Source organism: Panthera pardus, unplaced genomic scaffold, assembly GCF_024362965.1.
Source record: "Panthera pardus isolate Hobbes unplaced genomic scaffold, ASM2436296v1 HiC_scaffold_26, whole genome shotgun sequence".
Taxonomy (NCBI): Eukaryota; Metazoa; Chordata; class Mammalia; order Carnivora; family Felidae; genus Panthera; species Panthera pardus.
Window position 1 is genome coordinate 3,077,239 of NW_026526832.1, and position 141,114 is coordinate 3,218,352.

Sequence of the window (141,114 nt, forward strand, 5' to 3'; positions counted from 1 at the left end):
GGGGAAGGGAGGTCTTCAGAATCAATCTGGGAAAAGGAGTAAAAAGCAAATAAGCAAAGATAAAGCAACCCTCACTGTATCTCCTCTTCCTTATCTCTAAGAATTTGGGCCTGCCACATAAAAAAAAAAAAGGTTGACCACTCTTGTCTCCCTGGCCTTGAGACATTGGGGCTGCTGGTGATGGAGGGACTGACTCCAGTAACACTGAACAGATTGGGGGAGGTTACACAGAAAACTTTAGGTCTGCTAAGGAAACTAAAACCATGAGGTTAGAGCCCAATGTGGCGTCAGAAGCAAAGACCTTGACCTAGAGTCTCCCAGGTCTGTGTCTATCTTCTCCACTACAGCATGAGCATCTGGGAAAGAAGGAGTCTGGTCACTCCAGGGTAGATGCTTCCTTTTCTTCTGAGTGGGAAAAGACCGGTCTAGGAGGCCAGCTGAACTGGGCATCTATATGACCCTGGTGAATGTGCCTGATTTTTCTAAGCATCAGAATCTCCTCTTATCTCTCCTTCCTCCTCCTCCTCCTCCTCCTCCTCCTCCTCCTCCTCCTCCTCCAAGAGGCGCTGGCCTTGACTGGCAGTTCACTTCCTGCTTTCCTCTGAACTCCAGTGCCCCTTGAGGTGAAACCCTCCTGCAGTTTTTAACCACTTCCTACCTTGATAGCACAGTGCTTTGCGTAATCTCCAATACCAATTTCTCCTGATCAGCTCTTGGTTCGTTGGGGAGGGAGTCATGACTTGCCCTGTAATACCCCTGGAACTCAGTCCAAGGACCGGCAAACACAGATGATTGGAAAACACCCGCCTTCCTCCTGGATTCCCATGCGTCCAGATCAGCTCCGAAGGCTGCAGAGACGCAGAGGACCTCGCCCAGGCTTCAAGGACCGCGGGCCACTCGGGCTGCAAACGCGGGGAGGCGGGAGGCTAGGGCACGCCGGCGCTGGAGCGGAGCCGGGACGCCTCTGCTCCGGCCAGGTTCGAGCCAGGCCAGCCAGGCGGGCCGGCAGAGCGGCTGCAAACCTGGCAGGTCCCCGCCCCGCGGCATGCGGAGTCCCCGGGGGCCCTGGCGGGGACTAGGCGCTGGGCTCAGCCGGCTGTCCCGGGACAAGGCGCGACGACGCTCCGTTAACCTCCTGGCTCGCTCTGATATCGAGGCTGCATAAAGGGAGGGATCCCATGCAAATGAAGGCCCGTGTCGCGGAAGGCTAAAGACTTTTAATTAAAGGAAGGCACCTGGAGACCCAGCCGGTGGGAGGAGGTAACTAGAGCAAGTCGGCCACCGCTGGGTGGGTTGGGAGAGAGCCAGCCCGGCCCACGCGGGGCTCATCCTCATCGCGCCCCCCCCCCCCCCCCCCCGCTTCTCCCCATGCAGAGGAGGGCACCTGGAGGAGGCAAGGGGCCTTTCTGTCCTTTGGAACAGCTCTGACATTGCACCGCTGGCCCAGCGCCCTGGGACCCAACTCTCAGACCCCAGAATGGAAATATTCTGGAGGAAATAAATGACACCGAGTGACCAGGCAAGTGAGAAATAGAGTTGTACTCCCAGAACTGCCAGAGTCAAGACCTCTCTGCTGCGCAGCTGGAAATTCCAGGTAACACTAAGACCAAGGATCACATCTGGGGAAGGTTTTCGGATCCAGCTCTATTTTATCATCATCATCATCCCTAAAAACTTCAGAGCATTTAGCAAGCCCTGTGCCATGTGCTTTGCGTATCTCATCTCATTTAATCATCAACAACACTCAAAATGTGGGCGTTCTAATTATCCCCATCTCACAGGGGAGGCAACTGAGGTCTAAAGAGGCTAAGTCACATCTTAAGGTCCTCCAGTAAGTGGCAGACCAAAGCCTCCAAGACTATCCAGCTCCAAAATTCAAGGTCTCAGGGCCCTTTTCTTTAGGAGTAAGAGCACCCAGAATGGTGGGAATGGCAGCAGACAGCACCTTGGACAGCATCCCCCACGTAGTTGATGCTTACCAAGTAGGTGCTCAATAATTGTAATGCTCCTCCCAGGCTAATCATTCACTATATTAAGACCAGGGACATGTCCCCAGACCTAGTCCTTTGTCTAGGTCTGGTTTGATAAGTGCTGGTGATCAACCAACTCTGACTCATCTTATGAGGGGGCATGTCTGATCCTAGGTTATCTGATCAAGCCTAAGAAATAACAACACAGCTAGTGTAGTAACTTCAGGATAACCGTTGCCAATTTGCTAATTACCACTTGCCATTAAATGAATTTGAAAACTAAAAGTAAAAGAATTTATATGGAAAGGCAAGGAAAAGAAAACTTGAATAGTCAAAATAAATTGTGGATAAAGAAAAAAGTTGTAGGATTCACAGCACTCAATTTTAAGAATTACTGTAAAGCTACTGTAATGAAGATAATCTATAGTATTGGCAGATGGACAGACACATAGATTAATGGGTCATAGGAGTCCAGAAATGCAGTCATACAAATATGTCCAGTGGATTTTTGACAAAAGTGCAAAAGCAGTTCAATGGGGGAATAAAGTCTATTCAACAAATGATGTGGGAGAATGGACACACATATGCCAAAAAAAAATAACCTCTAATAATTGTAATGCTCCTCTTCCCTTGCCCAGACCTTCCTTCATATGTCGGGGGGTGGGGGGACAGGGAGGGTGGATGTTGCCCTGGAGGATGACTATGGAGAGATAAAATATAGAACACAAAAATCATCTACTAGCCCCCAAGAGCCAGGTTTATGGACAAGGGCATCTCAGGTACCTAGATCCCAGCCTCTAGACCAATCTCTTTCCTGCACGGTAACATGGAGAAGGGCGAGTGCTGTTTACTGCCTCTCCCTCTCTCTTGTGGAAAGGTGTGCTGAGAACTGGGATCTCTGAACCCATGAGTAACTAGGACCCAAGGTGGTCCTGGTTGACCGCAAGCTCCCTGACTCAGATTCACCTCTTATAACTTCTCAGTCTTCTGGCTCAGATCAAGTGCAGATTCACTTCTGTTTTACTCACTACACACCAGGTGCTCAAGAATCTTGCAGTGTAAGAAGCAAATTCCTTATTCTCCTGTCTGTGGTTGCTGCTGTCAAGGTTGCTGTGTCCACCCAGCTGAAGGCTACCGCATCATGCCAGCTTCCTTAGGGTCACCTATGATGAAAAAAGTAAATAACCCACGCAGGGTGGGACTCTCTTAAAGTCACTGAATGGTCTGTGGAGTGAAACCTACCAGTAAGCTTTGCCTGAGCGTCTACAGGGTGCAAAGCCTCCTCTGACCCCTCACTCCTCCAGGGACAGTAACAAATGCATTCTTGTTGTGCAGGTCAATATTTTACAGACCTCATTTCATTTAAGATCATCTACAATCATATATGACAAGCATCATTATCCCCCATTTTATAAATGAGGAAACTAAGTCTCAGAGAGGTTAGGTAGTTTGCCCAAGGCCATTCAGCTTAAAAGTGGAAAAGGGGGGATGTACTCTCTGACAGCTTGATCTGGTTCTCCAGAGGCCCACCCCACAATGCTCTTAGTCTGGCAGATTCACCCAGAGTTCAGTAGCCCCAAATCCTTGCCTAGTGGCCTGCCGGTTCTGTGAAGGAAGATCTCCTTTCAAGAGTGGACTTCCTGTGAATCCTTGGACCCAGTCATAACAGAAGGAAAATCTTCGGATTTCTAAAATATCAAAGTTAGTGATCAGCAGTCTTCACCACCCAAAGCAAATTTGGAAGACAATGGTTAAAGCCAAAGTGCACCGAGAGTCAAAGAGTAACGATCTTGCCAGTGTCTGCCACTCCTTGCGAGGCACAGAGCCAGGCTGGGCTTAATGCTTCTTTCTCCCTTACCCACTTGTTCCTGGCTCTCAGAACAGACCAGGGACAATGGGTCTCCCAAAGAGATCCCTCCTTTCCTTAAGACCTTTGAGACAACACCCTCCCCAGTTTAGGGTCCCTGTAGATCAGGGCCCCAGAAAATCCTGGCATTGATGGAATGGGGTGCGTCTTGGCAAGGGGACCTGCGCGTTTAACACAATGACCTGATTGTGTGGCTTGTTCCGACTCAGCAGCACTCTGGTCACATGTCCTCTGGGCATCAGGTGCTGTGACCTTTGCCCAGAGATTTGGAGCCCTTGGTGGCAGGGCTGAGTGCCAGAGAGGAAGAGGCTGATCTAGCTGTCTCCCACTGCCCTTGGGGTCTGGGGGAGGCTGCTCCCTGTACACCTCTCATTGACCCTGGCCAGGGCCTTAGCCCGACTTCCACCCGGATTGTACTCAGAGCATCCTCAGCTGCCTGTAACAAAAAAGCAGCAGGCAGGCGGCATTCCCAGGTAAAAAGTTAAGGGCTACTGAGTTTCTGCTTCTACCGCCAGCTGCCAAGAACCAATGGGGGGCACACACGGCTGAGACTTTGGCCCAGTGTTTGTCTTGTTAACTGCTGTGTGTCCAGTGCCCAGCACCACTTGGTCACAATAAAGTCATTGTGTTATCCTTGCTGCTACCATTCATTCCAGCGAACACGCACGCAAGCACCAATGTTTACTGAGCCCCTCCTATGTACCAGGCACTATAACAGGCATGGGGAACAAAAGTGATGAGCACTCCTTGCCCTCATGCCACTTATCTGTTACAGGGGGCGGGGGAGGGAGAGAACAGGTGACAAACAAATAAATAAGTGATAAATATAATATGTCAGTGGTGGAGAGAAATAAAGCAGAGGAACAGGGATAAAGAGTCAGGGAGAGGGTTGCAATAAGGGGGACTGGAGAGGGATTCACTGAGAAGGTGATTTGGGCCAAGACTTGGAGGTGAGGGACAAGCATCAGGCTAATGGGATGAGAGCAAGCCTGGCATATTTGAGGAAGGCCAAGAGGCCATTGTGGCTGGAACAGAATAAAAGAGGGAGCGAGGAGAGGAGATGTATGAGGGAAGTGACAGGTGACATGCCCTGATGGAGGAGGACTTGGGAGGCCACTGTCAGAGCTTTGTCATTTTCTCTGAGTGAGAGTCCAACTGAATATGCATTGGAACATATTAGAAATCATGCCAGCATAGATAGAGATAGGAATAGAGATAGAGATAGAGATAGAGATAGAGATAGAGATAGAGATAGAGATACATAGTATTATTATATATAGTGATATATTATAAATATATTTGATGTATATTATATGTAGCATTACATGTTATTATATAGTAGATACACATAGTAATAGTAATACACGTATGTACTGACAAATGTATTAAACGAAATCATGGGTATGACAGCATTTGTTCACCATAAAGAGTGATATCAGGCTATAGTATTATTACAGCTTAAGAGTTTTCAAAGTGCTTTCGCACGCAGTGGCTCCCAAGAACCAACCCAATGAGATTAAACAAGAAGCTATCCTTAAGCACTTTGTATTGAAAACGAGAAAACTTGGGTTTAGAGATAGTGTGTAGAGTGTTTTTTGCTCGAGGAATCACTCTAGGAAATACTCCTCTATGTTATTACTTGGGAGCCAGTACACGTGCCAGCTCCCACACTCTCCTTCTTTATGAAGATGGGGACACCAAGGTCCGAGAAGCTGAGTGACGTCCCCAAGGTCTGTAACTCAGTCCCAAGCCTGGGACCCTAACTTCCTGTCAGCCAATTCTCTTTTTTCACTGCCCTGTGTAGAAGCAAACACCCTTTGCATACCTTTTCACCCCCTCCATCCCATTCAGCATTTGTCTGTTGTTCAGCCCCAAGGGTGTTATTGGTGTCAAGGTTGGGGTAGGGTTTGAAATCCATAAACCTTGGGCAACTTGAGGCACATGCCTCCTCCCTATCCCATCAGCTGGTCTATGACAATCTGGGTCCTGGACCAAGATCTCTATCCTCTCTTGTCGGATCTGTCATCGGACAGAAACTTCCCCTTGACCATTGAGGTTTTGAGGTGAGAAGAACCAGACTGACCTGCAGTGGCTACAATCTGGGGGAGACCCAAGGTCTGAGCCCTCCGGGGGATATAGGAAGATAGGACAGGACTATCACTTACATTCAATCTGGTCTTCACGGGGCTGCAGCCTGTCACCACCAGAACAAGGATGAAATCAAGAGTCAACAGCTAAGTAGGGCAATATTTCCACTACCCCATCCCCAACATTGCTTCTCTCCAGCCCCACTGCTTCTGTCACCACTCAGAGAACCATGGTCACACAGCCTCTTCCAGCCTGTCATGTGGCTTCCTCCAACCCATTGTCCACATTGCGGCAAGGAAGAACTTTCTAAAACATAAGTCTAGGGGCACCTGGGTGGCTCAGTCAGTTAAGCATCTGACTTCTGTCCAGGTCATGATCTCACGGTTCGGGAGTTTGAGCCCCACATCGGGCTCTGTGCTGACAGTGCAGACACTGCTTAGGATTCCGTCTCTCCCTCTCTTTCTGCCCCTCTCCTGCTCTCTCTCTCAGAATAAATAAACTTTAAACTTTAAATATAATAATAATAATAATAATAATAATAATAAAACATAAGTCTGGCCGTTCCTTTTCCCCTGCTAAAATCCTTTCAGACATTCGCCTTGCATTTAGAATAAAGTCTAATTCCATTAACAAGTCTATAAGGACATTAGTGATCTGACCCTGTACACTGTCCCAGTCCCATCTCTCAGCCCCTACCATACCTGCACACACACACACACACACACACACACACACACACACACACACACTATAATTGTACTTGATTTCTCACTACAGTGAGAAATGTCCCTAAATGTGCCTGGTGCCTCCTGGACCTTCTTCACATTGTGAACTATTTTTTGGCCCATACCAGAATATTTGATCTTCACTTTCTCCCATTCCTCTGTTTGCCTGGCTGGTTGCATTTCTTTCTTCCAATATCTGCTGAGAGGTCCCTTCTGAACAGCTAAGACTCTGCGAGGTGCCCTGCTCTATGCTCCTCACACCTCCCCTCTCCACTCCTGCTCTGTCATGGCACGTAGCACACCTCCCTGCAAGAACCTGCCTATTTATTCCACGAGGATGTGATTCTTGTTTTGCACAGTTTCCACTGTGTTCCCAGGTCCTAGCAGGGTGCCCAGGACTTGGTAGGTGCTCAGTAAATATCTGTGCAACTGAATTCATGGAAAGAGAGGGAAGGAGAGAGAGAGGGAAGGAAGGAGAAAGGCTCTCCTGGTGAGGTCACCCTGGTGTTATATTCATCACCATAACTGCTTCAAGTTCATTATCCTCCACATTTCTCCATTTCTTAACAGTTTACAAACCACTTTCACAGCACCCTATTGATAGGACGTGAATATATATGTTTTTTTTTTATACTAAGCATGACAGACCTGAGAATCAGAGTGAGTGAGTGGCTTTTCCAAGTTCACATAGCTCAGAGTAGGGCTGTGTCACAGACCCAGGGCTCTCTGATTCTGAGCTCACAACTCCTGAGGCTCTGGAATGGAGACACTGGGTCTCAAGCATGAGGGGCCAGCTGTCTCTTGAATTCTGAAGGAGGGAACGTAACACAGCCACCCAGTTTGATTTATGGAAGTGGCCTTGGGATCCCAGGGGGCTGGGGTACACCCTCTTTCCATTCCCCGATTAGTTGTGAGCAGTCAGGAATGTTCTCAGGATGAAGAGCATCCCCCAGTCACGACACCCACCCTGACTTCTGTACATCTTGGTCATTGTCTAGAGGATGACCATGACCTTGGATAAGGAAACCTTACAGGTACCTCACTTCTTCCTCTGCCCAACCTGCTTACCTTCAATCTTTAAAGGCATATTCAAGAGTAATGAAAAAAGAAGCCAGACTAGACTACTGGACAGCCAATGAATCCCGCCTATTTTAAAGGAGCCCCACAATTCCGTTTCTCATTTTCCGTCTCACCAGGAAAATATTCACACATGTGCACAAAGAGTTCATTGCAGAACATTTTAATGAGAAAAAAAGTGAGAGAGAAAAATACATGGAAAAGGGGAGACTTATATGCAATATATATGCATATATTATATATGCATTATATCCATATTTTGGACTGTGATTGAGAAGTTCAAAAGAACAAGGTAGAGCTATGTCCTAAGATGCAAAGATGTTCAAGACATTGCTAAGCAAAAAAAAAAAAAAAAAAAAAAAGCAACTTGCAGAGTGAGATTTACATCCAGTATGCTACTATGGATGCTGAAACACACACTCCTAAAACAAAGGTCAGACTTTCTACGGGCCACAAACATAGGTATGAATAGCAAAGTTCTGGAAGGACAAACATCAAATAGATAATGCGGTTACCTCAGGCTAAAGGCTGGAGGAAGGGAGACATTTATCATGACTGTTTGAATTATTTATGATATGTTATGTGTATAATCTATAAATAAACAAACCAACAAACAAACAAAACATCCATGTTCCATCCTCTTTCTCCCCAGCCCCCTCACTCCATTACCACCTTTAGAACCTCCAGAGTCTGCCGGTGTTGAGTATGGAGACAGTGACATTCCCCAAGGTCTACGAATCGTGGTCTCTACAAGCTTTACCATGGCTAGTTTTACTGTCAGTCACTAATACTTACTGAGCACCCGTTGCGTTCCAAGCACTTTGTCTGACTTAATCACCACAATATAATAAAAGAGAAGTACCCTTAGTCGTCTCACTTCTCAGACTCAGAAACTGCGGCTCAGAGAAATGTGATCGGGCAATTGGGAGAAAGTCACACAGCCAGTGCAGGAATGTGCCAGGATCCCAGCTTTGGCTGCCGGACCGCCAGCTCTGTGGTCCTGACTCTTACCTACACTGTCCCTGCATCGTGGAGGGCAGTGTCATGGTGCAAGCGGGAAAAAGATCCCTCCTCAGGGCTCCGGGCTCTCTCTACTCTGCGGTGAGCCTGAGGGAAGTGATTCCACTTGGAAAAATGAAGTCTCTTGAGCAGACATGCTCAAAGCCTGTAACACGACAGGGAAAGCAGCAAGACCACAGCATACTCTATGAGGTTCAGAGGAGAAGAGCTTAGGACGAGCAAAAGGAAAATGCTACCTTAGATGACATGCCTAAAAATGAGGGGAAAAAATTTAAACAAAGCTTACCAAAGTGTATAGGTTTAAGGTCTGAGGATCTAACGTAAAACACTGTGACTGTCATGATTAACACTTGCTGAGAGAACACATTGTTAACATTTGCTAGGAAAACGTTCTCACCAAAGAAAGAGAGAGAGAGAGAGATCTGTGAGGTGATGGATGTGTTCATTAACTAGATAGTGGGGATCCTTTCACGATGTATACAGATATTCACCATGATGTACACCTGAAATATCTTACAATTTAATTTGTGAGTTATATCTCAATAAAGCTGAAGACAAAAGAAAAAGAAAAATGTATCCGACTCACTCATTCTTGCCACAAATGAGTTCTGTGCCTGCGCTTTGCCAAGTGCATGGGAATTTCGCGAGGGCGAGGTGGAATGCACGGTGACCCCAACCTTTGCCTTGTTTTTTATTCTTTCCTTTACCTGGCCTCTCGGAGGGCCGAGGAAGCCTCGGTCTCATTACTAAGGGTCAAGCTTCTTCCCAGTCGGCCACGGGTGGCCCCTGAAACTGACAAACGAGACTCATTTTCTAGTTTGTCTTCTAATTTGTTCCCCTGGGGCTCCCTGGCCCTCCGTGCCCTGGAAACACCTCGTGGGGCAGTGGAGAGAATGCGGGCTCGGGTCTTAGATGAGCCTCGGTTCGGATCCTGGCTCTACTGCTCGGCAATGAGGTGACCCAGAGCAACCTCTATGTCCCAGTTGCCTCAAAACTTGGCTTCACTGGGTGTCTATAAGGTACTCAACAGTCCCTAGTATTTAATAATACATAGTAAATAATAGTTGTTATCGGAAAGAAATGCCATGCTTAGCATTCCCTCAAGGTGATGCTGTGTCCACCCTCACGTGGGGGACGTAGAACAGCCAGGATGGACATATTGCTGGGGCACTGAGTCACAGATACAAAATTCGGGCTCCAAAGTGGTAAACCCTCAAGGCTGCTCCTCCAAATGCAGGGAAGGCAGGGGCTCTCCAGAAGAATGCAAGAGGTCCTGAGTTCGGAGGAGGCCCAAAGTCTGGCAAAGTGTCCAGGATCACTCTGCTCAGCATGCGGGAAGCCTTCCGGGAGCGAGGCAGTAGTGAAGGGTAGAGACAAAGGACAGATTAGATCTCCTGAATCCTCTCTATCCGTCAACCTCTCCCCCAACCCTGCTCCCCAACCACCAGGGTCTCCTGGTCCTTTCATCAGGGCTCCGGGCACTGCTGAGGGGTAGGGGAGGCCATGCTCTGTTCTGTGGTTTGTGTGAACCACAGGAACCTCTGGCATTCCAAGGCCACAGAGAACAAAGCCAGCCTGGAGTCTGATGAAGAGCCCTGAGTCTGGGTTTTTTCCTTGGTGCCTCCCCAAAAACAGCTGTCAGGAAGACAGACCACTCCAGGGCCCTGGCATAGGCCTGAGAAGATTCTTGTGCCCTGACTCTTGCTGTTCTGGGCTGGACCAGGGGCCTAGCCAAGAGGAGGGCATTCCTGCTGAGTGAGCAGCTCTCCTCTCCTGGGACAGGAAAGTTTTCTGGCCATGAGGGTCTGACCTCACTCTGGCCACTCCTTGGGTTCCAGAACCTTCCTTCCTGACTGGTGGGTGAATAGGCACTCGGGAGAGGGAGCAACTAGGATGGGGTAAGCAGAATTTCCAACACTGAAGGCAGGGCCTGGATCACGAGTGCTTATTCGGTCATCGAGTCAGCCACCTACCAGCCGGGTAAACTTGGACATGCTACCTACCTTCTCGGGGGCTCAGTTTTCTCATCTGCAAAATGGGTTGCCAAAAAGGCCTGGTTTATTATTTGTAACTTTTAAAAAGCTCTTAAAACTAGAAAAAAGTTGACAGCTGGTATCCCCTCCATCTATTGTTCCCGTCTTCTCCTGTCACCCTCCTCTCTGCTTCCCCAAGGAGGCTCTTTCCTACTCAGGTGGCCTACAGACCCCCCAGACACAGCCACCGAAGGCTGCGGGGTAGGCAAAGAGCTTGAGAGATGCGTGCCCAGGATGCATCTCCAGCCCAAAACAAACTGGACAAATGCCACTGGTGGCTTTTTCCAAACTGCCTTCCACAAGCGGGGCCTTTCCTTTCACCTGCCAGGACCTGTATTTCTATTTCTGTGTTTGGAAAGCCTGAGGGGGAGGGGTGGCACACGGGCTAATTAATGATTGATTCTCTGGCTGGGCAACGAGGAGGCCTCCGGGCAGGCTGTCAGCCATTTCCTGAGGTGGGGACGGGGTAGAAATCCCAGGTGGCTGCGGCTCCACTGGGCAAGTCTGTGAGGGGAGAGGGTGGGGCAAAGGTGGCAGGTGCCCTTAACACTTCTGCCCTCTGTGAAATGGTGAAGTTAGCAAGGCTGGGAGCTCTGCTCTGACACCCTTATGCCCAGCTCCCCTCAGAGACACCCTCCCTCGCCCCCTCTTCCCCCTTCTCCCCTTCTTCCTTCCCCCTCCCCCCTTCCACAGCCCACCCTGCACCCCCAGTGCAGGCTCACTGGCCCTTTCCTCCCCCTCTCACCTGCCCATCACCCAGTGGTTCACATGGCTGCTTGATAAACTCCCCAGTACTTTGGGGAGGGGATTAAAGGGACTGACTTCTACAGCAATGTTTTAGAGAAGTTTTCTTTCTACCCTTGGAAGTATTGCCCAGCCTTTGTGGCCGAATAATAATTAACTTTTGTACAGAGCTGTAACTTTCAAAGGGTTTCCACATTCATAATTCTGTTTATCCTCGCAACAAATCTGGGAGGCGGGTCTTAACCTCCTCACTCCCCACCTGCACCCACATCCTATGGAAGGAGCAAGTGAGGCTCAGAGAAAAGAAATGGTCCTATTTCACACAGCCAGGGCTAAACTGCTTACCTTCTAACTCTTAGCACAGAGCTGCTGTTTTCTTCCCTAAGAACGAACTTTCATCCCCAGGATTGTTTCCCTTGTAGGGAAAGGGGGTATGACAGGTAAGCACTCAGGGTTTGGGGGGACGAGGGTTTCCTTCAAGGCTGGCTTCTGGGTGGTCTGCACAGAGAAACTTCTGAGATTGCATGTCAAAGTGGGACAGGGGGAGGAGAGAGGGAGGTTCTCTCCCTCTCCTAGGATTAAGAGGTAAGGCCCATGGTCCATGCTGGAGTTCAAGGGGCCAAGAAGGTGATAGGATGCCACGTGTGCGATTACACAGCCACACCAGTAGTCAGTGCAAACTGTGAGCTGCTTATGAAAACCCTAAACCACCCTTCTTCCCAATTCTGTCAGCTATGATGGCCAACTCATCCTGGTTTGCTTAGGGCAGTTTGGTTTTAGTACCAGAAATCCCACATCTAGGGAATATCCTCAGTTTCATCCCTGGCAAACCCTACCACCAGCTCTGCCAATGTCAGCTGAATCCTGGAAAGAAAGACCATCTTTGGAAGGCTCCGCAGATCAACTTAGAATATTTAAAAAATCACAGAATACTCCTTGGAGTTAGGCAGCTATACCTGGTATGGATATTAAACTCTTTGAACGTTAAACCTGAAAGAACATTCATTCCCACAAAGAAACACTCAGATCTATGGCCAGATCTGTCCAATTTTTAAAGGCAAGCCAGAGCTATTCTTTCGATCTTCATGTTGGTAATTAATTACATTTTCTTGGAAAAACACTGAGTTAAAAAAAATTGTAACTGGGTTTGAATCACAGGTTGCCAGTTGATAATCTCAGCATGAAAACCTAATGGGTGTCAAATCTAAGAGAAGCTGGAGAAGAAAGTGTTGGTTTTAAAAAGTGTGGGCTAGTGTTTGACTCTTGATTTCAGCTCAGGTCATGATCACATGGTTCGTTAGTTCGTGCCCCACATCAGGCTCCATACTGACAGTGCGGAGCCTGCTTGGGGTTCTCTCTCTTCCACTCTCTCTGCCCTTCTCCCGTGCATGCACTCTTTCTCTCTTTCAAAATAAACAAATAAACAAACAAACAAACTCGAGGCAGATATACTTTTAAAAAAATTACAAGTGGGGGGCACCTGGGTGGCTCAGTCAGTTAAGCATCCAACTTTGGCTCGGAACATGATCTCACGGCTCATGCGTTTGAGCCCCTCATTGGGCTCTGTGCTGACAGCACGGAGCCTGGAGCCTGCTTCAGATTCTGTGTCTTCCTCTCTGCCTGCCCTTCCCCTGCTCTGTCTCACTCTCTCTCAAAAACAAACAAACATTGGAAAAAAAATGTTTTTAATAAAAAGTGTGTTCTAGGGATACCTGGTGGCTCAGACTCTTGATTTCAGTTCAGGTCACGATCTCATGGTTTGTGGGGTCGAGCCCTGCTTCAGGCTCTGCACGGACATCAGGGAGCCTTGGGAATCTCTCTCTCTCCCTCTCTCTCTGCCCCTCCCCTGCTCATGCTCTCTCTCTCTCTCTCTCTCTCAAGATAAATAAATAAACTTAAAAAATAATAAAAAGTGTGTTCTAAATGTACCATTGATCTGAGTCTCTCGGTCATGATGCTAAATTTTTTTTTGAAATGTCAAGTAACATCAGAGGAAGGCTTAAGTTTTTATGCATAACTAAAATGATCATAGATATGGATTTTAAAAATACATATTTTAATTTAAATAGACATAATATATTTAATATATCTTAATCTATCCAACTTAAATATTGAAATATATACCTATTTCAACCTCTTCATTTTGCAGAGAAGGAGACTGCCGTCAAAGAGATTGAATAAAGAGATTGAATTGCGGTGCTGATTAATAACCATTTTCTTGACCTCGGTGGTAGGGAAATTCAAAAGTAGTAAGGAACCCGGAACTGATTTCTGGCTAATTAGATAGCACCATGACACCTGTGTTTGTCTCTTCAGCAGGGCTCACTGCATTCTTATAGCTTGCTGGATCTAGAACTTCTCTGCTGAGTCTCCTCCTGGCCATCTGGTCACCTACAGTCTGGGGAAGCACGCTCTCCAGGCATGTGAATGGCTTTTTTGCACCTTTAGTTGTCATATTTAAATGAATTTTTTAAATGAGCTCACAAAGGAGACAGGAATGTTTTGATAAGTTGCTGTTTTTGTCCTTTGAGAGCCTCTGCCAAAAAAAGTGGGCGGCAGGGGGGAGGGAGGATTTGTTTTGCCCACCAGGAGCAAAGCACTGGCAAGAATGGATGAAGGAGTTTCCCTGATTAGTACCTATCAGCCCCTTGGCTTGGGAAGACCTTCTGAGGTCTGTGGAACTTTTTTAGGTAAGAACTTTTTTAGGTTCACCCGGAGCACTGCCTCCTTGGTGGGAAGAAGCTTGAGCAGACAGTCTCTGCCTTTGCCTCTACTGCCCTGCCCCACAGCTCCCTACAGAAGCAGGGCGGGCACTAGAATAGCCCACTGGCCCACAGTGTCATCAGTGGGACCCGTGCTGAGTTCCACGTCCATCCCAACACCCTTCCTTGGTCTTCTCTCTCCAGGGGATCTGACCAGAGAAGTGCTGCATCTGGACATTTGGAAACCACGGAGCAATTTTAAATAACAATTTTGGAGAAAGCTTTAAGACAATAAAGCACCTGTTGTTTTTGTTTACAGCTTGACTTACAGATGTGGAGGATTCATTTAGGGACATGCGTGTTCTTCGTCTTTTCACAAAATGATTAAATTCTACTAAATCGAGCAAGTCTGGGTGGGAGGAGGAAGCAGATTAACATGAAAGATTTTTTTTTTTCATTAACAAAAATCATGTGGTTTTTTACACACAGGCACACATACACTTGTGCATGCACACACACACACGTCCCCGTGAATAACTCCCTTCCTCTGCCCCTTCCTTCCTCTCTCACTCTGGCATCTCTGGCCTCTGTGTCCCAGAGCAGTCCCTCCAGGCCAGGGAGTTGTGCTCCTGAGTCTGGCCATCTGGTCTGAAACTGGGGAGCATCCAGGCCCTGCCCTCCCAGCCTACAGATGTGCCAAGACATTTGTCTGCCCACACAATCTTCCCTGGGCCCAGCCTCTTGGACAGAAAAGAAAACCTGTGAAGAAAGAGAGGGCTGCTCATTCCCCACCAAAACACCCCTTCCTATCTACACCCAGGCCCCCAACTCCCAAGGCCGCTGATCCCCACAGACAAGGCCAGAGGTCAGCTCAGTCCTGTCCCTTTCTGACACCCATGTTGAAGTGAGACCTAGACCCTCACTGCCCGCCCTCTGAACTCTTCTACCAAGTTCAAACTCCTTAAGGAGCAAGAAGGAAGCCTGGCTGGTGGCCATGTGTGTTTGGCAGGAGGGGAATCCCTGTTGAATAGGCTATGGGACCATTTTCATTAGCCTCATAATGTGAGGGTGTGGTTCCCGGCTGCGTGATATGGAGGGAATGGGTTCAGGGGCTGTTCAGGGAAGGAGTCCACACCAGTGGTGACAAGGTGGGACCCTCATATCTCCAGCCCTATTTGCAGGCTTCTACCTTAAGAAACAGGCTTAAAAACAACAGTTCCCCATCTATGAAAGAAAAGGCTGCTTCCCTACAGCGGAGCAGGGGTGAGAGGAAGGTTGCAGGGGATCACAGAGAAACTGTTTCTCCCACTCTGACGGTCAGTGACCCCAGGAGGACCCAGAGCTCCTCATCGTCAGGCTCTGAGGCCTCCATGTCCCCACTCCTCTAATATTTCCAGGCCCGCTGAGTTCGGGCTCAGCTGCCTCCCTCTCCCCTCTCCGCTGGAAACAGAAGCTCCGGCGAATGTTTCTAACTCCTGAGTCCACTCAGCCATGTCCCCCTTGCAAAATCCTCCCCTTCCCGCACCCCCCTGCACCCAGCCAGCCAATCCGAGGCCTGCGAGCCTCTCCAGACCCATCTCTCAGGGCCCTGGCGGGATAAAACCGGGCGGCGATGCCGGGTGGATGGGAACAAACTTCAGAAGGAGGAGAGACGCAGGGCCCAGGGCACCCTCGCGAGCGGACCCAGGCGTTGAGGGCCTGCGGCCGGCTGGCCAGGTATGCTGTCCAGGGGTTGGCTGAAAGCTGACGGGGAGAGCGGTGATTCGAGAAGGGAGAGGGTCCCAGGAAGGCTGGCAGCCTTTCCTCTCCTAAGTTAAACTGGATAAGGCCGAGGCCACAGAGGAGGAGAGCACCCAGGCTGGAGTTTGGGGCTTCCCCGGCGAACACCCAATCCCTGATCCTCCGGGCAAACGTGTGTTAGGTAGCCGGGCTGAGGTGGGCCACCCTTCGCCTAAAAATCCTCCGACTCCTGCCACATGATGAGAGCCTAAGGGACAGGGCCTGGGGAGGAGGCATAAGCAGGGGACAGCGAATCTTACGCCCCTTCCCCTGGGTCTGTACAGGGCAGCTGCGTGGCGGCGGGCGCGGCGGGGACCGGCGTGAGGAAGCCCTGAGCCCTCGGCGGGCTGCGAGCGACTCCCCGGCGATGCCTCACAACTCCATCAGATCCGGTAAGGACGCGGCGTTGCCGGGACCCCGGAGCCCCCGCGTCGCCGTGCGTCCGTGCGTGCGCTCGGGTCGGTGGGGCTGGAGAGCTTACGCTCCGGGCTCGTGGGACCCACCTGCGTGGGGACGCAGCTGGGGGCGCCGCCGGCCTAGCTCTCCGCTGCGGCCATCGCGCCGTTCTCAGGCCCCGAGGTCCCCCTCGGCCCGGCGAGCCGCCCTCCCCAGGCCTTGGTTTCTGCGGACCACACGGAGCGGTGAGGAGCTCTCCGTGCGGGTCAGAGGGGTGTCTGTCCCTCGCGCCCCACCCCCGTCTTGCACGGCCCATTAGAATGGACACCCTGTGCGCTCTCAGGCCCCGCGCCGCCCCCGACCTCTAAGCCCTTGTTCCGGGTGTGCGCTGCTCTTGCCGGTGGCTGCCCCGGCGGGACCGTGAGCCCCGCGCACCCCTCAAGCCAGCGGGAAAGGAGCCCGCGGTCAGGGGCCTGGGGGCCTCTGAGTGCCCTCGGCTGCTCTCGGACTCCTCCTGGCCGACCCTGGGGCAGGCGGGGAGCCGCGCGCGGGGCGTCCGGCCTGCGAGCACTGGGCTGCCCGCGGGGCCGAACCCCCTCTCCGGCGGCGTCCCGGCCCAGGGCCTTCCAAAGCGCTCGGGGTCCTCGGCCGCGGCGCCTGCTCTCCCCTGCCTCCTGACCCAGGCCCCGGGTTGGAGGGTGCGGGGGAGGGGGGGAGGTGTGTACGGAGACGGAGGCCCGGGATCGGGGCGGGCGGGCGGGCGCGGTGGGCACCGCCGCCCCGGCGCGCAGCAAGTGTGGACGGCGGGCAGAGGCGCGGCCCGGCCCGCGGTGATGGATGGAGCCGGGCCGGCCGCGGGGAAGGCGATTTATGGGGCCAGGGCGCAGCGCTATCGATTTGGGCCGGCGAAGTGAGAGGAAATCAATATTTCAGATGAATTCTCGGCGAATATGAAGTCCCGCTCGGCAAACGGGACATTTGTTATAATAAGCAGGGTCGGATCGGGCGCGGCGCGCGGCTGAGATCTCTATTTAGCCGAGAGCGCGAGCTTCGCCGCGCAGCCTCGGGTCCCGGGGCCGAGGCTGCACGACACGGGGTGCGGGGAACCCCGCAGGGCGCCGGAAGGTTGCTCGTCCTGGTTTGCCCCGGGTTGGGAGACGGAGTCGGCGGTACCCTGCCTCCCCACCCTGGTCCCCCTGGGAGAGCGGGGCCACAGCCATCCCGGCCGCCCTCTGCGAGCGCAGGGCCGCTTTCGGGGCACCGAGCCGAGACCTCGCGGCCCTTTCCGGGAGCGGCGGGGTCAGCAAGCCAGGGAACCGAGCGGAGCTGCCTGGCACCCCTTGCCCAGCCGCGCCCGGGCGCCGCGCGCTTCTTGACCACTTTCTGAGGCTGGAACCAGGCTTTAGCCCCTCAGTCATTAGCCAAACCGGGGTACAATACCGGACATCGCCCCTGCCTCGGGATCAAGACAGTCTCCGAGGCCGAGCGCTCAGCGCCTAGTGCCCCAACCGGTACCAGCCTGGTCCCGGCCCCTTCCGCTCGGTTCCCGATTCCATCTCCCCCGCCCGCAGCCCGACCTTCCCCTGACCTTTCAGGCTCCGGTAGGAGTGGGTGCTCTTGGACCTCGAATTTACCTTGCTGCGCCAGACCCCTGTCCTTCTGTCGCTGCTAGAAATAAGACGATGTCACCGTCCCTTATGTTGGCTTGATTTTGTTCTCGCTACTTATTTTAATTCTAGAAGCACTCATTAGAATAAATGGGACTAAAAGAAGGAAAGAAATAAAAGGACACCATTTATTTTTACTTTGTTTTTAATCAGCAACAGGCCCAGAAGATGAGAGAGGCCCCTTCTCCACTAGCTCAGATGCAAATTGTCCTTGGGTTTGGTGAGAGAGCCATCCACTCCCTGGCAGGGCCAGGGCAGAGGTATTTTTCCGTTTAAGGAAGGCAGAGGGACTTCTTCTAAACCTTCCCCCAAACAAATAAAGAGATAAAGCTGCAAGGAAGGATAATGAGCCTTTCTCCTTTAGTTTAATTTAATGCTAATTGAACAGAAGAAAACTGCCTAAAACATAGCTCAAACATTTCGAGGCTATCCCGTTTCTTTTCTAAATCCTCTCTGGAAAACCTGAGCCAGAGACCTGCGTCTCTCTAATCAGTTCACTTAACACTGTTGCTTATATTAAAAGATAAATTCATAAGCTGACGCCTCCTGTTTTCATAAGCCCATTTCCCTCAGGCTTTAGCAGCTTCCCTCTTTGCCCGGGACACTTCCTTTCTGATTTCGGCTTTGCCTGGAAAGCTTCCATTTAAGTTTTCCGTAGAACAGAATCCCGAGGTGCAGGCGGCCACGGGGCTTTTCGCGGGAGCGAGGCCCAGCGCACCGTTTCCAAAAACCGGAGACGCCCCAGGAAAGTTTTCTGCGCGGCCTCTGCCCACCTGGCCGCTGCAGCTCACCCTCGGCTCGCTCTCCTCACTCTTGGCTGATCTTGCTGTGGAGAGAGGTCTTAATTTTTTTTCTACAGCTTTATTCTGAAAGGATGTGGAGAGCGCATAGGGAGTTATTCTGATGCGCGCTGGACAGCAATGGGCTGAACGTTTTGTAAAATCTACTGGGAATTTTGTAGCATCAGGGAACAAAGATCCTGTAAAGCAAAACCGTTTTTTAAAACTGTTTTAAGATAAGTGCCACATAAATATTAAAATGAAAATAATACTATATCGGCGAGGAAAAGAGTTCAGTAAAAGCAAGCAAGTTTGATTAAAAGTTATGTGCAATTAATTTGCAGCAACCCTCTACCCCAGCTGCTGAAAATAGGTTATTCAAGTGGTAAAATGAGACTTAAGATCCAGGAGGAACGTGCCTCTGACTTCCTAGATCTGAGATGCAAAGCCCTATTCCTCTAGGTTTTCGAAAGGAGGAAAGGGGACCAAATGCATTTGGGAAGGATCTATTTTCTTCCCAGGTTTCTTGCCTGGGTTGAAAACAAGGTCTCCGGATGGAAAACAGTCTCTAGGAACATAAAGAGGTATTGGGGTTCCTCAATTCATCTTTGTTTCAAGATGTTCCATCCTCCCGCCCTCCTCAATGCAAGTTAATTAGGAGATAATTTAGCTACCTTGTGAATTAGTTTTAAGATAAGTATCTTTTCAAGCTTTTGTCACTTTAATTGCTCCGCTGATTGATAAGAAGTAATTATTTCTAATTGACATTTTTTTGATGTCTATTGGAAGCATTTATTTGGGACCTTTTTGGGGTGGAAGAAAAGTTAATTAATTTTATCAGTCGATACCCAAAAGACTGTGCCTAATTTTGCTGAAGAGGACAAAGGAAGTGAAAGAAACCACAACAAAAAAGTCAGTCTCACGAAATATTAATGATTGCACAATTTTTATTCCAAGGAGAGCATCTACCAATATAATAATATGTCAAAACTTTCTATTTATGGCTTCAAGCCTTGGATTTTAACAGGGCACATGTTTAATGGGTATATATTTTCCCATGGGTATCTTCACAATCCTTGTATATGCTGACTTCATTTTGGAGGTTACTGTGCTTTGTAATTAATTTTTGTGAACGGTAAAATCAGTAGAACTCAGTATGCTCAGATTACATGGCATCATTTTCGTAAGAGATAATTGTAAGAAAGATTTACTAATCGTCATCCCTGTTTTGTAATTATTGATAGAGTTGGGTATGAAGGTGAAACTTTGCTTCGGTGACATGCCTTTTCATACTTGAACCTCGGAGTAAACAGTTTAATCATTCACATCATCCAGAATACTTACTCTGAAAGAGAAAGAAGGGAAAGAAAGGAAAGAATCAAGAGAAAAAGGCACTGAAAGGAGGCAAGGGGGGAGGGGGAGGAGAGAGAGAGGGAGAAGGTGGCTGGGGAGAATAAAAATGAAAGAAGTTATTTCAGGAGTGAAGATAGCCAGGTGCACAGGACCTTGGTCATTCAATATAAGAAAATGGAAATTCTACTTCAAAACACATCCTTTTGAACAGGGATCTCTACCATATTCCCTAAGTTACCCCAAAACACCACTGGAAACTCCCCACTTTTCTATGCATAAAACGAAGCAGGGTTTTCAGGAGCCAGCTGGTCTGGCTCTTGGGTGTCTAGATGCAAAAGTCTTGATGTGATGTCCATAAAAAGGAAGCCAGAAAATACGCACTGTGCTAGGGCACGGTGGCGGGGGGGCGGGGGGGGCTTATAAAGAGATTTGAGTGTTGTTTATTTTTATTATTAAAGCCCCTGTGATCTTCACTCCTAGCTGTATACCCATAAGCTCTCCATAGATAGACTTGTGACTCACTGACATAGGAAAACGTTTTCACACAAACCCAAAGTGGAGACACACTCTTGCCCACACTCACGCACAGCTGAAATGAAAGAAACTCAATCAGACAAGATGCGCTCCTGTCAGGTTAATTTCAGCCAGTGCCTTTTTCAACCATTTATGTATAAAATCTTGTCTGCTTTTAACGATGTTTCTCCCAGATTACGTGGAGCTGCAAGAATGAGGAAACATTTTAAATGAAAAAAGAAATTTAAGACGTACAAACATTAGATAATATCACATACCAATCTCACTATTAGTGAAACTGAAAAAATATATAAATAATGCAAAAAAAAATCAGCAAGGGAGAGTTTAGTAATGGAAAATTCCCCTGCAATTAAATGAAACAGTAATTTAGTAGAGATATGCCTGAATGAATTAGCATTTATTAATTGGTTCTCATAAAAACAATTTGTGTGCGTGTTTCGGGGGGGGGTAGATATTTAAAGTATTTCTTTTTCATAGGAAAAGTTCCTCAACTATTCCTATCAAATTATGTAGTGATCACATTCTCTTTTGTGAAAAATCCCAATTCTATCACTGGTGAATTTCACCTGCACACAAAGAGTCTGGGATGAGGGAGATGAGCCCCTTTAAATCAGAAGAATGAAGCTGGTCCCCTCTTCTCTTGGGACATTTCCAAGTGTGAAACCAATGGGAAAACACATTGGCAGGGGCTGTTATGCTTAGACACATCCAAACCTGGTCCTGAGCAGACTCCCAGGTGACCCATCTCCCCTGGGGCAGGACTAACCCAGGCAGGCAGAGGAGGCTGCTTTGTGGCTGTGCCCCCCACCCTCCCCAGCCTGCTCCAGCATCCTTGCCAGCTCAGGCAGGAACTGCAGTTTGTAATCTCAGCGAGGAGCTTGCTAGGGTTGACTGGTGCACGGATGTGTTTACTTTCTCTCGCCACAGTTGGTCTGTCTTCAGTTCTAAGCATTTTAAAGCTGCTCTATTTATCAGTCCAAGAGGTGCCGAGTTCTCAGTTGCGCTGAGAAAGCTTTGAGCTCTGTGGTTCTGAGTACACAAGGAGCCAAAAGATAAAAGAAACGATTTCATTTAAGAAAAAAAAAGATGATTGTAAAAGGAGAGGACAAGAGAATGCACCCCTATTCAAGACTGCAGTTTGCTTTTGTTTTAGTTGAAACTCGGGGAACAGCTGAGTCACTGGCCCCCACCAGCCCCCACTCCCTTCAGAGATAGAACCTGGGGATGTAAAACACCCTGTAAAAGCGGGGAGAATGCACCCACATACTCAGAGTTCTTTGGGGGAGTGATTCTTTCTGGGTTCAGATGAGAATACTTCAGCCTGGGGTTCTTTTGAGAAGGGGCTACAAGATATTCTGCCTAGGAAATCTGTGTGGTGACTGCTTTCTGCAGGGGTGCTAGATATTTCTCTTTGGGGGAAGAAATAGAGAACAACAATCCAGGGGTCTCCTGGTTCCCAGAAGCTCCACTATCCCAGGCCAATCCCAGTTCTTTCAGTCCATCTCGGTGATTCGGATGGAATCTCTGGGTCAGGGTTGGGTAGGCAGAGGCATCCACTCTTCCTTATTTATCTGTGGTCATGGCACTCTCTTAAGTGGATCTTTGAGGGTCTTAACTATTTCCTCAAGTCCAGAGTTAGGGCTGACAAGCCTCTTTCGGTTTTTTGAAAGCCCCTCTCGATCTCACCCTTGGCCAGGTGGGGACACGATGAGCAAATGTCTCTTACACGGGCGATGGGCCAGAAAAATCTTCACAGGAATCTTTCTATTAAACCCACAATTCATGTCACTGAGTCTGGGCTTTACCTTGACCGGGGCTCCTTCCCCAGGAATGGGCCTGGGCAGAAATCAGCATCTCCTTACTAAGGCATATCCAAGATCAAGGGGCCAGAAGCTCAGCAGAGTTGCCCCCAGTTGCATGTGGGTCCTGTTTCTGTGTTCATTCCCAGGATCCACCCCTAGTCCTGAATGCCGCAGAAGATGCCCTGTCTTGCTAAGCCTCAGCACAGCCAGCCAGCCCGTAGCTGCTTCAGCTCTGCAAGTGCCACTCTCATATTCAAAGAAAGAGAAGTAATACGCAAAGAGCTCAGCACACCCTGGCACTTAGTGAGCCCTCAGTAAATGAGAGCTGTGTTAGTATCTTCGAGGGCTGTCATTGGTATGGTGTTCCACTGGAGAGGGCACATCATCCTCCAGTTTAATTCCCAGGACTCTGCCAGGTACTTATTGTTATTGACATTTTTCAGAAGAGAAGGGACCTGAGAGAGGCTGATCTGACTCCATGCCCCCCTTTTCCCCCGCACCCCTTTCCCAAAGTCCAGCTCATCCAAACTCCCTGTGGCATTGGATGGTTCGTGCCCGCAGCTCTGCCTGGATCTTCGGCCAGGTCCCCTGGTGAGAAAATACAGGGCCTGTACGATAGCAACAGTGATGGTGACAGGCAGGGCCTTCAGTCTACCAGCTTGTTCTCCTCATCAGAGTCCCTAATTCTCCAGCTCAGTTAGGATAGATCCTTTTTCAGTGCAGTCCTCAATCTTCCCATCTGCACAATGGGAGAAGTGGCGTCGAACTGGATGTCCCTCCTGGAGGTCGCTGTGAGGAGGAAGGAAATGATCGTCCACTAGGAAAGGCAGAAAGAGGGGGCATTCTTTTAACGCATGCCCCCAAGGCTCCCACATTTCCACCTGCACCAAAAAAGGGGACAGCTATACTCTGGCATCTCAATAAATCATAGGCCAACAAGGAACTTAGTCCCTTGGCATCCCAAACCACACTTGGCCTCCCGATGTGGGTCCACTGTAGAGACTAATGAGTTAGCGGGTGTGATGGGAGTTTTAGAGTCAGGGGACACCGCTGGTGCCCCATCCACAGGCAGCCAGTGCTGAGCACTTGAGGTGCCCCGTCTCATTTTCCCAAGTTTAGGTTCATTCCCTCTGCTGGGTCCCTCTCACTCAGGGGTTCAAAACCATATCGTCTGCTCCTTCAGAGCCACCTCCGTGGTTCAACTTGTAACATTAGCCAGTACCTGGTTTAATTTTAACGTTTTCACTCTTCGCTGTGAGAACAGCTGCCCAGCTCCTGAGCTGGTTGCCTTTCTTGGATAAAAACCCATCTGTAGTTTAAGCAGAGAGATTGAGAAAGAAAAAAAGCATTGTTTTCTCTCCCTTCTTTTAACTCTTTTCTTTCTCCTCCCGTCTTCAGCCACGATGCCCATCAGTTTTTCTCCTGCACTTGTTCTCCTAAGTGGCCTTGGAGTGACCTGAGTAGTTAGTGCTAATTAGTCCACTGGGACATATTGTCGCTGTCAGACCAGCACAGCGGAGAGGTCGGGAGCTGGTTGGGTGACACATCTAAGAAATAGCTTAATCTGCTGTCATCATGTGAACTGCATGTTTGCACACCCAGGGCCCTCTGTGTGTGTTGCTTTTTTGATCCCTCAGCTGCCCCAGGAGGACAGCAGAACTATTATTCTTAGAATAAACTCCAGGGCCAGGAGGTGTCAAGAGGGCGAGGGAGTTTGAAATCACTGTGAGGCTAGGGCCCTGTGGCAGCCTCCCCGTCTCTACAGGCAGCAGAAGGGGCTATGCCTTGGAGGCTTTGCCTGTCCTCACCTTGCTGTTTTCTTCCTGTGTGATCTTAGGCAAGTCAGTTGTCTCTCTGGGCTTGAGTTTCCTCATGTGTATAAAATAAAAAGATGTTGTGGGGCTTCTAGAAAGTTCTGAAAGTAAAACCAGTATCCCCACCTGGCACATAGCAACTACTGAAGAATTTTTTTTTAATTTTTTTTTAACGTTTATTTATTTTTGAGACAGAGCATGAACGGGGGAGGGTCAGAGAAAGAGGGAGACACAGAATCTGAAACAGGCTCCAGGTTCTGAACTGTCAGCACAGAGCCCGACGTGGGGCTCGAACTCACGGACCGCAAGATGATGACCTGAGCTGAAGTCGGACGCTTAACCGACTGAGCCACCCAGGCGCCCCTTTTTTTAATTAAAAAAATTTTTTTTAATGTTTATTTATTTTTGACAGAGAGAGAGACAGAGCATGAGCGGGGGAGGGGCAGAGAGAGAGAGGGAAACACAGAATCCGAAGCAGGCTCCAGGCTCTGAGCTGTCAGCACAGAGCCCGATGCAGGGCTCGAACTCACAGATCGCGAGATCATGACCTGAGTTGAAGTCAGACGCTCAACCCACTGAGCCACCCAGACACCCCGAATTTTTTTTTTTCCTGCTTCATACAGTGGTCACCAGGGAAGAGAGTCTCCAAAAATTCTCCAGGGCAGATGCCCAAACATGACATTGTTTTAGTATTTCCTGTGAAACTCTCCGTGAGTAACTTGATACCCAGCCTTTAAACTTTGTTCCTGTTAAAATTTAGGACAGATCTTTCACGAATTCCAGGTGGACAAAATAAGAGGCCTACGACCCAGGGGTGTTGGATTAAATGAAAAGACACATGGGAAGCACTGACTCAGACCCCCGTGGCCATTATCAACGGTGACCGCCACTCACTCTGGAAAACGATTCTTTAATTCATTTTACCAGAAAACCCAGTCATGGCGGAAACGCTAGAATGGGCTATCCGTGGACTTCATGTCCGAATCCAGAACGTTCTAGAGTTTTCATAGAATTTAGAGTCTTAGAGGGAAGATGAGCCGAAGTGGTGTCCAGCTATCCTGTGTGTGTAGTAAGAGAGGACCACGGGAGGACATGTCTTGGTACTTGTTCTTGACGGACACAAAGCCATACATTTATCTTCAAAAAGTTAAAATTCACTAATCTCTCTTTCTCTCTCCCTCCCTCCACCCCACCCCCATCTTATATTTTCCTGCTTTGTATAATAATCATCCAGCTTTGTCACAAAAGCAAACCCTGGTTGACATTGATTGATTGATTGATTTTTAATTTTAGTATGATGAGACAAGCATGTTTGTAAGCAAGGAACTTAGAAACAGCTTTTTTTAAAAAAAGATTTTTTAATGTTTATGTATTTTTGACAGACACACAGAGAGAGACAGAGCACAAGTGGGGGAGGGGCAGAGAGAGAAGGAGAGACAGAATCTGAAGCAGGCTCCAGGCTCTCAGCTGTCAGCACAGAGTCCCACCCGGGGCTCGAACTGAGGTGGGGCTCGAACTCGTGGACTGTGAGATCATGACCTGAGCCGAAGTCGGATGAATAACCTACTGAGCCACCCAGGCGCCCGACCCTGGTTGACATTTGAAATTAGCTGAGCACCAAAATCACTGATGCCAGCTCTGGTTGGTCGTCTCCTCTGACACTGAGATCATGTCAGAGCGCTGTCGAAATGGAGGTGGCAAGAATGGGGCAACCTCTTGACAGGTCCTTGGGCATCTGGCTGTGACTTTGAGGTGGAAACAAGGCGGGGTGGGGGGGTGGAGATGAGGATGGGAGGGAGAATGTCAGGGCAGGAAAGGTGCTAGAGTCAAGCTAGGAGCCAACGGGAACCCAAGGGTCAGCCTTTTAATTCAATTTAACAAGCCCTGGTAGAGGGCCCCCTGACACGTGCAGGGCACCAGGCCAGCAATGGTGGCATTCACTGCCTCAGTAGTGACGGTAAATACAGGGGTGATCCTCACTCCAGTGGGCAGCTGGAGTCTTGTGATTCCCTGTCCACGTCACTGCCGACAACAGATAAACCTCATCTGGCCTTCTTGAGTCTAGTTGGTCCCCGGAGCACATGTTCCAGAGAGGCAGCACGTGAGCCTGTGGCGGCTCAACCAGCTCCATGGGGGTCTGCCCTAGGACTCTGGAGTGGGGTGACTGGCTGGCTCATGGCAAAACGTCGCCCTTCTGCAGGTGCAAATGCCATGGAGATGTGCCCACTTCTGCTAAATCAAAATGCTTGCCAGACACTTCTGACGCGTATCCCCCACACCTTCAGAGATGTGCAGACTTCAAAGGATTTCCCTTCTAGGCCTCCCATCTCGTTGACAGTGTGACAAGGTGTGACAGTGTGACAGGACAAGTAGGGACAGTGTCCCTGTATTCTGTGACCTTATGACAGTGCCCCACACCAGGGAGATCCCTGTGCCCCCCAAGCGTCCCCTCTCCTGCTGGCCACAGAGCTGTCTGGACAGGTGTCCCTAACTGTGACAAGCCCGCCCGGACCTCAGGGCTCACCCTCTGGCAGGTGAGACCTGCTCTCGAGAGTCCTGATGGTAGTGACACGGGTGCTGTCCTGATTGCTTTCTCACAGTTGCATTCCTGGCTGGCTGGATCCTGTTGGTTGGAAGGTCTCCATCTCCCTGAGAGGTCTGAGGCCAGGAGCGCTTCGTGCCCCTGCCCACTCTGCTCTCTGTCCCCACCTCCCTGGAAGTCACTGTCTGTACCGCAGCACGCACACAATTGCGCACAGCCTTCTATTGTTTGCAGACAGTTTTGTGTGAGTTCGCCAATCTGCCCCACGACGGCGCCCATCTTGAGGCCAGGGAGCCCATGTCTCTCCTTGCTGGAAGGCAGAAGGGAGCCCCAAAGGAACTGGCCTTGGGGATTTTGAGTCCCCCTTTCAACCTCTTACACCTGCAGAAAGGTAGACTCAAGGTTCCTGTCTCGGCAGGCTGCTGTGGGGACTGGCTGACCTCGGGCTGGCGAAGCACTTAGTCGGGGGTTCCCCACATCCCAGCCATCCTCCACCAGCCCAGCTCCAACGCCACCCGCCCCTAAAGCCTTCCCTCTTCTCCACCCCTTTCCCAGGGCCCCCTAGACCTTTACTTTTATGGTATGTTTTACAGTCTGCTTTGTAAAGAAATATTTCTCTCTGTGACTCATGCCTTCTAGATTTGACCTACCTGAACACCTGTGAGTGGGTAGGCCTCTCATATCACAGGAACGTCATAGGATTTTGTTACATCAAATAATCTACCTAGACCCCAGAGAAGGGGTTCTCAGGCGGGGCCCTGTGGCCACATTTTATGGACGAGGAAATGGAGACTCATAGGGCCGTGCCTTGCCCCAGACCCCAGTTGCTTAGTGACACAGCAGAGGCTCCAGCGCTCTCTCTGTGACACCCGGCTGCCTTCAGAGTGTGCTGCGGAGGAGTGAGGGCTGACTCAGGTCCAGGGAGTACTGGCTATGGCCTGTTCTAAGTGAGCACTGACCCAGGGGACTGGGAAGAGGGGCTCCCACGCCTGCTGGCAGGGACCGCTGAAGCCAGAGACACTAACACACACAGACACGCAAATGCACACACATACACCCCACCAGGGTGGCCACTAGGGGTGAGGCACAAAAGCATCCAGAGGGCAAAATTTAAGGAAGCGCTCACTCTCAGGTGCACGAAAGGGCAAGGCTGGCCCTGAGAGTGAATGCCTCCTTAAATTTTATCTCCTGGTTGAGCGTCCCCCTTAGGCTCAGGTCATCATCTTGGTTTGTGGGTTTGTTGAGTTTGAGCCCCGAGTCGGGCTCTGTGCTGACAGCTTGGAGCCTGGAGCCTGCTTCGGATTCTGTGTCTCCCCTCTCTCTGCCTCTCCAGTGCTCATGCTGTGTCTCTCTCTGTCTCTCAATAATAAATAAAAAGTTGAAAAAAATTAAAAAAAATTTTTTATCCCCTGGGTGCCTGGCCATCCTGCCCTAGTCCCCTATATATGATTCACACACCCACATACACCCGTACACATGTGGGCGACATATGCTCCCACACATACACATAGGAAGCCCTTGCTCTCAGACACCCCAAGGAAATACAGGCACCATTGCTGAGTCCCGACTGAGTCCACAATTGCTGAGAAGCACCGATAATAGACGTGGTAGGGAAAGTGAGGTCCAAGATATCCAGAGAATCTGCTCTGTGTGGTGGGTCAGCTCTGGACAATTTAGACATGAGGTCATGGACCTGTGACCTCCCCGTTCTTGTAACCTATGGTTTGAGATCTGAGCAGAGGAACTCCACTGTCCAGCCACGCCCTCCTGCCTGGGCCCCCACTTAAGTGACGGGACATAGGTGGTCATGGGGACCCCGCAGAGACCTTATTTTCAAATGAGACCAAAAGACAGTCATTCGCATGGGCCACTCGTTGGGCCAATGTCAGAGCCACTAGCAGTGCTCTGTCCCTGGGATTCATGGTGGCTCTTCCCAGATGAGGACAGAGTTACTGAGCAGGTGGGCAACAGCAGCAGGACTTGCTTATTCTAGAGATCTGGGCTCTTGGTCCCCTGGTGGCTGAGCACTGTCACTGGAGGGCTCCGACCTCTGCTCAGACCATGAGGAATATCCTGTCGAATCTTCTGCCCCGATCAGAACTCCCTGGCAGCTCGGTGCCCTGAGCCGCTCGGTCCTCTGAGCCGCTCAGTCCTGGCCCTGCAACCCTATGAACACACATGCCCCTGTTCACTAAAATGTGCAGGGGCCACGTGAGTGTGCACCTCAATCTCACGGATGCACAACGCCTACTGCAGCACCTGCATGAACTGATTATCACAAACAATATGGCGTCATCATGAATGCTTTGTACATTTGATCCACAAATATTTGTATAACCTTCATAAATCAGTGATTCTCAAACAATGTTTCCCTGCAGAGCAGGCAGACGCGCTCACTGATATAATGCAACTGAGCAAGGGTGGCAGGAGAAAGTGCATTGGTGGACAAACCACCTTCGAGTTCAAGGTGTAATTTTTTTTCCGTTTAGTGGCACAACGTCGTACGTTCCTTAGGATCTGGGATTGAGTTCGCAGCACACTATACTTTTTGCTACGTGGAGCTTGCCGTGTGGTCACGCTCTCGGTGGACGTGTGCGTGACCTTCCAGGTGCCCTGTCTCCTGACAAGTATCAGAACAGCTAGTGTTGATGTGAGGCTGGAGTTGCCTGATGTCCGCGTGGTGGGTGCAGCACCCCAATTCCGTGAAATCGAAAGATGCACATTCCTGTGTGGGAAGGCATTTCCATCACAGAGGATTTGCACCGCCACCATCAAGGAAGGAGCCCTGTGGGAGCACCTGGGTGGTTCAGTCGGTTGAGTGTCTGCCTTTGGCTCGGGTCATGATCTCGTGGTTCATGAGTTCAAGCCCTGCATCCTTCTCACTGTCAGTGCATCCTCTGTCCCCCTGTCTGCCCCTCCCCCCCACACTGTCTCAAAAAAAAAAAAACAACATCAAAAGGAAGGAAGGGAGGAAGGAAGGAAGGAAGGAAGGAAGGAAGGAAGGAAGGAAGAAGCCATGTCCCTGGGCCCCCACCTCTCCCTTTTACTTTCTCAACAAGCCCCCTGCTCTCCAGGAATATGATATTTGGCACACATGTGCCGGTCATTTAAGGGACCCAGTGGCTTTGCGCCAGAGTAAGGACACTTGCCCACACAGCTTTTTCGAGTTGCCCCTCTGTCTCGCTCTCTGCTGCCCTGGAGCATCCCTAGGGCTGTGACACCTCTCCTTGAGATTTCTTCAGAAGCTCCCATCACCCCTACACCTTCCATCCCAGCCGCTTGTCTTCGTCAGCTCAGGCTGTTACAATACAGTGCCATGCACTGGGTGCCGAAACAACAGATATTTATTTCTCACAGTTCTGGAGGCTGAGAGTATGAGATCAGAATACCAACATGGTGGAGTCTGGTGAGGATGCTCTTTCTGGCTTGTAGACTGGGACGTCACACTGTATCCTCACATGGCCTTTACTTGGTTCCTGTGCTTGGAGAGAGAAGGATCTGGTGTCTTTTCTTGTAAGAATAAGCGTTATTATAAGCTCGAATTATAAGCACAGATCCCATCTTAAGGGTCCACCCGTGGGATGCCTGGGTGGCTCCGTTGGTTGGGCGACTGAGGTCATGATCTCGCCATTCAGAGCTTGAGTCCCACGTCAGGCTCCATGCTGACAGCTCAGGGCCTGGAGCCTGCTTCAGATTCTGTGTCTCCCTCTCTCTCTGTCCCTCCCTCACTCATGCTCTGTCTCTCTCTATCAAAAATAAACATTGAAAAATTAAAAAAAAAAATAAGGGTCCACCCACATGACCTCATCTAACCCTAATTACCTCCCGAAGGCCCCACCTCAAAATACCATCACACTGGGGATTAAGGCTTCAACGTATGAATTTGAGCAGGGGGGAGGGACACAACATTTAACCCATGACACCAGCCATAGAAATCATCATCTACTTTTTCCTCTTTCTCAGGTTCACAAACCACATGGCCCACCACTCTCTAGAGATGCTTCTCTTCCCAACCTCTAATGCCCTGAGACTGTCCCCTCTCCTTCTGGCCTATTTCTCTCCTAAGTGGGTGCTCAGTCTGGCCCCTGGGCCTGGATCACCTGAGGGTATACTCTAGCTCCTAAAGAAGGATCCAGGGTCCCTCTACTCTCTGCCTCTGACTCCCCGCATGCCTGCACTTGCCTGGCAGTGCCCTGCACAGGTCTCTGACCACACACCCTCCCCCCTCCCCCCCGTAGCCCACGCTTAGCTACTCCGGGGTCCTGTGACACACCCTCGCCCTCTCACCCAATCATTCATCCCCTGGCCACATAAGCCTTGAGCTCTAACTCCAAATTGTCTCAAAGGACATTTGTACTCTATCTTTAAAGTTTAATGAGTGAACATGCATGGAACCCTTCAGTAGGTTCTGGGCTTTGGGGTTGCAGAACTCAAGACACCCGGCCTCCGCCTTCTTGCTGACATTCTAGAGAGAATGGAAACAAATTGGACTTTCAGCCACAAGCCAGGAGAGAAAGGAAAAACCTCAGTCAGTCCAGATAGACACAAAATGCTGAGCCCGTGGGAGAGGAGGATATACGGGGCAATGATCGGGGCAGGGGTGGGAGCCTGTGCCGAGGCAGGGGCAGGATTCCATCAGAGGACTCTGGGAGGGACCAGCAGGAGCAGAGATGTGGAGTCTTAGGTGTGTGTGCAGCCGGCAGGGACCAGAGTCAGCTCTGGGCAAAGGATACAGCAACAGAACGTCAGCTGGGATTTATAGGGGGCTTTGACCAGAGAGACCAGGCTAACGTGTTGTTGATACAACCCTGCTGTCAGGGTCAGGAAGCCTGGGCCAAGTGCACTCCATGTACATGTTTGGGAGTGTTTTACTCACCGTGCATGAAAACTTGCATCCTCTCCTGGCTTGACTTCACACTTCCCTTGTTGATTTTCATAGTCCCTTTAGCTCTCTTGCTGGAGCCGCGTACCTATTTTATCCTCTTTGGGCTTTGTGGTATTTTTATTAAGGGGAACAGCTTGGCAATAATCTGTGATAGCTAGATGATTCGCATTATCAAAATGTTCTGATTTCTCTCCTCTCCCATCCCTGTTCTAGAGTATCTTAGCCTGGTGATTTTCCAAAATAATCTTAGAGTCCTGTTGGCACTTCCTTTTCATCCAATCATTAACAGGCATTTGTGGGCAAACCGCTGGTATACAGTTTGAGAACATTCTATCCCACTTCCCTGACACTGTTTCCCACAACTTCCATATGCAAACCCATGTTCCAGCCAACTAGTCTTTGTTTCCAAAACACATCGTGTGCAGTCCCACCTCTGCGCATTTGCCCATGCGATGGCAGCTGCCTGGAACATCATCCCTACTCCTACCCTTTAGACAAGGTCCCGCCCACATTCTACTTCCCTAACCCGACCCTTTCTGCTCCCCTCAGCTTTAGTGACCCTCTGGTCTGTCTCCCCACTGCACTCGCCTCCGAGCTAGGCAAGAGCGAGAACTCTTTGTTCTCTCTACATCCCTAGCACTTGGACATAAAATCCTGTATCAAACGAGGGCTCTGAAAATGCCTATGATGGTAGTTTTTTTTTTTAAGCTTATTTATGTATTTTGAGAGAGAGAGAGAGAGAGAGAGAACGAGTGGGGGAGGGACAGAGACAGAGGGAGAGAGAGAATCCCAAGCAGGCTCCAAGAAGTCATCACAGAGCCTGACATGACTCTATCTCACAAACCATGAGATCATGACCTGAGCTGAAATCAAGAGTCAGATGCTTAGCCAGCTGAGCCACCCAGGCACCCCGATGATGGTAATTTTGACATAATCCTCCAACAGCATGTTTTTGTTTTGGAGTTGACCTACCTCGTACATTTGAACTTAGCGAATAAAGCTTTCCCAACATGAAGCGCACTTGGCCCTTTCCCACGATATTGCCGCAGGCCCCCGATGGGGGCTGTTGAGGTTGGGCCGCAGTGACCCCTGGAAATAGCAAGTATTGGCAGGCCTGGGCAAGACTGGCCCAACAGGGGTCCTTCCTCGTGGATGTCGGGCACCCGCTTGGCAGGGCGGATGGCCAGATTTAGGGCCATCTGTAAGGACCAAAGCTTACAAGATTCTCTAGGCTATGAATTAAGTGCCCCAAACCCCTCTGGCACATAGGAGATATATGCTAGATGCTTAGTAAATATTCACTAAATGAAATGACCATTTTAAAAATCTGCTTTATACAAGTGTTTCTCAAGTGTGGTCTTCACTCCAGCATCAGAAGCTCCCGGGGCTCTACTAACAGATGTAGGGCCCTGGAGTCTGCACCCATCACAGGTGCCCAGTGATTCTGCTGTGGATCAGCTTTTGAGAACCACAGATCCATAGTCAGCCCATCAAGGCCCAGCCAGAGGTCTTTCACAGGTAGAGATTGTCAAGCCAGCCTGCTGGGGAGACAGCCCTTCTTCCTGCACAGCAGCCCTGCCTCACTGAGATTTCCCATCTGGCTGTGGGCAAGAGTGGATCAGACTGACATACGGTCTCAAGTCTGCTCTTAGCTGGCTGTGCACAAGCCAGTGCACACGCTAGCCCCACCTCTCTCACAGAGTTATGAAAACCCATCTCCGATAAAAACCAAGGCCCGATTGATATTTATTAAATTTAATTAAATTTAAGAATCACTTATTTGCCAACACTTTGAAAGGGTGCTGCAAATGTTAGGTGAGTCCATAACCAACCCTTAAAGTCAATCTGGAAAGTTCTTGAAAGCAGGAGAAGCCTGGAGGTCCTGATTGACTGGGGGTTGGGGGGGGGGGTACCCAGCCTGGCTGGGTAAGAGTGATTGACACCTACATGGAGGCTTTGTTATGCTGATGTTGACATTAAAGAAGAATTTGCCACATGATAGAAGGATCAGGAATGGAGACCACAATGGTGGCTCTGTAGGAACCATAGCGAAGGCAAGAGGAGAGGGGCACATAGAGAGGATCAGATGTTAGAAAGTGCTCTCTGCCTGACTGAGCCTGCCTTATACTGTGAAGTCACTTGGAGAGGCAGCCAAATATCCCAGGAGAGTAGCCCAAGGACGCCTCCCTAAACCTGCTGGATCCAGTTCAGAGCTAGAACCCTGTTGATCTGTGCATTCGTTTGCTGGGGCTGCCATAACAAAGTACCACAAACTGGGGGGCTGAAATAACAGAAAGTTGTTGTCTCACGGCTCTGGAGGTTGGAAGTCTGAGGTCAAGATGCTGGCAGGATTGGTTCCTTCTGAGGGCTGTGAGGGGGAGTCTGTTTTTCATGCCCCTCCCCCAGCTTCCCGTGGCTTGCTGGCCATCTTTGGTGTTCTTTGGCTTGTGGCAACATAACTTCAGTCTTCGCATGGCATTCTCCCTGCGCCATCACTGTGTGTCCAAATTTCCCTTTTCTTAAGGACGCAGTCGTGTTGGATTAGGACCCACCCTAATGACCTCATGCTGATCATTTGCAAAGACCTTATTTCCAAATAAGGTCACATTCTGAGGTACTGGGGGTTAGGACTTCAACATATGAGTTTTGAGGGGACACAGTTCAACACATAACAATCTGAGTGTTGCAGGTTGGTGATCTGGGTCAGCCCTCCACCCAGCCCTGAATGGACCCTTGGCTGCTTTAGGTCCAAATGACACCAGCTGTAGAAGCATCTGTTGGGACTGACAGAAGAGGAGGAAAAACCAATATGGGTTCTCTAGAACTTTTCTTGTGGTGTCCACCCCAGTGCTCCCACAGAGGAGAGGACTCTGCTTCATAAACCCGGAACCTGCAGACAAGACCCTTGAGTCTGGGTTCACCACATAAGCAAATAAAAATGACAAATGAATAAGCTGGTAAGAGGAGCAGAAATGTTTTTCAGGGTATGCTGAGATTCAGAACACATTCTGCCCAATCCCCACACTTTTCTTTCTCCTCTGTCTGCCAAGTTGGCCCCAGCCAAGGTGGTGCCCAGGTCCAAAAGGGCCTCCTGGAGGGTGGAACCAACAGGGATTTGGGTCAGAAAACCTGAGTCTTGACTGTGCCATGAAGTGAGTCTATGACATTAGATGGGTCACCTCCCCTTCCTGGCCAAGAACGCTCTAGAAGGGCCCACAACTCTGGCACTAAGATACTGCCCATGGCCACCTCCATAGTCAGTCAGCCAGAGCGTTTCTCTCTGTCATCATGCAGGTCACGTGGCAGCCCAGGGGGCCCACTGTGTGCCACTTTCCCTCATCTTCCTACAGGTGGCCTCAGGGCCACCCACTGGTAGCTTCCTGTGTGGAAAAGTTGCCCAACGTCCCGCCACAGAGCTCTCTGTGCACACCCTCCTGGGGGTGACTGACCTCTACTCCCAGGCCTGAGGGCATTACTGGAGTGGCAGCTGTTGGATCAGGAGGACAATAAAGATCATTTGCTGCCTTCAGACCAGATGAGGAAACTGAGGCACAGCCAGGTAGGGTCACAGAGTGGGTGGAACCCAGGTCTCAGCACCCCTGTTCCCTCCCCTGAAACCATAACCTGCAGGCTGAGTCTACCTCTGCCTGTCCCCTCCTGGTTCCTTATGCAGCCGTGAGTGTGGCTTCTAGAGTGTGTAATCCACTTCGCTATGGTGCCAGGGGGGCCAGGTTCTGGGGGCCCAGCTGCCGTCAGGTGTGGAAAACACAGATACGCGGTTTTGTCACACATTTTGCTCGGTGTGTCGGGCTCAAAAACACGGTTCCTCTTCATTTGTTCCTACCTGTTTTGCTCCACAGGACGGCCAGGCTCCCCTTCTTCCCCCTCCCACCCCAGCCCTGAGGGCTCTGCACCTGCATGCGCGCGGGCACACACACACACACACACACACACACACACACACAACCCTTCCAACTGCCTCAAGTTCAGACCAAAGCTCACCCTTTCCAGCCACCTCCTTGCTGAGCTTGTCAGCCACCTCTTATCTTAATTAAGACCTCAGAAGCATAGAATCCCCGTTAGAGAGAATCTCCAAGGTCATTTAGTTCAACCCTCTAGGTGAGGCAAAATTTCCCGCTTCTCCTCTTCACGTGATTTCACTTCTATTCAAGATGTCCTTCGAACCTCTGGCCTCTCAGTCACTGCAGCTACCCCACCTGCCGGCTGCTGCTTCCTTCCCCCCTCCTTCTGCCTCTCCCTCTCCCTCTTCCACCAAGGCCTCCCTTGTTCACCAGGGGTCCTTCAAGCTACCTGGCCTCTTCCTCCCCTCCCCACCTCTGGGTGATTTTTAAGTCAATGTCTACAACACCCACATTTATAACATTATAACTTTGAGCTATAGAACCTGGCCGAACGTTACATAACATATGTCCTCAGGATGTGAATTATTGATGATTCATCCTCATACACACACACACACACACACACACGTGCACACCCCCCACCATAGATATTCCACAGGCTTGTCGAAAGAATTGAAGGAGATGTGCATGTGAACGGATTTTAAAATTTTAAGGTTCTATAACGTGTCAGGGATTATTAACTTGTAAGTTTCTCAAGGGCAAGAACTGTGTCTTCTATGCAGAAACCATCTCCCCACACACATCCAGCCTGGAATATTATTAGACTTAGAGGGGGTACTCATTGAATTGAAATATAACGAACTGAAAATTGCTTTAACATAGACCCATATTTTAAAAAACAACATTAATATCCCCAGGACTCTGACCCCAGGGAGGGTGATAGAAAGGTGGGGCACAGTGATTTGTGTGGCTGCTGGGCTTCTAAGTACGTGTCCAGGGCGTGCTGGCATTGTCACCTCTCAGGTCTCCCTCCCCCCCCCCCCCCCTCCCCGCCGAGATGCAGAGGCCCGAGCCCTTTCTCCTATAGCCCCTGGTGTGTCACTTCCGGAGAGTCTGGAGACATCTAAACTCAGTGAGAAGGGGCCGAGAAGAATGACCTCTAATCAACCTCCAGCCAGCACTGGAGGTCCACTGAAGCCTCTGACCAGAACTTTATGTTCAATCAATTAATTAATGCTTTCAATAAACATGTATTGAGCATCTAATGAGTGGATATAAACTCTGGGCAATCACCAGAGGAACTTTTTAAAATACAGATTTAAGGACACCATGGCAAGAGAGTCTGGTTGAACTGACCAGAAGTAGAAAGTTTGCAAATGCCCTAGGTGATTCCAACATGCAAACAGGTGGGAGCATGGCTGTCCCCCTACAAGGCAAGCTTATATGGCCAGATAGGACACTGCACCTGCCTTCAAGGAGCTAGGCATCTAGCTATGCAGACAAAGCATTGACCCCGAGAGAGGCCTAATGAGATTCAGATAGGGGGCCATGGACAGGGGCAGTCGGGGATGGGGGAAGGTAGGGGATAGTGGAGGTCCCTGACAGCTGTCCCTGACAGCTGGTCCAGGAAGGCTTCTATCTGGGGGAACGTGAGTGCAAGGTGAAGATTAGCCACCCCAAATTCACATCCTCAGAGAGGAGGCTTCACCTCTTCTGGGAGAGGAGGCAGTGTGTCTCTAGCTGGAGAACCAAGGAAGGAGGAGAAATGGTACCCAATCTTAATCACAGCGACAAAGTGGCCCATCCACTGTGTGGCTTACCGATGTAATGTGTGGATCTGAGAAAGCTTGCAGAGGCTTCCAGAAATCTCTGAGACAGCCCCAGCAGGGAGCCTAGCCAGGGAAGCCTCAGGTTTGGCGACCCTTCAGAACAGCCCGTGTTTTCCCACGTGCCTCCAGCTCCCCAGCCCCTGAGTTCCAGGCATCCTGACTGCCTTCAGGACAGGGCAGGGCCTCACGTCAAGTGGGACTTTTCTTAGGAAGCTTAAGGGTCTATGGACATTTACAGCAGCTCCATCCTCGGAAATCCATGCACTGGGGCCCTTCCTGGGAGGGAGGTGACAGGGTTAATCTAAGGGCTGGGGGAGGCGGAGAAAGGCCTTGAAACACACGGTGAAGCCAACCAGATTAATAGAGGAAGAGAGAGGGGGGTAGACCATTAGGAAGACAAAGAGAAAATCATGCTGGAGCAATAGAAAGGGAAATCTAATATCAACTAGGGAAAAATAAATGGAGATTAGGGCAAACAAATTAGCTTTAATGGGTTCAATGCTAATACAAGAATAACAGCCGAGCTGCGAATGCCTTTGAGGGGAAGATGGGATAAAGAACCTGAGCAGTCATGCAGGCAATAAAGATGATGCAGGGAGGGGGTCAGCCAAAGGAGCGCAGAGGCAGAAAGAAGGGAACACTCAGGGTGAATGGGCAGGGGAGAGGTGGTGGGAGGGCTCTGTCATCTTTGACGGGACCAAGGGACTGGGGCAGGGAAAGGGCTGGGAGGAAACGAGAATGGGAGGCGCAGGGGCAGTCAGCAAGGGCTGGAAATAAAGGAAAGGAAGGCAATCAAAAGAAGGGGCAGAAGGATCAAACCCAGAGCAGGAAAGACTGGGCACAAAGGCAGTGGCGAAGCATGGAAATAGAGTGCAGGATTAACATGAAGGGTACAGGGAAATAGAACTGAATTAGGTTAGGGGCGCCTGGGTGGCTCAGTCGGTTAAACATCCAACTCTTGGTTTCGGCTCAGGTCACGATCTCATGGTTTCATGCGTTCAAGCCCCACGTGGGGCTCCGTACTGGCAGTGTGGAACCTGTTTGGCATTCTCCCTCTCTCTCTCTCTCTCTCTCTCTCCTCTCTCTCTTCGCCTCCCCCACTCATGCTGTCCCTGTCTCTCTCAAAATAAATAAATAAACTTTAAAAAAAATTTTTTTTAAAAAGAACCAAATTTATGACTAAAGAAAATTATAAAAAAGGAAAGATTAGGGCCTCAACAAAATGAAAACCTGAGGAGGATCCTGAAGTGGGTTTCGGAACGTACCCCTGTTTGGTAGGTGATGTGAAGACACTGTGGCTCTTAGAGAAGGGGCTGACTGTTCTGGAACCACCCCGTGCTGCCAGGGGTGGGGCTGGGGGTGGATGGGCCGAACCTGGAGGCCCTATGCCCAAGTCTCAGTTCTGCCCCTTTGTAATGATGCAGCCTTGGGCAAGTTCCACAGGGCCTCTGCTCCTCATCTCCTCATCTGTAGAATGGGGACAGTGTGCTACCTACCTCAAAGGGTTGTCATGGGAACTAATGAAAAGATGCACTTAGAGTAAGTACCTCCTGTAGGTGGGCTCTTAGTATTATTCCTAAGCATTGACTAATGGGGGAAGGAGGTTGAATCCTGAAAATAGCCCTTGCTTCCTTCCTCCTTCCCCTCTTTCCTCTTCTTTAAGTCCAACACTGGCAAGATACCAAATTTGTCTCTTTCCCAGCTGGAGACTAATCCAGGGGAGACCTCTTTCCCCACCCTTTGTCTCCCTCCCTCTGCCCCTCCCAGCCCTCTCTCCCTGTTGAGGAGGAAAGAATAGTGCTAAACCCTCCCACCCTCTGGGCTGATCTAAGGCAGAGCTTCTAAGGGAGCCAAACTTCTTATCCTATTGTTCCTAAGGGCCTGCGGGGACCCTCAAATTTACCGGAATGACGGGATGAGAGAAGCTGGGAGCTGGAGCTTGTCCTCATGGCCTCCCAACCTGGAGACCTCTTGGGCTTCGTTAAAGTGCACAGAGGCACAAGAGGGACAGAGCCCAATGGACCAGGAGAATAAATCAACATGGACAAGCCCAAGAATCTATGAATAACCATCTCAGCAGGGGCTCCAGGAGTAGGGAAGCCGGAGCTGGGATTATTGCCTGTCCCTTAGGGCATTCCAGAAACTTCCAAGAGCAAGATAATGACCAGGCCAGAATAGGCCTCTTCCCTTTCTTTCCCCTAGGAGCAGTGGGTCCTTCCTGCAGTTACCACGTCAGGGTTACCTCAGTGTTTCTTTGTGCTCTGTTTACAGCCCTCCAGCAGCCAGATAAGCAAGCTCCTACATTGAAGCATCTCTGCGGAAATACCTAAGGACAGGTTTTCTGACTAGACACTGACTGATAATGCTACTTAATGTCAGAGAGGTCTGAGGAAACAGGATTCCAGGACTGGCTTGGTCGTGTCCTTGGCCTTGAACACAGAGCACAGTGCTGAGTTTCTTGGCACTGAGACCTGGGACAGCAGTTTCTTTTTTAACAACTGGATCCTGTTAGACGTAAAAGGGCATCACTGCCCAGCAGCGCTGAGCCAGAAACTTCTCCTCAAGTGTGCCTCTGACTCTGGGGTGTCCAGGTCCCAGGAGGGGTAGCTGTTGACACGACACAGCGGTCATCCCTAGCCCGAGCTCTCTCTTGTGGCTCCTTCCCTCAGTGGGCACTGAAGTCTCCCCACCAGAGCCGTAAACCCTGTGAGGGTCACTCTGTGTAGGTGTCCCCGCATCTTTCTCCATAGGCCCTCCAAGGCCGGGGTTAGAAGGAAAAGGCTTCTCACCTTGAAGCCTGCAGGCCCGCCTTGGTGACAGTCTCCCATGGGAGTGACAGGGAGCCCCTGCAGACCAAATAGGCTATAAGTGAGCCATGACAAGTGCCCACACATTTCATGCTGACGTCAAAAGCTTGATGTAAAGGAAGGCCTCTGTGTTCATCCCATGGCTCCTACAGGAGGGCAAATTTCTCTTTTCCTGGACTGTGATATCTGGACCCCTTTTAAAATAGCTCGTGTCTAAGAGAATATGACTTTGGAAGACAGAATTCTGCTTAGCGCAAAGAATGTGTGGGCTTCACTAAGCTTGTTTGGGGCCTGTTTACTTTCCTTCCTGTCCCTCTGTCCCTCTGTCCTTCCCTCCCTTCCTTCCTTCCTTCCCTTCCTCCCTTCCACCCTCCTTCCTTTCATCTCTCTCTCCCCTCCTTCTTTCTTTCCTTCCTTCCCTCCTTCTTCCCTCTCTTTCCTTTGTTTCTTCCTTCCCTCCCTCTTTCCTTCCTTTCTTCCAATAATTAGCCAGCATTTATTGAGTGCCTACTGTGCACCAAGCCTTATACTAGATATTAGTGCTTCAGAGATATAAAAAAATCATCCCTCATGGGGCACAGTCTATGTAGCAGGACACAGCCAGTATAAATAGATGCATATTCTGCCACATGTAGTGGTAGAGACTATGCCCTGGCATGTTTAAAAGGAAGGACCAGAGACAACAGGCAGGAAAGGCAGGGAGACTTCTTGGAGGAGGTAGCTTCCTGAAGTGACTCAAGGTATGCGTACAAATCAATCAGGAGACGGTTAGGAAAGGCCACTCCAGGCATGGAGGACAGCACAAACAAGGACACAGGGGAGGATTTGGATGCTATGAAAGAACAGCACTCAATTCCGCACTGCTGGGTCATCAGAAATAAGGCTCAGGCAGGTAGGAATCGAGGCTGGAGAGGAGAGGTGAGCCAGAGTCAGCTCACATGGACCTTGTCCTCCAGATTTAGTAGCTTAGACGTCACCCATAGGAGATGGGACCACACCCCAGCGGGTTTCTTCAATACCGGGGGGCACACGGTCAGACTCGGGTTTTAGATGGGTTGCTCCCCACAAAAGGCCATGTGTGCACACTGAGAGCAAAGACCAGTGAGTCCAGGGGACTGGTTAACCCCTACCTTTGTCTCAGATTATACATCACTTAGAGAGATTGTCTTTGGTCGCCTGGAACTAATTCTATGTCTCACCCTCCACCCCCTTATTCTTTAATACTGCACCCTATTGTGTCCTTCTTAGCACTATCCTAGCAAGAATTATCCATTTATTTATGCGTTTACTTTTTAAATATCTACCTATTTCTAGACTAGGGGCTCCATGAGATCAGGCATCAATTCAATATGATCAGTCCCAGTAAAGTGCCTGGCATGTGGTAGGTACTCAATGAATACACGTTGAATGGATAAATGAATATTTGGATGTGTGAACACTGGGGATGGCTAGGAAGGTACTGGTTAGGTAAATATTTAAGAGGTAAAAGTGTCATGGCTGAGTGAGTCCTCCCTATGAGCAGAAGGGAAGAAACTAAAGACCATTCGTTCTTTCATGTGGCACATATTAATTGAACACCTAATACAATTTAATAATGAACAAAACAGACACGGTCCTGCCCTCATGGAGCTTTCGATCTGGTGGGAGAAGACAGTCACTACTCCTGTATATAATCATGCAAATGAATGTGAAATTAAAATTTGAATGACTGCATTGCAAGAAAGATAAACGATGTCATGGACGTTGTCTAACCACAGGCCCTAACCTACTCTGCAGGGTAAAGCAAAGCCACCTGGATGAAGTGACTTTGTGCTAACCTATACAGGATGGGCAGGAGTTAACCAGATAAGAGGGGAAGACGAGTTCAGGCAGAGGGAACCGTGTGTGCAAAAGCCCCAAGGCAGAAGGACGCACTGGTAGCTCTAAGGTCACGCCGAAGCCAATGAGGGAGGGCACAGTGCACATTGTGGTTGAGGGTGGTGGGAGATGAAGCCAAAGGCAGGCTCTGTGCTTGCGTGGCAGCTGGTGCTTTTACTGACCAAGACAACACAAGAGAGGAGGCTCTTTATCACCCAACAGGAGATTTCCAATAGGAAACTGGATATAAAAGGAAGGGGAAAGTTCTGGGCTGGAGATTCCAGGGGTGCCCATGGGGCCATCAGTACATAGGTACAATGAGAGTGGGTGTGTGATCACCAAGGATGATGGTGTAAAGTGGGTGCAGCACTGGGGTTTGAGAAAAGCCTGAAAAAAAAAATATATATATATATACATATATAATAGAACAAATGAGAGAAGAGAGCCCAGTAAAGAGAAACAAAAGCAGCTCTGAAGGTATAAGAAACCAGGAGACAGCATTGTCACAGAAACTTCTTTAAGGAGGAGAACCTAGCACGGAACCACCCACCATCCATCCAGTACCGAGTTTGAGCACACGCTAAGCTGGAGGCACACAGTGAGTTGACCACCGAATAGCAAGGAGGGAAATGAAAGAAATAAGAACAGCAAGCATGACTACTTCTCGAGAAGTCTGGTTGAAAACAATCATCAGAAAACATTTCATAGTCAACGGGGGAATATTGCGGGGACGGGGAGGGGTTGGGGAAGCGGCATAGAAGAATGTACTTGAGTTTGTAGGTCCAGGGAAAGACCTAGTAGAAAGGGAGAGGTAAGTAACACAAAAGAAAAGTGAGGAGGGGAGCCTGGGTGGCTCAGTCGGTTAACCATCCAACTCGATTTCGGCTCAGGTCATGATCTCGTGGTTTGCGAGTTCGAGTCCCACATCGGGCTCTGTGCTGACAGTGCGGAGCCTGCTTGGGATTCTCTCTCTCCCTCTCTCTCTGCCCCTCCCCCCCGTCTCTCAAAATAAATAAACTTGAAAAAAAAAAAAAAAGAAATGTGAGGCTAATTTATGGAGTAGGGTTCCAGAACTGGTAGAAGGGCGAGGCATCGATGCGAAATGAATGAGAAGTAGAGGCAATAGCTTTGCCTAGCTACTGTCTCTGCCCCAGTCAGTCAGCCTTGGGGAGAGAAGTGCAAGGCACAGACACCAAGGCCACGCAGCAAGACGGGGCTAAAGCCAGATGCGGAAGGCTGTCTCTCGGCATGCCCACCCCTATCGTGCTAGTCTAAGTCCTAATGTGCCCAGGGAACCCATAACCATGGATGCCAGTGCAATCCGACGTGCAGACTTGGGGTGCAAGGTGGAACAAGAGGTTGGAACACTAGGTTTCTGTGGTCCTGGAACACTTCCTTTAGGAATGGTTTGAGGCCCTGGCCTTTATTCCAGAAAGGCACCAGGCCAAGGGGAGCAGCTGGGAGGCTGCAGTGGGTGACCACAAGCCCCTCCCGCTATAGTCCTACCAAGGGTCAAACTTCCACCTCGACACCCTTTGGAGATAAAGCAAAAATCCCCAGGGAGTTACATGGAAATTCTCCCAGAACAGCACATTGCACCAGTGTCACTCTGGGACTGGGCAGAGGCATGAGGAATGAGGCAGAAAGAAAGAGGAGAGTATTGGAGTCTGCCACTTAGAGATCCCACAGTGGAGAGTCAGTGCGATGTGACCATCACAACAGCCCCACACGTTTGGAAAACATTTTTCTGTCTCATGTATATGCTGAAGCATTAATTCGACTTTTATGACAGGTGCCAGGTAGAGAAAGACGGCAAAGGTCCTGCCCTTGAGGAGGGCCCTTTGGAATATAAATAAAGAGACTTATCAGTGCCCTCAGTGACATGACAGAGACTTGTATAAAGGACTGTGGGCCCAGGAAAATTCTCCATGTGTCTTAAAGGTTTGGGATTGGTACACGTAACAAGAATTTTAAGCGATGAGCGTCTCTCTTTTCCTCCTACCATTCCTGTTCCTTGGAGCTCTATACGGAGTGAAGAAATTACCAAAGAAAATCCTAATGCCTTCCTGAATGGCACTTTTCCATAGTAAACACTTCCGGACAGCAGGCTTCATCTGGGGTTTTGCAAGGATCAAAACCCCTCAGTGTCGAAACCCCTCAGTTTCCTTCTGTGGCCCTGGGAAAGTCGGCATCCCCTTGTCTGAGGGCCTCCGCACTCAGAACCTGCTTGTGTCCGGCCAAGCAGTCTTGTCTTCCTCTACCATACCCACCCATGATGCTCCAGACCATGCAAAGGGCCTTTGCTTAGGAAGCTTCCAACCTCTTTCGGGTTCACACCTTCCCACTAGTCCAACCAGGAGCTCCCACTCATTCCCGGCTTCCGGCCTCAAAGCCCACCTCATCCACAGCTGCATGGAAAGGCGGTCAGCACGGTGGGCGGCCCAGCCCATCCCGGTGCAGGAAGGAAGGCTGCACCCACCTCTGGGCATTTGGTGGTGACTCACCCAAAGGACTCCACTCCCCCACACCGGACATAGGAAGGACAAAAGTCCTTCCATTATGGGGACTCAGCTCAATGCCTCAAACCATACGGGCCATCTCCATCTTCTGTTACCTGCCTGCTACCTGCCTGTCCTACACCACAGTAAATGTCTTCCAGTGCCTTGAGAGCGCCAAGACCTTGTGCATGGATGTATTTTCCTGTGGATACTTCTTCACCTGGTTACCTCCTGGTCATTCCTCCCTGCAACTTCCATCTGACCACTTATGGGCTCCCCTAACACCTGAACTTACCTTTTTCAAGAAACTTCTCCCTCACCATCGTGATTCCCAATTTATGTGACTGCATCCCCCAAAGATTGTAAGTTCCTTGAGGGCCCGGTTTCCTGTCCTATTCAAGATGGCATCCTCAGTGCTCTGTACCTGAGCCGTGGTAGGCACTTCATACGTACGCGTTGAGATAAAAAGAAATGAAAATTTTAACATACAAATAATATGAATTATTATTCTTAGAAGGTAGGGCTGAGGTGGTAGATGTACAAATATTTAGTTCCTCTCAGTTTTCTTTCCCTGCCATTGTCCAACCTAAACCAGTGGTTTGCAACGTGTGGTCCCAGACAAGCAGTATCGGCAGCATCTGGGAACTTCGTAGAAACAAATTCATGGTTCCATCCTCGACCTGTTGCTTCAGAAACTCAGGGCACTGGGCTCATCAGCCTGTGTTTTTAAAAGTTCCCGAAGTGATTCTGATGCAAGCTTAAGTGTGTGAACCACTGCCCCAGTCCTAGGTCCAAGCTTGAGACATAACATTAGACACAGGAAAAAGTTTCATTCAATGGATGAGAACAGTAGGGCTGGAAAAAAAAAAAAACAAACCTACCAACTTTCTCAAATGATAAAAGTAAAAACAGACAGAGTCGATGCAAGACTCTGGCCCAGAGCTCCTTGTACAGCAACACAAAGTCACTCAGAAGCCACTAAAATAAAATAAAGCACCAGAGCATTTATAGTTTAGGGGCCAGAGGTATGAGAACACCTTCCATTTCACACTGATGCTGGATGATCCAATAAATAAGCCTTCGGGAAGGTTCCTGAGGGCTTAGGTCTCTAAGAATCCTGATCAGCCCTTCAGGAAGATTTAGGACAATAGCCCATACAGCTTCAACAGAGAAACAGATAGGGTTGATATTTTTTTAAGGCACCATATTCAATTCAGGTCACCCCCAAAATGGCGCTTGGTTTTTTCAACTTCTACCTTTCTAGGGGTGAAGAACTCCACCTGCAGGAAAACTTGCTTCCAGATATAGAGGCTCTAGTCCCCACCCCCAAACACCTGAACCTTGGTAGATGACGTGGCAGATCGAAGGGGGAAAATGGGGACAAAGCTGGACAGTTCACGGTCTTGTCTGCGTTTGGGTGGCTGTCTGGCGCCCCCTTGTGTTCAGTGTCTGGACCCAAACGAGCCAAAAGACCATAAGGATGGACGAATGAGGATCAAGTGGCTAAGCCATTCTCCAAGAATGGCCTGTAGCCATGAGAAGGCTCAGGAGAGGGTCATCTGGGATGTCCTCCCAGCCCTGGTGGCAAAGCACTCGCTGGGACAAGCTGCCTAGCAGAGCACAGGTGGAAATTGTGCTCCAGCTCACCCAGTTGCCTCCACCAGGGAGATGGATCACTGTGTCCCTCCTGCTGGGTATTTGGCCAGCAGGCTTTTTCCTCCTGACTTATTGCCCAGGCCAGAGGCTTATAGCCTCTTTTTTTTTTCTTTTAAGAGAAATTGACTATTTTGCTGAAGCCAGCTTGGGCCCCTGAGGGGACATTGCAAGGCAGTTCTGAATGTGCTAAGTCAGTGGGCGATAATGGGCACTGTGTGCTCTGAGAGGCGCTTCCCACCCTTGGCCATAAATAGTCCTTAACGGGCTCACACAGAAGGCTTGGCACTGGCTCTTCCTCCTTGTCTGCTCGCTCCCCCTGACGCCCACCCCTCAAGCTCCACCATCCCAGCCAGATCACCAAATCATGCCCCGGTGTGGAAAGATCTCCTTCATGCCCAGACCATGGCACCTTCAGTGCAGGCCCGCAGGGGCAGTGCCAAGCTTCCACGGTCGGTCCTGGACTCAATGCAAGTGCAGGACTCAACCCAAGAAGCACTGATGGGAGCCTTAATCTTTAGCTAGAGGCTGGTTGCTCCTCAAACGGGCTGAGTCACCTAAGTCATAAATCAGGTCACTAAAACTCTCCAAGCCCCAGTCTCTTCATCAGCAAAAGGGATATTTCAGCCCTGGAATTAGTCCAAGCTGGTCTAGGGATTTTAGAGAGTTGAGAAGGTTGGTAAGTCTAATAGACAAGCACTTTCTTACCTCTAAGCCTTTGCACATGCTGTTCCCACTGCCTGGAACAGTTTTCTCCCTTCACTCCTTCACTTGGCTAACACCTCTTTATGTTCAGTCAAAGTTCAGACTTCTCCAGGAACCCTTCTATGGTCCCCTAAGCCTGGGCTTGGTCCCCTTCAGTGGTTCCCATAACTCCCTACTTGGGCCCCATCCCAGCAGTGGTCACGTGGTCTGGTAATTGGCTATTTGTTGGTCTGGGCCCTCACTTTAGTAAACCCTGTGAGACAAGAACAGAGATCACATCTGTCTTATTCACCTGGGCATCTGCAGGGCCTGGCACATAGTAGGCACTCAATAAATACATTGGAACAGGTAGAAGGGCTCAGAATGAAACACAGGCTGGGGCCAGAGGGCAGAGGGCAAGTCGGGAAGGCAGCTAAGGAAACATGCACACGCATCCACGGCTTGTCCACGTTCTGCACAACTGCCTGCAGCCTGACATAGTCCTGGGCCCCCGGGAATGGATGGCAGGGAGTTCTCTGCCAGTCCTGTTAGTCCTCTGGCCCATAAAGAAGAAACCACGGGGTCACTCACTCGGGCCAGGAGCCCACACACAGGGCCTGGGCCCGCTCTGCCCCAGCTCAAGCAGAGAAGCTCTGCTTCGGTTCATTTGCGTTTGTGTTTCTCAGTGCAATTGTGCTTACAAAATCTGGCTCTGACAAATGTAAAGACCACTGAATGCCCTCATCTGATAGATAAGGAACGGGGAGCCAGAGAGGAGAGGGGACCTGCTCCAACATCACACAGCTCGGTGTCAGAGTAGGAAGACTCTGCATCTCCAACCCCTTTCAGAGGGAGGGAAGAAGGTGGTGGGGTTGGCATTCAGAGAGGAGGGCTGAGGGTCTCAGAGGAGCCTGTGCAGGTCCAAGAGGTGCCCAGACTGCAGCGTGCCCTTCTGTGGCATCATACACCGCCCCCCAATGGCAGCTGCCCTCCCTCTGCAATGGGAAACCGGGGGCATTGCATCAGGAGAACCAGAGGGCACGATGGTTAGAGTTCACATGCACGGTCTCTCATGCACACAAGCACCCACGCCCGGGCTAATTCCTACCCACCCGCCCTGCCTGGCCCCTGACAGCTGTTCCTGGGACTACTGTCTTCTTAGGCCACGGAGGGCTGAATCAGCTAGGAGGGGCCTTTGTGAACGGCAGACCCCTGCCTGAAGTGGTGCGTCAGCGCATCGTGGACCTGGCCCACCAGGGCGTGAGGCCCTGCGACATCTCCCGCCAGCTCCGAGTCAGCCATGGCTGTGTCAGCAAGATCCTTGGCAGGTAAGCACAAAATTCACCACACGCCACCGTCCCTGCAGGGCTTGCCTTCTGCGGCCCACCTCGCAGCCACCCTCCCTTCCCCCAGGGGACTCGGGTCCATTCCCGATGTCCAACCTTGGTCCCCGGGACCTGAACAGTGTGATGGCACTTCTGGACCTCCCCCTTATGCACTGCTCTTCTTCTGTTATTTTCCTGCCCTTTCTTCTTCTTTGTCCACTTCTCCTTCCTTTTTTTTCCCCTCCCACTTTTCTCCTTTGTCTCATGTCTTATTTTTATAGGCTTCTCTACTCCTAAAGCAGGAGCATCTTCCCCAAAGCACCCCACCCCCACCCCCGCCAACCGCCGAGACCAAAGGAAATGGAGCCACCAGGGAGGGGCACATGATCAGAGGTGGCTCCTGCGGCCTAAGCCCTGCATGAGGGATGTCTGAGTGTGCTTCTCAAACTGGTAACTCCCAGAGCATCGGCAGCAGAAGCATCAGGGGGTCCTGATGAGAGGTAGCTAAGGCCTGGTCCAGACCTACATATAAATCACAGCATCCACTCTGGAAGCCAGTCCTGGGTGCTGTGATTTTTATGAGATGACCAGGTAACACGTATGAACACTAACCACAGAGCAGTGGCTCACAGCCCCAGCTGCACGTTAGAGTCACCTGGAGAAAAGTAATTTAAAAAAAAAAAAAAAAAAAAAAAAAAAAAATATATATATATATATATATATATATATATATATATATATATATGTCTTGGCCCCAGCCCACACCAATTAAAGCAGAACTTTAGGAGAATGAGCCCAAGTTTTCGTACAGTGCTAAGGCTCCATCAAGTGATTCCAACTTTCTGCAGCCAGAATTGAGGACCAATGACCCAAAGGTTCAGGTGGAACCAGGAGCAGCAAAGCCCTGCTTCTGGATTGACATAGCACAGTCTGGAGAGCCACTCCCAAAATGCCCCTGCACTGGGGGACTTGGGGCTTTGCATCAGTTCAATGTACCTGTCTCCCTCACCCAACTGATAAGTGGGTTCAAGAAGAAGGTCACCTGAGTGACTCTGTCAGTTAAGTGTCTGACTTCGGCTCAGGTCATGATCTTGTAGTTCATGAGTTCGAGCCCTGCGTTGGGCTCCGTGCTGACAGCTCAGAGCCTGGAGCCTGCTTCAGGTTCTGTGTCCCCCTCTCTCTCCGCCCCATCCCTGCTTGTGCTCTGTCTCTCTCTGTCTTTCAAAAATGAAGAAACATTAAAAAAAAATTTTTTTTAACGGATTCAAGTGGAATTCTGGTTTAAAGAGGCAAAGAGCCCTGAACTGTAACTGAACTGTGGAGAGCCCTGGCTTCCTACCGAAGGTGTCAGGGGAACATGTGCTCTGTGGCTAGGGTCAGGAGAGGGCTTCCCAGGGTGGGCTGGGGTGCCCCAGAGAGATGAGCCCTGGAAGGCTGTGACAGGCAAGCAGAGTTTTAAAGAACCAGATTTTATTTCATTGTAGAAGAGACCACAGAGTTTTCACAACAAGGAGGGCAAAGCTATCCTGACCTAAGTCTCTGATCCACCAAAGCAGCTAGTTGGTTGCTCAGAGGAGAGGAGAAGTGGACAGCCTGGGAGAGTGAGCTTGGCTTATGGGGCTGGACGTAGCCAGGGATCCAGGACAGGCTGGCATTCCAGAGTCCATGAGAAGCAGCTTCAACCTGAACCATGCAACCTGGTAGAAAACCAGTGGCCAGCCAGGGGGGAAGGGAGGGGAGCAAAGGTGAACCAGCCAGACCGAGGCAGAGGGCCCAATGATCCAAGCTGGCTTCCTGGGGAGGGTAAAGCTGGGATGGCCAAGAACAGCGAGTCATGCTTTAACTAAGAAAAGCTGGATAGAGGGGCACCTGGGTGGGTCAGTCTGTTGAGCGTCTGCCTTCGGCTCAGGTCATGATCTCATGGCTCGTGAGTTCAAGCCCCGCATCGGGCTCTGTGCTGACAGCTCACAGCGCCCTGCTCTGTGTCTCCCTCTCTCTCTGCCCCCACCCCCACTTGTGCTCCGTCTCTCTTTCTCCCTCTCAAAAATAAATAAAAACATTAAAAAGAAAGAAAGAAAAGCCGGATAGAGAAACCCACCACTGTGAACTTGTACACACGCAGCATGTGCATCACAATTTCCTTTCTAAGAAGGGAAATCTTTTGTTCTCCACAGGTGGCTCTTGCAGGAGCTCAGACACAAGACACTGGCCTGAGGGAAAGAGAGAGAAGCCAGGTGTCCAGGGTGAGGTCTTTAGCAGAGTTCGGCAGCAGCATAAACCTACCCATGCAAGGGAAACAGATAGTGCCAGGAACATCAAGTGTTTGAGGCCAGCCCGGGGGGGGGGGTGCGTTTTAGCCCCCAAACCCCTCCCCAGAAGCTTTGGAGAGGAATGAGAGTCTCTGGCTAAGTCCCGGCCGGAAGACCCCACCTGCTTATTGGGTAATTCTTTGGGGTTCTCTATTGGAGTAGGTACTACGAGACTGGCAGCATCCGGCCTGGAGTGATAGGAGGCTCCAAGCCCAAGGTGGCCACCCCCAAGGTGGTGGAGAAGATTGGAGACTACAAGCGTCAGAACCCTACCATGTTTGCTTGGGAGATCCGAGACCGGCTCCTGGCTGAGGGGGTCTGTGACAATGACACTGTGCCCAGTGTCAGCTCCATCAATAGGTAAGAGGGACACAGCAGCCGGGGGCCAAGGCACCTGGGCTTTGGGGGAATCATGACAGAGACCCGAAGAAGGGCCTGGCTTGGCTAGAGGGGAGCCTGAGGAGGGGCCTACTGCTGAAGAATTAAGCAGGAAGCACCCCAGGCTCCGGGCAGATATCACACCTCCCCACTGCTAGGAGACATTTCTGCCCCCACCCCACCCCACCCTGGGTTGTACTTTCCACAGTTTCCTTCCTCACACGCTACATCCTTTTTTGGTCAATGAAAGAATCTTGAATTGATACTTTCTCGGGCCACATGACCCCTAACCCGGCCCTCATTCAAGCATTCACCCCATTGTTTCGTCATTCAATTATTCACTCACTACCTCAGTCAATCAGTTCCTCACTCGCTCATTCATGTATGTGTGATTCACTCGATTTATGTGCTAGGCCCTGGAAACACACAATCCTTGTCCTTGTGGAGCTTACAGTCTAGGGGGAAGACAGACACTAATCAAGTACTAATCAAGTGCCCACACAAACAATTGTATAAGTGCAACTGTAAGTCCTCCTGAGGAGAGAAACATGCAGGTATGTGAGCTAGCATAAAGCGACTTGGTTTAGGAAGGTATGAAAAGATGTCCCTGAGTAAGAACGATGAATAAGAGTTAAATAAGTGAAAAGGGGAGCCAAAGGAGCCTTGAGGCAGCACATGCAAAGGACCTGTGGCTCATAGATCTTAGACAAGAAGCCGAAAGAAAGCCAGCAGATAGATGGGGAATATGGGGTAGGCTGAGGTGGAAAGGTCAGCAAAGACTGCCCTTTAGAGGCAGGTGGCCATGTCACATATTCTTACCTGTGACCTATAAGAAACTTGGCAGACTTTAAGCAGGAGGCTGACCAGCATCTCAAAAAGTCCACTCTAGCTACAATCAGGAGAATCGAGTAGAAAGGTCAAGAGCAGATAGGGGCAGGCCAGGGAGCGATCCTGGAGGGAGAGACTTGGTAGTGGCATGCACTAAGTTGCTGACAGTGAGATGCAGAGAGGGGTCAACAGCAGAGAGGTTTACAAGGTCAAACCCACTGAAGCTCATGATGGGCTTGAGAGAAGAGGGAAGGAGGCAGACGTGAACTCTGCCTGTATCTCTGCCTTGAGTGACCAATGGAACTGATCATGAAACGGGAAAACTGGGAAGGACCAGGTGTGAGGAGTAAGGCCATGCATTTGATTGTAGCAGGTTGTAATCGAGGTGCCTTTAAGATACCCAGGTGGGCTCTCAAAAAGGCACAGATCCAGGGCAGCGTGAGTCCTGTTTCCTCCTCTTCTCTCTAATAGCCTTTCTTGTCTTCCTTACAGGATCATCCGGACCAAAGTGCAGCAACCATTCAACCTCCCCATGGACAGCTGTGTGGCCACCAAGTCCCTGAGCCCGGGACACACGCTGAGTGAGTGCTGACCCGCAGGCACACTCAGCCTCGCAAGCCCATACCCATCAGCAAAAACAGTCACACATACACACACACACACACACACACACACCCGCCTGTGCGGACTGAGCCCTTCCACCGACAAAGCGTTGCTGGGTCCCGGGGAAGATGCACTGACATACTTAGGGGTGGAAACATTTCTGGCAGCCTTGATCCAAGAACCCCCACTCCCGTGGGCCCCTGTGTCCCCCATGGTGGCAGCGGGGGCTCCCAGGAGTGTCACCCGCATGTGCTGACCCTCTCCCTCTCCCCCCGACTGCAGTCCCCAGCTCAGCTGTAACGCCCCCAGAGTCACCCCAGTCAGACTCTCTGGGCTCCACCTACTCCATCAACGGGCTCCTGGGGATTGCTCAGCCTGGCAGCGACAGCAAGAGGAAAATGGACGACAGTGAGTGTTGGGGAGCCAGAGGGCAGGTCGGGGGTGGGGGGTGCAGGAGAGCAGTCTGCTCAGGCTCCACGGGGACCGGTGGCCCCAGACTTTGCAACTCCTGCCTACAGCACGTGGCCCACCCCCCAAGCTGGCCACAGTCCCGCAGCCCGGAGCCAGGTCCTTCCCATCACTCTGTAGCCCGAGTCTGCCCTTCCACTCTGGCCTGGGGTGTGGTAGATGGGTCCCCTGAAAGCTCTCTCCCTGCCTGGGGATGCCAGGTGACCAGGACAGCTGCCGGCTGAGCATCGACTCCCAGAGCAGCAGCAGCGGGCCCCGCAAGCACCTTCGCACGGACGCCTTCAGCCAGCACCACCTTGAGCCGCTCGAGTGCCCATTCGAGCGGCAGCACTACCCGGAGGCCTATGCCTCCCCCAGCCACACCAAAGGCGAGCAGGTGAGCAGCCGGGTGAGCAGGTGAGCGGCGGCGGGCAGGGGCCACAGCAAAGCGCCGTCTCTCAAAGACTCCCAGTCAGCCTGCAGTCCAGCCGCCAGAGCAACTAGAACTTGCTCCGACGGGCTCAGGGCGCATGCTTCATGCAGCTCCAAGCCTCACAGACTTTATTTTCCCAGATGCTGGCATCTCCTCCCCTCCCCCCACCCCTGCCCCCAGCACTCTTGTCTCTCCTCACCTATAGCCTCTGAGCTCTGAGTTTTTGGGAAGAGCAACACAACCATCCCTCCGTTGCCCCGTGGCTTTCCCAGACCGCAGGGGTCGGGTCCTACAGCTCCAAAGCAGCTCCTCCAAGCCCTACGCCATGACCTCAGCCAGCACCTGCAGCCTACCTCTGGCCACTCACACCCGCACACCCTACGACCCTGCATTACTCACGCTCCCGAGCACACCGCTCTCGTTCACACCTCTCTGCACTGGCACAGTGCACGCCCTCCCCGCACAGCGCCTCGCCTCCCACCTTTCTGCCTGGAAAAGTACCGCTTGGCCATTATGACTCAGCTCAAGCATCACTTGTCCATGAAGTATGCCCTGCCCCTCAGACATGCTCCGTCTCTCCCTCGTCTGTGCTTCCGCATATCCAACGTGCCCCTCGGGTAACTTCTCACATTGTGCTGGAACCGTCTAGTGGACAGAGGTGTGGACAGTGGATTTCATAAGGCAGGGCGGCGTCTTGAAGCATCTTTTTTTTTTTTTTTTTTTTAATCTCCAGCACCTAATGTTGTGCCCCTTTTAGAATAGATACCCAGTGAAGACGTATGGGTGAGTGAGCTGAGAAATCCGGAAAGATAAATCGCAAGTTACAGGGGAGTTTTTTGTTTTGTTTTTGTTTTTGTTTTTTTTATTTCTCGTGCTCAGGACAGGTGAGATGGTTTATAGTGGGTCAGCTTCCGGGAAAAGGTAGCAGAGATGTCACGGGTCTCCCACAAGCCCAAAAGAGACTCCATAAGTCTGACAGAAACTCCAGGGCCGCTGGCCCCTCAGTTCATCTGTATCTGTATCTGTCCGCAGTAGCCGTGACCTCCACCCCCTCCCCCACGGGATCAACCAGCTGAGGAATTCCCTTAGGGTGGGTCCACGCATCCCACTTTGCTCCTGCTAGCGTTTGACCCAGGAATGAGGCAAGCCTTACGCCTTTAAAGTCTGAGCAGGACAATGTCGCCGATGCCAATAACCAGCTGAACCACTGCCAGTGACCGTCTGGGCTGCTGGGTCCATGCCAGCACCGCAGCTGGGCCGGCAATCTGCGTCAGCGATTTTATCAGGCCGGGCTCTGCACCCCACGAGGGGGTGCAGAGAAAGCTGGCCATCAGCAGACCTGGGGAGAGGGTGCGGCTGCTCATCGGAGAGTCAGCACATGGCTCCCTGAGGGAAATGGGGCCGCAGCCGTGGGCCCACGGGGACCCCGCTCTGTGGGAAGGAGCCTGCGTAACCCCAGTGTGCAAACAGCAGCCATCCTGGTAAAGAAACCCTGCTGCTGAGACCCCAGGCGCCCTCTGCGTCACAGAGCCATCTCCTGGCTCCATTAACCTGGCTGATTCCTTGATTACAAGGAAGCCCCGAGACCCCACACCAAGCCGGCCTATGTTCTACATGGGGAATTATGGTTATCAGAGAGTCTCCGAGCCGCAGGGACCTCGGGGACCACTGAGTCCAGTCTTTCCATTTGCGTGGAGATAACCCAGGGCCAGGGAGGGTCGACGGAGCCTGGGGGAGCAAACAGCTGTGGAGCTCAGGCCTGCCGGCCCTGGTTTCATTCAGACTTGCCCACTGATACCTGTTTTAGATATGGTGCTTCTATGTCCATTATTATGTGAAGACCGGAAAAACAGAGTTTGAAAACCATGGAACTCCTCCAACCTCTCATCCTGTACAGGAGGAAACTGAGGCTCAGCCATGTCCACCCGTGATTCATTCCCTCCCTCAGCCAGTCTTCTGCTCGCTCATTCATTCACCTGGGTTGGTGGTGGGGGCAGGGAGAATCCAGCCTGTCCCGAGGGCTCTTTGCATCTGAGCCCCTGCCTTTCCCGCCCTTGGTGACTCTGTGCCATCAAAGGACACTCCGTGTTCTCTCATCTGGGCACAGGAAGGCCCTCTGGCCTGGGGAGCCGAGAAAGAGAGAGAGAGAGAGAGGGAGAGAGAGAGGCTTACAGGTCCTCACACCTGACCTCAGGTTCTGTAAAATCAACAAGGGGAAAGTAAGACGGTGGCCTTACTTCTCATTATTCTTTCACGATCAGGCACAGTTAGATGTCACGCTTAGGAACAGGTATTTTTCCTCTATTTTATAAGTGCAATAAAAAGCAGATCAACAGAATGTGACTATTAGGACAGACAGCAAGAATTTGGCAGCTTACAACTCTTCACATAATTCTGAAATAATAATACCTATGATAGCAATTTATTGGGCATTCTGTGCCAAGCATTTAGTATATGTATATAAAATCTCATTCAATCCGTACATCAGATTCTATTATCCTTGTTATGTAGGAGAAAAAAAAAAAAATCAAGGCTCAGAGAGGTCAAGGAGATTAAAGCTACTTGGCTGGTCATTGCAGAGCCAGGGCTCAAACTGGCCCAGGAAACGAAAGCACTGTGCCCCTCTGCACTCCAATTCAGGCTCCATCCCAGTTTATCCCATCACTGGGATATCGCCGCCATTCAATGCAACATCACCAAGATGTCTGACTCTAGAGATTTGGGGATTTTTTTTTTTCCCCTTCACTGAATTGCCTGAATTCTGGAAAGCTATAGGATTTTGAGTAGATATTTGTTATCAAATCAACACATCCATAAGGCATTTTAAACTTTTCTTACACTCTCTAGAAATTGGGTATTTTGTTCAATTTCATTAAGCCAGGCTCCAGGCAACTCTACCCTACCCTGCAGCAGTCCCCCCTCGGAAGGCATGGAACCAGAGCACCATTCAGTCAGTAATTGCTGCTACATGGTAATGGTGCCCTGGTGGCCTTCAGAATTGACTGCAGTTTCCAAAAGTGCCCAGCATGCAACCAGAAAGTGCTGTGGCCCCTTGGAGAACACGGCTCCATGGAAGTGATTGCCTTTAGTGGAGCTGTTATGTAACCGCAGAACGTTCCTCGATTTTAATATGCACACGGCTCCACCTAGTGTGTTTGTGATGTGTGTGACCTGCCCGGGGGATCGGGTGTGCGCCTGTTTGCGCTGTCTTGTCCCCTCAAGGGAGGGAGTCCCGGTGAGGGGTAATGCATGCTTGCCTTAATCGTACATAACCCTACTCATGTCCAGGGAGGCCGGATGGCATCTAAAATGAGGCCTTAACAAAGAAAACTCCCCCAGGTACTTGATAAAGAGATTTTTAAACAAAATTGACCCCAAGTATCATCGTCCAGCTGAACCTGCGAGTTAATGTTTACTCGGACGTAGAAAAGAGAAAGAAGACACCCACCTGTTCTGGTGGGTGTCCTGTCTGCCACTTTATTGAAGGAAAGAGCACACGAGGCAGGATCCGGGGCCCTCTGTTTGGTACCAGTTTCATACTTACCGGGGACACTTGCCTCTCTGGGCTTCGGGCTCTCCACGTACAAAACATACAAAATACTGCTTGGCCACATCACAGGGCCATGGGGCTCAGTGGGTCAGGATGGCATTGGCAAAGCTCTAACGTGCCCTCTTTGCAAACAGAAGCGGTCATCGTGTCTTCCAGTTTAGGGCAGCGTTTGAGAGCATGCATACGAGAGCCAGGCCCCTTGGGTTTCGGTCCTGGCTCTGCCCCACATGGGAGTATGACAAGCTTCTTGGCTTCCCTGTCCCTGCATTTCCTAACCGGAGAGGAATAAACTAATGAATGGAGCGAAGCACTCCGAGCCAGGCCAGAGGCAGACCGCTCCAGCCCTGCATCCTGCTCTCTGTGGGTCCAGACCGTGTGGGGAGACAGGGAGGGAGACCAGCCGGCTTTGAATTCCAGGGCCGCAGGAGAGGAAGCCCGGAGATCAGGCTTCAGGGTCTCTAGGTAGGCCGCCTGCCAGGGGCCTCTGTGCGCTGACTTCTCTTTGTTCCCCAGGGCCTCTACCCGCTGCCCTTGCTCAACAGCGCCCTGGACGACGGCAAGGCCACCCTGACCCCTTCCAATACACCCTTGGGGCGCAACCTCTCGACTCATCAGACCTACCCAGTGGTGGCAGGTACGACGCCCAGAATGTCCTGGGCCACGTGGCCCCAGCTGCACAGATGGGCTGGAAGGCAGAGCGCGGCCGGCCCTGAGGAGGAGGGTGCTAGGACCTTGGGCCTGCAGAGGAGAGGTGGGCTGTGCTGGCTGGCCCTCCAGGTGGGTCCAGAGGGTCTAGCCTCGTATCCCAGGCCCCCCTCCGTGCCTCCTCGCTCCCCCACCGCTGCGGGGGAGGGGAGGGGAGGCGGCACACACAACACTCCTATGCTAGCAGAGGCACAGCAGGGAGGCAGAGCTTCTCTCCAGCCCTCACTCACCCCGAGGAACACGTGCAGCCCTCCCGCCACCCCCAGACTCAGAGAGGAGCCGCCTGCCCCCGCGCCCCGCCCGCACCCCTCCCGCATCTCATGGCTGGGTCTGTGCATGTGCCCACCCCATCATCTCACACCCCTCTCTCCTTGTTGTCTCCCTCCCTCCGGCAGATCCTCATTCACCCTTCGCCATAAAGCAGGAAACCCCCGAGGTGTCCAGTTCTAGCTCCACCCCTTCCTCTTTATCTAGCTCCGCCTTTTTGGATCTGCAGCAAGTCGGCTCCGGGGTCCCAGCCGGTGCCTCGGTCCCGCCCTTCAATGCCTTTCCCCATGCTGCCTCCGTGTACGGGCAGTTCACGGGCCAGGCCCTCCTCTCAGGTACGACAGGGAGGTCCCGGGCCGTGCAGCTATCGCGGGTGGGGGAGGGGGAGGTCCTCAGGGCCGGCCACCAGTCCCCTGCTTTGGGTGCAGCCCCGTCTCTGGCCCTCAGTCCTGTCCACCGTCACCCTATTCCCTAAATCTACCCGCAGCTTTTGGACGTGCCAAGATGTGGCCCTCGGTGCTGGCCAAGTCAGGCCGTGGGAGGGGCAGGCACTCTGGGGATGCCAGGAAGTGGGGTGCGCGGCACATTTCCAGAACCTCCCCCCAAAGACCCGTGGAAGAGCGGGGGCCTTAAGGCCAGGAGCTAGGCAGTATAAAGCAGTGAACCCTTGGTCTGGGTGAAAAGTAAAAAAGAAGGAAAAGAAGAAAACTTTGGAGGGAAGAAGTCATTGGCTTTTGGAGACGATTTCCGGATCAAATTTCTAAAGAAGACAGAGGGTCCATCCCAGTTGGGTCTCCACAGTGTAGCACTCCTTGTATCCAGCTTAACAGGGTCACCCTCGGAGAAACTTGAGAGATGAGGGAGCAGGGGACCTCCCATCAGGAACTTCACTGGCCTCAAAACAGTAAAGCTGGAAGTGCCTTAGGGGCATCTAGAGCAAATCTCTCCTTATATTGATGGGAAAGAGGCCCAGGAAGGATTGGGCCTGGCCAGGGCCCCTGCGTAAGCGTGTGGTTGTCTGGCAGAGTGAGGGCTCGGCCTGCATGCGGCCTGTGGGTCAGACCTCAGCAGAAGTGGGTCTCCCTGGAAGTAGGACATCAGCCCACCAGCCAGGGCCTGGGCAGCAGCTGAAAGAGGGTGTCTGGCTTGGGCAGGAGAAGACCTGAGATGGAGCGAGAATGGGGAGCAGGGAGGGACCCATGATAGCCTTCAGCTCTCCGAAGGGCTTCCACGGAGATGGGACTGTGTTAGATGTGGGCCCAAGGCACTGAACCAGAACCCATGGAGGAAGCCAGAAGTGGACTAGCCCTTCTGGACCAGTGTTTTTCACCTTGCTGGGCCTCAAAACACGCTGTTAAAATGACAGCTTTTACAGAAGCCAGGTATCCAAATCAGACAAATGAAGAGCTACTCTGTTTGAAGTAGGGACTCTGCCCCCCTGAAAACCCCTGGACTCGAAAACCACCACACCAGAAGAACAAGGCCTCTACCTGCCCAGAGGGACCACAAGGTCATCTTACTCAAGTGCACAGTCTGGCTGGACCTGGGATGTTTTTCTCTGTGCATCCCCACGTCTAGTGTGGGAGGACCTCTTGAAAGAGGTGGGCACAGAGGTAAAGGGTTCATGAAGGAAGCCCAATGTGTGGGCAGAGAGGCAGTGTTTCAGGGTATGGGGCACGGGAGCACATGTTGACTCAGAGTTCAAAATTTCAAAAGCGGGTGAAGTCAGCGGAGATGGGTCATTTGTTTTGACCAAAGTGATTAAAGGAGAAAAATCTGTGAGCTGAGTGGAGTGATGTCAGCCAGAGAAAATGGGATGGGAGGGTGGGAGGGGAGCCAGGGAGTAAAGGGGCTCACATCCGCCGCAGGATGGAGAGGCCCAAGCACTGGGTGAGACCTCCTGCTTCGTGTGAATGGTGGGCCCCAACCAGGAGGGCTGCGATAAGCCAGGCAGGGGATGAGGTGTGGATGGAGCACGTAACGATGGGGCGTAGTTCTTTAGTTACTGCGTGAGTTGCCCAGGTACCTGGCAGGACCATTCGAGAGGTCAAGGCAGTGGACGCATGGCATTGGGAAGCGGTCTTGGACAGTGGTCCGTGGCAAACTCCCTGCCCCCAACTTTCTCCCTTCCCTGTCACCCTGTTAGGGCTTCACGCACCCCCTGTCGATATGCAGTCAAAGCAGCGGGCCACTTCCAACCTCTGTCAGCTCTCAGTTTAGTGGACATGCCCACATTCCAGACCAGCAGCAGAACTGGAAGGTCATGCACCCCATGGAGCAAAGAAGCAGTCAGGAGACACCAGGGTATAGAGTGCGGCCCCTGTGGAAGCCAATGGCTGGCTGTAGGGCCCAGCCCGAGGGCTGAAGATGCAGCACCAGAGTCAGGGACTCTTCCTCTGTCAAGGAACGCCCAGGCTTGGAGGCACCGGGTCCAGGCAGGTTGCCAAGAGCAGGAAGCAAGTCAGGGATGCAGTTCACAGAGCCGGGCCAGCCCTGTGGCTTGGGCACAAGGTACAGGATGGCTGGTGTCCATGTGGAGCCCAGGGTGTTGACCTGCGGCTCCTCAAAGACTGTCCACCTGCAGACTATGGTCAAGAATGGACCTAAAATACCTACCATGGGGCCGAGCCACGGTGAGCGGGCTGGGAGGACATGCAGGGAGAAGGAAGGCTGGAAGGAAGGATCTCAAGAGTCGGAGGGGGGCGGGGGCTAGAAAGCCATCCAAGAGAGGAAGAGGTGAACTTGAAAGAAAGAAGGGAGCCAAGACCAATTATGCCGAGGTAGTGCTGCAGACAAGAGGAAAGAGGCAGGACCAGAGGAGTTTTCATTCCAGAATCAGCTTGGCCCTCACCTACCAGAGCCTTCCCAGCTCACCTCCTCTGAGTGACTTCCTAAGGACCCTCCCTGCTGCTTCACAGTCTCCTCCTGGGGTCACTTCCTCTCCTCACCCAGTGTCTCTGATAGTGCGGTCTCCAGGGTGACTGTCCCTCTGCGTCTCAGCTTCTCCCTAATCAGCTTTTTAAAAAAGAAGGATCAGAGTTTGGGGAACAATAGGATTGTCCCTAATATTCCTGCCATTTCCCTTCAGATGCCCCAGTCTGGGTCCCAACACATTTGCAAGAGTGATAGCAAAGGCATCCTTGTCCTGGGTGTTCCAGGGCTGATTCCAGCTCAGCTGATCAGAGAGCCCTGAGTTTGGTTTTATCATCAAAGAGTCCATTACCCGCCTCCATTCTTTTGTGCAAAATTATATTTAGTCCTGCCAAAGAGATTTCTGGATTGCTATAAATTTTCTTTGCTATCAGAACAAGATAAGGAATTGAAAAGGGGTCAAATAGAGGGCAGACATCAAAGTGGGCAAATAAAATTGTCTGAAATCACCTCTACCCTCTAAATTCCTCCTGGACGCTACCAATATTTAGAACACTTGCCAATAGTTCTGGGGTGCTAGTGTTTTTTTTTATAGAACCCCACTTTGCAGCCAGTGAACATCAACCTGTGTCTACATCACCTTCTGAAAAATAGGGCCATGTAGAAAGTATATTTGAGTGCAGAGGAATTGCAAATCAAAGAACCTAAGGGCACCTGGGTGGCTCAGTTGGTAAAGCGTTCCTCTTGATTTCAGCTCAGATCATGATCCCAGGGTCATGGGATTGAGCCCTGAGTTAGGCTTTGCACTGAGCATGGAGCCTGCTTACGATCCTCTCTCTCTCTCTCTCTCCCCTTCTGCTCCTCCCTCACTCATGCATGCACACATGCGCACGCACTCTCTCTCAAAATATAAATAAATAAATAAATAAATAATAACAAATCAAAGAAACTAATGATGAAGACCCTTCAAAAATAAGTAATTCAGTAAAAGCTCGTGGTTAGGCCATGTTGGAGTGCATCTACCTCATGGCTTCTGTGGTTACGTTTCTGAGAAGGTCGCAAGGTTCTTGGCTTTTTGGAAGAAACCACATATTCAAGGGACTGAAGCAGAGTTTTGAAGGATTGACAGGGGAGTTTAAGGTACCATAGGCTGGATGAGGGCCATCCTGTAGAAAGTCTTACTAGGCTTTCCAGGAGGGCCAAGTTTCATGGAAGACTTTGGGGTCTGCTCCAGCACTTGATCCAGAAACATCTGCTCCCCTGGGAGAAAATTCGGTGGTCAAGGAGAGATGAAGATTAAAATCTCAGAATATAAGGGAGTGAGGTTAATGAATTTATTTCTAAGAGCAGTCTAGGGGCTAGCTCTCATGGGATGGGGTCCTACGGGGCAATTGTGACTAAATTGCAGCTTCGGGGGAGCATGTGTCCTCGTGCTCTGCCCACTGAGCTGTGGAGCTCAAGAAACAGTAGGGCCAGGTGATGGAAAGGGATGGGTCGAGGGCAGTAGAAAGGGGAGTGTGGAACCACAGGGCTCCAGGGTCAAAGGAGACCTGGAGAATACCTAGACCAGCACCAGCAAAGAGGAGGCCTAAAAGCCAAGAGTTACCTCCTCACCTCCAGCCCCAGTCATGGTAGACACAGGTGCAGCCTCAGAATCCTTCTCAACACAGGGTACCAGGAAGCCCCTACCAATGAAATAAGTGATAAGGTGAACCTAATTTACTATCTCTAATCTAACCTAGCTCATGAGACAGATGGAAAGATGTGATTCAGAGAAATTAGTTTGTCCCTCATCCACAGCCTGGCTTGGATCTAGAGCTCTCTCTCTCTCTCTCTCTCTCTCTCTCAGGGAAGAGGAAGCAGGAAAAGGAAAGAAAAGGCATTGGGCCTGAATTAGCCACCAACCCTCTTCCAACACTCTCCTACTCATGCATCTGTCCACCCCCTGTACGCCTGCTGCCCTCACAGACTTCATGGCCGCCCCTTCCTCTCAGAGCCTTCAGTCTTTGGCTAAATGTTCATCTGAGAGCCGAGGGGGCTGAGTCCGATAGCTGATTGTATTGCAGTCCTTCTTCAAAGAAGGATCAGATTTTACCTTGGTGTATTTTCTGCATAGTCCTTCCTCTACTTCTAAATGCACTGAAATTTCCTTGCCTCACCTGAGTTTCCAATCCCTCCTTTATTCAGACCTTGGGTCAAGTGAACTGAACCCACCTATAGAATTCCAGTGGATTCCACCCTGTTTGCTCCGGCACCGATGGTGTTCATTTTTATGAAAATATTCACATAGTTTTAAATAATGAACACTGATGGCTCATTTCAAATAGGGTTTATTCTATAAGGGTTCCCATGATGTAACAACTTATAGAATGTGTCCACTGCACTAATCGATGTCCACCTATAACATGAAACCCTGGCTGTGAGTTATACTGATAACATCACAGTAATAGTAATAAGGTATATAAGGTACTCTTATTTCCCCCCTCCCCCACCCATTTTGCACATGAAGAAACAAGCTTGGGCACATAGGTGGCTGGTCTAAGGACACTTGGAAAATTAGTTGCAGAAGCAGGATAAGGACCAAGGTCCTCTGGTTCCTAAATCCTTTCTTCAGAGGAAAGACAGAAGTCCAGAAGGCCTGGTCTCGTTTGTTGACCCCCTAAACTTGGCTCCACATGCTTATCCCAGCTCATGCCCAATCTTGCTTTAGTGGCTGGCCTTGCTAATTTAGCATTCTTACTCACTGCTGTATCCCCAGTATTCGGAAAAGTGCCTGGGACCTCATACTTTCTCAATAAATCTTTATTGAATGCACAACTTGTCTTCAGGAAATCTCTAAAAATAGAGGTAAGATTTAGTCGCTGCAGTACTGACGACTCATGGGGTTCCATGGGACGTGCCTTCCCTTTCATCATTACTAGCCACCCCCTGAAGAGTTCAAAGCATGTTGGACCTCGGGGGGATGTCAGGCAGAAAAGTTGGACAGGCAGTGGTGCAGAGGGGACGGCCCTGGTAAGTTGGTTGACCGATTCACAGGGGGTCCCTGTGAGTCCCGGGAGAAAAAGCAGCCCCCCATGTGAAGGAGGCAGAGGCGCTTGGGTAAAATGGTCATAACCGAACACAGCGTTTCTCACCCCAGGGTGATTTTGCCCCCTGGGGACATATGACAATATCTGGAGACATTTTTGGTTGTCCTGTGGGGTGGGAAGTGCTTCCAGTACCGAACGAGTAGACGCCAGGGATGCTGTGGAACATCCTGCGATGCCGAGGATGACCCCCACACAAAAATCATCTGGCCCCAAATGTCAATAGTGCTGAAGTTGAGAAACCCTGTAAACATCACTAAGAAATGGAATGACCAAATAACACATCATTCCAAATGGGGCATTTGAGAGTAAAATAGATGTTATTAATAAATACGCTGAGTGGTAATGACAGCGGTCATTACCTGGACAGATGCGGCCAAAGCAGGATGAATTGCCAAGAATCCTTGGGTGAGGGAGAGTCTGATCTGGGCCTGTGGGACATGAGAGAAGTGGAAGAAACTCACCGAGTCAGACGGGGCCTCCAGAATGGGAAGGTTCAAACTTTCTGATGTAGAGGAGAGGTAGAGCCAGGGAAATCAGGTCACTAGGGCTGTCTCCACGTGCCACCAAGACAAGGACATTACCCGTAGATTATAAAGAGAGAGCTGGATGTCTGTTTTGCTGAATGTGGGTTGTTTTTTGGTTTTTGTTTGGTTTTTTTTTTTCCAGGAATGGAATTGACAGACGTGTGGTTCATGTTCAGGTGTTAACACCAAATATCTCTCAGCCTGTGTCTCCTTTCTAGGTCAGGGATAGCCTGTAGGTTTTGTGTCCTTTACAATTCTGATAGGTTGTATCCACCTGGAAGACCACGTTGAGGAATAGGAACCACCCTCCCTGGCCCATTGGAAAACAGTTCAGTGATTGATTAGCGATGTCTGCCACGGGTCCAAAAAAGCATAGTGAAAGGTAGTGGCCCAAAGGCCTTTGCCATCCCTTGTAGGACCTCGTTCTTGATCCTCAAAGCGGAGCTGAAAGGAGGTGAGCTCTGAGTCCAGTGGCCCCTAATGTATTACTTAGGCCAGCTACACACACTGCTACGCTGGATGCTGGGGGGGATAACAAAGACCCAGAAGAGATAGCCCCCGCCCTGCCTTCAAAACCATGACATTGTTATGGGTAAATAAGATGCACACCAATAAAATCACTGGAGGATGGGCCACAATACAGGACTGCAATAGCAAGTGCTCCCTGCACGGTGGAGCCTGTGTCCTGTCGGCCAGACAGAGGGAGAAGCTTGAGCTCAGAGAAGGGAGGAGGGGGAGTGGGTTTGGAGACTGGCTTTGAGGAGTGGTGGTGGCATGAGGGAAGACTCGCTGAGCCTCAGGGAAGCAAGACAGAAAGCGCAGAAGCCCACAGTGGCCTAACTAATGACTCCTTGCTGTATTTTTCCAGGGAGAGAGATGGTGGGGCCCACGCTGCCCGGATACCCACCCCACATCCCCACCAGCGGACAGGGCAGCTATGCCTCTTCTGCCATCGCAGGCATGGTGGCAGGTAAGGGGAGGGGCTGGGCAGGAGGGGAGTACTGCAAACAGGAAGTGTTGGCCAAAGGTAGAGCAAGAGGGGCCAAGAGGCAGGGTGCGTCCCATGCACAGATTTCCCAAAAGGCATTGAAAGACCCACCAAAGGGTGCATCTTCTTGGAAACGCTTGGAGCAAAGATTTCACTGCAGTCCTGGCTCCTTAACTCTCCCCGGCTCAGCTTCCTTCTTCCCACCTGCTCCCAGATTCCCTGTGATGAAATGGGCAGGGCTGAGACTGGCCAGTGTTCAAACCCAAACTCTGCCACTTCTTCCGTTGACTCAGTGAGGCTTGATGGAGGGTGCCTTAGGGGTCCGCAGGACAGTGTGAGCTAAACACGAGCCTGGCCCTTGAGCAACCCATTGTCTCCCAGTTTTTTCACTCTGATGCATTTGTACACCCTTTCTGTAAAACTTGAATATGAATGGGGTCGGTGATGATGATGATGATGATGAAGATGGTTGAAATATACCTTCCTTCACACCCCACACTCAACCCTGCATGGGCAGGACCCGTGTTCTAGGTACTCCAAAGGTACTGCAGGGACATGAGCTGGAAGGATTTCTCCATCATCACTGGCATTGTCCTGGAATACTGCCTGCCAGTCATGTGGATTTCTTTATCCACCGGCGTGATCATCACCCAATAGTGACCCAGGGTGTCAAGGTCTAGACAAGTGAGGACAAGGAGTTTTTCTGGGCGAATCTCACTCACTCTTTTAGGAACTGTATAGAAAGGACCCAAGGGAGGACAGGGCAGAATCGAGTCATATCTACTGCCCCAAGAGGCCCCAGGACGTGGAGCTTTTGGAACGAGCTCTGAATCAGGACATCTGTGACCCCCATGCAGACGCCCCTGACCCCAGAGACTTAACACATTACATTCACCCAGGCTGCTTCCCTCCCTCCCTCCCTGGCAGGGGCTGTTCTCTGCCAGCCACCCACTCTGGGTGCCCTGTGCTGAAGCAGGTGGGCTGGGCTCTCCAGGGCAGAGGGAGGGGAGGGAGAAGAGAGGAGGCAAGGAGGCTCTGCGCTCCCTGGGAACCTGCTGAGCTGGCACTTGTTGCTGCCTGGTTACCGTGGCGATGTGCTTAATGCAGCGTTGAAAATACAGAATACTGACTCCTCTCTCCCTCCTGGCCCTGGACTCCCTCCCTCCCTCCCTTCCTCTTCTGGAGCGTGAAATGAGATTGGTCAAGATAAAAAAGGAAAAGATTCGGTTATTTTTTTAAGAGTGTGGATAATGGGGCCTCTCAATCAAAATCCCAGGCTCCAGTCGGCTCCCCCCATCCCCCTTCCAACCTCTCCACCTTTCCCTGCCGCCTGCTTAGAGGAGGAGGAGGAAACAGAAAGCACAGGGCTTTTCTCTTAATTATGAATCATTCCCCAAGGCCAGGCCCAGGGCAAGGGGGTCCTGGGGCCCAGAGTATGACCCGTGAGGTAGCTGGAAGGTTTGGGCCTCTCATCAAAGGCCCGCAGGTGTTTCCAGAAGGATCTCATCCTGAGTGAGTGTTGTGGAAAAAAAAAAAAAAAATAGCACAACTACAACATCAACTTCAAGTGAATTACAAAAGGGGTGGGCCTTGCCTTGCGCAGTGCATGGACTTTCCAGTAAGTCATATGTAAATCAGGTTTCAGAAAATGCAATACTATTTAAATGTATCCTCTGGTTCCTAGGAACTCCGTGGTACAAATTAATCCTTAAGGAATTTTTTTGCACAAAAATTATTTGTCCATCTCTATAGTAGCCGCAATCTCCCAGTTGACTAAACGGTGATTCCTTCTATTAAAATTAATAAAAACTTACACTGAGTGCCGACTGTGTGTTAGATGCATAATACATGCTTAAAGCAAGGCATGCCAGTGGGCATTCTTCAATCATTTGTGGAAGGAAGGAAAAGATCATTAATTCCTGTGTGCCTGGCCATTCACAGATATAACTTTCCTCTTGAATCCTCACCATAAAATTAGGAAGCTGGTATCATTCTAGTTTAATATAGATGAGGAAACGAGCTTAGAAAAGCAAAGGAGTGTGCTCAGGGCCTTAATTAACTATACCATGTGACTGAGTTGTTCAAACCCAGGTCTTTTGATTTCAAATCTAGGGTTCTTTCTACTACACCATACTGCCTCCCCCAATGTTAGAAATAACAACGCAAGCTATAGCAAAATGACACAAGAACAGGACCGGGACACAGACTTCTCCTGTCCACTCATCATCTGTTTTGCCTTCTCATGGTTGTTGTTGTTTTTCCTGCCCCATTAACAGAGTTGATGACCCTCACACCAGTTCTAGAGCTGAACTGACAACTCCAGATAGATGGATCCGTCCATCCATCTACTCACTTTTCCATCCATGCATCTTTATACACATTTTTCCATCCATCCATCATCCATCTTTCCATTTCTTCCTTCCATTGATAGTTCCTTCTATCCGTTCATCTATCCATCCTTTCTTACATCCATCCTTTCATTGATCCATCTATCCTTCTATCCACCCATCCACCCATCCATCCATTCATCCATCCATCCATATATCCCTCTATACATCCATCATTTCATCTGTCTACCTTTCCATCATCCATCATCCAGTTTCCAGCCTTTAAACCATTCTTGCGTCCTTTCATCCATTCATCTCTTTTTCACTTGACAAATACTGGTTGAATATCTATGGTATAGGATGCTGAGGATATAGCAGTGAAGAAGGCAGGAGGCCCCTCTATTCATGGAGCTTACAACCTAATCATGAAGAAAAAAGTACAGTAAACAAGTCAACACATGAGTAAACAAGATCATTTCAGATAGTGGCAAGTGCTGTGAAGACAGTAAAGTTGGATGATGTATTAAAGAGCCACGGGGAGAGGAGATAACCACTTTAGATTGGGTGAACAGGGGAGACCTCTTTGAGACGGTTTTCAAAGTGATCAGCCAAGTGATAAACTAGAGCAAACCACCCCCAGCCCAAAAGAACAGCAAGTGCAAAGGCCCCAAGGCAGGAACTAGTTTAGCCCGATCACACTTAAAAAGGAGTTGGTGAGTATATCCAAGAACAACGAGTAAATGGGGAAGGCACTACAAAAGGAGGGGATGTTGGTAGTGGCTGGGTCGAATTTTAAGACAACTGCCGGGGAAACAGACTGCTCTTTCATTCTTGGGAGGAGCTTAGTGGGACTGGAAGGTAGACAGTCAAAAGAAGAAGCACAGAGACCAGTTAGGGGACGGACAACCGTAATAGTTCCTGCAAGACCTTGGTGGCTTGGGCTGGGCGGGGGGGTAAGCAGTGAGGGAGGAGAAAAGAGACATTGAAGGTATTTTAGCCGTACAGCCAACAACACTTGGTGAATTGGCTGTGGGGGTTCCAAAACAGAGGAAGCAAGAATGACTCCTAGGCTTGAAGCTTGGGAAAATGCGTGGATGGTGGTGCTGGCGAGTATATATATGGGAGACCAGGAGAGGAAGGGATAGAATGTGTGGCAGGTGGAAATCAAGAGTTCTGGGCCATAATAGGATTGAGACACCTCCAAATACCCGGTTTAATAAGTTAGTAGGCACTTGATATATGTCTGAAGGAACGAATTCTGGCTAGGACATAAATTTCAGCCATTGTACCAAGCTGTTATTTAATGCCAAGTGATTTGACAAGATCACTAGAAAGAGAATGTGGATGGAAAATCACAGAAGGCTCACAGACCAAGCCTTCAGCACTTAGAGCTTGAGCAGAGAAGACACCAGCAAGGAGAGTGAGTGGGAGGGAACAGTGGATCTAATGGCAAAGGCATCGTGAAACCCAAAGGCAAAGAGGGAGCAATGACCTGAATCAAGGTTGGCTAGGAGGTTGAGGGGGTGGGGTGGGCATCGAAGTGACCATTGGAATGATCAGGATGGAGGCTGTGGGGATTTCAGGGGATCAGCACTGGCCTGTTTGGAGGGGAATGAGGAGGTGAGGGCAGAGACCAGGGAGCACAGAAAGGGGCTGGTAGCTGGATACGCAGCAGGAAGAGAATTTTTTAAAACAGAAGATGGCAGAGCATGTTTGCTGCCTGGAAGAAGTGGTGAATTAGAAAGGGAGGGATTGATGAAGCAGGAAAAAAGGGGATAGATTGTAGGGGGAAAGTCCTTGGAAAGGTGAGAGGGGTGGGATGCGGAGCAAAGACGACGGGTTGGCCTTTCACGGATGCGGAAACATTTCATCCACTGGGGTTGCATGCAGGTTGACGGGTCTGGTGGTGGGAAGACGCGGCACCCAGGTGCGTGCCGCCTCCTGTGCCCCAACCCCTCCGCCAGCTTCCGTGTGATCGAAGCACATAGGTATTTGATGAATGTGTGTTCAGTATATGAGTAAGCGTGTGAGTGAGTGAATGCATGAATAAGTGACAAAATGAGAGAGGAAACACATTGTATTTTCCACCTCTCTTCCTTGTCCTTCGAAGCCAGTAGTTTTTGGCACTGGGCAGGGGGGTGGGGTGAGTGGGGGTTGTGGTTAGAGGCCCCGGCTGTGTAGCCCACGTAGAATCAGCTTCCTTCTAGGGTGTTCCGAAACCAGGCAAATCGAGGATACAACAGCGGTTAATGGGGAACAGTTTCCATTGTGGGATACAAGAAAGAGCCCTGGGGTAGGAGCTAGGGCGCATGATTAGTGCAGGCTCTAACTGAACAGGGGATCTGGGGTAAATGTGTTTCCCTCTCTGGGGAGCAGTTTCTTCACTCGTGATCCTCGGTTGAGCTTTATTCTAGCGCCTGCTTGATGGGAAAATAGTAAAAGCTAGCATTTCTTGAGTGCTTTTTATATACCAAGAGTGGGGCTAAACGTTTAACGTATATTATCCGATTTAATCCTCCCTAAAACACCATGAGATAGAGACAATAATTCGTCCCATTTTACGGATGAGGACAGCAAGGCTCAGAGAGGTTAAGTGATTTGCCCAAGGTTATACAGCTAGGAAGTGGGAGATTTGGGAGCAGAGATTTGATTCCAGGCAGGCCGGCTCCAGAGCCAGGCAGTTTCAGGCTTCCCTTCCAGTGTCGGTGAAGGAGACCAGAAGCCACCGAAGGCTCTTAGCTCCCAATAGCAGATGAGATTCTGAAAGGCGGTGCAGATATTCATGGTTTGGCAGGATTGGCAGGAACCTGGCTTTCAGACGAAACTGTCTCAGAAGCACATAAAGGGATTATCCGAAATTCAGAGTTAAGAGTCCTGAGGCCAAGTTCTGCTCTGCCATTTGATGTGAGGCAAACTGCTTAATCCTGCGGCACTCCAATTTCCTCTTCTCTCAATTGGCCATATTAATGGGTGCTGCATAGGATGCTGATGAGGACAAAGGAGCATAGTGTATGGGAACATGTTTTGCAGACTTTAAGCTCCCCACCAAGTCCCCATGGTAATGGTGTGGTCTGCTTGGGTTTGTTGTTACTTAAGGGAATCCTTATGTCATTTCTTTGGTAAGTCATTCCTTTTTGGTAAAGCCAAGAATCCACTCACAGAAAGAGGTGATCTGATTTGCTGTGTTGGAAGTCATGCACTGAGTTTGCTTCAAGTGGCCCACTTAGGATGGGACCCCCACGTCCTCAGAGCAAGTCCCCAAGAGGTTGGTGCCTTGCAGGGCTCCTCCCTGGGCTCCTTCCTCTAATCCTCAGCAGCCCCCTTCCCCCACCGCCACAGCCTCATACACACCCCACACCCGTCCCTAACAAACTCAGAGCTAGGGAGGCTAAAAAGTTTGTACGTGCTAATTCTTTCTATGGCTGCTTCTGTGACCCCGCTCACTCCCTTCTGCCCCTCCTGGAAAGGTCTTCTGTTGAAGGTCCAGGCCCAGAAAAAGTGGTAGAACCTGGGCGCCGGAGACACAGTTCAGCTTCCAAATATCACCAAACCCTTCAGCTGTGTGAGCTTCTAGAGGTCTCCAAGCCTTAGCTTCTTTACCTGAAAAATGGGCACAATAATATCACGTCCCTCCTGGGCTACCTGGGAGGACTGAGCTTGTCAGGGCGGCGCCTCTGGTACCTGTCCAAATTGATGCAGGCTGAGGGGCCCCCAAAGGGTGGATTGAGGGACATCTGAGCTCACATGGTCTCTGCCCTGGCTGTCCATGCCCCCAGGGCTGGCCCAGTGCCAGCCCTGCAGACCCTTCTCCCCCACCCCCAAGCCTACATTGGTACGTCCACCTCACAGGCCTCTCACCTGTGTGCCTCCAACAGGAAGTGAATACTCTGGCAATGCCTACGGCCACACCCCCTACTCCTCCTACGGCGAGGCCTGGCGCTTCCCCAACTCCAGCTTGCTGAGTAAGTCCCCTCGGGGCCGCCCAGGCCCTCTGCTGTGTGGGGCAGGGTTGGGGTACAAGACTGGGCCAAAAGTCTGCCTGAAAGGCAGCCCGGAGGCCCAGGTTAGATGGAGGGCTTCTGGGAGACAGGTGTTCTTGGCAGTCCAAGCAGGTAGAGGGAAGGCCAAGTACCTAGGTGTTTGAAGGGAGAGCACACAAGCAAGAGACTTCTCGGCATCATTCTCCCTCCTACTGCCTGAGGCCATGTCTCTGAAATCTTGGTTCTGTGTGAGATTCAGGGCTCAGGCCTTGGAAGGGCAAAGGTGGACTCCAGCAAAGTCTAAGAGTGGACTTCCTGCCTTCAGGGTCTCACAGCGCAGCAGCAGGGACACTGAGGCAAGGACGCCCTACAGGAGTGCAAATAAGGCTGTCCTGTCACACACATTAACCATCTAAGTGGCGCACTGGTACTCATTATCCAGCACCAGAACCCTCATACGGGGACCCTTTGTTCAGTACCTTCCTGATATTTGGCTTGAGATGTGGACACCCTTCAGGATGGAGGTCCAGAGAGTGAGCTATGGGCTCCTGTTCACCCCTCTCTTGCCCTGGGGCCATGGGCTGGGTAAGGAAGCTTTTTAGGAAACCAAGCCCCATAAGTGGCTTGAAGAATCCCACTAGAGTTTCCCTGAGTGATGACCTTGAGGGTCTCAGAACAAACCTGAGCCCAAGAGGAGCAGTGGAGCAAGTGTGGCCCACCCCAAGGGCCTGGCAGGACCAGCCATCCCCCAAGAACCCCCTTTCTTCCCATTACCTTCTGGCATTCCAAAAATGACTGGGAGGGTGGTTAACCTGGGCTCTGTTTGCCACAAGGGGTCAACTCCAACTCACCTTTCCGTTCAATTTAGCCAGAAAGGATGAGGGTGCTGAGATGGGCCAGGGGCAGGGCACCTCCCCGCCAAGCCTTCCTGGGCTGCACATCCTGCAGGTGTAGGGAGCCTCCCTGTGGAGATCCTCAAACGCACATCCCCCATGGCCAGTCAGGATTCTAGTCCTTCTGACTAGAATGGGCCCTAAGGAGAAGATTCTCTGACCTCGCACTGTGTATGCAAGGTTGGGGAAGGCCCCAGTGATCCCCAGGTGCGCTTGGTTCTTCAAGGTTCCAGATGTAACTGCTCTCAGTTGCCCTCTCCCTGAAAAGGAGGGTGTTGAAGGTCAAAGCCATCGTGGGGGGAGGGGCAAGAAGCCAACAGTTCTCATTCTGGCCAGAAACCCAAAGGTGAGGCCAGGGAAGGAGGAAATAGGCCCAGAGAGGAGTTAATCTTTGATGATCAGATAGGCCGGAGGGGTAGATGATTAACTTGTGTTGTCTTAAAGGTTAGCAGATGCAGGGGAAGGCTGTGGTGCAATTTCCCCTTCTGACCAGCAGTGTTGTTGTTGTTGTTTTTTTTTTAAAACACGTCCAGGTTCCCCATATTATTACAGTTCCACATCAAGGCCAAGCGCACCGCCCACCACTGCCACGGCCTTTGACCACCTGTAGTTGCCATGGGGACAGTGGGAGCAACTGAGCAACAGGAGGACTTGGCCTGGGACAGGCCCCAGAGAGTCACACAAAGGAATCTTTATTTATTACATGAAAAATAACCACAAGTCCAGCATTGCGGCTCACTCCCTGTGTGGTTGATTTAATGAACCATGAAAGACAGGATGACTTTGGAGAAGGCCAAACTGTCCTCTAAAGACTCCGCAATGAGGGGCAGGAGTTCCAGGGAGAGAGCACTGCCCATTCCAAAAGAGACAGAATTGGAGGAGAAATGTGGAGAGAGGAGGGAACCGCCGAGGAGCTTGAGAGGGACGGCTCGCGCCCCACGAGGGGCTTAGGGCCGCAAAGGCGTCTGTGGCTCCATCAACGCGCTCTGGCGGTCCTGGGCTGTAAGCACTTCTGTCCAGCCCGCACACCACAGCCGGGCGCGGAGGCTGTCCCCCCACAGCCCCGCTGATCGTCACCTGCAGCCTGCCCCACAGCCGAGGCTCTGGCCGTCCACCTCCTCCACTCGGCTTGCTTGGCTCTTTCTGCGCCTCCCTCCAGGCCACGGGCTGAGGGCCGGGTGGAGTCAGCCGGAAGCTCCACCTGGCGGTCAAGGGCCTGCCTTTCGCCTGCTGCTGAGAATGTGTGAGCACGCCCCAGGTTCTCCTCCGGTGGATCATTCCTTGCCAGCCAGTTGGCCTATTACAGCTTGAGACAGACATTCCCCAGGGCCCCGGCTCCTGGGGAGTGAGCTGCAGCCCTTCCCCGGGGGCAGAATGAGGCAGAATTGCCGGGGACCGCTTCCCTCTCCCCACTGCCCCTGCCAAGCCAGGTATGCAGCCTACAGCCCAAGCCCACAGCAACGGAAAAGACCCTGAGGCGACCCCCTGAAGCCAGCAATGGAGGTTCCCCCTCTGGCCCCCTCGCAGCCCTTGCCCCAGAAGCCTGACTGTAAATACTGTAAATGAAGCTCTGTTTGGGTCAAGCTTCCCTCTGTCCACCCCTAGACTTTGGCCTCTCAGTGAATTGTCTCCCTGCCATGTTGGGCTTTCTCTCCTTGACGCTTCTTTCTTTTTTTTAAAGACAACCCACCATTACCACATAACTCAATAAACCATTACTCTTGGTCTCAGGCTTTGGGGTCAGCTGGGGAAGGAAGCACCCTGGGTCTGGGCTTTCTCCAGAGAACCCCAGAGCCCTGTGGACAATGAACTCATGTTGGGTGGGGGGTGGGGGGCGGGGGTTGAAAGACCGTCTGATGCCCAGGAGCCCTGACTTGGCATTCTCCCTCTCCCTCTGTTAATAGATGTTTAACTCCGGGCAGCCACTTATCCTAAGCTTTGATTTCCACTGTGAGTGAATGTGAGATTAAAATGAGCACATGGCACGATGCCGGGCCAATCGTAGACTCCCCACAAGCAGCTGCTCCTGTTATTCACAGGAAGCCAGAGAATCAGCGGGAGGGTTGGTGAAGGTTCTGGGAACACTGTAAACCGGAGCCCAGGTAACCGCTCCCATGCGCCCTGCGGTGTGACAGGAGGGAGAAGACATTTCCCGGGCTCTACTGTGTGCAAGGCTCCGTGTGGAGGGCCTCCCATAAATTAAGCTGGGATTAGCCCCATTCGAGATTTGAGGAAACTGAGGCTCCGGCAAAATGAAATAACTTGCCCCAGGTGGGAAGTGGGGGTGGGGGGTGGGGTTCAATCAAGTCCTCTTGGAAAGACCGAGCAATGGATGGCCCTGGGCATGCAGGGCCAGGAGGGGGTGAGGGAGGCCGCAGGGCAGACAATCCCTTTCTAAGAAGTTTTGGAGAACAAGGGTCACATAAAATGGTGACTGCAAGGGCTGTGCCCCCACGAGGGTGCTTGGCCTGTGGGGACCCTCTCCACCGGGGACACAGCTGGAACTAGGGGCAGGGCTCTGTGTAGCATGGTGCCCAGGTGAATGCTGACGACAGGGCAGCAAAGGGAGGTTGTCAGATGGAGAGGAAACTCCTCACCCACCAGGGACTCCAAGACTAGGAGGGCTGAGGCAGAGAGATAGGCCTCTTGCCCCACCATCCTCCCTAAAGAGAGGCCAGGGATGCTCGCCAAGGATGGTACGAGAGTAGAGCCACGGGACCCTCCCGCAGAGAAAACCCGTCTCCTTTTCTGAGGGGATCTGAGATGAGGCTCATTTTCCAAGAATAGCACTTGCCTCTAGCTATGAGCATGGAAGCAGGACTGAATCCCGTCGTATCTGAGGCTCCTCATCATCTCGAACCTCTGGGTCCCTGAGTGCCCTAAGACAGTGCCCCCCCCCCCCCCCCCCCCGCCCTGGTTCCAAGATCACTTTGAGATGCATGGCGCCCCAAGGAGCCTGCAGAGCGATTTTGCATTTGCAGACAGAACCCTCTCTGGGAACACTTGGTGCTCCGGGCAGGACCTCTCCAACCCCCAAATGACAAAGGGACTTGGGCTGTGCTTTTTTGCTGCAGGTAACCGTGGTTCTGAACTTCCCTCCCTTTCTCTGAGGTGAGCTGAGCGTCTCAGGGCACTGTGCTCAAAGCGGGTGTTGGCTAGTGTGTGGTGTGGGCCAACGGCCATGTGTCCTACTAGACGGTGCCTGTCCAGACGTTCGATCCACAGTCAAACCATGGTCCCCCCTTTGGGTCTCAGAAAACAGAGTCGTTTCTGTATTGGGGGAAAGCGACGACTGGAGGTGCCCCAGCACTGGGGGCAGTGTTGGGAGAAGTTGGGGTGGCCCCGGCGGGGGTAAAGGATTGTGAGGAGGGAGGAGACGCGGGAATGTGGGAAGCACCCGTGAGTAGCTGCATGTGAGGGGGTCGGTTTGCCGGGGAGCAAGGTCAGGCCCTGGTTTCTGCGAAGACTTGTGGGAGTAGAGCGTGTGCGGAGGAGGATTTGAGGTGAGGCTTGGGCCTGAGCGGGCGAGAGAGGCACCCACCTGCCTCGCAACCAAAGCAATCCCAGTCACAGCCGGTGTGGGGAGGCCTCCTCAGGTTTCCAGGCAGCTCTCCCAGCTCCTGTTCCATCATTTCGTCTTCACTCCATCCCCTTCAGTGACCCCCACCGCCCACCACACCTCCCCACACCCCCTCTGCCCCTCCTAGCGCAGGGGGGCCAGCCCAGGGTACCAGAAGCTCCGAGAGGTCTGAGTGGGCCAGGCAGCCCCCCGCAGGCAGCTGAACAGCTTCCGGCTAAGACACAGAGCGGCTCAAACCCCCCGGGGCCACCAGGTGGAGCAGACAGAACCCCCCCCCCCCCCCTTTCTAAGGTGGGTTGGAGCTGTGTGGACGCTCCAGTCTGACCCCACAGCCTGCAGGGGTGAGGACAGGGGCAGCTGCGAGTCTTGCCTCCAAGGCCAGCCCCAGGCGGGTTCCAACCCCTCTCTCCCTTCTCCAATATCCTTGCCACGAGTTGTTAGCAAAGAAAGTGAATTTTCTGTCCCTCACGTGCAGGCACGCGCTTCACCCTGGCAACAAGCTCAGGCAAGAGCAGTCAGTGGCCACAGTTTTCAGACAGGAAGTAGGAGACCAGGGAAGTCGAGGCACTTGCTAGGGCTGCTGCTTTCCTGCCGGCCCACGTCATCCTCCTGCTTCCCTCCCCCAATGCACACGTGTACCCACCTAGGTCCTCTTTAGGAGACTGCTGATGTCCTTGTCCTTTGGGGTGGGTGCAGGAGGAGGGGCCTGGAGATCACAATACCCCCTGGTCGGTGGGACTGAGCTTCAGGAGCAGAGGGAGGCCAAGGGGGATTGGAGGTCCCTGTCCGGTCCCCCTTCACTCCCTACTTAACTGTCCCCCCACCCCCACCCCCATCTTCCCTCATCCTCAGAAGACGTCCTAATCCTCCACATAGGCTTAGTCTTTGTTTATAAAGCTCATTCATATCAATTTTTGTCTCTGATTCTGAACATCGGCCCCATTTTGCACGTGGAGAAACTGAGAGCAAACGATTACTTGACTTTTTCAAGGTCATTCAGAGGAGCAGGGACCACAGCCCAACCCCTAATCTAAGGCCAACTCTGCATCCTAATCTAGGGCCTTGATACCTGGATGTGGCCAGGCTTCTGCAGAGACCTCAGGCGGCTTTTACTTTGTGGGGAGGGATGGCAGGCACGTGAGCACCCAGGGCACTTCCATGCTCTCCTGACAGGGCAAACAGTGCTGGATGGAAGGTCCAGAGGTCAGGCTACAGGCGGAGGCAGTAGGACTGGGCCCAGGAGCACCGGGGTTGACCCCGTTTCCGCTGTCCTTGGCCGTGAGTTTCTCTGCCGGCCATCCCTTGGCAGCTGCCGTCCTACCTTTAGGGTCACAAAGCACTTCCATCTATAGGGGATTTAACTGTTCCTCTGCCCGCAGTTCATGCGTCACCCTCCACAGGGAGTGACCAGGCTGAGTGACCATAGCTGTGATTCTTGTGGAGAACCCCGTCCCTCAACCTCTCTCACCTCTTTGTCCTGACATTTTGCATCTCTTAGTTTCTTATTCCAGTTCCTCCTCCGCTGGGTCCGGAGCAAAGGATTCCTTCCGCCCCCATTTGCGTCCCGCAGGGGTGTGGACACGTGAGAGAGGAAGTGACCGCTCGGGAAGGGCTTAGAGGTCCTGCGTCCTGCTCCACAAATGCCAGGACGTGCGTGTCTTCTCTCCATCTGCTTATCTTTTGGCTTCTTGTTCTTCTCATTACCTTCTTCTGTTCCCCTGGCTGTTTGGGGGACCGTGGGACACAGGCACGGAGGCCTTGTCTCCTGAAGGCAGACCCACCACATTCAACCCCGCCTCCACGTGCCCCAGCCCCTGGACGGAACCAGCCGCCTGGCCTTCTAAGAAGCCGGAGGAAGCGGGCAAGGCGGGTCCCCTCCGGGCCAGCATCCTCCCCTGGACAGCACCCTCTCTCCTGGTCTTGCAAAGCAGCAGAGGCCCTGAGAGGCTGCCCGGAGATTTGGGGCAGGGGCTCGGGGCCCGCGGGCGGCGGGAAGCGGGGCTTTGGGCGAGGGGAGAGGGGAAGCGGGGCCCTGCTCCCCCGCATCTGTGCCTGGTGGCAGCTGGCCAGGCTGTGGAGTGACTGCCTGCGGCTCTCCCAGGGAAATGTGATTTCCCCTTGAGTGAAGCGGACTGTGCAGTGTGGAAATTGGCTCTTTTCTGAGCGAGCGGCGGCTGTTCTGGAGTCGGGGCGGGCTGGGGCCCGCGGGAGGCCGCGCTGGCCCCCGGAGTGCGCCGGGAGCAGCCATGTGCTGAGAACTCATTAGGGATAAATCAAACTAGTACCAGCGTGAAGCCAACACCCTCCCCCCGCCGCGCCTCCGGCCCCCACCCGCTCCGAGACCCCCCACTTCCACGTCCTCCTCCCCCACAGCCAAGGCACCCTCCCCCGCGTGAGGGAGCCGGGCCCACCGGGCGCTCACAGTCACGCACACGGGCCCACAGCCCGCCGCCCAGGCCTCCTACGGGAGCCGCTGTTCATTTGCAAATAAATCTTTTTTTGTTTGGTTTTCGTTTGTTTGCCTTGGGGAGGGGGGCATTGTTAGCAAGCTTAACTTACGCCCCGGGCCTTGCCCGGAGCTTGGACCGGGAAGTCACGTTCGGGTCTCCTATCTTCCCACCACCTCCAAGCCTGTGCCTCCCCCCACCCCTCCACCCTTCCATCCCCCGCCCCCCACCCCATCTCCTGGGAGGCCTCGGCTCCCCAACATAGGCCCCCCTGGGGAGATGAGAGCACCCCGCGGCCCCAGCCCAAGGAGTGTGGCCAGAAAGTTCCTTGGGCCCGATCTATCGATCGGCCTCCAGGGGATCTGATGCCCCCGCAGGGAAAGAAATTGTCCCTGAAGGGGTGAGCTTGGTCTGAATGGAAACTCATTTCCCCACCAACGGAAAGAAAGGAAGAGAAAGAGAAAAGCTTAAGAAAGAAAGAAGGGCTGGTGAAACTAGCTGCCGATGCCAAGGAAAAGGGCTGCTCCGCCTGCCAGTGTAGAGACTGACTCTGGGGCGTACTGGAACCTGCTAGTTCTTGTCATCATAACGGGGCCCCTGGCCATCACCTCTGTTTCTCCCACCCTTCCCCCAGAGCGAGTGGCCAGTGATGGAGCTAAGGAGCCCAGAGCTGGGGTGCGGGGCTCTGGCCCCTCCCCATCTCCTCCCCATTGGAGACCCCAGGGGAGGCCAGTTTCCTCAGCTGTAAAATGTGTGGCTTGGGCCGAGATGATGTCCGGCCCTAACATTGTGATTCAGTGGTTGCCTGGGTCAGTGAAAGGCATTACCGGCCTCATCTGACTGGTTCAGGTATGAAGCCCTCTTTCTTCCAAATTCCCCAGGTAATTTTCCACTGAACCCCATAGGAAGCACCATATTGCCGTATTTGGAATTGCGTCTCTGTTGGGTGGGGACGGGGTGGCTTTTGGTGCCCTACTCACCCAGGGGCCCCGTCTCAGCTGGAGGAACTAAGCCAGGCTTCAAAAGGATTCCAGGGCTGGGGCAGAAACCAGAGTGAGACTAATAAGCCACAGTTAACAGAGGCTGGGGCAGGGAAAGTCTGCTGAGCCCTCCCATCCATTGATTCATTCATTCATTTGGGAGTCTTTCCCGACCCACCTACTATGTGCCAGACTGTGACAGGCATCTACTGGAAAACAAGATGAATCCGATTGGATTACACCATCCCCCACCCCACCCCACCCCACCTCCCTCCGAACTTAGAACTGAGATTTTACTGAAAGCCACTACGACAGAACAAGGCGGGAAGGTGATGAAGGCCTTGAGAGAGGTGATGTGAAGTGCCTTCAGGTTTCAGATATTTGCGAAATCCTCCCTGCCCCTGCCAGGCCTTTCTCTGGCATCCCTGTCTTCTCCAGGAAGCAGCCACTAGGAACACCAACTGCAAACCCTGAACCCACAGGGCCTAAAAGCCAAACCTCTCTTTCCAGAAAAGGGCTGTTCTCCTGTGCTTGTGTGTCCCCAGGAGGGATAAGGAGGGTGCTAGATGAGGGGAATGCAAAATGTAGACGATCTTTCCCAAACACCCTCTCCCCGCACTCCAGCCTGGGTCTTTCTCAGAGCGGCTTCTTTGTTCCTGCAGGACAAGGGGGCTCAGGTCCTAAACAGCTGGGCAGCTGTCCCTCCCAGTGCAGGCTTGGCTGGTCCCCCTTCTTCCCATCTCAATACGCCCCTGCTCAGCAGGCCGCCCCCCACCCAGCTCTCTGATCACAGCCTGGAAGAGCAGAAGGAAGAGGCCTTGAGGGTGGGAAATGAGGCACAGGAGAGGAGGGCGGGGAGAGGGTACATAGGGATGGAGACCCCCTGGCTGTGGGTTCCAGGGCCTTGGGTTCTTCTTTCCCATAAGCTCCTGCTAAGTGGTGGTGGCAGTGTCAGCCGTCTTGGGGGACAGGCCTCACATCCCTGATCCCTTCCCCCCATCACACTGCAGCCAAGCTCCCCTTGGAGGGTGGAGGGAGGGGCCTGTAGGGGCCGCAGCACAAGGATGGGGGGGCGCCATAGAAGGAGGGAGCAGGTGCCTTCTCCCAGCAGCCGGCCCAGGGTGGGGGTTGGGTGGGGGGTGGGCTGAGACCCAGGCCAAGGCTCAGGGCCCATCTGAGCATGTCGCCTGCTAAGGAGGAGCGGAGGCGGGGGAGGGGAGGGCGGGGAGGTGAATAAATAATAGGAAATAAAACTTCATGAAGCAGAAAATAAAAGGCAGATTATACAGATGTGGCAATTTGAAGGATCATTGCCTCTGTCCTCTTTTTAACTGCTGCATCTGGAGTTTTGAAGCGGCTTATCCTCTCCCTCCCTCTGTCAGGTCCCCGCCTGGCTGGAGGCCCCCACGGGGCCAAGGCACGAGTAGGGACAGCACCTCCAACGGCTCCGCCGGTGGCATTTCCTAGCACCACACGCTGCTGCCCAGCCTTGGCTGAGCCTGTGGGGCTGGGGCAGCGGGTGAAAGGGTGGGCAGGGTGTTTTGGGGGGAAGCCCCGAGCGAGGTGTGTCTGGAGCTGTGTTTGTGTGGGGAAGGGGCACGTCTGTAAGAGAGCAGGTGTGGATGAGGACAGGGTTGGTCATGAGGAGTGGGGACAGGGCAGGGATGACAGGAGGGAACCTGGATGGTCAGGAACAGAGAGTATGAAGGGCACCCCTTGCGAAAAAGGGGATTTGGTGGAAGGGTAGCTGGAGGGTGCAGTCTAAATCTCCCTATCTTCCTGCAGACAGCTTCTTTCTCCCTCTTCATCAAAATGCATTTGTTAAGCTTCAATTTGACACTGTGCCAGGTGCTGTATAAACAGACATGGTCCCTGCCCTTAAGGAATTTCCAACCTAAGACACACACACACACACACACACACACACACACACTGACATTTTGTTTATTTTATTTTAAATATTAATGTATTCCTCACCTTGTTCCAGAGAGGATTTGAGACAGCTCACAGGAAATGCATGTAATAAATTAGGAAAATACAAATAAGAAATAAAGCATCAGGCCCACGGGGAATATACAAAGAGTGGTCCTGGGCCACCGCAGTTGATCTGTAAATGAGCCTCGAGCCCTTGGTGGCCAGGTGGAAGGACTTTCACTCTCACCTGTCCTCGTTCGCTGAATGAGAGAGTCATCGCTTTTCTGTCCACGTACTTCCTCCAGACCCTGTCCGTGTCTCACCAGACGGAGACAAAGACATCAGGAAACCAGAAACGTCTACCTGACACTGCCGGTGAGGCAGAAGCCCATTTGGCTCAAATATCCTCATAATCCTGGTACGTTGCCTCTCAAATCAGCTGTCACAGAACTGTCACAGAATCATCACTAGAAACAGGGGAGTACATCTGTATGGAAACTTACCATCTCCAGGAAGATTGAGGGCCGCGTCCTGCACAGTTAGACCCCCGGGTCTGAAAAGCAGAACAGAGATCAGAGCTGAAAGCCGACATCACGAGGCTTTCCCAGAAGCTATCCTGAAGGCCTCCAGAAGGTTGCACCTTTGGGGAAGGCTGACTTCGGGGGTGGGAGAAGCAAGTGGAAGAAAGACAGTAAAAGACCATGTAAGAAAGTAGGAGAGCCAGGAGAACACGGAGGCTGGAAGCCCAGGGAGGGTACAGTTTCGAGATTTACACTTCTTGACTGTACGAGTTGGGCTCAGAGCAATGGAAACCAACATGCCCTGCTTCTACCCTTGGGGAGCCTATGTTCTACTGGGAGCGGAGACAGAAAGAAGAGGGCAGGGGATAAGAGGAGGACAGGGGAAGGGAGACAGACTGAACTGGGGGAGCAGGGCTCAAGGAAGGTCCTGGAGGAGAAGGCCTCCGGATCGTTGGTTTCCTCCCCTTCCTGGGACTAGCAGTACTCAGAATTTCTCAGCCGCTGGTCCCAGTCCCCATCTTTTGGGGTGACACTACCTCACCACCACCCCCATCTCAGAAGGTGGACTCTGATTACCCTAGGCCCCTGACCCTAGTGATTGGCTCAGAGATGGGCACATGGCTCAAAGTGGGCAGCTCAGAGGGACTCTGTTCCTGGACTTGAGTTTGAACTTTCCAAGGAGCAGATAGTTTCTATGTGCTAGGCTTGCACCAAGAAGGTGGTAGCTACGAGGGCCATCTTGCTACCGTGAGTGCTGCTCCTGCCTCCTAGCCTGGGAGATGGAGCTCAGAAGAACAGAGGGCAGTGGGGGGCCTGCTCCGCGTGGAGCCCTAGCTCGAGCGTCATCTGACCTGGATAGAGACTGTCCCTTTATGGGAGCCATTAAATGTCCTTTTTTTGCTAAAGCCTATTGGAGTTAAGATTTGTTGTTTGCAACTTCCAGGCAGAGGGAAAGTCAAGGCCTTGAATTGTAAGAGCAGAACCTAAGCAGGGCCCCAAGGAGGGGAGGGCTCATGTGGTAAGACTGGCAAGGCCGCGTACTAATAGCTAACTTGCTAAGCTTTCCTTCTGTGCCAGGCATTGTTCTGAGATGTTTATGTGCATAATTATACTTATTCCTCACAAGGACCCTGTGAGGTACATGGTGTCATTATCCGCATTTGATAGAGAAGCAAACCAAAGCATATGAGGCCAAGTAACTGGCATGTGGTCAGAGAGCCACAAAAGGGACAGCTGGGACTCAACCCCGGGCAGTCCGACTCCAGGTCCCGGTTGCTGAGACCAGATTGCGCTGGGCCTCATGCAGGGTCTGACAGGTCTGTGGGTCAGAGGTCGCTGAGAGGTGAGGGGGATGAAGGCTGAGAAGACATTGGATTTGATGACTGAGTGTCATCAGTGGTCCTTCTGGTGTGTCCCCATTTCACGGAAGGGTACAGAGGATGTTGGAAGTTGTTCGCAAGGCAAACAGATAAAGGTGTGAGCAAGCGGGCAGAGGCATCCAGAAAAGTTGGCAGAGGAGCGGTTATGGAGAGTGTGGCATTGAGGAGACCCAGAAGTACGTGCAAGTGCGTGCCAGCGTGCATGTGGGGGTGGGGGACAAGGGAGGGAGAAGGACCAGATGTGGGACTGCCAGGCTGTCCTAAGTTTCCAGGCCTTTTCTTTTTCTTTTTTAAACTCACAGAAAAGTTGCATAGTTATAGAGAATGTCCCCAGGCCATATTCTGACCCTACTTATCAGCCTTATTCACTCAAGTCATTTCATTTTCTTAAAGCCTTTTCCCAGGCTGGCTGCTCCCCAAGCCACGAGCCTTTGCCTCTTCTGCTGGTAAAGCACACTCCTCGGCCGCATGCAAGGTCCCGTATGACCCGGCCTGGGCCCACCCTTACGGCCATGTTTCCCTCACCCTGGCTAATCCCAGTCCTCCAGCCCAGCTCCTTCCAACATAGCCCACCTGTCATCTCCATCTGACTCTGGCCGCCAAAGGAAAGGACCCAAGCCTTGGACCTCAGTGGCCTTTCACTCTTTCCCAGTGCCCGGCAAACAACCAACAAATGAAGGTTATCAGTAGAAAGCCACACAGAGATGCTGGGACACGAGGAAGAGATCACATCTGGGGTAGCACCTGGGTCGCTGCAGGCCCCGGAGGCTGAGCTCCCCCTAGAAGGGAGAGGAACCAAACTTCAGCCAGCCTCACGGAGCCTGAGCTCATCACCACGAACCTGTCTTTTCTGCAGAGACCCACCAAACCCACTTCCCAGGTGGGAAAGGAAGTGAGGGTGGACACAAGGTCAGACAGAGGCCCGTGCGTTGGATCTGCCCCACACCTCAGGATTGGGACTTGGAGCTCACTCAGTTTTCACTTTTGTAGGGACAGCTGTGTAGGGAACTCCAGGCCGCGTCCACACAGCTCCAGAAACCCTTTCCCTCTCCATCTGCAGGAAGATGTCAGAGTCCCAATCCTTGCTTGGCCAACTTCTCCACAAGGTGGGAGGCCCGGCCTGGACCACTGTGCGTGTAGGGAAGTGGGAGGTCCTGGTTCTGGTGATGGCCCCGGGGACATACAGACTAACTTCCTCTTCTTCAAGGAGCAGTGCTCTGCAGCTGGGCCCCTGGGCTCCAGAAGCTTGAAAGACGCAAGCCCGCCCTCTCGTGGCCACATGTCAGAACTGCAGCCTAACCACCCGGTCTCCACCTCCCCAGGCCTCCAGGCCAAGCCAAGCCTACACAGCATTGACCAGGCAGGGCCCTGCAGTCCCCATCTCTCTGAAGGCTTCATGTTCCCCGGGGTGAAAGAGAGGCACCGGTTCTACATGAGCGAAGGTGCATAGAAGGGCCACACGTATGCACAAACGCAGGCACGCCTCTGCCTTTTATTCTGGTTTTAGAAATAAGGATACACGTTCAGTGAGGTCAAATAATCCACTCAAGGCCAAGCTTGTAAGCATCAGTCCCAGGGCAAGTCACATCCACCTGATGCTAGGTTTTCACCTATTAGCTGCACATCAGTGACCCAGGCTGCTTTAAAAATACGTATCCGTGACCCTGACCCAGACCTACTGAATCTGAATCCCTGAGCAAAGGGTGGGAATGGGTCTTTACCAGCAAGATAAAGTGTGGTTCTGTATGGACAGCAGGGAACAAGACCACAGGACTGTTACCTCCTGAGGCCAGAGACGTGTTCAAGTGATTTTGGAATCTGCTAGTACTGGCCCATAAGAAATGGTCAATAGTATTTGTGAAATGAATGCATGAATGAGTGGAATGAACAGATGATTCTGAGGTCCCCCCAGCGCTGACAGCCTATAAATGTGTGACTCCGTCCCACACACATGCACGCAGACCTACGCATTCACATGCAGACACGCTTAGGCACAGGTGTGTCCTAGGATGGCCCTCCCCTTCCTCACATATGCATGCACACCTGCTTCTTTACTGGCCTGCGTTTAGTGTGTGCCCACTGGGTACCTGGCCCAGCCCTGGGCCCTGGCCAGCCACCCCTCACAGTCCCCAAGGGCCAGCCCCACTTGGTAGAGTTCAGGTCCTGGGGCTGGTAACAAGCGTGGACGGGAGGAGGGGGGCCCCCCCGGCGGGAAGGCTGGAGAGGCAGTGCGTCAGCCAGCAGGCGGCAGACAGGCAGCAGAGGCCCCTCTTGGCCGGCGGCCTGCTCGCACACTTGGCTGAACAGAGACAATGGTGGCCCGCTCCTCCAGCCCAGCCTCCTTCCCGCAGGCAGAGCCCGAGGTCCCTGAGTGTCCGGAACCTCCCCCAGAGCCCAGCTGGGAGGCAGCCAGAGGGCAGCACAAGGGGACTTCCCAGGGAGGGCAGCAAAGCCCCCTGTGAGCTGGCAGGGGGGCAGAGGGTGCAGGAGGGGGAGGGGCCCGGAAGGGACCCTGGGGCCCCTCCTCGGGAATGAAATGCAAGGAATGGGGTGTGTGGGAGGGAGCCAGGCTTCCACTGGCCCTCACAGCTCTCAGACAAGCTCCTTCCGAGAGAGCCCCCAAGGGGTACAACACCACCTCTTGCCCCTCAGCCTCTCTCAGGGTCCCAACCTGGAGAACCTCCTTCCCTGCTCTGGTGAAACAAAGGCCCCTTGTTCCCAGGCCTCTCCACAGAGCTCTGGAGGCCCCAACCCCTTCTGGCCCTCACTGCCCACCATTGGCTCTGCTCCGATGATTAGCAATTGTGTGTGTGACGTGGGCCTGTCTCATTTGCCCCTGGTGCACGGATGCTTATCGGGGGGGAAGGAGACAAAGGCCCAGGGCCCCAGAGTCAGCCTCACTGAGCTGAGTCCCTGCCCGAAAAGCCTACCTGTCAGGGGGTGGCACTGAGCAACCCTGCTCTCTGTCACCGGGGGCTGGCTGGGTTCTCCCAGGACCTCTCACAGCAGGTCACCTGATCCCCAGAGCAAGATCTTCCTCAGGACTATGGCTCCCCTAACTTGACTGCCCAGAGGCTTCCTCTGCCCCAGCTTCTCTCTGGAAGCCCAGGGGTACTCCGATGCTCAAATGAGTGCTAAGCTGCCCCCAGGCCCAAGAAATGTGGCCACTCTGGATTGTGGAAGGGTAGAGAGTGACACGGGAGTGCAGCCAAACCCCGGACCTCCCTCCTCCCTCGGAAGTGACCGGGGACCAGGGCAGCTGGGGGCTGCCGTGGGGGTGGGCGCAGCAGTTTGGGAAAGCTCCAGTGAACGCAGGAAGGAGCGAGGACCACAGGGGAACGGGGGTTGTCCTTCCGTGGGAAAGGGGTAGGCCTCGTCCCCCACCACGGACCCACTGAAACAAGCCTCCTCCGTGGGGTCTCAGGTCCACCCCGAGCAGGGGCCAGAGTCTGGGAGGTGGCGTCGGCTTCACAGCTGATTGCGGTTCCTCTTGGGGATGATCTTCCGGTAAGTTCTGCGCTCTGAGATGTTGCGCTTCACCTTGGCCGTGGTGGGGGCCTCGTCCTGGTGCAGGGACGGGCTCGAGTGGGATTTCTTCAGGCTGGGCTTGGGCTCCTGAGTGCCTCCGGCTTCCCTCCCCAGCTGCTCTTCCCACAGGTCCAGGTCATCGGAGGGGTAGTGAAGACGGGCCACCAGCAGCTGCACGTACGTCTCGTAGCGGGTTTTCTGCAACACACGGGCCCCGCCACCTTAGCGCTTCCCTGGCTGCAGGGTAGGAGGAAGCTGGAATCTCGAGGGGCAGACGGCTCACACGTGTGAGGAAGAGGGCTAGACCAACAGCCAATGTCTGTCCCACGCTCCAGCAACCAGACTGCAGAACACGGCAGCCTCGCGTCCGAGCCCTGGGGTTACCTGGATAGTATCATCCGGACCCCCGCCAGCCCAGCCCTATTCTAACCGCCACCGCCTTGTAGGGCTGTAACTAACGTCTCCAGAACGTGCTACATCTCTGAGACACTAAAAGACCCATAACCCGCTAGGCCTGATCTGTGCAGCACGGCGCACAAACAGCTCACATCTGTACTGAAGCCTAATTGAGTCTGAATAGCATTTTAACAATTGGCATCTGGAGAGAGAGATGCTAACTACCCTTCATCTGTTTAACACTCCTGAGGCCTCCGTAACTAGCAGCCTTGGGATACAGGTCCCAGCGTACTAAGCGCGTTCCTGTCTTCCACCCCGCTGGACCCTCAGCCCAGCCCTGGGTGGCTGGGGGGCCCACGCAGCATTGTCTCTGCTCTCTACAGAGGGGAGTGAGGTCTGGGGAGGGCCAGGGGCTTGGCTACGGGTTGCAGCTGGTCACAGGCAGGGAGAGGGCAGCGTGAGGCCCAGTGTGCACAGCAGTGCCCCTCACCTACCCCTCGGGCATAGGGTCCCAGAAGGTGCACGGATGAGAGACCATAGCAGAATCTGGGTGTAAGGTGGGGCGGGAGTCAGGGATAAGCCATTTTGGCATCGATCATTGGGCTAATATAAATGAGGCTCGGCCCTGACTGGAGCGGCATGTGAATTCATCCTTTTCGGTCAAGTTGTTTAATCTCTCTTTGCCTCAGTTTCCTCATCTGTAAAGTCAGGACAACAGTCCCTACCTCAGAGTTGTCAGACAACTAAACAAGATAATAGAGGCAAGTAATACAAGCTCCATAAATACTGCTTATTAGTATTAGGTAGGTATTAGGGGAGATCATTCAACTGAAATCGTTTTTCCTTCTATTTAGGGAAAGCCAAATACAGTATACTCTTGGGTGAAAGAAAGTTATAAAAAGAACGTCCCCTGTGAGTGTTTGCGGACAGCCAAGCAGCTGCTGGGTGCCCCCACGACAAGAAGTGAAGAGGTCTGAGGGCACAAGGACACGCACACTTCGCGCAAGCCCCTGCCCGCGCGGGTGCCTACAGGGCCTCTCTCCGCCAGGGCAGCCGGGGAAACTAAGGCTGCAAGGACGGATGCGGCCACGAGAGGGCGGCAGAGGGCCCAACCGAGGGAGCGGGAGCGAGCCGGGCGGGCGGAGACTCGGCGCCTGACCTCATACTCCAGGTACTCCTTCCGCAAGCGGTACTCTTCCAACTCTCGGCTGCGGCCGCGCCGCTCCGGTAAGTTCCTCTGCAGATCCAACAGGTCATCGGAGGCAGCGTCCAGGCAGTTCTCGTGGGATCGATGCTGCTCCTCCTGGGAGCGGGAGGCAGAGGGGGAAGCTGTTTCTCTGCTCCCCTCCGTTCCCGAGCCCAGGTGCACAGCCCATCGCAAACCCCACTTCGTTCCCGGGCCCAGGTGCGCAGCCCCTCCCTCCCATCTCCCCTCTCGTCCCGCGTCCCGTGCAGCGCCCTTCCCCGCCGCACCCGGCCCTTCCGGGGGCTGTACCAGGGAGCTTTGCGCGGGGCCCACAGGCAGGATGGGCCTGACGAATCTGCGCTGGGAGCCCACCGCTGCGGGGAAGGGCGGCGCCGAGTGCGTGGCGGCGGCCAGGTTGATGCGCGCGATCCAGGAACTCATCTCCTTAGCAGTGCTGCGGGCAGAGGAGGCCGTGGGTCCCCAAGGTCACAGGGTCGGTCCCGCCCCTCCCCTCGCCCCCAGCTTCCTGCGGTCTGGTCTGCACAGTCTTCCAGGTCTGCTTCAGGACCCAGCGCCTCAAAAAGTCAGAAGCGCTGCCACTGATCGAGGTGGCTGACCTCTGCTGGTGGTGTTAGTCATCCTTCAAAGAGGAAAATCTGGGAAAGCAATAGATTGTAGACCAAATGTCCAAGCCAGTGCTCAGTTGCTAGAGGCTTCCTGGAATCCTCCGCTCGGAATTGGGAGGCTTGACCGGGACTTACACGCGGGAGGCAGATGCACTGGGGAAGCAGCCAGGGTCAGGGAAGGCCAGCAGGCAGCACCAGCCTCTGGGGCCGCCCTAGGACCCCTTCCAAAGGCTCCAGCATTCTCAGGCTTCCTGGTGAAGAAGGCCACTCCCGCCGGGCCCCGGCCAGCAGCCATCAGAGGGTGAGCAAGGGATGGGGAGAGGAGAGGCCAGCAGCCATCAGAGGGTGAGCAAGAGATGGGGAGAGGAGAGCGGGGGCTTTGCTGCTGTCACCCCGGGAGGACTTACGGTGCCTGGAAGAGGTAGAGCCGCCAGTCGGCAGTCCGCAGCTGGAAGACGTGCGGCTTCTTGGTGTAATGGATGGCCGGGGTGGCCAGCGAGTGGTGCACCCCCACGGGCTCGTCCACCATCTGCCCCACCAAACTCTCCTCTGCAGGGCAGTGGTCCTCTCCCTGCCACGGGGCCCAGGGGCCCAGAAAAGAGGTTATCATCTGTTGCCCACCCTCCGAACCATCCTGGGCCTTTCCCTGTTCCCCCACCCTGCCCGTCAGGGGTGTGCACCCCGTTCCTACCTTCAGGAAGTAGAGAACCATTCCCCGAAGCAAGGTGTGGAACATCTTCCAGCCGCGCTTGCCCCACGGCGCTGCCCCAGGAGTACACAAAGGTGGGCGCCCCATCCAGACACGTAGACACACACGGCCCCCTCCCCCACCAACTCAGTCCCTGCCCAGGGTCCACGGAAACACGCAGCATAGCAACACAACAAAACACAGTCACAAGCAAGCACGCGCCATGCCTCACACCCAGGCAATCAACAAACAACAAAAGCGATGTCCACGCCGGCCGCCCCCTCTCCGAACACTCCCACCCACGAGCACAGTCCCACTAGACATCGTTCTGGTCTCATCCAGAGAGGCACAGGGACTTAGTCCTCAAGCAGAAGAAGGCCTCCTTCCCTAGAGTCCCCTCCCAGCCTGGCTCCGGTCCTGTTGCTGGCCTGCTCTAAAGCCTTCACCTGTCTGAGGGATGAGGCCAAATGCACCTCCTTCTGTTCTCTGTCACACACACCCCCATTCAGAGCAAACTGCGTCTACTCCTTTGTCTACAGGGAATGCCCTCTTGCCCTCCGTTCCTCCAAGGTTCAGCTCAGATACCATCATGTCCCAGAAGCCTGACCCGTCCCTGTCCCCCACATCTCATCCCCCAAACAAAACCAAAACCTAGCCCTTCTCCACACCCCCCCGTATTTGATCTTACCCTCCCTACACCACTTACCAATCTCTACCTTTTATCCCAGACACCGATGCGACTGTCTGACTTCCCCTCACCACAGGGACCCTGGAGGGCAGGGTCTGTGTTGTCCCTGCGCCCCCACCCCCTGGCATCTTACATAGCGCCCAGCACACGGTCACCAGCAAGGAAAGAACACAGGCGCCGGTCCCTGACCTGTGTGATCTCTCCGCACACCCGTACATAGCGACTGTAGTACGCACGCACGCACACACTCTGGTTCAATGGCAGACGTAAGCCCCGCACAGCGACAGGGCAGCACTCACTCTTCTTGCCATCTGCATCATGATGCATCTTCCGGGCCAGGATGCCCTGCTTGTAGGTGGGTGCCATGGGGTTCTGGGCCAACTGCAGGAAGGGCTTGTTCATCTTGCCCGCAGCGGGAGACAGCTGGGCCTTCTCTGGTCTGGCTGCGTCTTCTTCGTCCCTGGACATCAGAGAATCAGGCTGGGGGTACTGGCCGGGCAAAGGCCACCGGGAGGTACCCATAGCCTCAGCACCCTCCACCCTCTCTCTCACTGGGGAGCCAGATCACCCAGGACCTCCCAAGAGGAGTCAGTCCTTCCAAGCCAGCTCATCCGTTCCTGTCATCCCCAGCCCCACCTCCAGATGTGACCTAGGTTCCTCCACCTGCTTTGAAACTGGCCCTCACTCAGTGGGGGAGCACTGTCCGGGGCCTTGGGGCTCCTCCAACTCTCAGGTGGGCAGGTGGAGGGAGGACAGGCCCAGAGACGGGGAAGGGGTGGGGAGTGGGGGGAAGGGGGCTGTCACTTACACAGCCCATTCAAGCTTCTCACTTCGGATAGACCAGTAGAAGGCCTAGAAGAGAAGGCACACAGTGGGCAGGGAGCCTCGGCCTGTGGGGCCCAAACTCCACCTGGCATCGGTAGGACAAGGGCAGGCCGCAGTCGGCCTCATCCACCCCCAACACAGCTGCCCTTCCTTGAGCGGGAAGCTCATTCATGCATCCACGTACCCATGCAGGCGTGCAACCATTTACGGAGCCTTCACCGTGTGCCAGGCACCATGCCAGATGCTGGAGACAAGGTGAGCAAAGCAATCCTAGTCCCTACCTGAGCTTAGTGAGGCCTGAGCTAGTTCTCCTGAGAAGATGAATCATCCACATACCATCCCGCCCATGGGACACAGCAGGAACGGCTGACTGACGGGGGCAATAAATATACGGTGAACGAATGAATAAATGAGGTGCCAGAACATTGAAATGATATAACAAAGAGTATTCGTGTCGATGCATCCTGCTTGCATGCCTCTGGAGCCCTGGCAATGCCTAGCACACAGCAAGGGTGCAAGAAATGTTCACCCCACAGACAAAAGAACCAGGGCCAACACTGCTTATGAAAAGCATGCTGTGTGCCTCGCCCCGCTCTGAGCACCTGACAACCTTTATTTCACTGTGATAACCACACCATAAAGTAGTTGCTACCCCAGGAGGAGCCCAAGTGGGCCAAGGGACAACAATTCAAACCCTAGAACCTCTGGTTCCTAAGTCTTAGACTTCAAACTGCCCTTTGTTCATTCAGAGGACCAAGAAACCAGTGCTCCTTGCATTCCCCAAGCCTCAGAATCGCCGGGAAGCCTAAGAGAACATTTTAGGGGCCCCAGCCCCAGAGATTCTAATTCAGTAGGTCTGAGGCAGGGAGCCTGTGAATTTCCACAAGCCGACAAATACCAAGGTGGTGCTGATGCGGCTGGCTAGGACCCACGCTTTGGGACCTTCCATACACAAGCCTGTCCTCCCAAAGATAATGCAGCAGAGGCAGGCCCAGGCTGGGAGCCCCTGGCACCGTGAGCCCAGGGAGCGCCCCCCCACCCCGGCACCCTCCCTCCCCACCATACCTTCAGCAGCTCCTTGGGGAAGTTCCCGCCGTCACACAGGCCGTTCAGGTTGGTTATGAATTCTTGGCAAGTCATGCTCTTCCCAATGTTCTGTGGCCCATGCAGAGGAGGGGGACTGCTGGCACACACTCCCCACCCCAACAGAATAACCCCCCAGGCGGACACTCTGGAACCTTCTCCAGTTCTCCAGACCTACCTCCCCCCGGGCCCTTCCATGACTCCACCCCAGGCCTCTGGCCTCAACCCCTCTCTTCCTGCACCCCCGCCCTCTCACCTGTCCATGCAGGTCCGTGTTAAGGAGCATGATGGCACAGGTCAAGGTGTGTACAGAATCTGCTCCAGAGGGAGGTGAGTGCAGAGAAAGCTCATTGGAACCGGGACTCCCGCGTTTCCACCTGCCCGTGCTGGGTGGGGTGACCCCCAAATGCTTCTCTGGTTCTCCACAGTCCCCCAGACACTCCCACCAGCAGCTACCCAGTGAGCTCCTGAGTGGACCAGGGGACATTTCCATGCAACCCCCTCCCAGGCACCCCAGGACCCCCCCTGCCCTGCCTTCAGGGCCAGCCCCTTCCTACCTGCAGAGGAGAAGACCCCAGGATTGCAGTAATGGAAGCGTTTGGAGAACTGGTAGAGGATTCGCTCCCGCTCCTGAGTCTCCCCACTGAGCACCAGGGCCTGCAGGAAGACCCTGGAAGGAGGGCCAGAGTCCAGGATGGAGCCCAGGCTGGGGCAGCCAGCAGGCGCCAGAGCCGGGGGGCGATCAAGATTCCAGCCCTCGCCAGTGCCGCCACCTCCCAGCCATCCCTCCACCCCAGAGAGGGCCCGGGGGTCTTACCGGAGGGCGCGGTCCAGGCTCTGGCCTCCAAACTGGAAGAAGGACAAGTACTCCTCAGCCACAGCCCTGCTGAAGTCATTGCTGTGGACAGGAAATGGGCATGAAGCCTGCACTGGGGGTCGGGGCCCCAGGGCCTGCACACGTCCCAAGAGGACGAGGGGGCAAGGGGGCAGCAGGGCTCTGGTCTGCCACTGGCACCATCCAACATCGAGTGGGGAGGACACGAGGAGTTGGGTAGGGGAGACAAGGGGGCCGGTCCACTGGCTCTAAGCAGGGCTCAAGAGTATGGACAAGCGGTGACACACGTGATGAAGAGGAAGAGGCAGGCAGGGCAAGGGGATGGGGGGAGGCATGGATTGGGACAGGAATGACGGGATGAAGGTCAGCAGTAGGGCAGCAGGGACACAGGGACAGGAGGGGCGACTGGCGGATGGAGTCTACCAACCACTCCTCCCTCCCCTGACTTGGCCTCCAGCCTTGCTCAGGCTCAAAGCCCCTTACTTCTTCTGTAGGTAGGCAGCCACTTCAGACTTCCGGAAGCCTTCCAGGTGATAGAGGCGAGAGGCCAAGTTCCAGGCCACCTTGTCGGTCCTGACACCATTCGCCAGCTTGTCTCCAGCCTGTGGCCTTTGGCCTTCCTCTGGGGACTGTGCTTGGGGCATGGGGCTCTCAGGAAGCCTGCAAAAGTCCAACAGTGTGCTCAGACTACCACGGGGGCTGGACAGGAAGGCGTATGGGGCAAGTGTCCCTACAGGTCAGTCCTGGAAGGGATATTCAGAGTCCCTGCCCAGAGCTCATCAGGCGAGCTAGAGCTCCAGGGCCTTGAGCGGTGGGGGCCGAGGGAAGCTGGACCAGGGCCTCACCGGGGAAAGAGGCAGCGTCACAGCCTGCTTGGCCTGGCCTGGCCTGGGCACCAGGAGAATCCAGCCTGCAAGGGCTGGAGCCAAGCTTAGCACCCGGCACTTTCTCAGGCAAACCACCAGGATGTTCTGAGCCTAGTTCATCTGAGGTGGCAGGTGTCCCCTTTGAAGACATCAGTGGTATTTAATCCATCCCCAGGAGGGATGGCATTTGTCTCTCCAAACCCCACTAGCCACTCATCTCCCTCACCTGTCCTGCCCTGCCCGTGTCGCCTCCGTGCCCTCTTCCCCCTGCCAGCCCCAGCCCCAGGCTTCACTCCTAGAGCTGGAGCCACGGAAGGTGCAAGGAGGAGGGAAGCACAGGAAGCCAGCCCGGCTTCAGGCACAGCTACAGCTCGGGAGTCAAAGAGACGGCTTCCGACCTCTCCCTTCTCACACCGGCAGTCCTGCGATAAAGGAAGCCGTCACCACAGGAGCCCAGATGGTGAGCTTACAGGGGCCCAGGCAACCCCGACAGACTCAGGGAACACTCAGAGCCTGGCAGCTAGAACCCTGGAAGTCACCGAGCCCAGCCTCTCCCTGACTCCTCCGGTTCCCTGCAGTATGACAACCGGGGAGGGGAGGGGGGGCGAGTATCTCGTGATATGCCCACTCATTATCCACGTGACCACGGTTAGGGGGCTGTACGGGTAAGCAAAACTCATCAGAACGTGAAAATGTTCACTGATCAGCCGGCCACTTATAAAATTAGGCTGCACTCGACAGCACTCTCTCCTTAACACAAACGTCCATCTCCGGCTGCCCACCCCCCTTCCCGGGGCATGTCTTTGCTGCTCATTCCTCACTGCTTCCTGAGGCTTCTAACGCACCCAGCAAGGCGGGGCCAGCATAACAGAGACCCACTGAAAAGTGAAATTACAAATCTCGCCAAAAAAACGTTTAATTTCATGAAGTCCGTGTAAGTGATGCCAGAAGGTTCCAGGAATCACATGGAAAGCCACTGACAAACAAGGAACTGGAGGATTTAGTCCACTGGACAACTGAAGAGAAGAAAAATAATGACACATTTGTCACATCTAAACGGAACTATGTGAATACCCAGCTGAGCAAGCCCTAAAATACGTTTATAGGAACGACCTAGTCGATTAGCGTTGTTACAATGGGGAGTTACTTTGGGGGTAGAAAAAATAAGGCAAATATGAACTGTCACAGGATTGACATGGGGCAATGCATCCTGCTTGCACTTAAATTGGACACTTTAAATGGGTGAATTGTATGGTATGTGAATTCTTTCTCAAAAAAGCTGTTATTAAAATAAATTAATTGAGGGGCGTGCTAGGTGGTTCAGTCAGTTAAGTGTCTGACTTCGGCTCAGGTCATGATCTCACAGTTCCTGAATTCGAGCCCCGCCTCCAGCTCTGTGCTGACAGCTCAGAGCCTGGAGCCTGCTTCAGATTCTGTGTCTCCCTCTCTTTGCTCCTCCCCTACTCACACTCTGTCTCTCTCTCTCAAAAATAAACATTAAAACAAATGAATTGAAATGAAATGAAAAGTAAAATAAAATATAATAAAAATAACCTCTGTGACCTCACTGTGACAGGCCCAAAGGAGACATCTTGTGGGGCCAGCAGACTCAGGCCAGGAACATTAATCCTATATTGTGCTAAAAATAAGATTAAACTTATTTATTTATGTAATATTTAACATCATAGCAAGAAAGCCCCGATCAAGCCTTTGTTTCATTATTTACTATGAAAGTATGCTTCTCATTTTAAGCAGATTTACTTACTTTTATTTTGGGTTGAATTGACTGGAGTTTTGGTATGACAAGCCCTGTCTTCTCAGATTCTGAGAGACTCCCCTGATTACCTAGCCTCCAAACACCTCCAGAGACTCCAGAGTGGAGTTTTCCAGATGCATGAGGAAGATGCTTTGGTTTCTGGCGCTGCCTGAGGCTCAGTCCCCATCATCCAGTAACACTGAGCTAGGAGTGGGGCCAAACTTCCAGTTGGTGCGACCAGAACTGTCACCAGTGTCTCCTGGTCTCTTCAGTATGTCCCTACTCAGCCAGCCAGAGAACAAAACCTCTTTCCTGGGTGGAGACCCCAGGTGCTGACAGTCCTCATGCGGCCTCCCGGGGCAGGCAGACATCTAGGCTGGCTTCCCACGTGTCCTGTTCCTGCCTCCGGCCACAGTTTTGGGGCTATTCAATCCTGCCATGGGCCCCAACATCCACCCCCTTGATTCCAGTCAAACTTCCCCTTGGTGTTCCAGCTTCCCCTGAGATCTTAGCCAGCACCCTGGACCTAGGCTCACGGATGGATTTCTCCTAGACATCTCAAATTCAAAGCGGTGTGTAATCCCCACATCACAAGCTCTGACCTTCACACTCCCCAGCCCTGCCTAGCACGACTCCTATTTTTCTGGGCACATGGCCCCAGTCAGGTTCCCCGAACACTTCCCCTTCCTCCTCTCCCGGTGCCCAGACTCTCAGGGCATTGCCTCAGCACACACAAATCCCACCCCACGTGTGTAACTGTCTGCTTCTTGGTTTCTCGTGCTTTCAAACCCTTCAGTATTTCCCAAAGCTTCTGGCACCCAGTCCTATACTCCTGGCTTAATAGATATTAGTGTGTTAAATCCCACTGTGCATTTCTCACGCTCTGTCCAGACCAGGGCATTCCTAAATGTATCCACAATTAGAGAGCTGGTTAGTCTAACACTTACCCTTCTGTAGAAGTCAAGTGAGGCCCAGGCTGGACGACGGCTCCAGCCTCTGGAGTCCTGGCTGGGCCTTCACTCTTTACTTCCGTCCCTGGGTTTGGAGGGTCTCTGGCCTCCTCTTTCTCCAGGAAACTTGGCTTTGCCCCATCTGTCTCCAGGAGTGAAGGGCGTGAAGCATCTAGTGTCCACTCGGGAAAACTGCTGCCCTGGTGGGGGCCCCAGAGCCGCGGGCTGCCTTCCTGGGAGGACACAGGGCTGGGCCTGGGGCCAGGGCCTCTGCTCTCAGACTCAGGGCTGCTAGGTTCCGGTGAAGACGCTGGGCTCCCTGGGGAGCCAGGAGCCAAGGTGCAGGGAGCAGATCCCTGGGGACACTCAGCATCACTGTCACCTGAGGAAGAGCATGGAGTGAAGCTGACACGGGGCGAGAGGCAGACTGAGGGCAAAGGCGTGCGGCAGAGCCAGGAAAACAGCCTGGGAAGCCACCTCCACGAGCTCCCTCCCCGGGGCTCCTCCCCTGGAGCTGGGCAGCACGTTCTGTCCCTCCTTCGGGCAGTGACCTCCCACATGCAGAGGCAGTGGCCAGAGAGCTCCCAGGAGACTCCAGTCCCGAGGCAACCTGGGGTTCAGGACTTCCTAAACGACTAGGACCCAGGCATCAGAAACGCTGGGTCTTTTGTCCATTTCTTCATTTATTTTATGAAATGAGCATTTTCAAACCCATGGTCCTGATGAAGTCACAGAGGCAGAAGCAGGATTAAACCCCAAGTCTGTCTGGCTCCAAGAAAATATAATGAGACTTCTCAATGACACCTGTGAATCCAAGGATGATCTCTGTCCCCACCTGGATCCAAAGCCTCCCATCACCCAATTTCCCAGAGCCCATAATAGGTCTCACCTCTGTCCTGGGAGAGAAGAGGCCCCCGGGGCCAGGAAGGACCCTCTTCTGTCTGCCAGCCTTCAGGGCTGGGCAGGGCCTGTTGAGAGAGGCACAGGATCTCCATGAGCCCTGGAGGCACTGAGGGGAAGGTGGGGAAGGGAGAATAACTTGAGTAAACAGGGCCCCTCCCTCCCTGCTGTCTTCCCACCCAGACAACATGGCCCCAGTCCAGTCTAGTCTGGGTCCTCAGTTCGGAAGAGGAATCCTGGATGGGAAAAGACCCACATCCCAGAAGTGCTGGTGCCGGGCCCTAGTATCACAGGGCTCATGTTCCTCCATACGGATGGGGCAGGGGAGGCCAAGAGAGGGGAAATGACTTGCCCAAGGTAATGAAGGATGTATGGCGGGGCTAGGTCCTGCGTCCCAGGCTTTATCCACACAGGATGCTGCAGACGCGGTGGGGTCACAGCTGTTTCCCAGAGAAGTCTTAGAAAAGAGAGGCGAGAGGTTTGACCTGAGGGAAACTGTTCTTAGGGCCTTTAACACACCCTACAAGGCCTCCGGGGCCTCCCATCCAGGCTCACTGACTTCTTGCCTTCTCTGCCCCCAGCCTCCTCCCTCCATGGGCTGCAGCACTGGCCCCAGGACAGGCTGGATTCTAGGGAGAGTGGCAGCACCCAGGCACTGGGATGAGAGCAAGTGCCACTTGCTGTGAGGATGGGGCTCCCAGGCTTCCCTCTGAGGACCCCAAGGGCGCTAGAGCAACAAGGGTCACGTACAGAGCCATAACGGCCCACACTGGGCACCCCCAGCCTTCGGGTGAGGGGACTCCAACAGTCCCCAGCAGCATCTCCGATCTTGGGGTCAGGTGAGAGAGCCGTTCGGGTTAATGGCTCTTCTGCATTGTTCTTTGCAAACAGAGATTAGAAAGTTACAGCCCTGCTCTGCCATCTTGACTTTCCTTATCTCTTAAGCAGAGGTCTCCCTGGGAAAACTGCTCCCTGCTGTCTCACATCACTTGTCCCTGTAACTTGTCCTAGTTGATCTCAAGGACCTCTGCCATTGTCGCAGGGGCCTGATCTATCAACACGGGGGTGGGGGGGGGGGTTGGGGTGTTGAAAGATGGTGAACTAAAAGTAACTAAATGCTAAAATCTCTCAAGAAAAGAGAGGACAAGACTCCTAAAACAGACATCTCCCGGCCAGGGGCAGAGGTCATCTTGCAGGCTGAGCCCTGCCCTGTTACAGCTGGGAAGGTCTTGGAGGTGGGAGGGGTGGAGACGAAGAATGGCCTGGAACATGCTGCAATTGGAGGAGCTGTTTGTTCTCCAAATGTGTCCAGACACAGCCCCCTGAAGCTGGTGAGATGGAGACATTTGTGCATTTAATTGCCATCGTGTTCTGTTGACATCATAGCATTCATAAAACGAACGAAGGACTCCTAATTCTGAAGGCCACCCCGGACCTGCTTTTCAGCTATATTACTTCAGCATTCCAAAAGGCCTAGCATCTGAAGAGTGTTCTGGGCCCCGTGACCACAGAGAAAGGCCTTTCCTTCCGGGTCCCCATGCACAGCCTTGGGTCGGTCCCCAGGGCTCGGCTTACCTCACTCTCCCCGCAGCCAGAAGGTGCTTCAGGGGTCCCCTCGGTGGTGTCAGCCACGGCCCACGAGAAGAAGTGAGGTTTGTAGATGGGCACAGGGAATGGAGGTGTGGTGTGTCCGCTGCAATCAGCCGTGCCAACCCCCAGATCCGGCTCACTGCCCAGCTCCCACGGCACTCCGCCTCCTGGGAGCGGGGGCTCCAGGGTCTGGGGATACTGCGGCCCGGGTTTCCCATCTGTGTGAGAGTCTGAGAACCCCCAGGAAAAGCCAGCTCCAGAAGCACTGGTGTCCGAGCAAGGGCTCTCCAAAAAGAGGGGGTTGTCGAAGAAGACGCTCTCCTCCTCGGCACCCCACTCCGGGGAAGAGTCCGGCCTTTCCTCCCTCGGCCACACGGGCTTCGGATTCTCCCCCTCAGGCCCGCCGCTGTCTCTCCCAGAGGCCTCCTCCGTGGGCGAGCTGGGGTGGAGGCCCGAGCCCCGGGGGCCTGCGGGGCTGGAGGGGAAGGCGGGGAGCTCCACAGGGGCCGTGGGGATGCAGCACCTCAGCTCAGCCCTGAGCCCTTCTGTCTTCTCCAGCTCCTCCTCCAGGTCCAGGACGCACATCTGGGCCTGCAGGATGCCCGCCCAGAACATCACCTGGGTGGACGTGCTCTGGCTCTGCCTGGGGCTCCCCAGAGGATGGCTGCTCCTGGGTGACCCGGGGGGTGCGGCCTTGTGCCTGGGCCCCCCCTGGGAAGAGCCGCTCCCCAGGTGCACAGGCTCTGCGCCGGAGGCCCCGGGAGGAGCATCTGGCTTCGTGGGATCTGGAGGCTCAGAGGACCAGGTCTGTTCCGCACAAGGTTCGGGAAGGTCGGGATGGCCGCACGTCTCCCTCAGGTCTGCTCCTAGGCACGGCCGCAGGTCGTCTCCCAAGGAGAGGCTGAGAAACTCCATGGGTTTGGGGTGTTCAGAGAGGCTGTCGTCACCCATCATCCGGAGCTCAAGCTGCTCAGGAGGCCCCAGAAATGTCCGCCTTCACAATCCCATCGTGTGGATGAGGGGGAGCGCTGGCCTGGGGTGCCGCTGGGAACCCACATCTACCCTGTAAGCGCCCAGAGCAAGTGCAGGTTAGCAAAGGCTGTGAGCCCCTGGAGACACACGTCTAGTGTATTAGATGTGTCTGGAGTGCCTGCCGCATCCATGCTCCCGACTAAGGGATGCTGCCAGCCACAGCCCCGCCGGCGGGGTGAGGAGGGCACTGTCGACCCCCCCCCCCCCAGTCTCAACTGCTCGCTCCAAGACCCCCGTCTGTCGGCTGAAGGTGGCCCAGGGGCTTAGCTGGAAAAGATAAACTGGACAAACCAGATGATTTACTTGGGAATTGGGATTGGAGAACCGAGGGACTGAAGTGGTTGGCAAGAACCAAAGGTGGACGTGCCTCAAAACGGCACGCAAGCCACGGAAGCCAAAAACACATGTAAACCAAAGCGTGTGGGAGCCAAACAGACAACACTAGAGACGGGGAGACCTGGGGGGGAAGCAGGCACCCAGGAGAGAAAGGTGCAGGCTGCCTTATTTCTGCCTCCCTGGGCTCCTGTCTTTGGGGCCTCATCCTTCGCTAGGCCAGGAGGCTGCTTCTCACTTCCACCGTGCAGGTGGAGGCCAGAGGGGGTGCTGGGCTAGAGCCAGCCTGGGCTCCTGACGGGAGGACCCACAGCCCACGGGCCTACCTAGCTGCGTGGGGAGGAGAGAGGTACAGGGCCATGACCACCAAGGGCTGCACCACATCCGCTCAGACCTGCCCGGTGCATCGGCCACACTCGCACCAGTTGGGTGCAGCTGAGGGATGCCCCAGGGTACTTTCCAGAAGCGTGCGTCTCCATGCTCTGCATGTGGACAAGCTATGTGGCTCTCTTGGTGGCCCTGCTTCTTCAGAACAAGTGGCTGGTTTTGATCCTGTGGACGCTATGAAACTCATAACCTGTTCCGCTCTTGGTACTGGCTCTCAGGAAGTACGGGGTCAAGTGCACAGGCCCTTGGAGCACAGATTTCCAGTACTGAACCCATCCCTGGCTTCATCCCACCTTTTCTTGTTCTCTCTTTGGCTCACTTTCCTCACTCGCGTGTTTCTATCGTGAAGTCTTGTGTGTGCTTGTGTGCTGTATTAAACTATTTTGGGGAACAAAGGTACAAATAAACACACACCTGCCCCTGACTTGTAACCACGTGTTGCCTACGTTACAGCCTGCCATCAGACGCTCAATAAATGGGAACCCCCAGAGCTGGAAAACCAGGGTCAGGTGGGAGTCCTCTTGTTTAAACCTATTGCTTTAAGGTCACCTAGAAACACAGCTTGGCACCGTGCCCTCTTTTGGGAGGGTACCTAACAGAAATGACACAGGACCACCATGAATTTCAGTTTCTTGTTCCTCTTAAGAGCATTCTCCTAAAAGTCCCTCAAAAACAGAATCCTTTTCTGGACTTTTACCTCTCTGCCCCAACCGCCACATCCCTCACTCAGAGCAAGAATCTGTCATTGCTGAACTAGGGCCTCATGATCCTGAAGTTGTGGCCCCTGGGAAAGGCCCCCAGTCCCGCCTTCGAGGCCACCAAGTTCTGGCGGTGACTGTGCAGACTACCTTTCCCCCAAAATGGGGCTATTTCTTATTTTTAATCTTGTATTCAATGCTCTGAATCAAACTGATGTGCACTGGTCTCCCCCTTGATCTTCTATGGGTCTCTTAGCTCGGCCTTGGGTCCTTCTTGGTTCTTTGCCTCCACCCCACACCCCTCCCCCCAACCAGCCCCAGTTATAGGCTGAGGACTCAGATGCTTTGCTCCCTAAATCCTCGGCCAGCCCCAAAGGAGATATCTGACTACCTTGCTCCCCCTAGGTGGCTGTCCATTTTCTACTCTCCGTCCTCTCTGAGTAAGAGACCTGCCATAGTCCTATTTCCAAGGGAGAAGGAGGAGTGAACTTCACAACCCATTGTCTATACTTGGACAACCTGCCAGATCCAAACCTCCCTCCCCAGGCCTGTGTGAAGAATGATCAAGTATGAGTGAGGAGGTGAGATCCCACCACTGCAGCCCACAGGGCACAGGGAACATCGGGCAGAAAGTTCCATTTAGGGCAGAGGTGGAAAGAAGCACCCAGTTTACAGCTCACTTCCCCGACCCCACGGCCGACCTCCCCTGACCTTCCCTCCCTACCAGGACCTGGTCTATTTGTGCTTAGCTGGCTCCCCTCCCCACACCTCTGCTCCAGTCCTCACTCCTCCACACATTGTATGTGAACACGTGCCAGCCTCAAGAGCATGGCCCTGTGGGCATGAGAGTATTTTGCCTGGATGACATCAACTCTCCTACTCCCATTAGTGAACTCACTTGATAAGAAACGTTCAAATGTCAATAACTGGACTGGGAAATGCTGGCAGCAGCCAGTGGAAAGGACATCCCCCATGCTCCTCTTGGCAAATATGTACAGAATTCTATATAAATATGTATATGAATTAAGGAGCCATACAGGTAAACGTTCATGACTCTGCTAGACATAGATGATCATTGGATTTGCCTTCCCAGAAGAAACCAGACATTCCTCAATGGGTTTGAGGGGGGAAAGAAAAATCAGAAAAGCTGTAGCAGCTTTCCAGAGACCAAAGACAGAAGAGAGCAGATTTCTGGGGCCTGAGGGAGGTGGGGTGGAGACTGGGAAATGGAGGGAGGAAACAGACAGACTGAGAGATCAAGCATTTGATGGGGGAAGAGGTATGCACTTTGACTAGGCCATGACTCTGAATCAATTAAATTCACCCTGGTTACACCCCACCCCTCACTCTCTATTTCAGAACATTTACCCCACTGTGTGATGGTGGGTGGTTTACTCACATGGTTCTCATCTGCCTCCCGTTCCCAGAATGTAAGCACCTAGAAGTCAGGCTCTTTGTGATTCTGTTCACCTGTCTCAGTATGGAAATGCTGAAGGACAGAATCCTGCTAGTGTGTGTGTTATGCCCACTCCCAACTACAAAGTTCAGGGCGGAGGGCATGTACTTATACTTTGGTTCAAGTGGATTAGTTAAAGGTTAGTGTTGACTCAAGAAGTTCAGGACCACCTGTGGGACACCTGGGGTTACAGAGTCCAGTGGGAGGTGTTCCCAGTTCTAAGCTGGCAGTTCCAAATGGGTGGCATGCAACTTCATGCTAGAGTTGCCACATTTAGCAAATAAGCATACAGGATGCTCGATATTTGGGACATACTTATACTAAAAATTTACTCTCTAAAAATTCAAATTAACTGGGCATTCTGTATTTTATCTGGCAACCCAACCTCATGGGGGAGGCAAAAAGAACGTACCAAGCCCTTGCAAGGTGCCAGTTATCCAGTTTGGTGCTTTACAGGCTCATCTGTCTTGCCAGCCACCCCAAGAATAAGACAAATGGTAACATTTCCCCACTACTTATAAGGCTGAGTGAAGGCTCAGTGTCAGAAATATGCCCAGGTAACTCAGCTGGTAAGTGGGGGAACTGGGGTCCGATCCCAGGTCTGTGGCTCTCTTAAGTATCATTCTCTCTTCCCACCCATAAATCTTTTTTTTTAAGTTTTTTAATTTTAATTTTATTTTGAGAGAGAGAGAGAGAGCAAGCAGGGGAGGGGCAGAGAGAGAGGGAGACAGAATCCCTAGCAGGTTCCACATTGCCAGCACAGAACCTGATGTGGAGCTTGAACTCACAAACCGGGAGACCATGACCTGAGCCAAAGTCAAGAGTCAGATGCTTAACCGATTGAGCCACCCAGGCGCCCTATCTACCCACCCATAAATCTATTTCCCTTGGGTCTTCATGAATTGAATGAAGTATGAATTACTTGTGAAGCAGAGTCTCTTGAATTCATCTGTTTTCCCACTGTTTGGTGCAGTACCTGCTTGACTCAGAAGTGGTACTCCAGAAATGTTGGTGGAAATGAGAGGAAAGATGGATGGATGGATGGGATGGATGGATGATGGATGGATAAATGAAAGATGGATGGATGGATGGATGGATGGATGGATGATGGATAGATGATGGATGGATGATGGATGGATGGATGGATGGATGGATGGATGGATGGATGGATGGAAGGGAGGAACAGATGGATAATGGATGGATAGATGATGGATAGATGGATGGATGGGTGGATGGATGGACAGATGGGATGGGTGGATGGATGGATGGACGGATGGATGGATGAGTGGGTGGGAGGGACAGATCCTCAGAAAGCCCTTCCTCAACAACCTTACCAAAGGACTGGAGACACTGAGGCTTGGATGATATGTAGCATCGTTTTGACCTCACAACTTCCTTCTGCCCATGAACCAATCATATCTTCCCTTCTCCCAGGAAGCCCAGTGCCCTGGGGCAGAGCTTTCCCAGAGGTAGGGTCCTGGCTTGCAGGCAGCAAGTCAACAGAGAGGACCTGAGGAAGACATGTTTAAGCACCTTGTTGGTACTCCACCTGTGCAAGCCACGTCACTGAGAGTTTAAGAAGGTCCTTCTTCCCCTGACCCCTTTCTTCCTTTCTCTTTCTCTTTCTCTTCCCCTTCTCCTCCCTCTCTTTCTCTCCTCCTTTTTTTGAACTGCTCCTCCCTGAATGAAGGGGTAGGATGACCTCAGGGGTGAGGTCACTTCCCATGGCCATCAAGGAGTCCTGCCAATCACCTGGGTGAGGGCAGCCTGACATGGCAAGGGTCAAGAATGGAGCAAGGGCCTGTTTCCCGGGGGTAGGATAGCACCTCTTAGGCAGAGGTGGGCCAGGAACTGGGGAGCAGAGTCCAGGGCTCCTGCACCTAGAAATTTCTTATTTTACTTTTTATTTCATTTTATTTTTCAGCCCGGGTGTTTAGTGAAATCTCTTCTGAGATCGCTCATCTCAGGTATGCTAACCAGAACCAAGGAGGGTGAAAGCCTCTGGTGCTTCCTAAGGTGGGTTTTGTTACCTCCAAAATGAAGCGGCCCTTCAATGGCTTGGGACATTTAAAGCTCAGTTCTGGTGGAATGGCTCTATAGAATCCAACAAAATGCTTTGAGCTCCAGGAGACAGTGAGAGGAAGGAACAGGAGGGGGCTGGGGCAGAGGGAAGAGGGGTGGTGCCCCCTCTCTCCTGTATGGAGAGCCCTGCAGAGGCTAAGCTGGGTCTGGCTGATGGGCGTGTGGGACACAGACACTGATCGCTAGGAAATCAAGGGGGCATGAGTCCCTCCACCCCTGCCTGACCTCGCCCTGGGCTTCAGTGCAACTTTGCCTTGATCTTGGGGGCAAGAAGGAGACCAGTTGGTACCTGGATTGTACTTTTTGAGAGCTGGGCTGGTTTTTCACCCCCTGCTTGGGCACACAGCCTGTACCCTGAAGTGCAGGGCGGCCGCAGGGGGCTGGGGGAGAGCCTGCCCTGAGGGGACAGGTGGAAGCCTTGAAGGTCCACACCTCTCCCCGGCTGCGTCCAGAGGCTCACAGACTAGACTCAAGCCCTAACTATGACCAAAGAGCTGCATGACTCTGGTCAAGAAACTTCACCTGGTTCCTTAGCTATAAAACAAGGAAATAAGATGGAATAAAGCTACTCTATAGATTTGTGATACAGCCGGACGGGTCTGAAAGTTGCTGCTGGCCTGGCCCCCGGTAGGTGCTCGGAAATAGCATGTCTCGCTCAGTTGACCTTTGCTGCTTTGCCGGCCTTTTAGAGAAGCCAAAACAAACGAGCACACAGACAACCCTCCCAGTGGGCTCCCTCAGGTCTCAGCTCCTCCCGGAGTAGGCCCTGAACCTTCTATCTGGGTTATATGTCTCCGTCTCTCACTCCCTTTAAGCTTCCAGACTCAGCACACATTCCTTCCTTTTGCCCTGGAAATTTTTCCTTCCTATGGAAAAATCAAAGGCTCCTGGCCTCTCCAGGGATTTAGGAGGTAGCCTGTCCCCATGAAGCCCTAGGCAGGAGCCAGGTTAGGGATGCCACCCCGGAGAACAGAGGAGTAAAGGAGTTCCTTGTCTGGAGGTGCAGGATAGACGCTCCTGCCTGAACCTGGGGCCAGAGCACTGAGAGACATGACGAGGGGCAGCCCCACATCCTGCCCACACGGAAGAAGCCTTCATGCAAATGTGCAGAGAGAGAGAGAGAGAGAGAGAGGCTCCAGTGGTACTGAGGACCCTGTGGTGGGGTCAGCTGGGGCTCAGGCAGAGAGGGAGAACAGAGAAGAAAGACGGAATGGGTGTGCAGGGAGGGTGGGGGAGGGGCAGACAGGATGGGGTACAGAGAAACGGGGGGGGCAAAAATGGGAGGGGGAAGAGAGAATGGGGGTATGGAGAAGATAGGGGGCAGAGGGGTTGGGGCAGAGATGTTGGGGGACAGAGAGAATGAGAGCAGAACACCAATGTGTCTCCAGAGCAGCTGCTCCCTGAGAAGGACAAGGACCAGGAGGAGGGCTCAGGGCCAGGCCGGAGCACCCTCACCCCTTCTCGGGTCTCCCAGCAGCCCAGGTTCTAATCCCTGTGCTCGGTGCCCCTTTGAGGCACATTGCTTCAAACCTGGCTAAGGCCCAACAGTCCTGAGGGGTATTTATTACCTGCTGCTGACAGGTCACTCTCCCCTGCTTTTTAGCAGAGGAGTGACACCAGCCATAGGATCTGAGGCCCTGGAAGGACCTTCCCTCCTGGAAACTCCATTCACCGCGAGGATCACAACTATGAGCAGAAGGCCTTAGAGTGTCCCCAACAGGGACGCTTCTCAGAGTAAAATGGTGGCGGCTGCACGTCAGGTCAACAGGCCTAAACCAAGGCTGCCCAGGCAAGCCAGCAACCAGGGTCCCTGGCACTAACCCAGCCTCTTTCAGGGTGGGGCCCGAAAGGCGAGGTACAGCTGGGAGCCCCCTAATGGCTGATTCTGAGCGACTGCGCTCAAAGCTGTCCCAAAGCCCAGGCCCGCCTTCCTTCTCTCCAGCCTCTCCGCCAGGCTTCCTTCTCTCCAGCCTCTTCCTGGCTCACTTGGGACCTCTGACCACACAAGTCCTCCCTGGGCGCCGAGCCATAGCGGTCACCAGAGGCCTGGGGAGGCCCGCAAGAGGTTCAGGAAGGAGTTTCGCTCTGCCCCTTAACTCTTCACAACAGCAGACCCCCAGCCAGGGTGAGTGGGAGCCAGAGCCGGGATCGGAGGCAGGGCCGGATTGGGAGGGGAAGGTTGAGGGAGGAGGGGGACAGAGAGAAAGGAGAGAGAAGCTGAGGGTTGACGCCCTGCCAGGCTCACAGCAGGTGCACACGCAGTGGGCCCACGGAGCCCTCCTTCCTGCCCACCTGCCCCAGCAGCTACCACAAGGGCCCGCACGGGACTGTCCACCTCCTCTGCCGCCCCCGGCTCCGTCCCAGCCGCCACCCCAAGCAGGTCTGCCCTGCTCACCTCCAGAGGACCCAGGAAAGGATAAGCGGGCCCTCCCGATGCAAGGTCCGGACACCCGTCTGTCCGTGAGTGGAGAATGTGGCTGCCGGTGCTTCCGACTTCCGCTCTCCTCACCGACACTCTCACCCTCCCACCCCGCAACCTCCCCAGGGCTCCCTAGCTGCTCTGCACCTCACACTTCCTGCCCACAAGACAGGGGCCTCCATTCCCAGGCCCACTGCCTCTGGCCCCCCTCCCCATCCCCCTGCTAGCTGGAGGCCCCCCGGCCCTCCACCAGGCCCAGAGAGAACTGTCAGTCAAGGGCCTCGGGAGAGAAAGGGGAAGGTGCTGTGCCCTGGACTGTGGACAGGCCCCACCCCCTTCCTCCCTGTGGTTCTGTCACCAGGTTCTCATCTCTACCCCAGCTGGCGGTCCCTCGCAGGGCACCCAGTGGGACACAGAGGGCCCTGGGCCCTGCAGCTTTTCTTTGCCTGTTTTTTCACAAATGATACTGCAAACTGTGTGCCGTTACTTCTCACATAGGTAACAGGGGTGCCTGATACAAAGGCCTTGCAGTCACGAAGCGCCCCCCCTCCCCCCATAGCACCCCAGCCAGCTCTTCTCACCTGCTTGAGGAAGCATCCCTATACCCATTACAGATTGGAGGCAGGCTCAGAGAGGTTACGCCTCTGCCTAGGGTGGCACAGCTGGGAATTCACAGAGCTAAGATTGGAACTCAGAGTGTCTGACCACGAGAACTGTCATCCGTTCCCCACTGCTGCGTTCCCCACATGCATCTGCAGGACACAGGTCCCAGGTGTCCACAAGCGTGAGACAAAGGCCGGTGGGGAGCCATGGTCCCTGTACCATTCTCTTCTCCCCCTGCACAAGCTACTCCTCCCGCCTCAACAACCACCACCTCCCCTGCTGAGGCTCCAAAGCCCCCGCCCCACCCGAGCCCCTCATAATTCCAAGGGCCCAGGAGATTCTACCGCATGCAAGTCCCATGAAGAGAGCACCTTCTGACCGAGGCCACCCTGGCCCACAGTTTAGAGGGCCTCACTCCAGCTCTACCCCTCTGCCATCTGTGTCCCTCCTCCACAAGGACAGGCCTACCAGGCCCTCCTCCACCATACTCAGAGCACCCAAGGAGCCTGGAATTCTTGGCTTCGGGGGCCCCCATGGCCTGTTCCTCCCATGAGGCATTGCATCACTGCTCTGTGCAGCCCTAGACTGCGGAGGACGGGGAGGGACGGGGGCGGGTGGACAGGGCTTGGACCTGTAGCAGGCTGCTCCCCCGCATGCGCCTGTGGTGCAGGGTGGGAAGAGGGAGGGGAGGCGGTCCAGGGCAGGGGTCGGAGGCTGGACGTGAGCTCTGCCGCAACAGCCACATTCGAAGGAGGCCGAGGATCCCCATTCAAACCTGGACCTCCAGGTCAGTATTAAGCTGGGAGGTAAGAGGAGAGGACACACTTCACAGAACACTTTGGCGGGCGCAGTTATAATTTTTATATATCTGAACACCTCAGATGGGGCCCTCCACTGTTCACTTCCTGGGGCTGGCAAATGTTAGGGGCAGGCTTATCTCATGAGTGCCTTGGACTCCCCACAGTGCAAACCTGGCTCATCACCTCCCCCAAGGCGCCCCTCCTTCTGTATTTGGGATTTTACAGCGCTGTGCCCAGCTGTGTCTGCCACAAACCCAGTCACCTCAGCCTGAATGCAAACCTTCCCCCCGGGCCTCCAGCCTCACAGGGCCTCTCCGGAATGTGGCCCCGGCCAGCCAGCGCCCCTTCCTCCAGTGGTCCCAATGCGAGAAGCTGCTGACCCCTCAGGAATAAAACACACACTCTGTCCTCAGGGAGCTTCCAATCTAGTGACAGAAACAGAAAATAAACAAGTGGCCTAAGTAATCAACACATGATTGTAAGTGGTGATGGATGCCGAGGAAGGAAGGAGTGGGGAGCAAGGGGGGGACGACAGCAGGGACAGCGGCAGGAGACCAGAAATGCTCATGGGGGCCATTATCCCCTGGGGAAGAAAAACCAGTCAGTCTAATTCCTTGCCTGAGACTGGAAAGTTCTCCGTGAGTTAAGGGGACGGAAAGCAAGGCAGCCAGCTGGTCACCTGGCTGAGGGGATGGTGGGAGAAGACAAGGCTGGCGTGGCAGGACCAGGTCCCACAGGGTCCCCAGTGGTCAGCCAGTGTGCATGCTAAGTGGAGAAATGACAGGCCAGGGGGCACTGCCAGACTGGTTTTTAAGATCATCTGCTGTTGCATGGGCACTAGACAGTCAAGGGTTCACCAACAACAGGGAGACCACCGGGGGCTCCCGCGGTCCAGGGGAGGCAGGTCAGTGGCTTGGAGGGCACTGCCAAGTCAGGAGCAAGTTCTAGATTGCTGGCTAGAGCACCTGGACGGGTGCAAATGGCACTTCCGAAAATGGCACAATCAGGGAGATGAAGCTTTGGAGAGAAAATCCAGAGTTTGCTTTTTAAAATATCAGGTGTAAGACACCTGTGAAACTCAAGCAAGCAACTGAAACCATGCCTGGAGGGGACGGGAAGGGAGGACTGGGCTGCAGAAGTGAGCCACGTGTGAGCAGCAGGAAGGGGCCCCTCTGGGGGCTGACGGAGCTTTAACAGGGACAAGTAGGCAAAGGACAGTGAGAGGGGGCACCAAGGAGGGGACAGAAACATGAGAGTGTGTCATCACAGAAGATAAGGAAGGAGATAACTTTAGAAGGAGGAAGTGGTCAGCTATGTCAAATGCCACTAGAAGGTCTAGGACGGTAAGGCAGGAGCAAAATGACCATGAAACGTGGCCACACGGAGGTTATAGACAAGCAGGGGTTGGGGGAGCAGGGGGGTCGATGGGGGCCGAAGCCAGGTGGCCGTAAAGTGAGGACTGATTAGGAGGTGAGGACCTGAGGTGGACCTCCTGCACCCCGACTCTGGGCCTGCCCCCTGCAGTCCAGCCCCTCCGCCACCCCAGTGATCCTGGCACACACACGGTTCCCCGTGGCTGCAATGCCGCTGGTCAGGTGGGGCACCAGTGATCTGCCTCCTCTATGTGTTTATGAGTCCACACGTTCCCTGTGATGTGACCTTGTCAAGGGCAAGGACCACCCACTCACCTCCAGAGCACCCGAGGGCTACCTATCATCTCCTTCTTAATCACTTCAGGACAACGCTGCCACAGGGGATGGAATCTGCCCCTCCCTTTCCTCCCAGGGGGCTGGTGTGTGCAAGGGGCGTGCCTCTGGGGGTGTGGGATGTTCCTGCTCACAGCTATCTCCAAGAACAGACTCCCTGACTGTAGCAGCCACCAGCTCTGCTCATCTCCTTCCCAAGGCTGCCAGGTGCAAAATTCTGGATGGGGGATCCCTGGGTACAGCCCAGGAGGGCACTGGCTCTGTGGCTGTGTGGCTCGGATGAGGACAGGCGGAGGGAAACGGGTTCCTGGCCCAAGTCCATGCCAGCGGGAGCTTCGATCTGCAACCCCTCCCTGTGCCTGGGGATCCCTACCCAGCCCACCGCCCCCATCCCCAGGGCCCAGAGGACGCCGGCCTCCTGACCTGACCACAGCCCTTGGGCACGCAGCCTTGCCAGGCAGCCCCTTCCTGCCTCCTTTGAGGTGAGTGACTTCCTGTTTGCCGGCAGAGGAAGCTGCTTGGCACAGGTAGGGAGGTGGCAGCTTACAAGCTGAGCACAGATGAGGGAATGGGGCCCACCTTCCAGGACAGGGGTTCTGGGGATTCCGGCACACAGCCTGCCCTCCTGAGAGGCTGTGAGAGGAGGGGGGCAGCAGGGAAAGGAATGGGCACCTGACTTATGACCGCCCCTCACCAAGGGCCCCCCTGTGCTGACATTCACCAGGCCCTTTACAAGCGGCACCTCCAATCCGTACGAGGCTGGGGTGGGGATGGGGTGTTGTTATCCCCATGCTGCAGAACACATGAGGATGCTGTGGGTCTGAGCGGTTACTCTGGCTGGATCTGAACCCGGGACTGCCAAACCCAAGCCAATCCGCTTTCTGCTACACCCCGTTACCATCTGCATACTGCAGGTGTCAAGGCGCTGGGCTTCTCTCCAAGCGAGCAGAGCTACTGAACTCTCCCAATTCAAAGCTTTTAGAAACTCATGAGCTGCTACAGCTCACTCCCATCCTTCCGGGGGGACTGGGGGCGGTGCACCAGCTACTGGGCAGGGTGAGAGCAGAAACCAGGAGCACCTCAGTGGGCTCCTGCGTGCCTGCCTGCGTTACATACTTCTGTCCTTTAGGGAGGCCTGGGAGTAAGCCACACGCTCCTTCTTCCCGTAAAGGCCCTATTCCCTCGGCTCTCCAGCCTCCACAAGCCTGGGGCCTCAGTGAGTGTAGACAGGACACCTGCCTCTCTCGACATTCCTCTGGTAGGTTAGATGGTTATAGCTGCACTGGCCCACATGACTATGGGTCCCCTGGGGATCTGAGCGGAGAGCTGAGGGGCAGAGTGGGGTGAGGGCTTCCCTCCCTAATGCCTGTAGTTCTTGAATGCGAGGGAGACATCTCTTAGAGGCAGGGCAATGAGGAAAGGGAGTCTGGTCCAGCGGTGAACGCTACCACCAACCTCCCAACACAGATGTGGGCACCAGTGTTGCCCCTGGTTTCCTGACAAAGGGCAGGAAGTGATGATGACAAGCTTCTACCTCTTGGACTTGGTTGCCCAATCCTGTGGTAAGCACAGAAGCCTTGGGAGGCTGACCCTACATGCACGGACAGCCGCCCAGGCCACCGCTCCCTGGCTCTCTTCTTCCTTGGGACCAAAGTCTGGCCCCGGACTCTGTCTTCCAAGGCTCCTCTCCTCGGCTCCCTTCCAGCTCTGTGCTCGTAGACTGGCACCTTCCTTGCAGCCACTTGTCACGGGTCTGCCCTCCTTAGGTAAGCAGTGAGTGGGATTTTAGCTAGTCACCTCCGTCTCCAAGCCCCCTTGGCACCCAGCAGATACTCACAAACATCTGCTCCGGTACAGGGATAGGCAGTTCTTTCTAATGGCAAAAATGCTCCCAAACTCAACACCCACGATTGGGAATTGGATAATTGATTATGGTAGAGCCCAGAGCCATATGGTGAACCTCGGCCACCCTTAACCATCTTATGTTTAGAGAGTATTTAATGCAGGGGAAAGATGCCCATGGCATATTATTAAGAAAACCAGTTATATATTCCTGATGATCTCAAGTTTTGAGACCGTGTGTATTTAGGCCACAGAATACCAAAACATGGGTTGGCAGCGGCTTTCTGTGCGCGGCAACAGTACACAGGATTTTAAGCTCTTCACGCTCTTTCTGGCACGCATCTAATTTTTAAAAAATATGTGTTGTGTTTACCATCAGCAAAAATAACAAAGGTACTAGACAATTAAATACACTGAATTAAATAATGATTGAATATTTCTGCACACTTTAAAGACTGGGAGGTTCTTTGCCAACCTCATCCCTCCTTTCCAGGGGAGGCGGGAACTAGGGTACAATGAGGAGGCCCACGATGGTGTCTAGGGTATTTGACCCCGCACTGTCACCACACCCTGAGTGGCTGCCAGTGGGACCTCTCTGCTGTCGCTGTGGGGACCTGCTTGGAATTCCAGAGTTGCTATGAGGATTGTTTAAAGGTGAAGACATCTGAGGTCTGACAGGTGCAAAAAGAAGTCTTCTCAGAGCTCCCCTTACCTGACTGGAAGCAACAACTTCTGGAAAATAAGGGTGCCATAAAGTCCTTCTTTTGGGAAAATAAAAACTTTCCCAAATCCCTTCTCTAGGAAAGATTACGGCCCCCGAAGGAGACTGAAAGACCACCCATACCCTAGAGACGGACATTATCACAAACTTTCTCATCCTTCATTTGTTCTAAAAACCCATTTGTCTTTCTAAAGAAACCTATCTGTTCTTCCCATAGAAGCCTTTTTCTCCTTGCCTCCCTCTCCCTAAGTTAGGTGTGTAAGCTTTTAACCACTTAACAAGCCCCCGACTTCTTTGGTTGGCTTTCCTGGGCATGGCAATCAGCCTCTGTATACTGTTTTGTTTTAGAAAGTATTTCTAGAGAGAGAGGATCCCAAGCAGGCTCCACGCTGTCAGCACAGAGCCCAACATGGGGCTCAGTCCATGAACCGTGAGATCATGACCTGAGCCAAAATCAAGAGTCTGAGGCTTAACTGACTGAGCCACCCAGGCGCCCCAACCTCTTTCTACTGTTAATCTGTCTTTTGTCAGTTTAATTTGCCTGTCTCAGCGGCCTGAATCTAAGCCTCTAGAAGAAAAGTTTTTTTCCTCTCCTCTACAGGGCAAAGATTACCTACCTCCTCCATGACTCCGTGAATCTAAGGCTGGGCTCGCTTAAGTAGGTGTGTGGCACACATAATGAACATTTTTAATAAATTTTACTTGAATACACATTTAAAAAATATAACTGATGCAACAGACATATGATTGCATAAGATATTATTTCTTGGGACCACATGGAAGCAAATAATGCCTACTTTATTTTCAAACTGTGTGTAGTCAAGGAAAAATATTAAAACAGTGAAGGTGGAAAACTCTTCTGTCAAAAATCATGACAAGATACGCAAAAGAGCAGACGCTGTGTGCCGCTGACTCTAACCTCTCAAGCATTTCTGTTGGAGAAAGAACTGGGAGTCTTCTTTATAACGCTAATTAGCCTTGATCAGTCATTAACTGCTGAATAGAAATTTAGGCTTACAATTAGCAGGAGCGCAAGGCTCTCTCTGGTGTTACACAAAACAGAGACCGGGCAGGCTCTGACATCGTGAAGGAGGGTGAAAAAACTTAGAGCAAGGCATTCCCCGGGGCCACTGAAAGGTCCCGGATTTCCCCGGGGGTGCCCAGATTTAGCCCTGCCCATAGCAGCAAAGCCCTGGGCTTCTTGGTGCTCTTTCGGTGCTAGCAGGGACCTTTCCATGCTCTATGCACACTTGCCTGCAGGGACAGAGGGGCAGCCTGGCATGGCAGCTTCACGTGGGAACAGCACCAGGGCCTCAGGGCTCATCCCTGGGAAGAGAGAGCCCACAGACCTGCGCCGCCTGAGGCCGTCTCCCTCCTGTCTGCCTCTGTGTGTCTATGCCTCCTCCAAGGCTGCACTGGGAGACATCGGGGAGGCAGGGCCTCCTACCTCACCCAGGTTCCCATGCTGAGAGAAGGCCTTCCTAAAGTCGTGGAGTCAGCAAAGGGAGAGTTCGAGAGTGCACCCAGCCTCTTAGTCTGGCTCAGCCTGTCCATCCACTTCTCCCAGAGTGCCTGCCCCAGGCTCTGCTCTGCCCGGGCCTCTCTTGCCCAGGGTGACCTCACTCACTGAAGCCCAGAGTCCTAACTGCCAGCAGGAATCCTCTACTGGATGAGCAGGGCTTCGATTTAGTGGCAGGCCCAACAGTGCGTCCATGTGCCCGTGAATACGCCTTCCCATCTCTGTGCCCACGCCTGCCCCTCCTGGGTCCTGTCTGTGGCATCACATCCACCTGGTTTCTCAGGTTAACGGCCCTGACACCAGCCCAGACCCTTCCTGACCCCGGTACCCAGTTCTGCTGCTTCTCCCTCTCCAGCAGGTGCCACTTCTCCCCACTCGGCCACCAGGAGAACCGCAGGGACCCCCTGCCCCTCAGGTTCTTGTGTACAAAAGGCCCCCGTCCTCCAGATCACTCCTGCCTTTGAAAATACTTCCTGCTGACCTCCGCCCATGGTGCCATCGGGGAAGGTCCAACACCGGCATTTGAGACCGCCAGCCTCTCCCTGGGCCACACATCCATAGCCTGAAGCGCCACTTGAATGTTCTGCCTGAATGTTCCTGGTACTTCTGTGCACCGCAGTGCCCTCACGCTGTGTTCTTGGTCATCTCTGTTCCCTTCCCCACTCTCCTTTCCATCTCTCAAATCTTCCTCCTCCCCTGAGGCTATCCCCATAATAGCATTTCTCCAATCTCTGTGGACCAAGCCACTAAGAATTAACTGTTAGGTGGTGCCTGGGTGGCCCAGTCAGTTGAGTGTCCGACTCCATTTTGGCTGGGGTCATGAACCCAGGGTCGTGAGATCAAGACCCGAGTCGGGCACCACGCTCAGCCTGGGATTTTCTCTGTCCCTCTGACCTTCTCCCCTGCTTATGCTCTCTCTCTCTCTCTCTCTAAAATCAACAAAAATAAATAAATAAAATATGAAAGAATCATCTATTAGGAAAATTCAATAATCCCAGCCAGGGAACACAGCCCAGTAATCAGGGCAATGAACCGAGGTTCACACAGCAGTCAGATCAATCTTTTTTTTTTTTTTTTTTTAATTTTTTTTAATGTTTATTTACTTTTGAGACAGAGAGAGACAGAGCATGAACGGGGGAGGGTCAGAGAGAGAGGGAGACACAGAATCTGAAACAGGCTCCAGGCTCTGAGCTGTCAGCACAGAGCCCGACGCGGGGCTCGAACTCACGGACCACGAGATCATGACCTGAGCCGAAGTTGGAGGCTTAACTGACTGAGCCACCCAGGCGCCCCCAGATCAATCTTTTTAAAAAACAGCGTCAGGTTTCAAAAGTAAGAAGATCATGATTTGTAGCACAATACAATTTATGTGGTTTAAAATACATGCATATATAAATCAACGTCATATATTTCTCTAGAATACATCCAGATCCAGGGATAAACGTACCATACATCTATCAGAATGGCCGCTGTTTACAAGCAGGGTAGGTAGGGGAAGACAGTGAGGGGCAGTTGGTGGGACTAGACAGGAGCCATGAAGAAGAAATCGTAAGACCCCTTCTAATGCAATCAAAACAACAACAGAAGGATGAAAATCCAATTTAAACCATAGGCCAAGGACGTGAACAGTTCACAGAGACAAACAGCGAAAAACAGATGAGACTCCTAACACCACTCGCTATGCATACTTATTAAAACTACAACGTGATGCCAGTTTTGTTGTTTTTTTTTTACTCTGTCACATTGGCAAGAACAGCGAGATGATAACACACCAAGCTGGCAGATCGGCGGGAAAAACAAGCGGTCTCGGAAGCCCCCAGTCATACTGTGTGTGTCTCTGCAAAGCAGGCTGGCACCATCAACAGAAATCTAAACTACGCATGGCTTTCAAACCAGTCATTCTGTGCTCATGACTTTCTCCTATCGTCACAGAAGTGAGCGGGTATGTAGGAACACGTACGCTTCACACATTATTGTCTGGCATGGCAAGCAAAGAAACAAAAATGAGAACAACCTAGAAGCCATAGAGGACTGGCTAGATGAATATGGCACATCCATTCAGTGAGACGTTACACATTTATTTAAAAAGCGTGAAGTACATCCCTGTGTCCTGAATCAGAACAAGTATCTTAAAAGAGAGAAAGCGCAGAACCGAGTATTAGTACTATTTGCATAAAAAAAGAGAAGTTACACATACTTGTATGCTCCTTTACAAACAGAATGTATCTCTCTGGAAGTAGTCTCAAGAAACTGCCTCTGAAGAGGAAAATAGAGGATCAGAGCACAGGAGGGGGAGGGAGATTTTTCACTGTGCACCTTAAGCGCTGTTTGAATTAACATTTATAAAAAGTTCTAACACATGCAAGTCGTGCCTTTAAAAATACTTTCTAAAAGAATTGTAACCCTTGTAAATATTATCTTAAAAATAACAAAAGATGGGGCACCTGGGTGGCTCAGTCGGTTAAGCGCCCGACTTCCACTCAGGTCATGATCTCGAAGTTCCTGAGTTGGGGCACTGCGTGGGGCTCTGTGCTGACAGCTCAGAGCCTGGAGCCTGCTTCAGATTCTGTGTCTCCTCTCTCTGCCCCTCCCATGCTCATGCTCATGCTCATGCTCTGTCTCTCAATAATAAACATTAAAAAATATTATAAATAAATAAATGTCACTGATTATATACTGTTTTCCTTTTAAACCTATTGAGATCACCTAATTAAAGAATGAAAGATTACTGGAATCTTCCTAGAAGGCAAGTTTTTTCTCCCTATATCCAGTTTCCAGAGTCTTTACTGATCTGAAAAACTTGGGATCTGCCTCCCACTTTAGCTCTCTTAGTGTGGGCCCGTGATGATTTTTTTTTAGACAGATATTGGGCGTAAGAACAGCCAGCAATGCCTCTCCCGCCAAAAGACACACTCTCCATGTCTGGGGATCACCTGTTCTGCTCAGTGTAAACCACCAGGCTTGACCCTGGGTTTGCTGGGGAGCCTATGAATCTTCCTGCCACAGCAGCCAGGAGGCATCATCTCCTTCCTGGATGCCTCTGCTCATCAGGCCGAGCCCCCATTTCAGAGAGCCTCTGGAATGCCTGCTGGCCTTCCAGAGCCACACTGGCCTCCTACCCGCTCCTCCAGCATGGTCAGTATGCCCAGCATGTTCAAGCCTTACTTATGCCTCAGGGCCTTTGCACTGGCTCTTCCCTCTGCCTGCAATGTTCTTCCCTCAGATAGCCCCATAACTATGTCTTATCTACATGCAGGTCTCCACTCCAATTTCATCTTCTCTGTACAGCTTGTCCTGACCACTCTGTTGAACACAACAGCCCCATCATCTTCTTCAACCCCTTAAGTTGCTCTGCTTCTCTTCGTAGCGTTTCTCTGACAAGACACTCAGATCACTGTTATTGTGGTTTACTGTCCATTTCTCCCCACCAGAAAATAAGCTCTGTGATAAGAAAGACTGTATTGTTCACTGATGTAGCCTTAACACCTGGAATAGTGCCTGGAACATATTGTAAGGAATTGTTGAATGAACAAACGAGCGAGCCAGCCAACAGAGCACGTGTTCTAGGGAAGCTTAGATATAAGCCATCCCCTCCCCAGCAAGTATACTCTGAGGGCTCCAGAGAGGAGCTACTCACTACCCATCCGCCGCTCACTGACCCCCTCATAGACAGCTCACAAGTCCCTGCTCATGGAAACGGAGGACATCCTATCCTGAGTCCCCAGAGTTTGAGGGCCTGAAAATGGTACCACCCTCCCACGACATTCAGAAAGCTAGTTCCTTGTCTAGCTAGCGGCCAATTGCTCTTACCTGTCTCACCACCATGCTCATCAACCAGCCGGGTTCTTTCGTTTTACAGTATTTATCAGTCTCTGAAATAACGTGATTCACCTGCTCCTCTCTCCTACAACTCCTATTTCCAATGCCTGATTGGTAGTGGGCACTCACTAAATATCTGTGGAATGAATGAATGAATCTGTTGAATGAATGAATGACTCTTCTTCATAGGCCCCACATAGAGAATATACAAGGTCTGAAAGAAAAGAATGAATCACTCAGCCCTATCCGCCCGTCTAACCTTGACCTTGGTGTATTTCTTATGCAGAGGGACTCATAGACATTCAATTAGTTGCTAATTACATTCAATCAGCTCTGGGCTGGGGAAAGGGCTGGGCTAATGCGGTTCAAGGGCAGGTGGAGCCCCAAGTTGCCCAGGTTCTCACTTTGATGCCGGCCTCCTGACCTAGACATGCAGGCCACAGACACAGGGGTCTGGGTGAGCGCATTGACCAGAGCAGCAAAATCCATCTTGCAGCATGGAAAAAACCAGCAAAGAACTCCCAATCCTGGCTCCCTCGTCCTGCCAAAAGGACAAGCTAGACTAAATTCTAGACCAGAAAGGAACCGAGCGGGGATGTGAGTTTGTCAGCTGAGCAGACACTGTTTACCTTTCCAGAAATCTCTGATGTTTTCTGGCCAGACACCCAGAAGGGCAAGGAGAGGGGCCGGCATCCAAGGGGGCAGGGAGGAGGTCTGAGGTCACTGGAGGCACAGGGCAATAGAAATTAGCAGTAAAGCCCTGGTGTCACCCAGTTTTAATACTGGAGCCGAGATCCATGCAGCCCCTCTGGAGGAGCCTGTGGAGCCACCGCAGGGCAGGCCCGGGCAGACTGTCCCAGTGGGGCACAGTCGCCACTGTGTGCCATCCCTGTCACCAGATCAGGTTGGATTCTGAGAGCCCGCCCCGCCACCCCGCGCTCACTGTCCACCCTCCTGCGGCCTGTTCCCGCTCTTCCGGTCCGCAGACCCCCGGTGACCTCAGCGCAAGTCCCCACAGCCCCGCGCAGGTGCTCCCCGGCTCGGCGCCCCGTGTCCCGCACACTGTCGCTGTCGAGGGCGGCGGGCCCGCCCCCGCCCGGCCTCCCCACGTGCCCTTACCCACTTCCCGCCGGGCTCCTGCTCCGGCCTCTCCCGCCGGCCCGGCTGCCCCATGGCCCGGCGCCCAGGCGCGGGCCGGGACCGCGAGGGCTGCGGGCGGTGACTGCGCGGGGCCGGGCGCGTCCAGCTCGGGCGCTCGCGGGAGGGACTGGGTTTCCGGGAGGGAGGGCGGCGGCGCGGGCAGGGAGGGGCGGGCTGGGGGCGAAGCCGTCCGACTGGTCTGACGGCGGCGGCGCGGGCTACGCCGCCCGCCTGCGCTCTCCGGCGCTGAGCTGCCCGCGGCGGAGCCCTCCGCTCGGTCTCTGGGCCCAGAAACCGGAAACTGAGGCCAGACCCAGATGTGCGCACGCCTCGAGCTGGGCGCTACTCTGAATTCCTGCAAACTCACTGCTTGTGTGTATTTCACAGGGGCAGGAAAAAACGGTCTGAGTGGAGTCCAGAATTTCAGCTGTGACTGTCCACTTACAGAGAACTTCTGCTCGCTGGTTTGGGAATTGGTGGCATGATGGCAAATAGTTGTGTTTTGAAACGAGCATATTTTAGCAAACACATCCTCAGACATAAGTTGACATTGGCAAGAAGCTTCTATTTTCCAGGATCCCAGTTCATGGCACGATCTAGTTTCTATTTCTGTAGCTATTAAGGCACCATATGTGAAAGTCTGAGTTAAGTGATTCTATTCTTCCAACATAGCCTGTGATATCTTAACTCTCGTAGAGACTGGCGACCTGGAGAAACTGCCTCTTTATCTGATGCTGCCTAAAATGGAGTTGACCAGGCTCTCCACGAGGAACAACAGCTAATGTATACTGTGTTAACTAGAGAGCAGTAGCTCTCTACCTGTCTTAACATATGTAATCCTTGCAACTCCCCTATGAGGTAGGAAACTTTTCACTTAATGAGGAAACTGAGGTTAAGTAACCTGCCCAAGTCAGAAGGACCCAGGGTCCATGCTCTACATTACCATGCAATGCTGATGCTTTGGTGCTTTTTACAGGGGGCCTGATGCCAGGTCAGCAATCCTACAACTTATTAATTCTTTTGTTCACTCTACAAACTTTCACCGCATACCTGCTGCGTGTATGTCAGGCATTGACAAGGCACTCTGGGCTAGAAGGATGAAGACTGACCATATAGACTGGGTATAAAACAATCACTAAATTTCATTAGGTCGACCCATATAGATGGTATCTTCTCGATCACAATGGAATTAATTTACAAATCGACAGCAGTATTTTATCTAGAAAATGCCACGTCAAGCAAGACACCTCCAAACAACTCATGGGTCAAAGAAGACATCACAGGGAAAATTAGGAAACACTTCAAACCAAAATGGCATAAAGACAGACAAACAGATTAATGTAGCAGAATTAGACTGTCTAAATATAGATCCACACATATATGATCAATTGGCACCTCCTGACAAAGGCATCCAGGTAATTCAATGGAGAAAGAAAAGTCTTTCCACAAATTGTTCTGGAACATCTAGAAATCCCTATGATAAAAAATGAACCTTGGGACTTGTATCTAGAGTAAACAATAACAAAAAGACAACCCAACTAAAAAACGGGCAAAGGGTCTGAATAAACATTTTTCCAAAGAAAGATACACAAATGGCTAATAAGCATACAAAAAAAAGATGTTCAACATCACTAGCCATCAGAGAAATGCAAATCAAAACCACCATGAGAGACTACTTCACACATTAGGTTAACTATAATAAAAAAGACAGGTATGGAAACCAATTTGACAATAAATTTTACATATTGAAAAAAAAAGGTAATCTCTCTGTTGGTGAGACTGTAGACAAACTAGAACCCTTATATACTGCTTGTGGGATTATAAAATGATCTAGCAGCTTTGGAAAACAGTTGGGCAGTCCCTCAAAGGTTAGAACTAGAAGTACCATATTACCTAGCAATTATGCTTTTTGGTTTATACCCAAGAAAAGTGAAAATATATACCCATACAAAAATTTGTACAGGAATGTTTATAGCAACATTATTCATAGTCGCCAAAAGTAGAACAACCCATATGTCAATCAACTGATGAACGAATAAACCAAATGCAGTATATACATACAGTGGAATATCAGTCAGCCCATCAGATATGTGATACGACAATATGGATTAATTTCAGAAGCATTTTGCTAAGTGAAAGAACTCCGTCACAAAAGACCACACGTTGCATGATGCCATTCATATAAAATGTTCAGAATAGGCAAATCCATAGATTTTTGGTTGCCTAGGACTAGGGAAAAGGGGAAACGGTAAGTCACTGGTAAAAATATGGGGTTTGTGTCTGGGGTACAGAAAAGGATGAAAATCATTGTGGCGATAGTTGCACAGTGCTACACAAATGCTTATATGAGAGTTCTCCGGAGAAGTAGAGCCAACAGGGTATAGAGAGAGACTTACATGAAACAGGAGGTTTATTATAGGAATTGGCTCCTGATCCTCCATCTATAGGCTGGAGAACCAGGAACACGGTTGGTGTAAGTCCCAGTCTGAGTCCAAAGGCCAGGGGAGCTGATATGTAAGGGCAGGAGAAGAAGACGGATATCCCAGGCCAAGCAAAGAGAGCAAATTCACCCCTCCTCTGCCATTATGGTTTTTTTCAATGGATTGGATGATGTCCACCAGCATTGGTGAGGGCGATCTTCTTTACTTAGTCTACCGATTTAATGCTAACATCTTCCAGAAACTCCCTGACAGACACACCCCAAAATAATGTTTTACCAGCTACCTGGGCATCTCTTAGCTCTGCCAACACATAAAGTTAACCATCCCAGTACTAAAAACCATTGGATTGTACGCTTTAAAGGTTGAATTGTATGCCATGTGAATGATGATATCTCAAAGCTATCACAAAAGAAAAAAAAAAAGAACCTTGTGCCTCAGTTCTCGTCACACATAAAAATGAACTCAAAATAGATCATAGACCTAACTATAAAAGCTGGAACTATAAAATATCTAGAAGAAAACAAGGAGATAATTCTTGCAGCTTTGTAAGGGGATTGCCAAGATTTCTTATAATAATAATTGGACTTAAATCTTTTTAAATTCTGTTCACCAAAATACCCTGTTAGGAAAATGAACAAGCAAATTCCAGATTGGGAGAAAATATCTGACGAAAGAATTGTATCCAGGTTAAATCAAGTGCCACAAATCAGCAATAAAAAGACACATCACTCAATTAAAATAAAGGCCAATAGATTTGAACAGACACTTTACACTGAAAGATAAGCAAATGGCCAAAAAAGCACATGAAATGATGCTCCATATCATTCGTGCTGAATAAAGCTACAATGAGATACCACATCACCCACCCCCAAAAAGAATGGCTAAAATTCGAATACTGATAATACCAATTATTGGCAAGGAAGTTAAACAACTGTCACTTTGCTGATGTAGAAAAAAGGCGCAACTTTTTCGGAAAGCAGTTTGACCACTTCTTATAAAACGAAACACACATCTGCCATTGACCTCAGACATGCCACTCCTAGCAGTTTACTACGAGAATGAAAAATAAATGTCAGTGAGAAGACTTATCCAAAAGGATATTCACAACTGCTTCATTTATCAAATACAAAAACTGGAAACAACCCCAAAGTCCATGACTGAACAGTTGCGAACTATTCCTAAGTTGGAATAGGGCTCAGCAAATAGAAAGAAGTGATCTGATTGCCCACAACACGTGGATGAATCTCAAAAGCATTGCGTTGAGTGAGAAACCGTGGTTGCAAAGCAGCGAGCGATTTTGTCATGAGAAAAAAAAAATGAATGCTTGGAAAGGCACTGGGGGCAGATGGATCCTTCGCTCTGGGTGAAGAATGGCATCATTGGATTTTGCATTTGCAAAGCAGAAACCATCCTCCGAAGACGAGGCTCTCTGGGCAGTGTGAGGAGGAGAGGCAGGACGGCATCTCTGCGCATGGCTTCCGTAGGTTTCCTTCCCAAATCAGGATCAGACTTTGGGAAACTGGCTGCCGCTTCTTGGGAATGTGTGTCTCATCGGATCAAATGATCACAGACCAGGTTTTTCACTGGGAACGGAAGGGCCACTGAGCGCTTTTTGGAGAGACAAGTGCCATCTAGTGGTACAAGAGCTGGAGAAATAGATGTCCTTTCTCTGTCTCACAACCCACTTGGGCACCATGGGAACTGGAGGCTCTGGGATTATCTAGAGAGATGGCCGTTGGTGTAGACATTGATGAATAGGGTGAGGAGGGAAGTAAGTGGTGACCAAATGAGTGAGGGCCCCTTACTGGGTCACTCCAGAAGTCCTGGGGTGGGGGTGGGGTGGCTTCACATCATGGGGCAGTGAGGGGCTCAAGGGAAAGCTGGAACGGGATCCAGACCCGCAGATGGTGGGATTTGCTTCGTTTCTGTAGCCTAGAGACATCTGGAGATACTTGGGTTATAACATTACTAAAATGGTTTTCTACAGAGAGCTTTTATATGGAGTACGTTTACGTATGTTATTTAATCGTCAAAACGGCTCTGGGAAGTATGATCTTGCTTTTCCAAATGAATAAAATGATCTTCAAGAAGTGTAAGTGGCTTGTTCAGAATCCTCCGGCTATTCAATGGTGGAGCTGGACCTTATCCCCGAGCCTTCTGGCTTCAAATCAGGGATTTCTATCGATACGCCACCTTCTCTACCAGCAAAGGGCCCACCTGGACACCAGCCCTCTGTGCCGCTGGCTCCCCTCCCCTCTGCTGACGGCAGTACACGTCCTCCTGACCACCTCAGAGAGGGCTAAACACAAGGACTTTCACCAGGTAGTTTGTTCTGGTCTGAAAGTTTGGAAGCCCTGGCTCAAGAATTTGATGTGAAACACAGCCATCAATCGAAAGTTCTGGCCCTCCTGGAGCACATGGGCCCTGTGCTTAGCAGAGCTCTTTGGGATGTGTTTGGAAATGCATAGGTGAGCTCTGGACCTACCTGGGGTGGAGGGAGGTCAGGAGATACAAGCTCCTTTACAGAGACAGCAACAGCAAGGTGTGCACTGGGGGCCAGCAGCTAGAGTGGTGGGGAATGGTCTTTAGGGAAAGAGAAGGGCCGAGAACAAGGCGCTAGACTGGACCTTGGGATCCTGCACTATGGGGTGGGGAAGCCAGCGGATGTTTAGGACGATGGCGTCTCCTAGTCAGTTCTCATTGTGGCTCACGCTGTCTCTGCTGGGACCCTTCTTTCACGATTCAAGCCTTTCTTTTTCTTCCCAGATGATTCCGTCACATCTCTGAGATTTTCGTGGCTCTCACAATAAGGACATAGAGATGCCCAAGTGGTATCCATGGGCCCCCATAGCTACCCCAGGAAAAGGCGTTGTTGTTTCACAACACTGCCCACAAGAAAGGAGACAAGGACTGGAATACAAATTTTAAGCATGTAAAAATACTACCAATTATGCGTGTATATTTGAACTGGTTTTTAGTCCTGGCCAAGCTTGTGAGGGAGCACTCCGGGTATTGTCTCCAGCACCAGGAACTGGCATAGAGTAGATGCTGCTGAAGACTATTGAATTAATAATCGCGCACTGATGTGGGGAAATGTCCCTGCCTTAACGAAACTTAAAATGTAGTAGGGCAATAGATTAAATAAGCAAACAAGCAAAATATGGATCATGTCAGAGGCAATCATTGCCAGAAAGAAAAATAAAACAAGGTACAGAGATAGCAAGTAAGGGAGATACATGTGGCTTTGGGGGGTAGAATTCTACTTGAGATGGGCAGGGGGCAGGCAGAAAAGACCTGATAAGGTGCCGTTTGTACAGAGGCCTCAGGGAAGAAGAGGAAACAAGCCGGGTAGAGTAGTCTAAGAAGAGGAAAGATAAATGGGAAGCGCCTATGAAATTAACACACTTCGGACATGTTTGCAACGCATTTTCATCAGTTTCAGGTAAGTGGCTTAAGTGTTCTGGAAGTCACAAAATGCTGAGTCCCCGCCTTCAGGCGTTCAGGGGAGGGTTAAAACACGCACACTTGGAAAGGCCTCATCGGTCCTATGCAGACCAGGGGTCTAAGCCCCAGTCTCTTGCGGAGGTTTCAAGAGAGTGGGTTACTGAGGGTTACACATAGGTTACACGTGGTCCTCCGTGGCTTCACGGAAAATGTTGCCCAGGAACCTGGATATGAAGGTTGACTAGGAATTCGGTGGTGTTGAGGAAGAGAGTGTGTGCCCCAAAATGGGACATGGGGTGCTGACAGGGTAAGCTGCTGAGTTTCCAAGGTCTGTTCATGCCTTAGGACAGAGACTGTGGTCCTTTCCATGAACGGCCAGGCCCGGCAGGATCTAGCCCCTGCCTACCTCCCCCCATCCCTGGGCTTCAGCCACAGGCCTTTGGTGAAAGGAAAGAAAACTTCCATGACTAATAAAGAATGGTGCCAAGGAGAAAAAAGAAGATGCCAGAGTGACTCCATCAAGACCCGAGGAAGAGGGTGCCTTGACTCTGAGAACAAGACATTCTCATCCCTTGGCAGGGAGACCCTCCGAGTGAAGGTAGAAGAACAGGTGCCACAGTTTAAGGTCACTGACCACTAAGATCAGTGACCTCTGCTGCTACCCCGGGTCCTCTGACTCTGGGTCAGCTTTCCCTGGGGAGAGGATGAAGGCAGGGCTGTTCCCTCTAGGGATCTGGATCCGTTCCTCACCGGCTTTTTTTGTTTATCTGTCTTTTGTTAGCTCCATTAGCCCCTTTCCGGCACAAAAAGAGTGTCAACGGGGGTCCTGTGTTGAGTTCTGGTGGGCTGGGTGGGTATCCTCCCCCCCAGTGGGGCAGGGGCATGGTGGTTAATTCTACATGTCAATCGATCATCCGATCATCCGGCCACCAGGCCCTCAGCTGGAAACAGAACCACAGGATGTGGATTTTCAAGCAGATACAAGAGGACCTTTAGAATTTCCTGAGTCTCACCCTTTGGAAAAACAGACATTTGTTGGATACTTATCAGGGTTCTGACCTACAGCTTGTTTGATAGATTGAATGAGAATATACTTCCCTTGGCATGAAAACCCAGCTATTTCTTAGAGAGTTTTTGAGGAGTGGACCTTCACCAGCCTGAGCACATGAACTGAACTAATTATTTATCATCTCGAGGTTCTTTCCAGAGTGGAGATGGCAGGCAGGCATGTAGGATTATCTTCAGTAAAATGCTGACCTCTGGTGGACATTTTTTTTAACTCTTCCTTGGGTTGTTTTTTTATTTGGATTTTTTGTTGTTGATGTTGTTTTAACCCCCACATACTTTATTGAACAGAAGACCCAGAGGCAAAACATTCTTTTGCAAGTTGAACGTCCCTCTAGTTAGGCTCCCTCAGGTTTGCAGATAACACACATATTTCACCATCTCCGAACTTTTTTGAGAGTTGGGTTCAATATCAAGCATGTTAAGATTTGCCACTATGATTAGGGATTTCACTTGTATGAAGAGAAAACACAAAATTATTTGGTTTCCCCAAGATTTCAAGAATTTTACCTCAATTTAACATCTCCTATTATGGCATAATTTATGCCAAAAAAAAAAAAAATGAAGTTTGAAGATGATCATAACCAGACTGAGAAGATAGAAAACCTACCTTCAACTCAAAATATAGTCAAAATAGGGGCACTTGGGTGGTTCAGTCGGTTGAGCGTCCCAACTCCTGATTTCGACTCAGGTCGTGATCCCAGGGTTGTAGGATCAAGCCCCACATCAGGCTCTGTGCTGTGCATGGAACCTGCTTAGGATTCTCTCACTCTCTCCCTCTGCCCGTCTCCCTGGTTCTCTCTCTCTCTCTTAAATATATATATATATATATATATATATAGTCAAAATACAGTGCTGACTTGGTAAAGAGCCTTTCTCTGAAGTTAAGGACCATTTCTCCTTTGCATTTATAGATGCCACTAGGCAGGGTTCCTTCTGAGCCGCTCGGATTACTTGAACTCAGGAGCCTTCTGGTCCAGGGGGTCTTGACCTGGGCATGCCCCGACCACCCCCAAACCAGTCGCTGGAGGTGGGGTTGGGCATTGCCATCATTTTTTTGGTAAGGCTCCACAGGTGAGCCTAATGAGAACCACAGACCTAGTCTAATCTCGTCCACTTATAAGTGAGAACACTGAGGCCCAGAGAGGAGACGGCGTGTGGCCAAGGTCACCCAGCCAGTTAGTAGGGAGATTCTGGCTAGACTTTGAAGGCCTTAAAGACTGGAGGCCTGTATATTCAGTTTCGAATTTTCGAATTAGCTGTTCTGCTCTGCTGCGGCCCTACAGGCCAGTCAGGCCTCAACGTGAAAAGGTCCCCTTCCTCTCAGATGCTTGTTCATCTTTCCTCCCTGTGCTCTGTACTCCACCCCCCCCCCCTGCCACCCCGAACCCCCCACCTCCCAGCCACCGGGACTGCCTCCTACTTGCACAAAACTGTCACTTAACAGGCTGCCCAGGCCAGCCTTTCCTGAGCCACATCCCAGACCCTGTGTCACGTAAATGAGCCAACGGTGGCCTCTGCTCACTGGCCCCCAGGGAGTTGATTTCTTCACAGTAGCTGAGACCTATTAGCTTAAAAGCCCACCTGAGGCCCAACTCAAATGTTTCCACAACTAAGAGTTTTAAACATCACCCAAATAAGCACGTTTTTAGCCAGTGAGAGCCTGCCTGCTTTGCATACCCCACAAAACTGTTCCCAACATCTGCTAACCATGGATAAGCCCCAGGCCGTAAAGACCCCAAGCTGCTGATGTGCTTTGGAGCTCTCTGACACAGAAGTTCCCCGCTGTGCTGCCGAGTGACATCACCCAGCCACATGCGTCCCCTCTCCCCCAAGTCCCCATGCCTGCCTCTCTTCCTAAGTAGCAACTTACTACTGACTAGTCTCTGGACAGACTTCTCTGGAAGCACACCCGTCCTAGAGTGGCTCAGTAAAAGCCCGTGTGTGCTGCCACCTTGTGGTCATTTCTTTCTCCGTGATGAGCTCCCAAATCCCTGGAACCTGCAACACCCTGGTCTTTTCCCTTTCTCTAGGCCTCTTTCAAAACTTCCCTGGCCTAAGTTCCCTGTCTTCCCAAATTTTCGGAGCCGTGTAATACATTAATTCCAATGGATATATCAATGGCCAACTCGTTTATTCATCCACTATTTACTGGGCACCCACTACATTCCAAGTGTTGATCTAGGTACTTAGGATACATCATCGAACAAAACAGATGAAAATCCCTGCATGGGTGGAGCCGATGTTCTAGCAGGATGGAAAGGGCTTAAGGCTTTTCCTCCCTTAAAGAACACTTGAAGCCGGAGTAAGGAGATCTTAAGAGGGGAGTTTTTGGTGTCATCAGTGAGCGAGTGGGAGAGATGTTGAGGACATGGGTTGGGTTTATAATTATGAGAATCAGTTTAACAGATATGCCTGAGTTTATATACCGCATAACTGCTACGCTTTGAGGCTGATTTTTTTTAAGTTTATTTATTTTGAGAGAGTATGTAGGAAGGAGGGGCAGAGAGAGAGGGAGAGAGAGACTCCAAAGCAGGCTCTTCCGCTGTCAGCACAGAGCCCAGCTCGAGGCTTGATCTCATGAACCGTGAGACCATGACCTGAGCCGAAATCAAGAGTCGGACACTTAACTGACTTGAGCCACCCAGGCGCCCTGAAGCAGAACTTCTTAAACTTTAACCTGCATTGACTTACCTGGAGACCTGCTGAAGAAGAAGATCTTACGTCAGTAAGTCTGGCACGAGGCCTGGGACTCTGCATTTTAACTCCCAAATGCTGCTGCTGCTGATCTGTATACCACACTTAGAGCAACAAGGCTTTAGAGAAGATTCCCTTGAGCACTGACTCTTGGCGGAACTAATAATGGTAAGCACACCACCATGGTAATAGTGCAAAGACTGAATGAGAGAAGCCAGCCCTGTGCATTAGCAGTTACCTGCATTTAGAGATGAGGAAACTGAGGCTTCAAGACACTAACAAACCTGTGCATGAGCACCTGTTGCCGACAGGAGAGCCAGGAAATACCAGAGATCAGGGCCTGACCCCCCCCCCCTCCTTCCCCCCCCCCACCACCCCCCCCCCCCCGCCCCCGCTGCCTCGCCTGCTACTTACCTAAGTCGCGGCAGCAACTTGACCTAATCATGTGAAGGGTCTGAGCCTCAGGTTTCCCCTTCTGTAATAGGAGGGCAGGGTGGCTGCAGGGCCTCACAAGTGTCGCTGCTATTGTCACCATCAACCCGGGAAGGGTTTTCCGCCCTGAACTTCTCCCTTTACCAGGACTGCAAATCTATCAGTCACGTGCGCCCTTTTCTGACACACGGCACGGCACCCAGACCATCTCATTTCATCCCTATGTTGTCCCCAGGGAGCAGGTGTGGCTACTTGCACCTTACACATGAGGAAGAGAGAGGTGACTGGAGGGTGACCTCCTCTGAGGAGCCAGAGCCGAGATCTAGACGGTTGCCTGTTAACCTGTTTGATTCCGTTTGTTTTTTTAGCAACGAAATCTCCCCTTCCAGCAAGGCTGCACGTGAAGTCCGGTTTGTGAAGCAGAGAGCAGAGGGCTGGGCCAGAGCTGGGTTCCAGGAGTGGAGCCCCGCCTTGTGGTCTTGCTTTGTGGATTCTGTTTCTCGAGCCTTGGAGAGGAGTGCAGGGGGCGCTGCTTGCAAACCCTCGGTCCAAGTCAACTGTCTCTGGGAACAAGTGAGCAGCAGGCCCCAAGGAGGGAGGAGACCTGGCCAAAGTCACACAGCGGGCTCATGGCCCAGCTGGGCTCCCCTCAAGACTCCCGAGACCAAGTCCAGAAGTCAGCAGAACCCAGGCAGGATTAGGGACAGCACTCCCCACCCACCCACCTGGTAGCTGAGCTGTGTTTAATGGTGGTCTTGCATGCCCACCACACGGGGCCAAATTCAATATTCCACCTGTTGATCTCCTCATTTCCCAGTGCCCCCTTTTCTCACACCCCAGAGGGGCAAGGCTTTTTATTTTTCAGACTTCAGAACTGTGAAATGTCACATACACACAGAAAACATATCCATACCAAGAAATAGACTGTCATCTGGGTCCTAAAAGCAGCTGGGTGGCCCTGCCTGCCCTTCTGTCTCCCAGGAGTCACCTACCAAATCTGCTTTCAGACACAGCCTGTCCCTGCTTCTTTGTATGTTTGCATCACCTGTCTACACATCCCTCCACACAACTGCTCGTTGCCTATTTTAGCTTTATGTAAGTGGAATCATGCTCTGTGCATGCTTTTGTGATTCTTGTGCCCCACATCATGCTGGTAAGATGCATCTGTTTTGTTATGGGTAGCCGGCTGCAATTCATCCACTTTCTTTGCTGTAGAGCATTGCGTCGTATGAGCATACGTGATTTATGTCTTCGTTCTTCTGTGATGGGCGTTTGCATTGTTTTCTATTGGGGGCTATTGTGGACAGTGGTACCACACCGCTTCCTGGCCAGATTTGCGCTCCTGTATCCAGAAAGAGTGAGGCCCAAGGAGGAAAGGTCTCTTAGAAGAGAGTCAGCCAGGTGTAGTCCCCAGAGTGACAGAGGTCCAAGGACTCCCCATTTCCTAAGCTCTCCATGCCCCAAGCCTGGCAAGACCATAGACACAGCCAGCAAAGTAGATGAATTTTCAAAATTTTATTGTAAAACAGAGCATAAGTCACAGGGAGTAGAAAACTTTCCACTTAACATACACAACACACATTCACTGAGCACCTGCTAAGGGCCAGGTCATGTGTTCGGCCCCCACGGGGACCTGAAACACACGAGCCATGCTCCCTGCTCTCGGGAGCTCACAGTCTGGTGCAGGAGACAGACAGAGGCTCAACCATCTTTCAAACAAGTCTCAGAATGTCAGAAGTGCTAAAATGGTCCAAGAGCAATTCCTCCCTTCCAGGAGACAAGGAGAGAACACCAGGGGGGCTGCTTCTGTGCTGTGCCCTGGGGGTTGGGAGCTTTTGACGGGACGGATGGGGGAGGAAAGCACTGCCCGCAGCTGTAAAAGGTCTGGAGTACAGATGGTACTGGGGCCTGGTCAGTGGAGTCCAGACTTCAGGAATGTTACAGAAAGAAAAATTTGCGGGGACCAACAAAATACGCTGACTTTTCATTTGTTTAGGTTGAGTTGTTACAAAAATAAGCCAGGTAAATGAAAAAGGAGAGTTGCTTTCACCCTCCCCTGCTCCTTTCCAGAAAGGACAGTCTCCAAATAAAGGACTCTCCTTCAAATTGGATGCAATTGGCTTTGAAAAAAAAAAAGATGAAATCCTTATCTTCCGTCTTGCCACAGACTCTAAAAGCTTTCCCCACGAGACAGCTTGCAAAACAAGGTTGGGCAGGCCAGCGAGTGACAGGAGGGATCCGGGACATGGACACTGGGGCAAGGCAGGAGGGTGAGGAGTCGGCGAGAGGAGAGCAGAGGGCCAGGCTGGCCAAGGCGCCTGGCTTTTGTCCGGAAGCCACAGGCAGCACTGAAAGGCTTGGAGCAGTGCTGTGGCTCAAGCTGCACTTTAGAAAGACCGCTGTGGAGGCAGCATGGAGGTTGGTTAGCTGAGGAGGCTGCTGCTGGAGTCCTGTTAGCAGGGCTCTTGCATATCCTTCTGAGGGTCCACCCCACCGAGGCTGCTCCTCAGAGCCCCACAACAGCCAGGAGACGTCGGGCAGGGTGGAGACGTGTCTCTGGAGTCATCGATGTTGGGAGTGGGGGAAGTGAGGTACAGACACACTAACGTTCCATCTGGAAGTAGAACTTGGTGACCAACATGGCCTCCTCGGGCGTGTTGGTGAGGCTGACGGGCCGGTCGGCCTCCAGGGCTGTGCAGAGGAACCAGCCTGGGCAGGCAGCAGACTCGAAGCTGGTGGTGGGGCCGCTGTCTGAGCGGATGAACGTGAAGCGCTTATCTTGCTCCTTGTTCTTGCTCAGGTCAGTGATGTTAACTGCCTGGAAGCCAAGACATGAGCAGTGAGAACGGGGAGGCACGGAGGTCCTGTGCTGCCCCCTTCTCCCCACTGTGACATGGCCTCTGGCTGGCCCAGAGCAAGTGCTGGAGAAACACTGACCTGGGACCACTGCAGGAAGTCACGTGTCCTACACCTCCTAGGACAGCAGAGTCTGTCCCACTGTCACACCTTGACTTTGAAAAATCTGGCCACTCTAGCCATGGGCCAATAAGTTTGGTAAGCACATGGTACCATCAGCAGAGACCAAGGCATGTGGAGGCTGGTGCTCTGTCAAGGTCTATGCCTCTGGAAAGAGGGCATGGTGGAGAAGGATAGGTGCCCCTATCCACTGGTGGGGGCAAGTGACAGTGCCATGCTCACAGCTACTCACGTTGGGTTAAGATCTTGTCCAACAAGCACCTAAGACAAAGCCATCTTTTCCCAGGGCTGGCAGCCCATTAATATTGCAGGGATCAAGGAATACAGGGCCCTGAACAGGATGCCAACTCAGGGGTTTGAGTAGATAAGGATTGGAAGAGAAGGGTCCTGAAGCTTGGCTTCACTGGAAGGTGGCAAGCCTAAGTGGGTTGGGGCCCCTCAGGCAAGAGAGTGACCCACAGAGAATGAGATCCCAAATGAACAATCCTTCTTCGCCCCCTCCCTTACTGAGACTAGACTTAGCCACGCAATGGGCTTCAGCCAATGGGACATTAATGGTATGGTGCAAGCAGGGGTTTGATAAGCATTTGCACAGTGAGGGTTGTCATTTTGGAAAAATCCCTCGTAGGAAGCCAGCCGCCACGCTGTAAGGAAACCCAAGCCGACAACAGAGCTCTGAGAGAGCACCCGAAACAAGGGCCTGGAGGGTGAGAAACCATCTTAGACACCCCAGCGCCAGCAGAGCTCTCTCCCGGGTGCAGCTGCAGGAGGGGCGCGAGCTGCACTGAGTGGGTCAGAACTACCCAGCTGAGTCCCCCTAATTGGCCCACAGAGTCCCGAGGAAGAGCACATTACGGTGGTTCCAGCCACCAGGTTTGAGGTACTTGTTATCTGAGACAGGTCCTTACCTCCAGCTGGAGCCTAGTCTCATCACCAGACTTGACACAGGCCAGGCAGAGCTTCCCCCCATGGATCCCCAGGAACATGGCATGAGACTCAATGGGCACCACGTTTAACTTTTCTGGGGAAGAGCACAGGGGAAGGTCAGGTTGTAGAGAGAATGGGAGGCAGCCTGGACTCTCCCAGGAGAGTTTTCTGTCTCCCCCTGACCAACTAAAACCCTAAGATCAGAAGGACACTGAGGCGCCATCTTCCTGGTCCGCATTCAAATAGCAGATCAAACCAAACTCCCTATCCAGTTACTCCTCAAGGACCAAGTGGCCTAGATTCCGCTCCACATGGTTTCTATCCTTCCTTCTTCCCAGGATACGGGTGCTCCAGGTCACCAAGTCTGCTGCCCATGAGGACAGAAAATAGCACATAATGGGCTCCAGGGCTTGGTCTACAGGGACCTGAGTGACTTTGAACCTGCCTCTTACCCTCGGCGGTCTCTGAGCCCTCACATAGCAGTGAAAATCGCAGCCTTTCTGCCCTTCAGTGTGTTGGTTAGGAGAATTAACAGATGGACAGGAAAGGTATGTCTCACACTCTTTCAGAAGGGGGCAGGGGGCCAAAAACAAGGGGATGGGGCAGGGTGGAAAGATGGAGATCAGATGGTGCCGTTCTATAGTATCAAGTCAGCCAATAGGGATGTGAAAGCATCCCGGAAGGCTAGTGCTGAAAGAATCTCCCATCATGCCCTCACAGTGGCCTCATTTTACTAAAGGGAAAAACTGAGGTGGGGGAGGGGGCAAAGCTTGCCCATGTTTATGCAGCTTGTTTAGCGCACAGACCAGAACATGGCTGAGTGTGGTGTCTGTAAATAAGGGACATAACCCAGCCTTAGATATGGTGTATTCATTTTGGATGGTAGTTAGGGTCTGGACAACAGAGCAACATGGAAGGCTTAATAGTCACAGAGGGAAAGGGCCCATCTTACCTTCTGTGCCCTATCCCTGCCAGCTGTGGCCTGGGAACCCTGTGCCAGTTGGTGGGGGCTCCAGACCTAGGCTTTAAGGCTCCCACCCTCTTGAGGCTGCCCTCAAGTACGCCCTGTAGTGGCCAGGCTTCCCCCAGCTTCCAACTCAGCAGCAAAGACCCAATGGGGATCAGGGCTTTGAAACTAAGGTTTTGGGGGAACAGGATAAGGACTCCAGGGCAAAGCGACCCGGTTCCCACGCAGCAGCCACTTTCCTGGCAACCACTCACCTTCTAATTTAGTACTTGGTCCTTGCAAGTATCCGGCAACCAGTTGGTTATTCCTTAGGTAGAAGGTCTTCTGGTTAACATCCCAGATTCTGAAATGCAAAAGGACCCGGCTATGGGAAACAACCTCTGTGTGCCCAACCCTGTGCTCCACCCCTTCCTGTGTGCTCCAGAGCTCACTGGATCCACATTCAACTTTCTGCCAGGGGTGTGGGATTATTTCTGTTACACCCATGGCATGGAGGAGAGATTGAGGTCAACACTGATTAAGGAGCAGACCCAACTCCCACAGCTGGAAAGCAGTGTACCCACATCACATTCTTTTTTTTTTAATGTTTATTTACTTTTAAGAGAGAGACAGAGCGTGAGTGGGGGAAGGGCAGAAAGAGACGGAGACAGAATCCAAAGCACGTTCCAGGCTCTGAGCTGTCAGCACAGAGCCCAGTGTGGGGCTCGACCTCATGAGTCATGAGATCATGACCTGATCTGAAGTTGGACACTTAACCAACTGAGCCACCCAGGTGCCCCAATGCGCACCCACATTCTATCCCTCTCCTCACTTGTTACTCATCCTCTGATTCCCAGAGCAGACATCTTCTACTTCAGCAAAACATGCTCTAGAGTAGCACCATCCAATAAAAGTTTCTGGGTGCAGAAATGTTCCAGATCTACCCTGTCCAATATGGCAGCCACCGGCCACATATGGCTATTGAGCTCTTGAAATGTGGTGGGACTGAGGATCTGAATTTTAAATTCAATTTAATTTTTATTAATTTCAGTGTAAATTTAAAGAGTTGTCTGAGACTAGTGGCCATCACAGCAGTTTCAAGAGACACAGCAGCTTGTAGCTAACTCACTCTGAGCCTTAGACCGTGAGGGTCGTTCCCATCAGCCAGTGGCTGCTCTGGGTCTGGCAGGGGCAGCACTCCCTGGGAACAAGCTTCCTTTCCAGCTCACCCAGGGACTTCCAGTCTTTTCTTCTTGGTCAAGGGCTGAGAGCGGGACTAACAGAGACTCCATTCCCTACTGCCCCCCACATGACCTTGGACCTGTACCTCATCTCACACGTGAAGTGTGGCTAAAACCACCCATCTCATCAGGTGACCTTGGGGAGCTCATGAGCTCAGTGAGGGATAGTGGGACAAACTGTGAAGGTCTTTGCACATGTGAGGATTTGACCTTCCGAGATTTTTCTTAGTTCCTAGATGAGTCTTCTCCTAGAGACCTCTAAGGGCATCTCCTGGAGCTCCCAGTCAGTAGGTGGAGGCAGAGGCAAATCTCGTGAAGCAGTTTCCATGTCTGGAAAGGGGAAGGACTTGCCCCGGATGCACACGCACATGCATGCACACACTTACACAGGCATGCACAGAACCCCAAACTTCAGCCTCAAGCACAGAAACTCAGTCTGAGGGTGAAGTCACCCTGACAAGGCTCAGTCCTAGGATGTCACAGGACAGAGGGCGCACGTGGACAGCATCAGAGCCTGCCAATATTCCCACAGTGTTGGTGACATCTCACAAAACTCCTGGCTCAATTTTTAAAAATCACAATAGTTTTCAGGCCCTACTTGACGTTCACAACGACTCAGTAAGGCAGGCAGGGGGTTATCATTAACCCCATGTCACAGATGGGGAAACTGAGGCCCCAGAGGAGCAGGATCCTCCATCATGTCAACACGGAGCCACATTGCTAGCCGGCAGTCTGGGACTCTGGGCCATGCTCTGCCCACAGCCACCCTGTCTGCTTCTTTGCCCAGCAAAGAGCCTCAGCATGGTTCCTTGGCCCCTGCCTGTCACCCACCGAGTCGCCGGTCTCCGGGAAATAAGTCTCTGGCCAAGTTACTCTGAAATGCAAGCCCTGAAGACCACGCATGTGGCTCCCCTTTCCTGAATAACGGGCATCCCTTTCCAGTCCAAACCCAGTTTTCAGGTGCTGTGGAGGCCAACGTCCCCCGACGGCTGCGATGGCTCCGTTTTCCTGTCCGTCCACCCCACCTCTGCAGGGGTGGCCTTACCTGAAGGCTTGCATCCTGCAAGGTCTCTTCCCCAAGGGATGGCAGGCTGTCTCTGAATAGAACAAGAAAAGGAGGAAAGAGATCAGGTAACTGGGGGGGCATCTGCAGATTTCCATTCTGTGGCCACGGCGAGGCAATGGGACACTGCCATTTCAGGCCCGGAGTAGCTGCTTATAAAGAAAATAGTCACTCACCCAAAGCAGGCTGTTGCCGCCCTGTCCCACTCTGAGAAACGGAAATGCCCTCACATTTCCAAAATGAGAAACCCTTGTTGTTGTCACTTTCAACCGTGCTGAGTGTCGCAATGGGGTGTTGTAACTGACTCCCTCCCCTTTCCCCCTGTGTAATTTCCCCAAAATTGAGCTTTCTATTTCCCCCTCACCAAGTTCCTGGGAAGAAGAGCACAATGAAAACTGAACGCTCCCTCATCTTCCTGACAGGTATCCTGAGACTGTTTGTTGACTTTGTAAAAATAGATTTAAGTACAAAACTCCTCCTCTCCTAAAGCTAAGTGGTGGGGTTCCTCAGCACCCAGGACGGTCTCATGTCACTTTGTATTCTTTGAAGGATGCGTGCCCTTGCTGGACTCTGGACCAGGGACTAGCAAACATTCTGTAAGGGACCAGATAGTAAATATTTTAGGGTCTGTCTCCGTCACGATTACTCAATTCAGCTACCGTAGCTTGAACAGTAGAAGAGGCGATCTGTAAATGAGCAGGCTGATTGTGTTCCGATACAACTTTATTTACAAAAACGGGTGGTGGCCAGGGTTGGCCTGGTTTGCGGACCTCCTGCTGTAGTGCAAACTTCCTGAGAGGTGCTTTGAAGCCAGCTCTATTCCTGCTATCCGCGTCTTTAAAGTAATCGTCTTGGGAAAATGGGGCCAATTCAGCACCTGGAGAAAAATGGATCCAAATTTCACCTCTGCCACTTGCCATTTGCTACCCGCGTGACCTGGAACAAGTCACTTCACTTATTTGGGCCTCTGTCTCCGTCTCCTCATGCCCAGAATGGGATTGATCACGTCTTCCTCATGGGTGAAAAGGAGGAGGGAGGGAGGGAGAGAAGGAGGAAGGAAGGAAGGAAGGAAGGAAGGAAGGAAGGAAGGAAGGAAAGAAGGAAGGTAAAGGAAGGGAAGGAGGAAGGGAAAGGAAGGGAAGAAGGAGAGGAAAGTTCTAGCCTGCAGTGAGCACTAACACACATTAACTTCTTTCCTTACTACATTCTAGAAGTTAGGAAAAAGGTATGCGTACTCCCATTTACGGATAAGGAAAATATGGACAGGGCTTCCGCATGATCAGAGTACACAATGCTAATGCAGAAATGTAGACTGAAGCATTGGAGAACTGGATGGGAGCTCGGCAGCCCTCCTATCCCACCCTACCATTGTTTTGAAGAACACTAAGACTCAGAGAGGGAAAGGGACCCGCCCAAGGCCACACAGCACGTTAATGGCAACGATATGCCCAGGAATCCAGGTCTCCAGGCTCCTAGCCAGTGGTCATCCTGTTCACAGCAGCTGATCTTGATGAGCTCAGCCAACAAATATGTTCAACCAACAAATCAGCATCTGTGTCCAAATGAGAGTAAAATCCTTCAAGGAGGAAGGCTACACTGCGTATTTGAAAGTTGCTAAGAGAATAGATCACAAAAGGTATAAAAGATAAGACATAAAAGATATTTTTATGACTATGTATATAAAACAGCTGCTGGGTAAATCACTATGTTGTACACCTGTGACTAATACAATGTTACATGTCAATTATACCTCAATTAAAAAAATTTTTTTAAAAAGACACGCTTCTCAAATCTTTCAGAGCAAGTGGAACATTTCTGCAAAAATTGTATCACCTCCCTGAGTGATTCCTTTGAGGATCAAAGTGGCGTGTACGTGTCCCCTCTGTTCTCACAAGGTGAGTGACCTTGAGGGAGACATTCACCTTTGAAACACATGCGAGAAACAGTATCTACCCTTGAGGGCCAAAGGGGAGTTTTGTTTGCTTGGGGGAGGGCTGGCTGAAGGAGGTGATGTGTAAGAACCTGCTTGATTATTTGCCTCTTGCAGCATTTGCTGAATCGCGGGATACGATTTCTGGAATGCTTAGAAATCATCAGGTGCCTGAACTTGGTCAGCACCTCTCTGAGATGAAAGGCAGCTAAACTGTGATAAACCCTCTCCTACGTGCCTCAATGTTACATCCACATCCCTTGAAAAACGTCCCTGAAGACTGAAGAGAAGTGACTTGCCTAGAGGAGGCCGAGCGGCCCGGAGCCTGCCCTCAGACAGCACTCCAAGCCAAGGTCCCACCCCCCCGGGGCTGCTGGGTAAATGCTCCTCTGTCCCTAGCCCAAATTCAAAGAGACAGGTTTCTCCTGGAGAACAGAGCCCTGAGTTCTCCACCTTTGCCAGGTCTGTGCCCTTTTCCCACTGTGCCCAAGAAGTGTCCTGGCAGGCCATTCTGAGTATAGAGGAAGGAGTTCCTATGGCTGGGCCGACAAGTCAGGCCGACCTGGGGCTGCGTCCTCCCATCACTTATGAGCTGGGCCACCCAGGCCCAGGTCTCTTGGCCTCCGTTTCATAATCCATTAGACAGGCCTAATAATTGAAGCCTTGTCACGGGGTTCTGTGAGGACTGAGATGGTGCACATGGTGTATTTAACCCTGACCCTGGCACGTAGGAAATACACAAACAATAGAAAGCTACTGCGTCTGCTTTGTGGCCCCACGTAAAGTGAGAGAGGTCAGTCACAAGGCCCCTGAGCCAGTCAGCCCTGCCCTGCACGCCCAGTTGGACTCCCAAGGGGGAGGCCCTCATCCCTCTGGGCTGGGGGAGGAAAGGAGTAGGGGGTGAGAGGCTCTTTCCCTCCCCTCACGCTTATGGCCACAATTCCTCTCTTGGTTCCGTCTTATCAAAATAGTTGGTGTCCCGATGATCTCTGCCCACAGGAAATCTCTGACTAAACTTGTTCTCAGTTCTGGCTCCTCAACCGCTCACTCCAGTTCCTGAATTCGGTTTAACGACCACACGACATAGTGGACCCTGGGAGCTCCAGGCATCACAATTGTATCTAGTGCTTTCCTCGGCATGCCGAGCCCTGCCCTGCTAGACACTGGTGACTGCAGAAATGACTAAGGCCCACTCCAAGGGAAATAGGAAAACCAGGCTCTGTCTGTGTCCTTGGAGCGATACTACACAGGCTCTACGGGCCCCTGTTGATGCTTCTAGAGCTCCATCCACATAGGAAGTGCTCAATAAATGCTAACTATTTCTCAATTTCAGTTAATTACATCTTTCAGTTCTAAGATTTCCATTTGCTTCCTTTTTTTTTTTTGTATAGTTTCTACTTCTCTGCCAAAAGTTTCCATCTTGTCTTTTAAACCCTTGAACACAGTATTCATGGTTCTTGTAAAGGCTGCACCTGATAACTTCATTATTTGAATCCCTGCTGTGTCTCCTTCTGCCGTCTGTTTTTTCTCTGGTGCACAGGTTGTCTTACATATGCCTGACTACTTTTTACTGACTGTTGGGCACTGTAGCATATCAAAAACTGCAGAGATCATTTGAGGCTGCGGACAATTCTTCTAGAGGTGTATATATCTAGAGATGATTCACTTTTGCTTCTTCTGGGCAGTGAGGCTATAGGCACTGAAGCCCCACATGACCTTAACCCCAAGAGGCTTGACACGATCGGAGCAGAGCTTTAATAACCAGGCAGACTGTTCCATTTCTGTTCACTCCCAATCCTCTCGGGTCCCAGCCCAGACCTGGGGGGTTTATTGAGGCTCCTCCTCCTCAGTGAGAGCTAAAGTACACATTTTATCCTCTCCCTGCCCCCACCCCCCCAGTCCCATAAGTCTGTCCAAAACTCAGCTGGGGCTTCTAAAACCAGCCAATGCTTCCCAGGGCAAAGGGGCCCAGTGCTGACCTCCACCTGTCTGGGCTTTTGTAGTTCTTCAAAGCCTTGGTCATTCTTTGACACCTTCTGATTATCTAGAAATACATTTTGCTAGCTTTGCCAGTTGTCACAGCAGGAAGGTTGATCCTAGGCCAGGCGTGGACACTGATGTCTATATTTTAAGTCTTATTACTCAGGATGGTGGAGTTGGAACAGCTTTTGT

General features: G+C 52.1%; 3 protein-coding genes and 1 pseudogene across 15 annotated transcripts in view; 2 read left to right on the forward strand and 2 right to left on the reverse strand.

The window, feature by feature from the left end:
* The first annotated feature begins 1,997 nt into the window (after positions 1-1,997).
* Positions 1,998-2,103, forward strand: LOC128773729 (small nucleolar RNA SNORA72; annotated as a pseudogene).
* A 13,761-nt stretch (positions 2,104-15,864) lies between these two features.
* Positions 15,865-74,210, forward strand: PAX8 (paired box 8). Of its 9 annotated transcripts, none has more exons than XM_019444545.2 (12): positions 15,865-15,942; positions 16,290-16,397; positions 48,131-48,296; positions 50,762-50,962; positions 52,301-52,389; positions 52,694-52,819; positions 53,080-53,255; positions 57,355-57,475; positions 57,942-58,148; positions 65,166-65,267; positions 71,488-71,574; positions 73,019-74,210. In XM_019444545.2, the coding sequence occupies exons 2-12, from the start codon at positions 16,373-16,375 to the stop codon at positions 73,093-73,095; spliced, it is 1,377 nt and encodes a 458-aa protein (XP_019300090.1). In that variant the 5' UTR covers positions 15,865-15,942; positions 16,290-16,372; the 3' UTR covers positions 73,096-74,210. The 9 variants fall into 9 exon arrangements, with proteins under 9 accessions (XP_019300090.1, XP_019300100.1, XP_019300107.1 ...); XM_019444555.2 differs by having other exon boundaries at positions 50,765-50,962; XM_019444562.2 differs by having other exon boundaries at positions 58,021-58,148; positions 73,019-73,133.
* A 10,558-nt stretch (positions 74,211-84,768) lies between these two features.
* On the reverse strand, positions 84,769-107,888 carry PSD4 (pleckstrin and Sec7 domain containing 4). Its single transcript, XM_019444606.2, has 17 exons — positions 107,607-107,888; positions 99,209-100,286; positions 97,986-98,090; positions 97,623-97,701; positions 96,731-97,115; positions 93,645-93,821; positions 93,144-93,224; positions 92,884-92,996; positions 92,583-92,641; positions 92,309-92,398; positions 91,227-91,270; positions 90,718-90,878; positions 89,734-89,804; positions 89,450-89,613; positions 88,726-88,870; positions 88,390-88,533; positions 84,769-87,032 (listed from the first exon to the last, which is right to left on the reverse strand). The coding sequence occupies exons 2-17, from the start codon at positions 100,175-100,177 to the stop codon at positions 86,775-86,777; spliced, it is 3,045 nt and encodes a 1,014-aa protein (XP_019300151.2). The 5' UTR covers positions 100,178-100,286; positions 107,607-107,888; the 3' UTR covers positions 84,769-86,774.
* Positions 107,889-131,359: 23,471 nt separating this feature from the next.
* Positions 131,360-141,114, reverse strand: part of LOC109264460 (interleukin-1 receptor antagonist protein) — a 15,251-nt gene continuing 5,496 nt past the window's right edge. For 2 of the 5 annotated variants that reach the window (XM_053890940.1, XM_019444725.2), the window contains 4 exons: positions 136,995-137,046; positions 134,984-135,072; positions 133,744-133,856; positions 131,360-132,677 (listed from right to left, as the gene is read on the reverse strand). In XM_053890940.1, the coding sequence (XP_053746915.1) occupies positions 132,462-132,677; positions 133,744-133,856; positions 134,984-135,072; positions 136,995-137,046 (470 nt within the window). In that variant the 3' untranslated portion in view covers positions 131,360-132,461. The other 3 variants (XM_019444730.2, XM_019444734.2, XM_019444717.2) reach the window with 3 other exon arrangements.

What these genes read in the sequence shown, in the direction of transcription:
- PAX8 (XM_019444545.2), top strand. Translation starts at nt 16,373, where the DNA reads ATGCCTCACAACTCCATCAGATCCG. An exon ending in AGTGTCAGCTCCATCAATAG is followed by an intron (nt 50,963 to 52,300) that starts GTAAGAGGGACA and finishes TCTTCCTTACAG; the next exon opens with GATCATCCGGACCAAAGTGC. An exon ending in GACCTACCCAGTGGTGGCAG is followed by an intron (nt 57,476 to 57,941) that starts GTACGACGCCCA and finishes TCCCTCCGGCAG; the next exon opens with ATCCTCATTCACCCTTCGCC.
- PSD4 (XM_019444606.2), bottom strand. Translation starts at nt 100,177, where the DNA reads ATGATGGGTGACGACAGCCTCTCTGAACACCCCAAACCCATGGAGTTT. An exon ending in GCTGCCTACCTACAGAAGAA is followed by an intron (nt 93,225 to 93,644) that starts GTAAGGGGCTTT and finishes TCCTGTCCACAG; the next exon opens with CAATGACTTCAGCAGGGCTG. An exon ending in AGCCTGGACCGCGCCCTCCG is followed by an intron (nt 92,997 to 93,143) that starts GTAAGACCCCCG and finishes CCCTCCTTCCAG; the next exon opens with GGTCTTCCTGCAGGCCCTGG.